This window comes from Gossypium raimondii, chromosome 10 (assembly GCF_025698545.1).
Source record: "Gossypium raimondii isolate GPD5lz chromosome 10, ASM2569854v1, whole genome shotgun sequence".
Taxonomy (NCBI): Eukaryota; Viridiplantae; Streptophyta; class Magnoliopsida; order Malvales; family Malvaceae; genus Gossypium; species Gossypium raimondii.
The window spans coordinates 60,676,348-60,820,526 of NC_068574.1; the positions used below are offsets into that span (position 1 = coordinate 60,676,348).

The 144,179-nt window shown below is 33.9% G+C and overlaps 6 protein-coding genes and 2 long non-coding RNA genes across 10 annotated transcripts; 7 read left to right on the forward strand and 1 right to left on the reverse strand.

The window, feature by feature from the left end:
- The first annotated feature begins 9,166 nt into the window (after window positions 1–9,166).
- On the forward strand, window positions 9,167–13,180 carry LOC105775195 (disease resistance-like protein DSC1). The gene is made up of 5 exons (XM_052622573.1): window positions 9,167–9,648; window positions 9,722–10,895; window positions 11,071–11,074; window positions 11,181–11,497; window positions 11,726–13,180. Exons 1-5 carry the CDS (start codon window positions 9,167–9,169, stop codon window positions 13,178–13,180), a joined length of 3,432 nt encoding a protein of 1,143 aa, XP_052478533.1.
- Window positions 13,181–38,699: 25,519 nt separating this feature from the next.
- Window positions 38,700–40,917, reverse strand: LOC105775200 (disease resistance protein RUN1). Its single transcript, XM_012597733.2, has 3 exons — window positions 40,278–40,917; window positions 39,450–39,916; window positions 38,700–39,359 (listed from the first exon to the last, which is right to left on the reverse strand). The coding sequence occupies exons 1-3, from the start codon at window positions 40,754–40,756 to the stop codon at window positions 38,794–38,796; spliced, it is 1,512 nt and encodes a 503-aa protein (XP_012453187.1). The 5' UTR covers window positions 40,757–40,917; the 3' UTR covers window positions 38,700–38,793.
- A 7,649-nt stretch (window positions 40,918–48,566) lies between these two features.
- On the forward strand, window positions 48,567–86,247 carry LOC105775196 (disease resistance protein RPV1). Of its 3 annotated transcripts, XM_052621614.1 has the most exons (8): window positions 48,567–49,317; window positions 63,022–64,105; window positions 64,439–64,756; window positions 79,161–79,269; window positions 79,457–79,608; window positions 80,394–80,503; window positions 80,735–80,804; window positions 85,593–86,247. In XM_052621614.1, exons 1-4 carry the CDS (start codon window positions 48,689–48,691, stop codon window positions 79,179–79,181), a joined length of 2,052 nt encoding a protein of 683 aa, XP_052477574.1. In that variant the 5' UTR covers window positions 48,567–48,688; the 3' UTR covers window positions 79,182–79,269; window positions 79,457–79,608; window positions 80,394–80,503; window positions 80,735–80,804; window positions 85,593–86,247. The 3 variants fall into 3 exon arrangements, with proteins under 3 accessions (XP_052477574.1, XP_052477573.1, XP_052477575.1); XM_052621613.1 differs by lacking the exon at window positions 85,593–86,247 and having other exon boundaries at window positions 80,735–81,058; XM_052621615.1 differs by lacking the exons at window positions 48,567–49,317; window positions 85,593–86,247 and adding an exon at window positions 62,260–62,947 and having other exon boundaries at window positions 80,735–81,058.
- Window positions 59,343–60,075, forward strand: LOC105775214 (uncharacterized). The gene is made up of 3 exons (XR_008189671.1): window positions 59,343–59,543; window positions 59,808–59,877; window positions 59,968–60,075. It is a non-coding gene; the product is annotated as an uncharacterized LOC105775214 (long non-coding RNA).
- Window positions 86,248–86,537: 290 nt separating the features above from the next.
- On the forward strand, window positions 86,538–87,935 carry LOC128034038 (uncharacterized). The gene is made up of 3 exons (XM_052622574.1): window positions 86,538–86,963; window positions 86,994–87,444; window positions 87,664–87,935. The coding sequence occupies exons 1-3, from the start codon at window positions 86,538–86,540 to the stop codon at window positions 87,933–87,935; spliced, it is 1,149 nt and encodes a 382-aa protein (XP_052478534.1).
- A 7,432-nt stretch (window positions 87,936–95,367) lies between these two features.
- Window positions 95,368–99,463, forward strand: LOC105775219 (uncharacterized). The gene is made up of 5 exons (XR_001127683.2): window positions 95,368–96,103; window positions 96,999–97,701; window positions 97,791–98,448; window positions 98,543–98,991; window positions 99,082–99,463. It is a non-coding gene; the product is annotated as an uncharacterized LOC105775219 (long non-coding RNA).
- Window positions 99,464–125,655: 26,192 nt separating this feature from the next.
- Window positions 125,656–127,360, forward strand: LOC105777238 (uncharacterized acetyltransferase At3g50280-like). Its single transcript, XM_012600381.2, has one exon. The coding sequence runs from the start codon at window positions 125,727–125,729 to the stop codon at window positions 127,167–127,169; it is 1,443 nt and encodes a 480-aa protein (XP_012455835.1). The 5' UTR covers window positions 125,656–125,726; the 3' UTR covers window positions 127,170–127,360.
- An 8,491-nt stretch (window positions 127,361–135,851) lies between these two features.
- On the forward strand, window positions 135,852–137,463 carry LOC105777237 (uncharacterized acetyltransferase At3g50280). Its single transcript, XM_012600380.2, has one exon. The coding sequence runs from the start codon at window positions 135,918–135,920 to the stop codon at window positions 137,316–137,318; it is 1,401 nt and encodes a 466-aa protein (XP_012455834.1). The 5' UTR covers window positions 135,852–135,917; the 3' UTR covers window positions 137,319–137,463.
- The last annotated feature ends 6,716 nt before the right edge of the window (window positions 137,464–144,179 follow it).

Consider the following 144,179-nt stretch of genomic DNA (forward strand, 5'->3'; position numbering starts at 1 on the left):
GTCCAAGCCTTTGATGCCAAAGCTTGGAATCATCAACAGAGGCTGTGTATGCTGAGTTTGAGTCATTTGCCAGTGAACCTCAAAGCATTTATCGGTCATTGTGGTATCATATAAAGGTTGATCCACTTGGATCGATAATGTGGCATTGTTTGTCCTTGAACACAATGAATAACCTTTCTCGGCGGTTGAGCTACTGTTGAGAAGGTTTCATCAATCTCTGCACCAACAAAGACATTTGGAATGATCTTGTTGCCTGTGGGAGTACATACCAGCACTTCTCCTCTTCCTTCAGTCCTTATAAACTGACCATTTCCAACCTTGACCTTGATTTTATAACTTCTGTCCAAGGTTTTAAACAAGGAGGCATCTGGTGACATGTGGTTAGTGCAACCACTGTCCAACAACCAGCCTTTTGAGCATTTCTTCTCAACAGCTAAGCAGGAAACAGCAAAGACCTGTTCTTCTTGGTCACTATTGTCCTCAGCTACTCGAGCTTCAACCTTTGACTGCTGAAATTGATTCTGCCTTGGCTTACTCCTGTTTTTACAGACCCTTTCAACATGGCCCTTCTTCTTGCAGTGTTGGCATACTGCATCTGGCCTAAACCAGCATCTGTCTTCTGGATGACCTGGCTTCTTGCAATGTCTGCAGGGCTGGTCTTTACTCCTTGCAGTATTAGTCTTAGGCCTATTTTTCCAAGGCCTTTTGCCTCTTGGAGCATTGAAGCTCGAGGCTTCTCTGGCCTTGGCATTGAATGCACCTTCCTGGTGATCTTCAGCTCTGCTAGCTCTCCTTTGTTCCTGAGCATAGAAAGTGTTGATTAGCTCAGTCAAAGAGATAGTAGCAAGGTCTCTTGAGTCCTCTAAGGAGGATATCTTGGCCTCATATCTCTCAGGCAAAGTGGAGAGGACCTTTTCCACAATTCTTGCCTCATCAAAGTGCTCACCAAGGAGCCTTATCTCGTTAACCATTGCTATGATTACATGCATCTTGCTTCTTGTTTCTTCTTCCTTCATCTTGATTCTCAAATCCTTCTCAAATTTAATAGTCTGCTGTTGCCTTGTTCTTTCAAAGCCTTGAAACTCCTCTTTAAGCTTATCCCAGCTGTTTTGGAGTCTCACAGCCATAATTCGTGAAGATGACATCGATACACGATTCTGGATGCGAGACATGGCTTTATGCCTTTTGGTCCTCTCATCAAGATCTCGCTTTATCGAGCTCTTGTGGGATTAGCCCTCGGTGGTCTTGGCTCAAGATCTGTGTTAACAACTTCCCACGATCAAAGGCTGCAGGTAAGTCTTCATCTTGACCACCATATGTGGAAGCCATCTCCATTGAAGACCTGTGGGGCTGGTGAAAAACTTGAGGAAGACATTCACTTTCTTAGTTTAATACAACAGGTCCACTAAGAATGAAGCTCTAGATACCAATTGTTGGAACAAAGAGACAATAACAGGCTGTTTTGTATCTTGCTTGAATAGCAAGCCTCGAGCCTTGGTGAAGAAACAAACTCAGAAGCAAAAACAGAAAAATGAAACTAGCTAGTGAATAACAGAAAAGAGAGAAGAAGATTGAATGAAAAATGAACTGATATTTTTCATTAACACACAACAAGGCATTAAGCCATTACATATTTTGGTCAACAAGTAAAACAAACAAGTAATCACCTAATCAACTACCTAACTCCACTAATTTGCATTGAAACTTACAAGATTAGCTTGTACAACTTGCATTGCTGACTTTTCAGTCAATCAATATCAAAACATTTACCTACTTAGTTCAACATGAACTAGATTACAAAACAATCGAAATGGAACTAAAAAGCAAGTGGATTGGCGACTTCAAACTTGATTCTTTGCACACCATGGCACCACCGCTTCGCTATTTTTTCGAGCATGACCACCTTTGCATGTCGTGCATGGCCACCTTTGCATGGGAACTAAACTTAACATTCTGTTTAATGACAAGATGGTTAAAAAAGACAAAGATTACGAGGAGGCATCGTTCGAGTTCTACATAAAAGGTTACAACAGTTGGGTTGAAGATCGGTTTGATGATATAAAAGTGAAGAAATGCGGTGTTCACGAATTTTATGTGGATGAAGATCAGATTGATGAGACGAGCAGTGAGGCATCCGATGAAGATCAGATTGATGAGACGAGCAGTGATGCATCGGATGAAGATCAAGAAATGTGCAACATTGAAGAGATGAGCAAGGATGTATCTTATGTGGAAGAAGATATTCCTGACCCCATCGCACTACGTAAAAGGCGTAAGCCCACTTAAACAAAAAAAAACCTAAGACCTCCGGTTGCATAGGTAAGTGGGTTTCATTTAATTTTCCATATTACATTCTTTTTTCTGCCATTGTCAGTACAGATATTAAGATTATACTTCATTATTTTTGACAGTCGGTTGACTAGTTATTGGCTGGTTTATTGATTCATAGGATCATTGGTGGACTTCATCGTTTAGTGTCTAGCATTGGTGCTCATGGCATAGGCAGTAAGTAAAAATTTAATCATCTTAACACTCAGCTGAATTTTCCTTCAACGATTCCGTTGATTTATATTTCATGTTTCCTGTAAAAGTTGGTGAATACGTAATTAGAAGGATTGGTTGTGTGTGAGATTGGTTTTTCTTATAACCTATATATGCTTTTATGTTGATGTAGGAATTTGTGCTTTATATTTTTGATAAGTTATAAAAGTAACATATTTTAATCTCATTCTTAATGCGTTTTTAGATGATTAATTATGCAAATTAGTGAATTTGATGCTCTTCATCCTTTAAATTCATGTTTTTATACTTAGGAGAGCATTTGAGAGTGAAAGGAGTGAAAAACGAGCCAGAATCAGACAAATAGAACTGTTTTCAGGATCCACACGGTCTGGGCATTTTCACACGGGCTGGCCTCACGCCCATGTGCTAGCCCATGTCGATATTGCACATTGCTTTCCAAATACGCGAAAAAACCTAATTTTTAGGCTTTCTGAGCATTCTAAATTCTATAAATACCAATTAGAAGAATACATAAAGGGGAAATCAAAGAAGATCGAAGAAAACACTCGAAGAACACTATTGGAATCAACTCAAAAGCGGATCTCCCTTAAGATCGAAAATCTCCATTTCATTTCTTTCGAAATTTTATTGAGTTTCTTTATGTCTTATGGTTATCCTAACTTTGAGATGTTTCTATTCAAGATTATGAACTAAATTCCCTAGATACCTAGGGAGGATGAAACCTATGATGAATCTTATTATTTAATTTCTATTTTTACGCGATAAATACTTGATTCTTGTTCTCAATTATATATGTTTATTTCGTGTTTTTAATATTTTTGGGATATTAATTCATGTTTAATGTGCTTATTCTAGTGGAGCAAAAGTCTCTGTTTAAGAGTAAATCTAGCATAATTGAGTGGAATTGCATGCAATCCTAGAAATAGGACAACATAAATCTACTGGATTAAAGTAAAGTCTAATAGGGGAATCCATAGATCAAGTTAACGTGACGATAGGGGTTTTAATTAGAAAGAGATTTCAATTAATCAACCTACAGTCTGTTGTTCTTACTCTTGAAAGAGATATTAATATAATTTAGGGATTTTTACGGATCAAGACACAAGTGAATAACTCGTTTAATTCAGATTCATAATAATAAGTGAAGTCTAGGTGAATTCTTTCCTGGGTATTGTCTGTCTCATTGATTATCTTTGATTATTTTCCTATTTCATTCTCTGTTACATTATTAGATAAATTAGATTAGTAAATTTAGACTAAAAAAATCACTCCAATTTGTCTGTTAAATAATAGAAAAACGGTAATTACTAGTACTTTTAGTCCTCGTGGATACGATATTCCCTACTCACCACAGCTATACTATTATTCGATAGGTGCTCTTGCCTTAGTCATATTTATAGTTAGTTTAGTGCCCATCAATTTTACAATTATATAACTATGATCTGTAGATTTAGTAAAACTTGCATGAAAGTTCAGTTGTTGGCATATTTGATACTCTACTGGATTTGCAGGTTAGGGTTTGTCTTTGATATCTTCTTTCTCACCAACAAAACATGTTCTCAAGGAATTTCTGGTTTTGTAGATATGCCTTTTTGTCTCACCTTTCTTAATGCAATGCAACATAAGTGATAAGCTATAAAATTAACATATTTTAATCCCATTCTTAACGCGTTTTTGGATGATTAATTATGTAAATTAGTGAATTTGATGCTTCTAATCCTTTAAATTCATGTTTCTATACTTAAGAGAGCCTTTGGGAGTGAAAGGAGTGAAAAACGAGCCAAAATCGGATAAATAGAGTTGTTTCCAAGATCCACACGGCTTGGGCATTCCCACACGGCTAGCCACACGCCTGTGTGAACCACACGGGCTGGCCACACGCCCATGTGCCAGTCCGTGTCGATAATGCACCCTGCTTCCCAAATACGCGAAAAAACTCAATTTTAGGCTTTCTGAGCATTCTAAAGTCTATAAATAACAATTAGAAGAATACTTAAGGGGGCATTCAGGGAAGATTGAAGAAAAGACTCGAAGAACGCCATCGGAATTAACTCAAAAACGGATATCCTTCAAGATTGAAGATCTCCATTTAATTTTCTTTGAAGTTTTATTGAGTTTCTTTATGTCTTGTTGTTATCCTAACTTTGAGATGTTTCTATTTAAGATTATGAACTAAATTCCCTAGATACCTAAGGAAGATGAAACCTATGATGAATCTTATTATTTGATTTCTGATTTTCATTATAAATACTTGATTCTTGTTTTCAATTATGCATACTTATTTCGTGTTTTAATATTTTCAGGATATTAATTCATGTTTAATGTGCTTATTTCAATGGAGCAAAAATTCCTGTTTAAGAGTAGATCTTAAATAATTGAGTGGTGTTGCATGTAATCCTAGAAATAAGACGACATAAATCTACCGGATTAAAGTCAAATCTAATAGGAGAATCCATAGATCGAGTTAATGCGACAATAGGGGTTGTAATTAGAAAGAAATTTTAATTAATCAACATAGAGTCAGTTGTTCTTACTCTCGAAAGAGATATTAGCATAATTTAGGGATTTCTACGGATCAAGACACAAGTGAATAAATCGTTTAATTCAGATTCATAATAATAAGTGATATCTAGGTGAATTCTTTCCTGGGTATTGTCTTTCTCATTAGTATCTTCGATAATTTTCCTATTTTATTCTCTGCTGCTTTCTTAGTTAAATTAGTTTAGTAAATTTAGATTAAAAACAATCACTCCAAATTGTCAGCTAAATAAAAGAAAAACGGTAATTACTTGTACTTTTAGTTCTCGTGGATACGATATTCCCTACTCACCATAGCTATACTATTGTTCAATAAGTGCGCTTGCCTTAGTCGTATTTATAGTTAGTTTAGTGACCACCAATAAGTTAGCTAAAATCTAGAGATTAAGCTTTGACTTCCTAAATTTGCTACTATGATGGGAATGAAGATGGCTGTGATTGGTGTAAGAAAAGTAGATGACAAACCAAAATCACGAGGGAATAGCAGATCTTAGGAAAGTACTTTGAGCTTTAGCTTTAAAAAAAATTAGGAACAGGTAATCATTACTTTGCCTTGCATCTTCGATTAACTTTGACTCATTGTGATTTTTAGCTTCCTCATGCCATTCTTTTCCTCAGGTTTATCAAAGGATTAAAAATCAAGAATTTCCCCAAGTTGTTCTTTGGTCAGAACCTGTGGAATGTACATGAACCAGAAAAAATTGTTGTACCAATCCAAATGATATCATGGTAGAGCCAATGTACTTGAGACAAAGGGTGCACTTGATTTTATGATGCATGTACTTTATTCAAGGCAAGTTTTGATAGGATATGTTTGAAAATTTAACCAAAAAGTCATTTTAATTAATTTTGTATAAACTACTTGTACTTTGTAGTCCAAGTATTGGTTTTCTCTCACTCAAGTTGTCAAAAGAAAATTTATTAACTTGGGAGGTTAAAATTGAAAAAAGGAACATAGTTTCGTCAAATTATAGCTTTGGTTTGTCTATTATATTCAAATTTGAGATTTAATATTTTTACTTTGATTTAGCATTATCTTTATATTTTTATAATTTCATTAGTTGATCCAAATAGGTAGCACTATTAATTATTTTGATTAAAACTTTGATGTGGAACTTTCTTTTTGTTTATATTAATTTAAAACTTCTCCCAATTAATCATGCTGACAATTTTATGATGAAAGCGAAGTTAAAAAAATATTCACATTAGTATTTTAATTGAATGATATTTAATAGTGTTATTTACTTCTATTGACACTATAATAATAAATGATCAAATTATAGGGATCAAATTCTAAATCTGATCATAGTAGATGGACCAAGACAAGAATTTGACCCTTCACCATCAAAAGTACTTGTCTCTTTTGTCGGTAAAAGAGAGAAAGAGTAATATTTTGAAAAATACGTACAAGTGCTGCCTGATACAGTGGCGACAATAAAAAATTATTTCTTTTAAAAAGATAATGATTGGCTGAAGATAGTGTTGACCAACCGGCAACACCGAGCTACATCGTTCAAAACAGGTCATTTTATTAAATATTTTTTGGTCCAAATCATTTTGTTAATTAATTAACTTTTTAGGTTATTTTAGTAAAAAAAGCCAAATTAAGCTGTAAAATATAAAAAGCATTTAGACAAAATTGTTGAAATAGAATAAGTAATAAACCATCATTGTGTTGTAATTAACATTATCATCTTGTGTTGTTCATTGTGGTGAAAATTAACATCAAAAAACATTGAAATCTCAAAATAAAGACCTTCAAGATGTGTCGCAACTGCTATCTGAATACTTAATACGAAAGCAAAAGTTATCTTTATGGGCTGATTTGTATTAATTCAGCTTAGTGTGATGATAGACTTTAGAGATACAATAAAAATAAAAGATAGAAATAAGTAATCCTATTTTTCACTTCAAATGTATCAAAACATGATCATTCAAATTAATATTTAAAAGGAATTAAATATTTTAATTTAAATATATTAATAAGATTTGTTTAATAAAATAATTAAAATTTAATTTCAACGTTCTCTTTGGAGGAGTTCAATAATTATAATAATAAAATTTAATTTAGGAATTGATTCATAGATGATGTAACAAATTTGTATGAAGATAAGGCCAATTGATTCATTGTATAGAAAGAAAGTAAATTTAGCTTTGTTGAATTATTTTAGTTGTTACGAAAAGAACAAAAAATCCATCCTATATTACGATGAAAAGAAGCAAGAAAAAACACAACATAGAGAGCATCCAAGCCTTCAGATTGGGATCCCACTAAACAAAACAAAAATATAAATTGTTGAAAACAACGAAGATGGAACAATGAAGAAGATAACGAGCTCAGCATCTCTTCTCAGTTGATGAGCATTTTAAACGTATCTTCAAATAAAGTTAATGTATAAATTAACGTTATTTATTAGGTTATAGACCTCAAATTACATATAAATAACTTTTTAACATCTTATCTTTAGAAAAAAGAAAGTCATCTACCCTAAAATATTAATGCGTAAATTTAGAAGATCAAAACCACAATATTTAAAGATTTCAACATATCAATATATTCAAGTACGCTTCTACATTTAGTTTTTAATGATCCAAAATGATAGGTCATAATTTATTAAATTTTGTATTAAAATTTTACAATTTTAACAAATAACATTCAATTTTGTTAGTGTAAGTAATGACCCATGTCCCCATCCATCCATTTTTTATTACACAAATTTGATCTACTTATTATTATCAAACCAATTGCTTTGTCAATTGTCACTTAAAATAATTTACTTGATTAGAGATTATTGAATGAAACGGTATTTGTTTGGGTATACAAATAGCCACTTAATTATGAGAATTTTTCTTTTGGTCATTCAATTATAAAATATTTAACTTAATCACAAACATTTTTTTTATATTTTTTTTCATTCTATTGTTAAAATCGATTCATTTGGATACATAAATAGTCACCCAATTAAGACAGTTTTTTTTTTTTTAAGTTTTGGTAATCCAATTAAGACACCGAATTTTGGGTTGACTTGGTCTCTAATTTGGATGGTTTTGTAATCCAACAAAGCTATCAGACCTGTCCAGAATAAATCAACAAGTTAGAGGACCAAAGAATTAAATTTATCCAATTTTAATTAATTAATTAAAACCCAAATTATAAATAAAACATTTTAAAATGAATTATTAAATATAATTTTATATTTTATTATTTAATTTAATCATGAACCCACTTTATGTCTTAAAAATATAATATATTTAAATTAATATAAAATAAGCTATTTATTGCATGAAAACTATATAATAAAGCATAAAATCACATTTTAATAACTTTTATGTCCTAATTTCATATTTTCACATATTTCATTAGTTTATTAAACAATTACTTAGTTTTAACAATGGATTTATATAAAATGTGATAAATTATATAGAAAAAATCCTATATATTTTTCCGTTTACAGAGGGTGAAGTTGGAAAATGGTTATGAAATTGGATAATTATGTTTGCTTCTCTCTCACTCCTCTCTGAACTTAATTTCTTCTTCTTCTTCTTCACCTACTCTTCTGCTTAGGTTCATAACATTACAAATTTTGAACCTAAACCTTAATAGTTTTTTAACTATGGATATTCTTGGCATGACGCAAAGTTGTGTCTTGAGCGGTTTTGGAATACTATTCGGGATCTTTGCTATCTTGATTTTTGAATGTTGCAAGGGCGTGAGTTTCAAGAATGAAGTTGGTGTCTTTACGGTTTAGTGTTTCCAATCTCTTGTGTTGTGTATGTATTTTAAGGTGAATGTTGAGCTGTTTTGTTTTTAGTTTTTCTAACCATTTGGTTTGTTTTGACCATTACTTCTCTTTAATAAATTTTTTTATTTTGGCGGAGAAAAAAAAGTTTAACAGTTTTTAACATTTGCACTATTTTAATAAAATCTAATTAATTTTTTTATAAATATATTTATTATATAATTTTTTTTTCACACGTATCCATTTAATAAAAGGTTCCTCGATGATGGATCCATATTTTAAACTTTTCTTTTTCAATAGGCAAACCAAAGCTCCCTTGCTATAATTTTCTCCCTTTGCCTCAATCACATTATCCATAATCTTTCATGGCGTCTTCTTCACCTTCTTCTCGTCAAACGAAGCACCAAGTTTTCTTGAGCTTCAGAGGTGAAGACACGCGCCTTAACTTCACCAGTCATCTACTCAAAGCTTTGAAAGACACGGGACTGAATGTCTTCTTCGATGAAGAAACATTGGAAAGAGGGGAGCAAATATCACCAGCACTTTCAAATGCAATTATGGCCTCAAATCTCTCGATCATCATTTTATCTAAAGACTATGCTTCTTCGAAATCATGCTTGGCTGAAATTTCTTGCATCATGTACTGCAAGCACACTCGACGACAAATTGTTCTTCCCATCTTTTACCATGTTGATCCTTTTGATGTGCGGAACCTTGGTGGCAGTTTCAAAACATCCTTTAGTGACCATGAATCAAAAAGTCTAGATCAAGTACGACGATGGAAAAAAGCCTTTGCTGACGTCGGTAAATTAAAAGGGTGGCATATTGAAGGTGGCAAGTTCGACAGGTAACTCTCTTTCTCTAATCTTCTTATATTTGACGTATTTTAGTTTTAACTTTCATTTTGTCTTATTTTCTAGACCTGAAACCAAGTACATCAAGGATATCGTTGAATATGTTACAAAAAAGCTGATGAATAACAAATCCAGTACTGCTTTTGAAGAATTGGTTGGAATAGATTATCAGAAAAAGACAATCTTGAAGCTAATTAATCAAAAAGATTGCCGCGTAATAGGGCTTTGGGGAATGGCTGGTATAGGCAAAACTACTCTTGCTAATGTTGTATATCATGAAATCTGTTCAAAGTTTAAAAGTTGTTGGTTTCTTCAAAATGTTAGAGAGAAAATACGCCAACAAGGGATGGAGTCTTTACGAAATAACTTTGTTTCTAAAATATTAAACCAGCAAATTGATATACTTACCCCCTCGATAGGGTCCGCTTTTATCCGAGAGAGGCTCAACAATAAAAAAGTAATTGTTGTTGTTGATGATGTTGATGACCCAGACCTAATAGATTACTTGGGTGTTAAACATTTTGGTGATGGAAGTAAAATCATTCTAATATCTAGAGATAGACAAGTTCTCAAGAATGGAGGAGCTGACAAAATACACAAGGTAAATAGGTTAAATGAGAAAAGCTCTCTTCAACTTTTTTCTACATTTGCATTTAAGCAGTTGAATCCTACTGCTAATTTTCGAGATCTATCGAACCAATTTGTAAGATATGCCCAAGGCAATCCACTTGCTCTTAAGGTTTTGGGTTGTAAACTATATACGAAATCTAGAAAAGAGTGGGAGAGCGAGGTGGATAGACTAAAGGAATATGGCCAACCAAAAATATCACAAATTTTAAAGAGTAGCTTTGATGAGCTAGGTGAACTAGAGAAGAATTTATTTCTTGACATAGCATGTTTCTTCAAAGGGAAATATAAGGAAGAAGTAGAAGATATTCTATGTTCCTTGTATAATGGTGCAGTGTGTGGAATAAGCAATTTGGTGGATAAATGCCTACTTGACATCATCCATTTTCAAGATATGCTTGAGGAAGATCTCAGACTGTTTCGCCCAACATTTGCAGCAGAACGTGTAGTCGATTTTTCCACAGCATGTGCAGCAGGACCTCTAATAATTTCTATGCATGATATTCTTGAAGAGATGGGCAAGGATATTATTCGCCAAGAAGCTATAGGCATTGGAAATTGCAGTAGACTATGGAGTCCCAATAATGTGCATCAAATGCTGAGATACAATAAAGTAAGTTTAATGGTATATTTATAAATCTATACACGAACAATATGTCAAATATTAACTCTTTTAATTATTATTTCAAAATGAAGATATCAATATTGATTATTAGATATCTAATAATACGTTGCTTTTAAAAAACACAATTAAACACTTTTAATATATGTCAAAATTTTTGTAATAGAAAGGTATGGTAAACTTGTCTAAGCCTTTCCTAATCTATTTACTTCTATTTAATGGAATTCCTATGTATTTCTTTATGCTGATATTTGATAATTTTTTTTTGGTTATCAGGAAATGAAGCAATTAAAGGAATAAAGTTAGACATGTCTCAAATTGATAATTTAAAGTTATCTCCTACTGTTTTTGAGAATATGCTAAATCTTAGATTTATCCACTTTTATTTTCCTCGAAAATTTGGGGAATGTTGGAATAACAAGCTACTTGCAGACCAAGTTGATATTGTATCTCTTCCTGATGAGCTAAGGTATCTTTGTTGGGAGTGTTACCCGTTCAAATCTTTATCCTCAAGTTTTAATCCAAAAAATCTTGTTGTATTGAAATTACCACATGGTGATATGGAACAACTTTGGAATGGAGATAATCATCAGGTATATTCTTTCATACTTTCTTTATCCAAGAATTTATTTTAAAAAAAAAGGATTTATAGTTGGTGTATTAGATAACCATATAATGATATCTTCTTTTTTATTATTATTATTATTTATAGTTTTTATTTTCAGTGTAATAATTATTTTTTTTCTTTTAAATTTCAATATGCCCAAAGCATGTAGACGATGGTTAGAAGTAACATAGCTGCTTTATACTTTCTTTGCCAGGATCTTGTTAGTTTAAAGGAAATTGACCTTTTTGATTGCAAGAATTTAAGAAAGATTCCTAGTCTACTCGGGGCAATCAACCTTAAAAGCCTTTGCTGTAGGGGGTGCGAAAGTTTGGTTGAACTTCCTTGCCTAACCCATTTGGCTTCTCTTAAAAGTTTTGATCTTCATGGATGTCATAACCTCAAGAAGATTCCTGAGATCCCAAGTCATTTTCATTACTTGGATTTAGAAGGAACGGGAATAGAGGAAGTGCCTGATTCAATTGAACATCTCATCTGGCTTAGACAATTACGGTTGAGTAACTCAAGGGTTAAAAATGTGTCCAACAATATTTTGAAGTTGGAATCCCTTAATGATTTGGATCTTAGTCATTGCCCAATCTCCAAATTTCCAGAAATCCCCAAAAGCTTACGTAGATTGAACTTATCAAAGACTCAAATTGAACAAGTGTCCTTGTCTTTCGACTACATAGGTATTCTTGCAGACTTAGATATGAGCGGCTCAGGTATTCAAAAGCTACAGTGCTATATTTCCCTCTCTGGTTCAAGAAAGATTCCAACCATTGATGTGCCCTCATCAATCTTATCGTTTAAAAGCCTTCGAAATTTGAGGATGAACCATTGCAAGAGCCTTAAATTACTCTTAGATCTTCCACCATATTTATGGCGCTTGGATGCACATGACTGCCCATCATTAGAAAAAGTGTCGTTCATACAACAACACGGTTTTCTTGGTGGGGCTTATGAGTTAAGCATGATGTTCTCCAATTGCTCTAATTTGAATCAAGACTCAATTGATAGCATTGAGGCAAATGCCATGTTCAAAATTGGATCTATAGCAGAGAAATGGAGAGGGCAAAATATTTTTTTTCCAAGAGCATCGGTTTGTTGTTTCCCGGGAACCGAAATTTCAGCAAATAAGTTCGAGTCCCAGAACGTGTATTCTTCCTTAACATTGAAGATAGCTCCAAATGTGTGTGGTAAGAGAAGATTCTTGGCTTTTGCTATCTGCCTTGTGGCCGATCTCACCCACTGTAGTGGCTTCAAAGAACTTGAACTTACCTGTGAATACCAACTGACAGTCTCTAGTTGTAGTGATGGTGGTGGTGGTTATGAAAAGTTCAAAAGTGTGTTATATGACGGTGGGAGTTTAAAGTCAGAGTGGAACTGCATGGGTGATCACGTATTGATTCTATTTCAAAAGGATATGATTAAAGAAGACAAGAATTATGAAGAGGCAACATTTGAATTCTACATCAGAAGTTATAGCTACAATGAAGAGGGTGAAAAAATATGTCTCCATGATTTCAAGGTGAAGAAATGCGGCGTTCATGTATTTTACGTGGATGCAAAGAGTGACGCAGATGCTACTGAAAAGAGAGTTGCTGGAAACAAAAGAAGCTTTAGCCATGATGGTGAAGAAGGGGATGGAGGACTTAAAAGATTGAACTAGTTTGTATTTCTTTCCATCTTTGGCTCTGCTTTTGAGGAGTTTCAACTTCTCAATTTTGTCATCGAAATGCATAGGTAGGGGTTTCATTTTCATCTCTTTTGTCATATTACCATATATTTTTCAGTTTTTTCATTTCATTTTTCATATTGCCATACTTTTGTTTCCCACAATTGTTAATAGTGAATTTTCAACTTATAAATTAATGACAAAAAATGAAGTGCTTTAATTAATTAAAACCAACCAGGATGAATCTAACTTGCTCTGCTTGAAAAATTACTTGATGCATTTTCTTTGGATAATATCTTGATTCATTAGAAAGATCGGTTATTTGTGAGATTGGTTTTTCTTATATCCTTTGCTTTTGTGTTGATGTAAGACTAGGGAATGATAGATCTTTGAGAATGCCATTGCTGAATTGGAGCTTTAGCCATACAAGGAGGAAAGCCTGAGCTGTAAGACCTTCAGTTTGTTTTACTGAATGTTTGCTTTATACAAGTTTTTGAACTGATAGTTGGTGACAATGCAAGTTGTCAACAGATTTGTCAACACAAATTCGAAGTAATCTTTCGAGGCCCTTTCTGGGTTCTGGCCATTCAGTCTTGGTAGAGAAGTAAGTTACCTTTTGACTTTGACTTATTATTATGATTTTAGGTTCATATAATGATTTTCAGCACCCTCACCTTTTTTCCCATATTTATCAATGGGATTATATAAATCCAGAATTTTCAAAAGATCTCAAAACTTGTGGGATGAACACATGGAGCTGGAGGCAAACTTTGACAGTTCTCATTCTCAAGCTAGATTGGGTTAGTTTCATGGTAGAGCCATTGGAGTTGATATTTTTTTATCTTGGATTTTTTGAAGTTAGTTTCCATGCAACAAGTTGAACTACAAAGGTGGCCATGCAGGAGAAGGAACTATAAGCAGTCGAGGCTGGCTGTGCAGTAACTGAAGCTTAAAGTTGTTGTTTTGTTTGTTACATTTAGTTACTTTTTAATCCTTTTGTAACCTAGTCTATTTTGAACTTAGTAGGTAAATTTTTGATGTAATTTTGATGTTGATTGACTGAAAGATCAGCAAAGCAACATGAACAAGTTAATCTAGCAAGTTTCAAGGCAAATTAGTGGTGTTAGGTAGTTGATTAGGTGATAGCTTGTTTATTTTCTTAAGGTAACTGATATATATAATGGCTTGATGCCTTATCTTGTTGTTAATGAAAAAATCAGTTTGTTTTTCATCAAAACTTTCTTCCATTTTCCTTTGCTTTTATTCTGTTTTCCATTTGCAAAGCATTTGCTACTTTTGTTTCTTCAGCACGCCACGAGGCTTGTTGCTTAAGCAAGCTTAAACAAGCTTGTTTTGCACCAACAATTGGTATCTAGATCCTTTGTCTTAGAGGACCTGTTGCATCAAAGCCAAAACTCGAATGGCTTCTTCAGGATTTTCTCTAGCAGCTCTACCAGTTTTTAATGGGGAAAGTTTTAACATTTGGGTGGTAATTAAAATGAGGACTTACTTCTAGGCCTTTGATCAGTGGGAAGTTGTTTACACCGATACTAAGCCAGCACCACTGAGGGCCAATCCCATAGTGGCTCAGATCAGACAACATGCTGATGAGAGGACCAAGAGGCACAAAGCCATGTCCTGCATTCAGAATAGTGTCTTAAATGTCATTTTCACCAGAATTATGGCTTGTGAAACACCAAAGCAAGCCTGGGACAAGCTCAATGAGGAGTTTCAAGGCACAGAAAAGACAAGGCAGTAGTAGTTTTTGAATTTGAGAAGAGACTTTAAAAACTTAAAGATGAGAGAAGAAGAAACTGTGAAGCAGTATGCAGATAGGATCATGGTAGTGGTTAACAGCATAAGGCTCCTTGCTGAGTAGTTTGATGAAGCAAGTATAGTGGAGAAAGTCCTCTCTACCTTACCTGAAAGGTATGAGGCAAAGATATCCTCTTTAGAGGATTTAATAGACCTAGCTAGCATCTCTTTGACTGAGGTAATTAACACCTTTTATGCTCAGGAGCAAAGAAGAGCTAGCAGAGTTGAAGACCATCAAGAAGGTGCTTTTTAAGCCAAAGCCAGAGAGGCCTCGAACACTAATGCTATCAAAGGCAAAAAGTTCTGGAAAAATAGGTCTAAGCCTGATAATGCAAGGAGTGACCAACCATGCAGGCACTGCAAGAGGCCTGATCATCTAGAAGAAAGATGTTGGTTTGGACCAGATGTTCTATGCCAACACTACAAGAAGAGAGGGCATGTTGAAAGGGTCTGCAAAAACAAAGGCAGGCCTAAGTAGGTTCACTCACAAAAGAAAAATGAAGAGGTTCGAGTGGCTAAATACAATAGTGACCATGAATAGTAGGTCTTTACTGTGTCTTGCTTATCAGATAATAAAAGGTGCTCAAAAGGTTGGCTATTAGACAGTGGTTGTACTAATCACATGTCACTAGATGCATCCATCTTTAAAACTCTGGACAGGAACTGCAAAACCAAAGTAAAGGTTGGCAATGGTCAGTTCATAATGGCTGAAGGAAAGGGGGATGTGTTGATATGCACTTTAACAGGTGCCAAAGTCATCTCGAATGTGCTATTGGTGCCTGAGATTGACAGGAACCTTCTCAGCATTGCTCAACTGCTAGAGAAAGGTTATTCAGTGGTGTTCAAGGGCAATCAGTGCCAGATTTCCGATCCAAGTGGATCAAGCCTCATGACAGTCACTATGACTGACAAATGCTTTGAAGTCTATTAGCCAAGTGACTCAAAGTCAGCTTACATAGCCTCTACTGATGATTCCAAGCTCTAACATCAAAGGCTTGGACATGCCAACTTCAGATCAATGGCTTAGATGGCCAGTGAAGGTTTAACTGAAAATTTCACCAACTCAGTGGAGAATGATGAAGTTTGTGAGGTATGCCAGCTAAGAAAACAAGCAAGACTGCCATTTCCTGCAAATAGAGCATGGAGAGCCTCAGAAAGGTTGTAGCTGGTGCACACTGATGTTTGTGGCCCAATGAAAATTGATTCACTCAATGGAAACAGGTACTTCATTCTTTTCATTGATGATTGTACAAGATATTGCTGGATTTTCTTCTTGAAACACAAGTCTGAGGTAGCTCAAGTGTTTATGAAGTTCAAAGTTGCAGTTGAAACTGAAACTGGATGCAAATTAAAGTCTGTAAGATCAGACAATGGAACTGAGTACACCTCAGCTAAATTTCAAGCCATTTGCAATGATGCTAGTATCAAACACCAGTTAACCAATGTCTATACTCTTCAGCAAAATGGAGTCAGTGAAAGAAAAAACAGAAGTTTGATGGATATGGCTAGATGTCTGTTGTTCGAGAAGAAATTGCTAAAAACCATATAGGCTGAGGTAGTAAACACTGCTGTCTACCTTCAGAATAGACTTCCAACCAAGGCACTTGCTCACAAGACACTTTTTGAGGCCTATTTTGGATTCAAGCCTTCATTGGCTCACTTAAAAGTCTTTGGCTACCTATGCTATATACGAATACTAGCTGAGAAGAGAGATAAACTGTCAAAAAGGGCCCAACCAGGTATCTTAATAGGCTATAGTTCAGTTAAGAAAGGCTACAGAATTTTGAATCCTTCAACAAATAAAATTTAGGTGAGCAGAGATGTGGTCTTTGATGAAAAGGGGTGCTGGAATTGGGAGAAAAATGAACCAGAAACAACTTCTGAAGAGCTAATAGTTGATTAGATTGAACCCAACCAGTTTGGTCCTCAAATGGACATTGATGATGTGCCTATCAGAGGCACAGATTCAATACTCTACTAGAATTGAAGTTGCAGATTATGGGTGGTTTGGATATCGTCTTTCTCACCAACAAATGAAGTTCCCACAAAATTACTGGTGTTAAGGTGAAGGTTGCGAATCAATGCAAAATCCATTTTATCTCACTCACATTTATAGAGGTGCCCTTTTAGCCAGAGATTAAGCTTTTACTTTTTGAATTTGGTAATTTAAAGGGAATAAAGATGGCAATGATTGATGTTAGGAGAGCATAAGGAATAAATGACAGATGTTTGAAACAAGTAAGCTTTTAAGATGTTCAATTTCTTGTACTGAATGATTTCTTTATATTGTGGTTGAATTGAGATATTGAAGCGGTACTACAACTTGTCAACAGAGTTTATCCAATACAGCTTTGCTTTCTGGATTTTTGTTAGAACAATGTGGCAGCAACCAAGAGCAAACATAAACAGCAAGCAAAAACAGAAGAAAAACAATGAGCAAAAAAATTATAACCAAAAGAAGAAGTCATTGATTTCGTTCTCCATTTGAAAATATATTGAGGTTACAAAAATAACTTGGACAGTTACCTAAACTTGTAACTGCTCCCACTAATATGGCAAGTTGCAAACTAAAGTAATTCAAAAGAAAAGCTGAACAAATCAGCTATTACATCCATCAGTTTCAAATCCAATAAAAATACTAACTTTGGATACCAAGTTACATACCAACTTGATCACATTACAAAAGAACAAAATTAAACAAACCAAAAAATTTATTCTAGTTCAATCTTCATGCTGCTGATATGTAGGCAGTGCTGCTGCTTTTTGTTGCATTGTAGGCCAATGCTCAACACTCCTCCTTAGACTGTAGGCAACAAACACCAATTAAGTTCCTCAAATTTATGAACCTTGTTGTGCTAAAAGGCTTTGTTAAAATGTCAGCTAATTGAACTTGTGAGCTGCAGTGAACCAAACTAATTTCATTGGATTGCTCTGCCTCTCGAACAAAATGGAATTTGATTTTAAAGTGTTTGGTTTTGCCATGAAAAACTGGATTCTTGGCTATAGCAACTGCTGACTGATTGTCAACAAAATTCTCAGTAGGTCCATGTTGCTCTTGATTTAAATCACATAGCACCTTTCTAAGCCAAATAGCTTGACTGCTGCTACTGCTATGTATTCAGCTTCAGCTATTGACTGAGCTACTGTCTACTGCTTCTTTGAGCTCTAGCAAAAAACTCTCAAGTCAAGTGTAAAGAAATAGCCCGAGGTGCTTCTCATGTCCTCAACTGACCCAGCCCAATCACTATCTGAGTAACCAATCAGCTTTAGCTCTCCTTCTTTCTTAAATTCAACCCCAAACTTCAAAGTTCCTTTGATATACCTGAGTATCCTTTTAGCTGCCTTGAAATGAGTTATATTGCAACAATGCATGAATCTTGACAATAGACTAACTGCATGCATGAGGTCAGGTCTGGCTACTGTCAAGTAGAGTAAGCAACCAATTAAGCTTTTGTACTCCCTTTCATCAACTCTTTCTTGACCTCCAAAGCTGGTCAGTTTCTCTCCTTGAGCCAATTGTGTGCTCACTGATTTACAGCTTGACATATGAAACTTGTTGAGAATTTTCAAGGCAAAGGCATGCTAGCTGATAAAAATGCCTTGATCAGACTGGTTTACTTCCATACAAGGAAGTATGTCATGACTCCTAAGTCAGTCATGTCAAACACTTCTTTGCATTCTTGCATTCCTCCATAGTAAAACTTGTATGAAAGTTAAGCTGTTGACATATTTGATACTCTACAGGATTTGCAGGTTAGGGTTGTCTTTGATATCTTCTTTCTCACCAACAAAACATGTTCTCAAGAAATTTCTGGATTTGTAGATATGCCTTTTTGTCTCACCTTTCTTAATGCAATATAGTATAAGTTAGCCAAAATCTAGAGATTAAGCTTTAACCTCCTAAATTTGCTACTATGATGGGAATGAAGATGGTCGTGAGTGGTGTAGGAAACGTAGATGACAAACCAAAATCACGAGGGAATAGCAGATCTTAGGAAAGTACTTTGAGCTTTAGCTTTAAAAAAAAATGAGGAACAGGTAATCATTACTTTGCCTTGCATCTTCAATTAACTTTGACTCATTGTGATTTTTAGCTTCCTCATGCCATTCTTTTCCTCAGATTTATCAAAGGATTAAAAATCAAGAATTTCCCCAAGTTGTTCTTTGGTCAGAACCTCTGGAATGTACATGAACCAGAAAAAAATGTTGTATACCAGTCCAAATGATATCATGGTAGAGCCAATGTACTTAAAACAAAGGGTGCACTTGATTTTATGATGCATGTACTTTATTCAAGGCAAGTTTTGATAGGATATGTTTGAAAATTTAACCAAAAAATCATTTTAATTAATTTTGTATAAACTACTTGTACTTTGTAGTCCAAGTATTTGTTTTCTCTCACTCAAGTTGTCAAGAGAAAAATTATTAACTTGGGAGGTTAAAATTGGAAAAAGGAACATAGTTTCATCAAATTATAGCTTTGGTTTGTCTATTATATTCAAATTTGAGATTTAATATTTGTACTTTGATTTAGCATTATCTTTATATTTTATAATTTCATCAGTTGATCCAAATAGGTACTACTATTAATTATTTTGATTAAAACTTTGTTGTGGATCTTTCTTTTTGTTTATATTTTAAAACTTCTCCCAATTAATCATGCTGACATTTTTATGATAAAGCGTACATTAGTATTTTAATTAAATGATATTTAATAGTGTTATTTACTTCTATTAACACTATAATAATAAATGATCAAATTATAAGGATCAAATTCTAAATCTGATCATGGTAGATGGACCAAGACAAGAATTTGACCCTTTGCCATTAAAAGCACTTGTCTCTTTTGTCGGTAAAAGAGAGAAAGAGTAATATTTTGAAAAACATGTACAAAGTGTTGCCTGATACAGTGGCGACAATAAAAAAATTATTTCTTTTAAAAAGATAATGATTGGCTGATGATAGTGTTGAAAAAGTGGGTGGTATTGCTTGACCAACCGGCAACACCGAGCTACATCGTTCAAAACAGGTCATTTTATTAAATAATTTTTTGTCCAAATCATTTTGTTAATTAATTAATTTTTTAGGTTATTTTACTAAAAAAGCCAAATTAAGCTGTAAAATATAAAAAGCATTTAGACAAAATTGTTGAAATAGAATAAGTAATAAACCATCATTGTGTTGTAATTAACATTATCATCTTGTGTTGTTCATTGTGGTGAAAAATAACATCAAAAAACATTGAAATCTCAAAAAAGACCTTCAAGATGTGTCGCAACTGCTATCTGAATACTTAATACGAAAGCAAACGTTATCTTTATGGGCTGATTTGTATTAATTCAGCTTAGTGTGATGATAGACTTTAGAGATACAATAAAATAAAAGATAGAATTAAGTAATCCTATTTTTCACTTCAAATGTATCAAAACATGATCATTCAAATTAATATTTAAAAGGAATTAAATATTTTAATTTAAATATATCAATAAGATTTGTTTAATAAAATAATTAAAATTTAATTTGAACGTTTTCTTTGGAGGAGTTCCATAATTATAATGAAAATTGAAATCTATTTTAACAAAATAACAGAAAATATTTTGGTGGATCACTTTTATTAATTTAGGAATTGATTCTTAGATATGAATTGTATAGAAAGAAAGTAAATTTAGCTTTGTTGAATTATTTTAGTTGTTACGAAAAGAACAAAAAATCCATCCTATATTTCGATGAAAAGAAGCAAGAAAAAACACAACATAGAAAGCATCCAAGCCTTCAGATTGGGAAAATCCGACTAAACAAACATTTCTTCCCAGTTTAACCAAAACAAAAATATAAATTGTTGAAAACAACGAAGATGGAACAATGAAGAAGATACCTCAAATTAATCGTATAGAAGATAACGAGCTCATCATCTCTTCCCAGTTGATGAACATTTTAAACGTATCTTCTTGACTGATATAAGAATAAACGAAGCCAAGCAAAGTGAACCTAATCAAACCAAAGTTCTCCTGCTATATTTGTCTCTCGTCTATCACACAATATCACTACTTTCATACGTGGTTTTTCTTTAGTCCCAAGGTTTTTCTAATGAAGCATCAAGTTTTCTTGAGCTTCAGCAGTAAAGACATGTGGCATAACTTCACTAATCATCATCTCAAAGCTATGAAAGATATGGAAAGAATGGCCCTTCCCATAGGAGCTGCACTAGAATTAGGGGAGCGATTGTCACCAGTACTCTCGAGAAGTTGCACCCTCAAATGTCTCAATCATTATTTTGTTTGTCAACTATGCTTCCTCAAAATCATGCTTAGCTGAACTGTCTGACATCATGAGGCGCAAGGCCATTCAAGGACATTTCGTTCTTCCCATTTTCTTTATCATGTTGATTGACATATAGAGTTACAGACTAATTGGTGGGTATTGCCATGTTCTTTGAGGGATTTCAAAATACCCATTTTATAACCATAAATCAAGAAAGCTAGATCAAGTACAACAAATGGAAATCTGCCTTTGCTGAAGATGGTAAATTAAAGGGGTGGCAGATAAAAAGCGGCAAATTCAATAGGTAACCATATATTTTTTTATCTTCTCATATTCGACTTATCTTTGTTTTAGATTTTATATATAATCATATTTGTATTTTGGTTATTTGCTATTGAGGTTATCGTTGAATATGTTATAAAAACTGATTGTTGTCATTGATGATGTTAATGACCCAGATTATATGAGTGTTAAATATTTTAGTGATGGAAGTAGAATCATTGTAACATCTCAAAATAAAGATGGGTTAACAAGGTAAAGGACTTTCTTAGGTCTTTTGTTGTCATTGATGATGTTAATGACCCATATTTGATAGATTGTATGGGTGTTAAATATTTTAGTGATGGAAGTAGAATCATTGTAACATCTCGAGATAGACAAAGATGGGTTAATAAGGAAAAGGACTTTCTTCAGGTTTGTTGTCCTTGATGATATTAATGACCCAGATTAGATAGATTGTATGGGTGTTAAATATTTTAGTGATGATGAAAGTAGAATCATTGTAACATCCCAAAATAGATAAAGATGGGTTAATAGGGTAAAGGACTTTCTTCAGGTCTTTTGTTTTCATTGATGATGATAATGACCTAGATTAGTAGATTGTATAGGTGTTAAATATTTTGGTGATGAAAGTAGAATCATTGTAACATCTCAATATAGATAATGATGGGTTAACAGGGTAGAGGTCTTTGCTTAATCTTCTTAATTATTATGGATTCGACTGTAGCAGTATGTCTGGTGCTTCTTAGGTTCAATGCTAGTAATATCGTAATCCTACTCTGATCATTCATTTTGTTGTGGGGTATTTGAAATACAAACTCTAGAACTATGGTGTAATTAGAGATATAATCATATTGTATATCAATAGTCACTTCATTTCCTTCAATGATATACAAATCCATTGATTTATGGTTTAGTACATTTCCCTAATCAATTCATGATTACAAGATTTCTGTTTTTTTTTTTCTTGTTAGCTGATATAAACCTTCTAAGTATTCCGTATGTGTCAGATTGTTTTTTCTTATAGGTTGCAGCCTATGCTTTTATATTGATCAAAGTGTTTGGTATTTACTTGCAGATCCTTGGAGAGTTTAATGAAACATAGTATATGTTAACCAAAACAAAGAGTCAAGTAGGAATTAATAGCAGATCCTTGGAGAGCCCATTATGCTTGGACCTTTACCAATACAAAAGAAAAGGGGGAACAAGTAAGCTTTTAAGAGCTTCTATTTCATCACCAAAGTAATCATTCCAAAGCCTCCAGATCTTCCAGTCTCATCATCATTATTTATCTCAGATTCCACCATTTCACCATAAGTACTCAAGCCTTCTTCGAGGACCCGGTCATCAACGGTCAATTGGAGCCAACGAAAATCATATCTGGTTCGTAATCCGGAGAAATAATAAGTACTGGAGTCTAGGAGTTAAATTGCTCGGGTTCGTAACTCACGGGTTTTGACGAGGCAAATTCTGACCTAAAGCTGAAAATGGGTTTTCAATGGGAAAGACTATCATATCTGGCCAGCAAGGATGAAGGCTCATTTGGAGGCACAAGAACAGAGAAGACTTTTGAGGTCTGAAAGGACTTTTGAGGGTGCATTGCCTGCAAGGGTTCAGTCAAATCAGGCAGACAAAGGAAAAAAGAAAAAGAAGGAAATATCAAGTTTTGATTCTTCTAAAATCAATAGGGAAACAAAATCTATTTTTCCTCCTTGCAAGCATTGTGGAAAGAAAGGTCATCCACCATTCAAATGCTGGAAAAGGCCAGACCAGCAGTGTGAGAAATGTCAGAAGATGGGGCATCATCAAAAGATATGCAAAAGAAACTTCAAACAAAAAAGAAGTTGCACAGATAGTCGATCAAGAAGAGGAGCAACTCTTTGTAGTAACTTGTTTTGCAACTAGCAGTAGTAGTGACAAGTGACTTATTGATTTTAGTTGCACAAATCATATGACATTTGATCGTGATCTCTTTAGGGAGCTAGATACTTCGATAATTTTCAAAGTATAAATTGGTAATAGAGACTATATTGTTGTTAAAGGAAAAGGCACTATGTCAATTAGATGCCCTTCATGGACAAAGCTAATCAATGATGTGTTATTTGTACCTAATATAAATTAAAATTTGTTAAGTGTTGGCTAGTTTCTTGAGAAAGGCTTCAAAATTGTATTTAAAATCGATCATTGACAAATCAAGGAAGCAGAAGGCAAAGATGTATTCCAAGCAATGATGAAGGGAAAGAGCTTTGCTCTAGATTCGTTAGAGGAGCAAAAAGTTTATGCTATAACTAAGATCAATGCAGAAGTGTAGCACAAAAAGGCTTGGACATTTCAATCATGTTGCTGTAATAAACCTGCGAAAGAAGGATCTAGTTTAGGGGCTAGCTCACCTTGAAGCTGATATATCATACTACAAAAATTTGTCAATTTGGTAAGCTAGCAAGGCTTCCTTTCAAAAAAGCAACCTGAAGAGCTACTGAAAAACTAAAATTAATTCACACAAACCAAGCTAGACCTCAAAAAACTTCGTCACTTAAAAGGGAGTATGTAACATGCCAAAACCCGGCCTAAAAGTTTAGACCAAATCTCGGAGGTTACATTGACCACCAAATGTGGCGGAAACAAAAACTTTAATTCAAACCAAGAAAAGCTTTTTGTTCATTATGTTTGAAACAATATTTAACCGACGTCAAACATTTGGAAATAAAATCTACAGTTTCTAAATTTCAATCGACCAAATAACACCTTACGAAAGTCCACCATAAAAACTTGTACCATAGTTTATATAATCATTTTACAAACCGACTTAAAAATTAACCATATAAACTTATGAGATTTGACTTAAACCGAATCAAACTTCTGAGACCTCCGGTATGCCGAGTCTAGCTCCAAAACACGAAACGTACCTGAAAGGAAAAACACTATAGAGATCGATGGGTGTCAAGTCCACCAATATAAATCTACGCCTAATTTGCAATAAGCAGTATAGGGAGTAGGGTCGATCCCTCAGAGACTGGGTTTACTGCAAATTGTTGCTCTCTTGACCAGATTTATGTCGAGGCAGTTATCGTGCCCAAGATATTAGGGGGAGGATAAAATCGAAAACCTAGAACCTGAAATAAATAAATAAAATGCGTAAAAAGTAAAAGTTGAAAATGAAATAATAAAAAAGCAGTTAAATAAATTTGAAGAAAAATTAATTAGAATAAGCTCAACTTTAGGCACGGATTTTTCCTCATCTTTGAACCGATCGTCGAAATTAGATTACCTCCTCTTTTCCAATAAGCTAGTTATAGCTACCAAGGACGCCTCGAACACCAACTCTTCCTTCTGTAAATTAGTTATGGAACGTCCAATAACTAACCCTTACCGATCGAACAACCAACGAAACGTTCGTGATTTAGAACTTCGGCAGCTTTGCGTTCTAGAAGAGCCTAGCTCGAACCAATGCCCTCAACCGCGTAGGACATTTAAATCTGGTTACTACTTCCCTTGACGGAACCAAACAGCAATCTCTACTTGGCACGCCAATGCGTTCACAGAAAACCGATTAGAATCGATCCTTTCGGAATTTCAACTGTACGTCTAACCACACTAAATCAAACGACGTCTTTTTTGACTTAGTGTTGATCTGACTTTGTGATTTGACAAAATCATACTCTTAATCTGGAGAAATAACAAGTACTGGAGTCTAGGAGTTAAATTGCTCGGGTTCGTAACTCACGGGTTTTGACGAGGCAAATTTAAATGCATGAGTTTTAAAAGTTGAAAGATAAACTTAATTTTGAAGATTAACAATGTTGCGCCCTAACTCACTGGCTGTGACATTTTATTTCTTTGAAATAAGAGTGTCTTATTATTTAATTCAATTTATTCAACTTAAAAGGATCATGTTGTAAAATCTTTTCAAATTTTTGACATTAAGACGTCAAACAATCAATTCGGTACCAATTTTGGGCGTTACGAGGGTGCTAACCCTTCCTCTGCGTAACCGACTCCCGAACCTATTTTCTCAAAATTCGTAGATCTAAAATCATTTTCAAGGTGATCCGATCACACCTCAATAAAAGATCGGTGGCGACTCCCATTTTTATTTTCAAAATCGATTCTCATTTTTCAAATAAATAAAAATGGTTTCGACAGATTGTTTTCCAACTTACATAATACGATTTCTTTTCTAAAACTGAGACAATAAAAAATTTCTAAGTAAATAAAATTGTTTGGTGCTTATTCTCGTTTCAGGATTTAAGATTATATCCTAACTCACGGGGTATAATTCTTTTTTTCGATTGACGTGAAATGCGCCCTTTTTAAATTCTTTTAGGTAATTTTAACAAAAGGATCGTATTTTAAAATCTTTTTAGAATTTCAACTTTCGACATTAAAACATTAAGTAATCAACTAGGTACCAATTTTGGGCGTATCGAGGGTGCTAATCCTACCTCATGCATAACCAACTCCCGAACCCGTTTTCTGGATTTTGTAGATAAAAAATTATCGTTTTAGTAATTTTAAATATTTATTAAAATGATTAAATTATTAGGTGATCTGATCACACCTAAATAAAAAGGATTGGTGGCAATTCCATTTTTGTTTTTAAATAAAAAGTCGACGCTTCTTTTTGTCAAAAAAGTGGTTTCGACAACTTCTATTAACACTATAATAATAAATGATCAAATTATAAGGATTAAATACTAAATCTGATCATATTAGATGGACCAAGACAAGAATTTGACCCTTCGCCATCAAAAGCACTTGTCTCTTTTGGCAGTAAAAGAGAGAAAGATTAATATTTTGAAATATATATATAAGTGTTGCATGACACAGTGGCGACACCAAAAAAATTATTTCTTTTAAAAAGATAATGATTGGCTGATGATGGTGTTGAAAAAGTGGGTGGTATTGCTTGACCAACTGGCAACACCAAGTTACATTGTTCAAACTAGGTCATTTTATTAAATAATTTTTTGTCCAAATAATTTTTGTTAATTAATTAATTTTTTAGGCTATTTTACTAAAAAAGCCAAATTAAGCTGTAAAATATAAAAAGCATTTAGACAAAATTGTTGAAATAGAATAAGTAATAAACCATCATTGTGTTTTAATTAACATTATCATCTTGTGTTGTTCATTGTGGTGAAAATTAACATCAAAAACATTGAAATCTCAAAATAAAGACCTTAAATATGTGTCGCAACTGCTATCTAAATACTTAACTCTTTATGGGCTGATTTGTATTACTTCAGCTTAGTGTGATGATAGACTTTAGAGATACAATAAAAATAAAAGATAGAATTAAGTAATCTTATTTTTCACTTCAAATTATCAAAACATGATCGTTCAAATTAATATTTAAAAGGAATTAAATATTTTAATTTAAATATATTAATAAGATTTGTTTAATAAAATAATTAAAATTTAATTTCAACGTTTTCTTTGGAGGAGTTCAATAATTATAATGAAAATTGAAATCTATTTTAACAAAATAACAGAAAATATTTTGGTGGATCACTTTTATTAATTTAGGAATTGATTCTTAGATATGAATTGTATAGAAAGAAAGTAAATTTAGCTTTGTTGAATTATTTTAGTTGTTACGAAAAGAACAAAAAATCCATCCTATATTTCGATGAAAAGAAGCAAGAAAAAACACAACATAGAAAGCATCCAAGCCTTCAGATTGGGAAAATCCGACTAAACAAACATTTCTTCCCAGTTTAACCAAAACAAAAATATAAATTGTTGAAAACAAGGAAGATGGAACAATGAAGAAGATACCTCAAATTAATCGTATAGAAGATAACGAGCTCAGCATCTTCTCCCAGTTGATGAACATTTTAAACTTATCTTCTTGACTGCTATAAGAATAAACGAAGGCAAGCAAGGTGAACCTAATCAAACTAAAAGTTCTCCTGCTATATTTGTCTCTCGTCTATCACACAATCACTACTTTCATACGTGGTTTTTCTTTAGTCCCAAGGTTTTTCTAATGAAGCATCAAGTTTTCTTGAGCTTCAGCAGTAAAGACATGTGGCATAACGTCACTAATCATCATCTCAAAGCTATGAAAGATATGGAAAGAATGGCCCTTCCCATAGGAGCTGCACTAGAATTAGGGGAGCGATTGTCACCAGTACTCTCGAGAAATTGCACCCTCAAATGTCTCAATCATTATTTTGTTTGTCAACTATGCTTCCTCAAAATCATGCTTAGCTGAACTGTCTGACATCATGAGGCGTCATGAGGCGCAAGGCCATTCAAGGGCATTTCGTTCTTCCCATTTTGGTGATGAAAGTAGAATCATTGTAACATCTCAATATAGATAATGATGGGTTAACAGGGTAAAGGTCTTTGCTTAATCTTCTTATTATGGATTCGACTGTAGCAGTATGTCTGGTGCTTCTTAGGATCAATGCGAGTAATATCGTAATCCTACTCTGATCATTCATTTTGTTGTGGGGTATTTGAAATACAAACTCTAGAACTATGGTGTAATTAGAGATATAATCATATTGTATATCAATAGTCACTGCATTTTCCTTCAATGATATATAAATCCATTGATTTATGGTTTACATTTCCTTAATCAATTCATGATTACAAGATTTCTGATTTTTTTTTCTTGTTAGCTGATATAAACCTTCCAAGTATTCCGTATGTGTCAGATTGTTTTTTCTTATAGGTTGCAGCCTATGCTTTTATATTGATCAAAGTGTTTGGTATTTACTTGCAGATCCTTGGAGAGTTTAATGAAACATAATATATGTTAACCAAAACAAAGAGTCAAAGTAGGAATTAATAGCAGATCCTTGGAGAGCCCATTATGCTTGGACCTTTACCAATACAAAAGAAAAGGAGGAACAAGTAAGCTTTTAAGAGCTTCTATTTCATCACCAAAGTAATCATACCAAAGCCTCAAGATCTTCCAGTCTCATCATCATTATTTATCTCAGATTCCACCATTTCACCATAAGTACTCAAGCCTTCTTCGAGGACCCGGTCATCAATGGTCAATTGGAGCCAACGAAAATCAAGGGGAAAAGAAGTCGGAAATTTGCCAAAGAGTTAAATAACAACCCTTTAGCAATTTTCACTCTTATTTATTTATTTATTTATTTAAGGGAAGCAGTATCTACGCATCAACTAACTGACGAAAGGGGGTGAACCAGATATTCGATCTTGCACCCACGGTACAGTAAACACCAACCCAATATCGACGAGGAAAAGATAACAAATAGCAATTACATCCAAAAATAGCTGTAAGAAATATAAGGAACGCGAACTCTTCTAATAATTTTGATTTGTTTAATTATTCTGTTTTACGAAAAGAACAAAAATCCGTTGTAAGAAACAATGAAAAAAAATTCATCTCTTCGAAGAAAACAAAAAAACATTCTAAACAAAAAAACAAGTAAGAGGAATCAAAGAAAGCAACCAACCCTTAACTAGTTGAGTGGAAGATAACGAGCTGAACATCTCTTCCCAGTTGATGGAGATTTAAAACGTATATGCTTCAGAGGTATAAGAATAGGCAAAGGAAACCAAAGTGAAACAAAGCAAACCAAAGCTCCCTTGGTTTATTTTTCTCTCTTTTGCTTCAATCAAACAATCAATACTCTTTCATGGCTTCTTCTTCTCCTCCTCCTCCTCCTCCTCAAACTGACACATGCCTTAACTTCATCACTCATCTACTCAAAGCTGTGAAAGAGGCAACGATGAAGGTCTTCTTCTTCTTATTCTTCACATGCTTTAACTTCATCACTCATCTACTCAAAGCTTTGAAAGAGGTAATGATGAATGTCTTCTCCCATGATGAAAAACCAGAAAATTTGGAGCAACTCTCACAAGCATTGTCTCAAGCAATTGCTTCTTCTTCCTCTTCTCGTCGACTGAAGCCTCAAGTTTTCTTGAGCTTCAGAGGTGAAGACACACGCCTTAACTTCACCGCTCATCTACTCAAAGCTTTGAAAGACAAGGGACTGAATGTTTACTTCGATGAAGAAGCACTAGAAAAGGGGGAGCAACTCTCGCAAGCACTTTCTCGGGCAATTTCAGCCTCTATTCTCTCACTAATTATTTTATCAGTAGACTATGCTTCTTCAAAACCATGTTTGGCTGAACTCGCTGATATCATGCATTGTAAGGACACTCAAGGACATATTGTTCTTCCCATATTTTACCATGTCGATCCTTCTGATGTGCGGAATCTCGGTGGTAGTTTCAAAACATCCTTTGATGAGCATGAATCAAATAGGCTACATCAAGTACAACAATGGAAAGCTGCCTTCGCTAAAGTCGGAATATTAAAAGGATGGCATATAGAAGGGGGCAAATTCGATAGGTAACTATATTTTCCTCTTCTTATATTCAAACTTATCTTTGGTTTAGATTTGGTATATACTTACATATTTTTTCATTATTTTCTAGACCTGAAACTGAGTACATCAAGGATATTGTTGAATATGTTACAAAGAAGTTGATGAGTACCCAATTTAGAAGTGCTTCTGAAGAATTGATTGAAATAAATGATAAGAAAAAAACAATTTTGAGCCTGATTGAGGAGGAAGACAATCATCTAATAGGCCTATGGGGATGGGGTGGTATATGCAAAACTATCCTCTCTAATGCTATATGTTGTTCAAGATTTGCCTCGACTATTGCAGTTAAAATAATTTGGCTATTTTTAGTTATTTTCAATTTGTTGCTTATTTTTAATCGTTTTTGAGCTTTTTAATCATTCATTGTTGCCTATTTTCAATGGGAAAGACTATCATATCTGGCCAGCAAGGATGAAGGCTCATTTGGAGGCACAAGAACAGAGAAGACTTTTGAGGTCTGAAAGGACTTTTGAGGGTGCATTGCCTGCAAGAGTTCAGTCAAATCAGGCAGACAAAGGAAAAAAGAAAAAGAAGGAAATATCAAGTTTTGATTCTTCTAAAATCAATAGGGAAACAAAATCTATTTTTCCTCCTTGCAAGCATTGTGGAAAGAAAGGTCATCCACCATTCAAATGCTGGAAAAGGCCAGACCAGCAGTGTGAGAAATGTCTAAAGATGGGGCATCATCAAAAGATATGCAAAAGCAACTTCAAACAAAAAAGAAGTTGCACAGATAATCGATCAAGAAGAGGAGCAACTTTTTGTAGTAACTTGTTTTGCAACTAGCAGTTGTAGTGACAAGTGACTTATTGATTTTGGTTGCACAAATCATATGACTTTTGATCGTGATCTCTTTAGGGAGCTAGATACTTCGATAATTTTCAAAGTATAAATTGGTAATAGAGACTATATTGTTGTTAAAGGAAAAGGCACTATGTCAATTAGATGCCCTTCATGGACAAAGCTAATCAATGATGTGTTATTTGTACCTAATATAAATTAAAATTTGTTAAGTGTTGGCTAGTTTCTTGAGAAAGGCTTCAAAATTGTATTTAAAATTGATCATTGTCAAATCAAGGAAGCAGAAGGCGAAGATGTATTCTAAGCAATGATGAAGGGAAAGAGCTTTGCTCTAGATTCTTTAGAGGAGCAAAAAGTTTATGCTACAACTAAGATCAATGCAGAAGTGTAGCACAAAAAGGTTTGGACATTTCAATCATGTTGCTGTAATAAATCTGCGAAAGAAGGATCTAGTTTAAGGGCTAGTTTACCTTGAAGCTTATATATCATACTACAAAAACTTGTCAATTTGGTAAGCTAGCAAGGATTCCTTTCAAAAAAGCAATCTGAAGAGCTACTGAAAAACTAAAATTAATTCACACAAACCTAGCTAGACCTCAAAAAACTCCATCACTTAAAAGGAGTATGTAACACCCCAAAACCTAGCGTAGAAGTTTAGACCAAATCTCGGAGGTTACATTGGCCACCAAATGTGGCGGAAACAAAAACTTTAATTCAAACCAAGAAAAGCTTTTTGTTCATTATGTTTGAAACAATATTTAACCGACGTCAAACATTCAAAAATAAAATCTACAGTTTCTAAAGTTCAATCGACCAAATAAAACCTTACGAAAGTCCACCATAAAAACTTGTACCACAGTTTATATAATCGTTTTACAAACTGACTTAAAAATTAACCATATAAACTTATGAGATTTTACTTAAACCGAAATCAAACTTCTGAGACCTTCGGTATGCCGAGTCTAGCTCCAAAACACGAAACGTACCTGAAAGGAAAAACAATATAGAGATGAGCTACGCGAGCTCAGTGTGAGTCTAAAATATGAACAGATGGGAAAAGACAGAGCGACACAATAAATACTTCAAACAAGCATATGTATAAAATATCACTTATGAAAATCTCAATCGGTATGTCAAATACAATATCAAACCACATAAATGATGTTCCAGTCATACGCAATAATCAGAACATATTACATGACATTAACTATATTGTCAATAACCAAAAGTTCACACAAACAGACAAAATGTTCTGACAAAAAGACGTATATTCAGATGTGAACGGATGCACAAGTCAAAATCTCACCCCACCAACCAAACACCACTTCATCCCTCCAGCACACCACATAAGGGCTATGGTAGGTCTGTCCACCATGCACGCCACATGGAACCATAATAGGTTCATCTACCCTACACACCTCAACATGGGACCTTGCCACTTGAGTAATTGTATACAGTTGAGCTGATATACGTAAAGGATAGTGCAGTAAACCGATATACAAAAGTATTGCAGTTAAAATTGCTAAGTCTGTTTCCTTCTCTTCATAGCCAGATCCCAAAATTTTCGTGATATTCAACAATGCACACACAATGCAGACAACATAAAGAAACGGACATCAACATTTCCAGTTGAACAGATTCAAATTTGATACCACTTGTATTCTAATATTCAGTTAGGACAACAATAATAAACTCATACTTATTCATCACATAAGCGAGCAATAAAATTAAAGCCCATAAACGCACATATATACATGAACCAAACTAAATTGATTTTCAAACACACTTACCGAGGCTTGAACGAGGGTCGAATTACACAGAAACATAAAATAGACATTTTATGACTCAAAACAAAAATTCTGCAAAATAGGGCCACATGGCCATGTACCTCGATCGTATGGAAGTGTCTAAGCCGTGTAGAGGCCTACATGCCTATGTGGAGGAGACACATGCCCGTGTAACCAAGTTATACTGCTGTGTGAGTAGCCCGTGTAACTCACTGTCTAAAAGTGCCAAAAATAAATAGCAAAAGAGACACAACCGTGTGGAGATCTCACACGCCCGTGTGGGGACACATGCCCTTGTTGCCAGGCCGTGTGGTACCAAAAATCATCGAAAACCCTAAATTCCCATTTGCACATGGCTGTGTGGACCGCCTGTGGGTGGTACACGCCCGTATGGTCATGAAACCACACCGAAATAACCTAAAAATCATGCTTCTGATGTTGAAATAATCCCCAACCCATGGTAACCCTGAATTATGCCAAAACATATAGCATTCCATGAAATTTGGTAACAATATGATACTTCAAATAACCAATTTCAGAAACACACAAGACATTATCGAATTCCACCGTAATTCAATACAGAAGTTAAACCATTTTAGACCACACACCTTAGAACGTGATATCAAGCACCAAGGATCAATCGATTCGCCCTCTCCAACTGTTCAGAAACCTCGATTTCACATATAAACTTAAACTATAAGAACTTCAATTAACAAATAATAGAAACAGAAGTAATTCTATCATAAACCCTCATGAATAAAACCTACCCGTTTCACCTCTAATAAAATGAAACACACGAGGACAATCAGTCTTGACAAACAACATGTAACGTGAGTGTAAAACGGAAGAAACAAGAAATCAAAATAACTAAAATTTAGGGAAAAATGAAAAAAATAACAGAGGGAACAAAAAAATAGAAAAAAGGAAAAGAATGTGAAACTAAAAAAAACTCCTCTTTCAAATTTTAAAAGTAAATCTTTAAAAATTAAAAAGCAAAACCAAAATGAATTAGTTCCTCAAAACACACATGAGGACTTGAACCCGAAATCCAAAGGTAAACTAACACACTCACCACCACCGAACCAGTAGGCTCATTCTAACATTAAAATGTGAAAACCCACTCAATTGCTCAACCTATTCAATGACCCTAACCACAACCTCAAAACTTCTAACCCTAAATTTTAGGGTATCACAGAGTAAGTATAACATAGTTTTCATTGATGATTATATTAGGATATGCTAGATTTATTTCCTTATATTTAACTTAGAGGTTGTTGGCATGTTTTGGAAATTCAAACAATAGGTTGAAACTCAAAGTGATTGTAAGATTCAAGCTTTAAAGTCTAATAATGGCAAGGAATACACATATAATCAATCCAATTTGTTTTGTGAAGAAGCTATAATTGAACACCAACTCACTGCTCCATATACTTCACAACAAAATGGAGCTAGAGAGAAGAAGAATCTTGCCATAAAAGGAAAAGAATGCACAAAAGTGTTTGTAGATAATCAAACAGCTATTGCTATCTCAAATAATTCTATTTTTTATAGGAAAACCAAGCATTTCAATATCAAAATATTCTTTCTTAAATATGTGCAAAAGGAATGTTCAGTTGAATTAAAGTAATACAAAACTGATCTTCAATTAGAAAATATATTTACCAAAGCTTTGCCCAAGAGAAAATTTGAATCTCTTTCAGAAAAATTATTGGTGTGAAATGGGTGTTCAGGACCAAGCATAATGCAAATCGGTCACTAAACAAGCACAAAGTAAGGCTATTTGTAAAAGGATATAACCAACAATATGGTACTGATTTTTTAGAAACCTTTGCAGTAGTTGCAAGGTTAGATACCATAAGGATATTTTTTGCCTTAGCAGCTCAAAAGTTGTGGAAAGTGCACTAGCTAGATGTTAAATCTGCCTTCTTGAATAGTTTTCTCCAAGAAGAAGTCTTTGTTGAGCAGCTAGATGGTTTCAAAGTTCTTGGTGAAGAACACAAGTTCTACAAGCTTAAGAAGGCTTTGTATGGCCTAAAACAGGCTCCAATTGCCTACTATGATAGGATTGATGCTTATTTATCAAAGTTGGGATTTGAAAAGAGCGTTAGTGAGCTTACACTCTATGTGAAGAAATTTGATAAAAAAATGTTATTGATTGTATCATTGTATGTGGATGACTTGCTGGTTACTGGTTGTAGGAATGAACTGATTGGAGAGTTTAAGAAACTGGTTGTAGGAATGAAAGTGAATCAGATTGAACATGACATCTTCATAAGCCAACAAGTTTTTGCACTGACGATCTTAAGCAAGTTTTGCATGACAAACTGCAAACATGCTAACACTCCTCTAGCACAAGATGAAAAGCATTCCAGCAAAAGTGACCATGACAGAGTGGATGAGAAGGGCTACAGAAGCCTTGTAGGTTGTCTACTCTATTTGACAGCAACAATGCCAGACTCATGTATGCAATTAGCCTTTTATCAAGGTTCATGCATTGCTGCAATGTTGCTCATCTCAAGGCTGCTAAAAGAGTCTTGAGAGATGTCAAAGGGACCTTAAACTATATAGGGTGAAGTTTTTGAAGACTAAAGAGCTGAAACTGATTGGCTATTCAGATAGTGACTGGGCAAGCTCAGCTAATGATATGAAGAGCACATTGGGGTACTTTTTCACTCTATGTTCAGGGGTCTTTTGTTGTATAAGAAACAACAAACAGTAGCTCAATCCACTACAGAAGTAGAGTACATTGCAACTGCCACTGTTGTTAATTAAACCATTTGGCTTAGTAAACTTTTAAGTAACTTGAATGTTGATCAAGAAGAAGAAATGGAGATCAAGGTGGACAACTAGTCAGCTGTTGCTATTGCCAAAAGTCTTGTCTTTCATGGCAAGACCAAGCATTTTAAGATCAAGTACCATTTTTTTAGAGAAGCTGAGTGATGATGTGATTCACTTAACTAACTAAAATCATGACAAAGGAAACGCACCTGTCGAATGGTAGTATAGCTATGGTGAGTCGGGAATATCGTATCCACGAGGACTAAAAGTACTAGTAATTACTATCTTTTTTATTATCTAGCCTATAAATTGAAGGGTTGTTTTTATTCTAAAATTAAACTAATTACTAAAGACTCGACAGAGAATGAATTGGGAAAATATTCGAAGAAAACCAATGATAAAGACAATACCTAAGAAAGAATCGACCTATACTTCACTTATTATTCTAAATCTGAGTTAAATGATTTATTCACTTGCCTTGATCCGTAGAAATCCCTAAATTATATTAATATCTCTTTTGAGAGTAAAAATAGCTTACTCTAGGTTGATTAATTGAAATCTCTTTCTAATTAAAACACCTATTGTCACATTAACTCGATTTATGGATTCCCCTATTAGATTTGACTTTAATCCGGTAGATTTATATCGTCCTATTGCTAGGATTGCATGCAACTCCACTCAATTATGCCAGATTTACTTTTAAACAGAGACTTTTGCTCCACTGAATAAGCACATCAATCATGAATTAATATCCTGAAAATATTAAAACATGAAATAAGAACACAAAATTGAGATCAAGAACAAATATTTATCATGTAATTCAGAAAAATCAAATAATAAGATCCGTCTTAGTTTTCATCCTCCCTAGATATCTAAGAAGTTTAGTTCATACTTTGAAAGGAAAACATCTCAAAATTAGGAAAACAACAAAACATAAAGAAACTCAACTTCAAGAGAAATTGAATGGAGATCTTCAGTCTTGAAGGAGATCCTGCTTCTGAATTGAATCTATTGGCGTTCTTCGAGTCTTTTCTGCGTGCTACTCTGCGTGCTCCCTTTAGATCTTCTTCTAGGGTGTATTTATAAACTTTAGAATGCTCAAAATCCCTAAAAATTTGCTTCTTCCGCATGTTTGGGAAATAGGGGCGATATCAACACGGACTGCCACATGGGCGTGTGGGAATGGTCTTGGCTGTGTGGATCCTTAAATCAGTTCGTTTTGTCCGTTTTTGGCCCGTTTTTTGCTCCTTTTGTTCCCCTATGCTCACCTAAGTATAGAAACATGAAATTAAAGGATTAGGAGCATTAAATTCACTAAATTATATAATAAATCATCCAAAAACATGCTAAGCATGGGATTAAAATGTGTTACTTTTATGGTTTATCACTAAGTTATCAAGAGAAGTTAATTTGAGTCATTGTAGTTCAGAGATTCAGCTTGTAGACATCTTAACAAAGGCATTAGCTAATACAAGGTTTGAGTATTTGAAGAGAAACATTGGTGTCTGCAGCTGCTGCATAATAGCCAAGGAGGAGTGTTGAAATTTGGCAACAAGGCAGCAGTAAGGAAATGTTCAATGTCTAATTTGGATGTTTGATTTTTTTTGTAATATGTAAACTAAGTTTTGTGTGATTGTAATTTTGTTTTTGCTTAGGTTAGTCAGCTTCTTAGCTAATTTCGTAGCTTTTTAGGTTGTTATTAAGCTGATTTTATAGCTTGGATACTAGCACAAGTTATGTTTTTTTTCTTCCAATGTAATGAAGCTATTTATGCAAATTGTATTGCTATTAATTATAGTAATTAGAGTTGTCAATTTTTTCTCTCAACCGATTTGTTTTTTTCTTCTGTTTTTCATCTTTCAAACACAAATTTTCTTTGTTTTGATCTTTGGATGCTGATATAACTCCACAAACTGTCATGCTCTAGTCCGAAGCTTCAAGCACAGTATGATAGCTTGAATCACAACCACGTTTTACGACTGCTACAAGTCCGGCACCCCCTTAATATCATTCTCCGGAAATAGTGACTGTAAATTCACAAAGAAGAAGTACCGTATGCAGCAAACTGTTATGGAAAATTGCAACGTTCGTCTCAAAACACAAACACCACACTGCAACCGCATATCATGTTCAGCTAAAATAAACACCTTCAAATTTGTGTAAATACTGCAATATAAAATAATCACAGTAGGATGATTTGTGTTTTTTTCTTAATAGTAGATCATAGTTTAGGATTAGAGAAAGTGATTGTATACTAAAGTTCGAATCTTAAACTTGTTGGATATCATCTGATAAAAACGAATGTATGAACTAAATGGATTAAATACAAAATTATAAGGTGATAGAATAGTTATTTCTTAGTGAATAGGTCACTGATTACTAATTCCAATATTGCATCCTTTTAATCCAAAAACAGAGTAAAACTCTGGAATTTTAATTACAAAAATCCAAGTTCTGATAATCTTGGAAAACACAAATTTGATTCAAGTTTCAGCCCAAACTGATAAAATAATGAAGACCATCAATTCAATACCAGAACCAGCAATGTTAGATAAAGCAAGACTATCCTCGTTTTCTGTATACTCAGTCCGCAACTCAGAAGGGCTTGCAATATCTCGTTTATAGCCCAGCGGCAACAAGCGATTCCCATGAGCCCTAAAGGCGTCATCAATCAGTTGCTCCTTAAGAGAAAATCTATGGCTTCAACGATTACTATATCCCTGCCTAATAGATTGGAATTAGCGTCATCCCGCTCTATTGAAAATCCCCCGCCTACATCATCATTATTACCATTACTGACAGCATCTAAGTCTAATATTGCACTATCCTCACAAGCCAACCACTATTAGCATGTGAGCCGACAATAAACAGGTTCTCATGCAATTGTCCGTCAACTCTATCATTTGTCTCAACAGGCTCTTTCAAGCCTGACCGCTCAACTTCCTTACCCATCTTGCAATCTCCAACAGAATACCTCGGTTGAGAGGACGAATCAAAATCAATTTTCGGTTATGAGTTAAGTTTTTGGCCTTCATGTGGGGCATTTTTCGAAAGGGCAGAGGGTTCCACTTCGATGATACGAACTTCATTAGTAGAACCACCACACTTTAGCCTTATTATCTCATCAATTCTAGAGGACTGATCTGTGATATTTTGAATATTAGCCCTAACAAATGATCGAAGTTTTTGAGTATCGGATGGTAATTGATGCATCTCTTTCCTTTTCTTTACGATACTCATCCTTAACAGTGTGAAACTTGAATGGGATTAGACAAGGTGATATCTGCTCCAACAAGTCTCAGCTTAGAATTCATATTATCTATATTTTGAACAATGTTCCAGCAAAAACCAGATTCTATCAAAACGAAAAATTCAAAAGATCTAAAAGGAAAAGTTCAAAAGAAGAACAAGGTGTTCTAAATGATTATCCAAAATGTTTTCAAGTCCATATATATTCACACATAATAAGTTGACTAAGACTACAAAACATACTAGTAAGGAACTATGCTTAAGAAGCCTGGTGAATGCATATATGCCATTGACCATTAATCCTCTCGAACACATTTATTACAAACTGCGAACCCCAATTGCTACCTTTTGTTGTCTTGACAAATTCCATGCACGTAACATACCCAAAATCTCCTCTAACATGAACTCGAACATTTTTCAGCTTTATCTCTAGTGGAAATTCGAAGTTCATCCACACAATTTTCCAGCTTTTCATTATGGAATCATAACCAGATATCCCATTTCCCCCTGGGTGTACACAACAAACATCATCTCCTTTCACCCAAAGGTTTTGCATCATGGCTAGATCCCCTCTCCTAAAAGCATCATAAAACGCGAAATTTGCTATCAGTACCAAAGCCTTACTATCCTCATGTAGGACTCGAAGATCATCCTTGATTTTTGCTGCTTCAGCATAGTTTTCTTCCTCGATGGTAATCTGCAGGTCCCTTCGTAAGGTTTGTTCATCCAACATGATGCTTTCAGCATTTCGGTTACCCTCGATGTCATCACCTTTGGCTTGAAAAGGCATCAACAATAGCATATGTGGATTTTGTTTGATGGGTACTGCACTAAATTAATCAGCAATTAGATAAGCTGGATTTTGCAAATATGATGAATCTATATTAAGATAAGTTGCAAAGACAAGAAACTTACAAGAGGTATTCCATTTCCCAACTTGTAGTGTCACTAACCCAGTAAAAACTCGGTCTTGTTTCCTCTTGAAGCCTTCCTTCTTGTTTAGTTTCTCTTGGATAAAACTAGGTCCAATCAAAAGGGTGTCTATGCATATTTCTTCATTTAATAGTTTGGAAAAAAGGTCATTTCTTAAAGTTCTCATCTCTTGCTTTTCTATATTCTCACTAACATTTTGATGAAAATCATTACAATCTCCGGACTTCGGAGAGACTTCCTTATGTACATCACCAACAAGGGGAGTTTTGGTTATACCACCTATTCCCCAAAGTCCAATTGCACGATAGTCTTTTCGCTCAATCAGCCTCAAAATCGTGTTTTTCTGATAGTCCAATCCAACCAGTTCCTCAGAAGCACTTTTAGATTTGCTATTTGTCAACTTTTCTGTAACATATTCAATAATATCCTTGATATATTCCGCTTCGGGTCTAGCAGATAATAAAGAAAGAAAATGGTAAGATGACAGCTTGTAAGTTTGAAAGGTACTTACAGACAAGGTTTTTTTTCCTGTTATAAAGTTTGTTTGTTTGTTTTAATTTAAGATAAATATAATTTTAGAGTTTAGAATTTGAAGGTCTATGATTTAAGGGGTCAAGGTATAGGGTTTTAGTATCTAGGAGTTAAGTTTTAGAAATTTATAAAAAATATTAAATGAATTTTACTAAATTTTTCTTAAATCTTAAAAAGAAATTAAAAGAAAAAGCTCAAGAAGAAAAATATGGATGGTGTAGATTTCATGAAATCTAATACAAAGATAAATATAAGAAGAGAAAAAATATAGTTACCTACCTATCAAGTTTCCCACCATCTATATGCCAACCTTTTAATTTACCAACTTCAGCAAAAGCAGCTTTCCATCGCTTCACTTCATCAACTAACCTCTTTGATTCATGCTCTTCAAAGGATACCTGAAAGCTCCCACCAATATTTCGCACATGGGAAGGATCAACATGGTAAAAGATGGGAAGAACAATATGCCCTTGAGTGTTCTTGCGGTCTATGATGTCAGAAACTTCAGCCAGGCATGATTTTGAAGAAGCATAGTTTACGGATAAAACGATAATTGAGAGATTTGAGGCTGCAATAGCTTGAGAAAGTGCTTTTGAAAGTTGCTCTCCTTTTTCCAGTTTTTCTTCATCGAAGAAGACATTCACTCCCATGTCTTTCAAAGCTTTGAGTAGATGACTGGTGAAGTTAAGGCGCGTGTCTTCACCTCTGAAGCTCAAGAAAACTTGATGCTTGATTTGACGAGAAGAAGAAGAAGCCATAAAGAAAGAGTATTCAAACAAACTAACCTAAGGATATTTTGTGAAGAGAAAAATAAAAAGAGCAAAACATACTAAGGAAGATTTTCTTGGCTTGATTTCTTTAAGTATTCTGCAAAAGAAAAGTTGAACATACTAAGGAAGATTTTCTTAGCCTGATTTTCTTTAAGATTTTCTTGGCCTGATTTTCTTTAAGCCAAAGATTTATGTTTCTTAATGTCCTTTAAAACATTAATTTATTTGGTAAATGGTAACTGCTGTGTAGTCCAGAGTCAAGGTCTTCTAGTGGGACAAAATTGTGAACCAATTTAGTGGATTTTAAAAAAAGAAACTGCGGATTAAGTTTTAACTCAGCTGGCGTTAGAATTGTTATCAATGCAAGAAGACATAGATTCGAGTGCGCTGAAGCACATTATCCTTTTATTTAAGGGTTGGGGAGAAGTCATAAGTAGTTCTAGATATTAATGTATCAAAAAACAACACTACAGCAAAATAGGTTTTTAGAGGCGTTTTTTGGCCCTATAGCCCTCTAAAATAATTCGCGGCCTTTTGAGAAGTGCCACAAAAAACCCCGTTAAAGAACATGATCTTTAGCAACGCTTTCCCACAAACGCCGCTACAAAACATGATCTTTAGCTGCGTTTTTAGTGAAAGAGTCGGTAAAGATCATTGTGGGAAAACACCACTAACTTTAACAAATTTTACCAAACCATTTTAGTTTATATAGAACCCGAATTTTTAACATAATTTCCTATAACATCAAATCTAACCAAAAACTTCAAATCTAAATGATACCATCACGAAAGAAATATGTATATGATCTAAATTAATAAATGAAATAACAAAATATATTATATTCAAAAGTTATATTGTTAATATATTCTCACAATAAGAAAACAAAAGTCTAAGATGGCAGGTTCTGCAACTGCTGAAACATTTTCATCATATTCTGAAGTTGTACTTGGAGTTCGTTATATTTTCTTGTTGCCTTTGCTTCCCTCGCCACTGCCTCCGCTTTAAGTTGTAGCTAGAGTTCATCATATTTTCTTTGAGTCTCTATTTCTGGGTTGTTGTTTATTCAGAACAAATGTTTTTTACGTTGTTGTAGGTTAGAATTTGAAACATGAGAATAAATTAACAAAAAACTAGACCCAAAACAGAAAAACTTACATGGCGATGCAGTAGAGGAGTGTCGACAGCAATGCGCAAAGGAGTGTCGACGGCGATGCAGCAGACGGTCGAGGAAAATCTAAGGGATTGGGGATTTTGATTTGGGGAAAAAATTAAGGGATTTGGGGAAATTTTTTAAGAGAAAAAAATAAGGGATTTCGAGGAAATGATTTGAGGATAAAACTAAGCAGAGCAAAACGGCATAGTATCGATTAAAATAAAATCATACTTTACGGCGTTTTTCTCATAAACGTCGCTATTGCTTACCTTTGGCGACTTTTTTCCATTAGTGCCACTAATGTATAATATTTGCAACGTTTTCAGTCCAAACGCCACTAAAAACGCTGCTAAAACCTTAATTTCTTATAGTGCAACTTATCATTTAATAGAGAATACTTCAACTCTTTTATTTTATTTCTTTTAAGATATATTATCCTTTATCAATTTTTATTTTATTTTTTCTTTTAAGATTATGTTACACTTTATCAAATAATATAATTATATTCATTATTTAATTTTAACTAATACACCAAACAAATTTTATAAATCAAATTTAATACTTAATATTTTAATTTTTAATTTTTAACATTTAATTTTTAACTTATCATACAGAACCTAAAAATTTAAAATAAAATTTATCATGATCCGTTTCTTTACCCATTTTTATTATATAAACTAGTTGTACTTATTAAGGTAAACTATAAAAATAGCCACTTTTGTTTGTCTCAATTTACATTTTAGTCATTTACTTTTGAAATGTTACGTTTTAGTCACTTATGTTATCGTTTTGTTACGAAGTGGTCACTCTACCGTTAAATTCTGTTACCTCCCTAACGACAATCCTACGTGGTAGTCCAAATTAAATTTATTTAACTAAAAACCTATTTTCATCCCATCAATCGGACATCTAAGTTGGTATTTAAAACCCATTTAGACTGCTACATAAGACCACCATTAGGAGGTAATAGAGCTTACCAGTAGAGTGACCACTTCGTAACAAAACGATAATATAAGTGACTAAAACGTAACATTTCAAACATAAGTGACTAAAATGTAATCTGAGGCAAACAAAAGCAACTATTTTTATAATTTACCCTATTTATTATTTATTAAACCATTTGCTTCCTCAATTAGTCTATTCAATTAAATTGTACTTGGTGGATCACAGATTGATACTATTAGATGGCAGCTTATCCAAATATTAAAAATAAATTTGTATTAAAGAAAACCTAATGAGAAGACAAAATTACGCTTTGTCTTTATTGACTTATTTTTAGTCTAAAAAAATTTGAAGAAACAAAGAAAGGCAGCCAAGCTTTTAGAATTGCGAATAAAAAAATCGATGGATAATTATATGAAACATTGGTCTTTTATAAGATTAAAAAAAGCAATTAATCTTAGAGTAAACATTGCTTACTTTTACTGAAAGGTTCACATATCCATACCATTAAATGCCAAATAAAATAGATTTTTATTAAAAACACACGAAAGAAATTAAATGCAAAACTCTTCAAGAAATACATCGGTAAATTCACTAACAACTGGTAACTTATTTAACTTCGACTCTAAATCTCTGGTATCAAGGATGTATGCTAGAAACGCTTCACTACCTTTACGTACCAATCTCTGTGCGGAGATAGCTGAAATGATTCTAACAACACTATTCGACCTGTCAGATTCAACTGAAACCATTTCTACTGTCTGGCATTTCAAATCAATTCATTTCTGTCTACGATTTACCACAACATCATGTAATGATGATAGTCAATTCATACCCAGAAAAACATCAAATTCCTGAAAGGGTAGTAACATCAAATCAGCAAGGAGCAACCTCTAATTTTCCATGGACATTTACGATAAACTAACTATTACACTCTAACCTAGTGGATTAGTAACTTGAATATCATATTCAGTTGATTCAACAGGTAGTTTTTTTTTTGTTACTAATGCAGTGCAAATATAAGAATAAGTTGACCTAGGGTCAATCAGTGCATACACAGTAACATCAAAGAAATAGAATGTACCAACAATCACATCAGGTGCAGTAGCTTCCTCTCTGGCTCGGATGACATATGTTCGAGTAGGTGCTCTAGTCTCTGATCGTACACCTATATCTTTTGCTCCCATACTAGGAGTCCCAGTAGTGTTGTTCTGGTCCGAACGTCTACCTTTCTGAGATGTAGACATTTGCTTTTCATTACGTTAAGTTTAAAGTTTTAATATGTTAAATTTAATAAAGGTAATGATAAGTTTAATTCTTGATATACTTAATAAGCTTTTATAAGCTTAACATGTTTTGTTTTTCAATGCCTATGATAAAGGAAGAGATGGATGAATGCAAAAGCGGATTGTAAAGTTTTTCAAAGTCGCGGATTTGGCTTAGGGCTCTAGACGTTAGGAAAGAAATTTGGATTTTGACACAACCTAAAACGAAATTGAATCCAAGTTAGATAAAAAAATTAAAATAAATAACTAAAATAAAATAATAAATCAAAGATTAAGGAAGCGAATAAATAAGATAAATGGAAAGATAGAACGTAGCATGTAGAAGTCCTAAGAAGCCTTGGAAACACGAAGAATCCACAAGCCCCTTTAAGCGGCTCTAATTTCCCCTCCAAGATAGAAACCTTGGCAAGAAAAAGTTTGAAGATGATCCCCACAATCTAAAAAGATTGTTAAAACTCTTTTAAAAGAAACTACAGAGAATTTCTTAAAAAGAAACCCAGAGAGAATTTATTAACTCAAATGAGAAATAGAATAATAATGAAATATTGAATGCATTGTGTATAATGCAAAGACCTATATATGGGCTAGTTAAATAAATCTAAATAAAACTCTTAAGTATACTAGAAATCTAATTTAATCTAAACAAGAAGTGGTTTTAAACTAAATTTTCTTGTTAAAATAAAACTCATAAATAACTTGAAATACTTAATAATCATCAAAATTCGAATAAACAATAAAATCTGACAAATATAATATTGGGCTCATATATAATAAAAATTAAGTCTAAAATAAGAACCCAACATGACTTAAACTCGAATTAAAAGCCCAAAATTCGTAATTCCATCATAATCCCATTCAGAAATTATGCTCGTGCAGTCTTCACTAAAATAGTCATAACTTGAATTCCCGAACTCAAAATTGAGTGATTCAAAATACGTTTCGAAGCTAAGAGATAGATCTTCAAATGCCATGAGATATCTCAACCCAAAAATGTCAGGATCCTATTCAAAAAGTCATCGCAAGTCTGCTGATTTTCTAAGCCTGAAAATTGGTAGTCTTGATTATTGGAATCTAATGAATTTCACCTCATTCGTGTATTTATCAACGTAGGTGGTAGAGGCTTGAATTGAAACTTTAGAGTGAAGACATCTCATCACATCACATCTTAAAGTTTGGAAGAAGATATGGTTTTGATCTTTTGGTAATAGATTATGGCATGTATTTAGGTTTAATCAAAGCATGTGTGTAAGATTTCTAGTGGAAATATTTAATGAATAATGATTGAGTTGTATGTACAAAACAAGGGGATGGAGACTTGGGGAAACTTCTCGAGACTACACTATCCATGGAGTCGAAACCAAAGTTGAAAAGAGATGCCAAATGATTGAGGCAAGGAAGTTCAACCAAACTTTCACACTTGGAGTGTCAAACGAGTTTAAAGTTGATTGCTCCTGAAAGATTAGGTATCTTCCTTAAATTCTTGCAATTTGAAATGTCAGTTTCCCTTAAATTAATAAGGTCCTATGCAAAAGAAAAATATATAAAAATAATTATATCACTTTTAAGCTTATGCATCTTCTCAAAAGCAGCAGCACATCTAACTTTTAATTATGCTACGGTCTTTGCTCCACCTAACACCTTTTAATTTCTAATCAATTTTTATTTGCGCATGATGTATATGATGATGAAGATTATGATGATGGTGATGATGTATATGAAGTTGACGATGATGAAGAGCTTGAGGAGGAGGATTGGGATGGAGAAGATGATGTGGATATCTTTGAAGATGGTATTGTTGCTGGAGATGATGATTACATAGAAGAATCAAATCACAAATCAGGTAGTGTTGGGTTAGGTATTGGGTTAGGTATTGAGTTGGGGCTTCAGCAGTGGAGCAAGGTGGCTCGATTATAGTTTGGCAATGGTGATGGTGAACAAGGACGGTTCTGGGAAAAGAAGAAACCATTAATGAGAAATTAAAAGAAAAGAAAGAAATTTTAAAAAAGTGAATTAATTAATTAATTAGAAGTTTTGTTTTTAATATTTAAAAATTAAAATTAAAATAAATATTTTTAATACACGTGGCCTAATATTATTGTTTCATAAATAGACATGGTGCAATATGATTAGATAAGATAAAAAAATTGAACGATAGTCAATTAGGTACCAAGGTGGCTTATAATTTTCAAATGTAAGTATTAGTTAAGTCTAAAAATAAGTTTAGGTACCTCTGTATATATTAAGTTTTTAAAAGAATATATATTTTAATTTAATATAAAAAATAAAAATTAAATATTTTCTTATATATTAAACAATAAAACTGAGTATTTAGACAAGTCAAGCATGGGTTTGGAATAGTTTTTAAGATAGGGCTGCAGCTCCACCCATGGGAATCTCAACGTGACAAAACTTTATTATTTTAAAAGCAAATAAGAGTATATAATAGTATATTATCATTCACATCGCTTGAAGTTCGTTTGGATGATACATATGCATATTCAACAAACAGTACATGTTTCTAGCAAGTGTTGAATTGCATTCTAACTTTTGAGTAGTACTGAAGATTACATAGAGAGTCTAAAGATAAAGGACACTTCTTTAATTTGAGTCATAGATGAATTTTAAGCTTTCAGGGATTTTTAAGAATTCAATAATTGGGAAATGAGTTAGGTCTAGATTATTAAAAGATTCCATCTTGAACCATACATTTTTACCCTTGAGTCACTCATAACTAAAGCCTAAAGATCACTTGGAGGATCGAGAGACAGACACACCTCTTCAATTTGAGTTCCAAATAAGTTTAATCTTTTTAAACTTTGTTGGGGTTTTGACAGCGGCAAAGGAAGAAAACAGAGAACACAGAACAATGAAGCAAGATGCAAGAAATATTTTCACTTGCTCAAAAATGTGCAGCAAGGCAGTTTATGGCTGATAGCTCATTTTTCTCATTCATTCAACTAGAAAAACAATACATTTATAGTAAAATACATCACCAAATATTCAACTAACCCCACTTATCAGCATTGGGACCAATAAAATATTGCTTGTACACATGGTTAAGCTGATTTATCAACATCAATATCAAAGTTCATTTTCAACCAAATTAAATTACATTGCAACTAAAATAGAAAATATGTTGCTGCAACATGTACAATTGCTACAGCATGCATACAAGCTGTATGCACTCAACATAATCATCATAGTAGGATGCACTTTAACAAAAACATAACAGCAGCATGGTTGACCATTTTCAACAAACTTTCTAGGATTTTTGGAAACTTGACTATTGGGCAAGCACTTAGATTCAGATCACAAAGGGAATATTTTTTTTATCCTTGAGCCACTCATATCTAAAGTCTGAAGATTACTTGGAGAGTCAAGAGATAGGCACACCTCTTCAATTTGAGTTCTTGGGATTTCTGGAAATTTGACCATTGGACAATGAATAAAGTTCAGATTACGAAAATATTACAACTTTGAAATATTTCTCGATACGTTATTTTTACCCTTGAGTTTCTCAAGCTCAACATTTTAAGTCCAATGGGATACTCAATTGATTCACTTAATTCTAAAATAGGAAAGTAATTTTGAGATTACGACATCCGGTAAGTCCAAGCCTTTTAAGTGATGTTGAATGATTGAGGGAAAGAAGTAACCGAACTTTCACACCAGCTAAACAGAAGAACTTCAAGGTTGATGGCTTCTAATAAACTAGGAATCTTCCTTAAATTCTTGCAATAACTAATGTAAATTTCCCTTAAAATTATTTTGGGCTGTATAAAAATGAAATTCAAAATAATTATAAATCAAATAATGTTGCTATTAAATAACCTATACTACCACATGAAAGAAAATTATCAATTTATTAAATAATGACCCTTAAATATTGGATAGATTTATATTTTAAAAATCATATTAACAAATAGATGCTCTTTGTCCTATTGGAAGACATTGACTTCGAGGTTACAAACCCATCGGAGCAAAATAATAATAATAATAATAAACTCCATCCACCCCCTTTCTTTACCCATTTTATGACAATTTTATTGTACTTATTATTTACTAAACCATTTGCTTCCTCAATTAATCTATTTAATTGGATATTATTTTACAAGACATTAATATTTTCTTATAAGATTAATCATAAAAGTAAGTAATTAATCTTAAACTAAATAGCAATTTAGTATTGCAAAATTGTAGTTGGTGGTTCACAGATTGGTACTACTAAATGACAGCTCACCCAAATATTGAAAATTAAATTTGTATTAGAAAACCAATTAGAAGACAAAATTACGCTTTGGCTTTATTGACTTTTTTTATATTGAAAAAAAATTATTAAAAAAAAAAGGAGTAAGCAATTAGTGTTGGAGTGAACAGCTGACTTTTACTGAAAGGTTCACATATCCATACCACTAAATGCCAAATATTATTATAAAAACACAGAAGAAATGAAATGCAAAATATTATGAATGTCTGCTTCAAAGGTTCACAAATCTATTTTGCTCTCTCTTGCTTCAATCACACAATCAATACTCTTTCATGGCTGCTGCTTCTTCTTCTTCCTCTTCCTCTTCTCCTCAAACAGACACATGCCTGAACTTCATCACTCATCTGCTTAAAGCTCTGAAAGACTCGATGGTGAATGTCTTCTTTCATGATGAAAAACCGGAGCAACTTTCACAACCACTTTCTCCAGAAATTGCCTCTTCTAGTCGATTGAAGCATCAGGTTTTCTTGAGCTTCAGCGGTGAAGACACACGCCTTAATTTCACCGCTCATCTACTCAAAGCTTTAAAAGACAAAGGAATGAATGTTTTCTTCGATGAAGAAACACTAGAAAAAGGGGAGCAACTTTCACAAGCACTTTCTCTAGCAATTGCAGCCTCAAATCTCTCAATAATTGTGTTGTCAGTAGACTATGCTTCTTCAAAATCATGCCTGGCTGAACTCTCCGACATCATGCGCCGCAAGGACACTCAAGGACATATTGTTCTTCCCATATTTTACCATGTTGATCCTTCCGATGTGCGGAATCATGGTGGTAGTTTCAAAACATCCTTCAATCACCATGAATCAAATAGGCTACCTCAAGTACAACGATGGAAAACTGCCTTTGCTGAAGTCGGTAAATTAAAAGGATGGCATATAGAAGGAGGCAAATTCGACAGGTAACTATATTTTTCCCATCATCTTATATTAATAATCATTGTTTTGTTTTAGATTTCGTATATAATTATATTTTTTTATTATTTGGTAGACCTGAAACTGAGTACATCAAGGATATTGTTGAATATCTTATAAAGAAGTTGATGAGTGGCAAGTTAAAAAATGCTTCTGCAGAGTTAGTTGGAATAGATGATCAGAAACAGACGATTTTGACGCTAATTGAGCAGGAAGACAGTCGTCTAATAGGACTCTGGGGAAAGGTGGTATAGGCAAAACTACCCTCTCTATGTTATATACAATGAAATCTCTTATAAGTATGAAGATAGTTGCTTTCTTCTAAATGTTAGAGAGAAGTTAAAAAAACAGGGGATGGAATCTTTACGAAATGAACTTCTTCCCAAACTCTTAAACCAAGCAATTCATGTAGACACCCCCTCAATTGGGTCAACTTTAATCCAAGAGAGGCTAAGCAATAAAAGAGTACTTGTTGTCCTTAACGATGTTAATGACTCAGACCAAATAGATTGTTTTGGTGTTAAACATTTTGGTGATGGAAGTAAAATCATTGTAACATCTAGAGATAGACAAGTACTTAAGAATGGAGGTGTTGACAAAATACATAAGGTAAAGAAGTTAAAAGACAATGACTCTCTTCAACTTTTTTCTACATTTGCATTTAAACAATTGAATCCCGCTGTTGAGTTTCAAGATCTATCGAAAAAGTTTGTAGAGTATGCCCAAGGAAGTCTAGAAAAGAGTGGGAAAGTGAGGTGGATAAACTAAAAGAATATGAGCGACCAAAAATTTCACAGATTTTGAGGAGTAGCTTTGATGACTTGGATGAACTAGAGAAGAATATATTCCTTGATATTGCAATCTTCTTTAAAGGAACACTCAGAAAAGATGTAGAAAAAATTCTAAGTTGTTGTTATAAGGGTGTTGTGAGTGGAATAAGCAACTTGATCGACAAGTGCCTACTTGATAGCACACCTTATATTGAATGGATATTTATGCATGATATGCTTGAAGAGATGGGCAAGGACATTGTTCGCAAAGAATCTATAGACCCTGAAAAACGTAGTAGGTTATGGGGTGCTAAAGACGTGTTTCAAGTGCTCAGATATAACAAAGTAAGCCCTAGTTATATTTATATTCTTTTAATTTTTTATATCTTTGTGTGATTTTTATTAGAAAGTATAAAAATTCAATTAATTATGTGTTGTCAAATGTTAACAAGTTTTATTATTTGAAATTATTTTGAGTTTAAGTTTATTGCCAAATCACCGGGAATGACCAATGTATTAAGATATATGTCATGGGATTTTCGCAATGGTTTATAGACTTAGTATCTAATGCATTGCTTTAGAAAAAGAGTAAACTACAAAAATAGTCACTTTTGTTTGCCTCAAATTATATTTTAGTCACTTATATTTGAAATGTTACGTTTTAGTCACTTATGTTATCGTTTTGTTATGAAGTGGTAACGTTACCATTAAACTCTGTTACCTCTTTAACGACAGTCCTACGTGGCAGTCCAAATAGATTTTAAATGTCAACTTGAATACCCAGTTGCTAGGAAGAAGATAGGTTTTTAAGTAAATAAATTTAATTTGGACTGCGACGTAGGACATCTAAGTTGGCATTTAAAACCCATTTGGATTGCATGTAGGATCACTGTTAGGGAGGTAACGGAGCTTAACGGTAAAGTGACCACTTCGTAACAAAATAATAACGTAAGTGACTACAACGTAACAATTCAAACATAAATGACTAATATGTAATCTGATGCAAACAAAAGTGACTATTTTTGTAGTTTACCCTTAGAAAAACAAAAAAATTAAACATTTTCTAATATAATTACTTTCTTTTCGTGATATAATTGTTTAATGGAATGGCCATAAATTTCTTTGTCTTGGTTTTTGTTCTTAGGGAATTAATCGAATTGAAGGAATGAAGTTAGACATATCTCAAATTGATAACCTACGGTTACATCGTTCTGCTTTTGAGGGAATGATTAATCTTAAAGTTATCTTCTTCTACACTGATGGTTTTTTTTTGGGATAAGTGTTCGGCAGAGAAGTTTCTTGCAGACCAAGTTGATAGTGTATCTCTTCCTGAAGAGCTAAGGTATCTTCGTTGGGACTATTATCCCTTCAAATCTCTATCTGGTTTTAATCCAAAGAATCTTGTTGTGCTGAAATTAATACGTGGCGATATAGAATATCTTTGGAATGATGATGATCATCAGGTATATTCTTTCATACTTTCTTCATTCAAGATAGTTTCGAAATTCAAAAATAGTTTATAATTGATATGTTAATGAATAAAAGTATAGATTCTATTAATAGTTATAATGTATCATTTTTTATACGGCCGAAAGTAATATAACTATTTATACTTTCTTTGCACAGGGTCTAGTTAATTTAAAAGAAATTAACGTTGCTGATTGCAAGAATTTAAGGAAGATTCCTAGTCTATTAGGAGCAATCAACCTTGAAATCCTTGAGTGTAGCGGGTGTGAAAGTTTGGTTGAACTTCCTTGGCTCAATCATTTGACATCACTTAATAAACTAGGACTTACAGGATGTTGTAATCTCAAGACGTTTCCCGTGGTCCCAAAACACTTCCCGTGGTCCCAAAACACTTTCCTATTATAGAATTAAGTGATTCAAAAATAGAAGAAGTGCCTGATTCAATTGAGCATCTCGTCAGACTTATAAAGTTGTGCTTGAAAAACTCCAAGGTCAATACAGTATCAAGCAATATTTCAAAGTTGGAATCACTTCATGATATGGATCTTAGTCATTGCCCAATAGCCGAATTCCCAATAATCCCAAGAAGCTTGACAGAATTTAACTTATCTGAAACTCAAATTGAAGATGTGTGCTTGTCTCTCGACACTCCAAGTAATCTTCAGACGTTAGATATGAGTGGCTCAAGGGTAAAAAAATGTATCCATCAAGATGGAATCCCTTCGTGACCTGAATCTTAGTCATTGCCCAATAGTCAAATTTCCCGAAATCCCAAGAACTTTAATAAAATTAAACTTATCTGGAACTCAAATTGAAGAGGTGTCCTTGTCTCTCGACTCTCTAGGTAATCTTCAAACATTAGATATGAGTGGCTCAAGGGTAAAAACTGTATCGATCAAGATGGAAATCGCCCTTCGTGATCTGAATCTTAGTCATTGCCCAATGACAGAATTCCCAGAAATCCCAAGAAGCTTAAGAAAATTGAATTTATTTAGGACTCAAATTAAGGAAGTGACTTTGTCTTTAGACTCTCTAAATAATCTTCAGATGTTAAAGATGAGCTGCTCAAGTATTCAAAAGCTACAATGTAGTATCATCCCGTTCGGTTTAAGAGAGATTCCAACAGTTGATGTGTCCTCACCAATCTTGATGTCTAAAAGCATTTATAGGTTGCAAATGGATCATTGCGAGAGTCTTATTGTTGGATCTGTAACTGAAATAACAGACTCGGCAAGTGTCTTGTGCAACAAGCCTCGATGCTTGCTGAGGAATCAAATGAATTCGAGCAAAAGAAAGAAGAAAAAGCTAAGGAAAATGGAGAGGAAAATTGATGAACAAACTGATTTCATTCATTGAGTAAACAATAGCATAATGCCAATACATAAACCAAGCACTAAGCTTGTCAAAATAGTAAACAATCACCTAATAGTTACCTAACACTACTAAACATTGAAACTTGAAGTAATTAACTTGTGCATACAAGCAAAGCTGAATTAATAGCTCATATGGCTGCAAATTACATCAATCATATACCTAACATAGTTCTAAATGAACTAAATTACATTTCATTAACTAGAAGTTACAAAATGAACAAGAACTAGATCATTTGAGCTTGAGAAGCAGCTTCTGCCTTGGTCGATCTTCATGATCTGCATGTTGGCTGGTGTTGCAGCATGCTGGCCAACTTCATCACTCCTCTTTGGGTAGCATGCTGCAAACTCCTAACATCTTCCTTAAATATTCGAACTTAGTTGCATTAAGACCCTTGGTCAAAATATCAGCAATTTGATCATCTGTCTTGCAATGAATTAGCTTGACTTCTAATGCTTCCTCCATTTCTCGTACAACATGGAGTTTGATGCTGAAATGCTTTGTTCTCCCATGGAACACTAGATTTTTGGCAATGGCAACAGTAGATTGATTGTCACAAAAGATCTCTGTTGCTCCTTTTGACTCACATTCAAATCATTCATGATTTTTCTTAGCCAATTGGCTTGGTTGACAGCACTTGCTGCTGCAACATATTCTGCTTCAGTAGTTGATTGAGCCACCAAGGTTTGCTTCTTCGAGCTCCAACAGAACATGGCTGAACCAAGACTGAAAGCATACTCTGAGGTGCTTTTCATGTCATCCAATGAGCCAGCCCAATCACTGTCAGTATAAACAGCTTTAGGCTTTCTTCTTTCCTATACATCAAGCCATAGCTCAATGTACCTTTGATATACCTGAGCACTCTCTTTGCTGCTCGAAAATGCTTCTCATTGCAACAATGCAAGAACCTTGAGAGCAAACCTACAGCATACATTATGTCTGGTCTCGTTGCAGTTAAATACAACAAGCAACCAACTAGACTTCTATAGGTTGTTTCACAAACCTTCTCAAAATCACCTTGGCTCGATAGTTTTTCTCCAACAGCAACAGGAGTCTTTGTTGCTCTACTGTTTTCCATAGAGAACTTGGTTAAAATCTTCGAGGAGAAGCTCTTCTGGCTTAGAAATATCCTATTCTGCATTTGTGACACCTCCATGCCAAGAAAATAGGACATCTTCCCCAAAATCAGACATTTCAAACATCTCATGCATCTTGGTCTTGAAATCAGCCAGCATTGCTTGGTCTCCTCCTGTCACCAACAGATCATCAACATACAGAGACACAATAAGCTGTGTTTGTGTCCCTTCCTTCTTAACATAGAGTGTTGGCTCACTCTTGCTCCTGTCGAATCCCAAATCAACAAGGTAACCATCGATTCTACTGTACCAGGCTCTAGGAGCCTGTTTCAAGCCATACAAGGCTTTCTTCAACTTATATACCATCTGCACCTTCCCAGCTATTTCAAACCCCTGAGGTTGTTCAACATAGATGTCTTCCTCAAGAAATCCATTTAGAAAGGCTGACTTCACATCAAGCTGGTGAATTTTCCACTGCATTTGCTGCAGCTAAGGCAATCAATAGCCTTATGGTGTCAAGCCTGGCCACTGGTGCAAAGGTCTCCAAGTAGTCCAGGCCATATTTCTGACTGAACCCTTTGACAACCAGCCTTGCTTTCAGTTTGTTCAAGGTTCCATCAGTATTTTGCTTGGCTTTGTACACCCATTTCACCCCAATTACCTTCCTTTTGACTGGCCTTTCAACCAATTCCCAGGTTTGGTTCTTCTCAATCATGCTGATCTCCTCAGCCATTGCCTGCCTCCACCCTTGCTGTGCTTCTGCCTCTTCAAAGTTGCTTGGTTCAACTATGGCTACATGAGCCCTTTCATAAATCTCAGTCAATGGTCTTGTTCCCCTGATTGGTTCATCATCAATGTCTATTTCAGGACCATTTTGGTCTGGCTCAGCTTGATTTGCTGCAAGTTCTTCTGAGACTTCCTCAGCTTCATGTCTTTCCTAGTTCCAACATGATCTCTCATTGAATACCACATCCCTGCTGACTAACACTTTGTTTGTTGAAGGATCAAGATCCTATAGCACTTCTTGACAGTGCTGTAGCCCACCAGAACACCAGGTCGAGCCCTTTCAGACAACTTGTCCCTTTTAACAGTAGGTACATGTGCATAATAGATGCACCCAAAGACTTTCAGATGAGCCAGTGATGGCTTGAATCCAAACCAGGCCTCGAATGGAATCTTCTGGTCTAAAGCCATGGTTGGAAGCCTATTTTGAATGTAGGTTGCAGTGTTAACTACTTCTGCCCATAGAGCTTTAGGCAGATTCTTCTAAATCATCAGGCACCTAGCCATATCCATCAAACTCATATTCTTCCTTTCACTTACACCATTTTGCTGAGGTGTATAAGTGTTGGTAAGTTGATGTTTGATGTCTGCCTTATCACAAAAGGCTTGGAACTGAGCTGAGGTGTACTCAGTCCCATTATCAGACCTTATGGTCTTGACATGTAGCTTTGTTTAGCCTCGGCAGAGTCTTGAACTTCCAAAACACTGAGGCCACCTCTGATTTTTGTTTCAAGAAGTAAAGCCAACAATATCTCGAGAAATCATCAATGAACAGTATGAAATACCTGTTTCCTCTTAATGACTCAGTCTTCATGGGGCCACACACATCAGTGTGTACTAGTTAGAGCTTTTTAGAGGCTCTCCAGGCTTGATTCAAGGGAAATGGGAGTCTAGCTTGCTTTCCTAGCTGACATACTTCACATACATCATCATGCTCCACTGAGTTGGTGAAGTTTTCAGCCAAGCCCTCTCTGACCATTCGAGCCATCGATCTGAAGTTGGCATGTCCAAGCCTTTGATGCCAAAGCTTGGATTCATCTGATGTAGCTGTGTAGGTAATGTCTGACTCCTTTGTCCAGTTAACCACAAAGCTCTTATCAGCCATAGGGACTGCCATTAGCTTGGATCCACTTGGATCACTGATTTGGCATTGATTGTCTTTGAACACCACAGAATAACCTTTCTCAAGTAATTGAGCTATGCTGAGCAGGTTTCTGTCAATTTCAGGCACTAGAAGCACATTTGAAATCACTTTGGCACATGTGGAAGTACATATCAGCACATCATCCTTGCCTTCAGCTTGGATATGGTGACCATTACCTATCTTGACTTTAGTTTTGCAGCTTCTGTCTAAGGACTTGAAGATAGCAGCATCAGGTGTCATGTGGTTGGTGCATCCACTGTCTAGGAGCCAACCAGATGAGAGTCTTTCCTGTGAAGCTGAACATGACACAGCAAATACCTGTTCCTCTTGGTCACTGTCCTCTTTAGCTACTCGAGCCTCAGCTTTCATCTGTTGAAACTGATTCTGCCTTGATTTGGCCTTTCTCTTACAGACTCTCTCAACATGACCCTTCTTCTTACAATGCTGACATACAGCATCTGGATTGAACCAGCATTTTTCTTCTGGATGACCAACTCTTCTGCAGTGCTTGCAAGTCTGACTCTCTTTTCTTGCAGCATCAGACCTTGGCTTGTCTCTCAAGCCTTCTTGCATTTGTAGGCAATATTTGTTCTTGCTTGAAAGACACCTTCTTGATGCTCCTCCAGTATGCTTGCTCTCCTCTGCTCTTGAGCATATAGAGCATTGATCAACTCTGTTAGGGAGATGGTGGCCAGGTCTCTTGAGTCCTCGAGAGATGAGATTTTTGCCTCATATCTCTCAGGCAGAGTTGCAATAACCTTCTCCACTATCCTAGCTTCATTGAACTGCTCTCCAAGGAGCCTAATTCTGTTAACCACAGCCATAATCCTGTCAGAGTACTGCTTGACAGTTTCTTCTTCCTTCATCTTCAAATTCTCGAATTCTCTCCTCAAGTTCAACAACTGTTGCTACCTTTTCCTCTCTGTCCCTTGAAACTCCTCTTGCAACTTGTCCCAGGCTTGTTTTGGTGTTTCACAGGCCATAATCCTTGTGAAAATCACATCTGACACTGAGTTCTGGATGCAAGACATGGCCTTGTGCCTCTTGGTCCTCTCATCAGCATGCTGCCTGATTTGAGCCACTGTTGGATTGGCTTTAAATGGCTCTGGTTCAACATCTGAGTTGACTACCTCCCACAGATCGAAAGCCTGCAGGTAGGTTTTCATTTTGACCACCCATATGTGGTAGCCTTCTCCATTGAAGACTTCAGGTGCAGCTGGTGAAAAGCTTGATGAAGCCATAGATTTGTATAACAGATCCCTTAAGAAATAGGCTCTAGATACCAATTGTTGGAGCTGTAACTGAAATAACAGACTCGGCAAGTGTCTGTGCAACAAGCCTCAATGCTTGCTGAGGAATCAAATGAATTCGAGCAAAAGAAAGAAGAAAAAGCTAAGGAAAATAGAGAGGAACATTGATGAACAAACTGATTTCATTCATTGAGTAAAAAATAGCATAATGTCAATACATAAACCAAGCACTAAGCTTGTCAAAAATAGTAAACAATCACCTAATAGTTACCTAACACCACTAAACATTGAAACTTGAAGTAATTAACTTGTGCATACAAGCAAAGCTGAATTAACAGCTCATATAGCTCCAAATTACATCAATCATATACCTAACATAGTTCTAAATGAACTAAATTACATTTCATTAACTAGAAGTTACAAAATGAACAAGAACTAGATCATTTGAGCTTGAGAAGCAGCTTCTGCCTTAGTCGATCTTCATGATCTGCATGTTGGCTGGTGTTGCAGCATGCTGGCCAACTTCATCACTTACATTACTCTCAGAGCTTTCACCATATATTCCGTACTTGGATGCACATGGCTGTACATCATTAGAAAAAGTATCATTTACAAATCTTGATCCTTTAGATGATGATGTTGTCGATTGGTTTTACCTGTTATTCTGTAATTGCTTCATCTTGAATCAAGATTCAATTGATAACATTGAGGCAAATGCCATGCTCAAAATTAGATACCTGGCAGAGAAACAGAGATTGACATAGGAGTATCATTATCTTCTATATAGATTATTTTACTGTTTCACAGGAAACAAAATTTTAACAAATATGTTCGAGCATCAGAGCACGAGTTCTTCGTTAGTTTTGAAGATAGCCCCAAATGGGCCCAGTGGGAGTAGATTCTAGGCCTTTTCCATCAGCTTTGTGGCTGATCTCACGCGCTGCCACCACCATGAATATCTTAAATTTATCTATGAATACCAATTGACAACCGCCAGTGGTGGTGATTATGAAAAGTTCACAAGTCAGTAGAGTTCCTGTACAGACCTTGAGACGGAGAGGAAGTATATAAGTGATCATGTGCTGATTCTGTTTAGTGAGCATATGGTTAAAAAAAAGAGGATTATCAGGGGGCTTCATTTGAATTCTACATTGAAAATCCCAATTACAATGTAGAAGGAGAAGAAATTGAAGTCGAATATATAAAGGTGGAGAAATATGGTGTACATGTATCTTATATAGATGAAGAACCCAGCACCACCCCCACAACATAAAAGTCCTAGGCACACTTAAGCACTAAACTTAATTCTTGATGAAGTTGGCCAACATGCTGCAACACCAGCCAACATGCAGATCATGAAGATCAACCAAGGCAGAAGCTGCTTCTCAAGCTCAAATGATCTAGTTCTTGTTCATTTAGTAACTTCTAGTTAATGAAATGTAATTTAGTTCATTTAGTACTATGTTAGGTATATGATTGATGTAATTTACTGACCATATGAGTGCATTAATTCACTTTGTTTGTATGCACAAGTTAATTACTTCAAGTTTCAATGTTTAGTGGTGTTAGGTAACTATTAGGTGATTGTTTGACAAGCTTAGTGCTTGGTTTTTGACAAGCTTAGTGCTTGGTTTATGTATTGGCATTATGCTATTGTTTACTCAATGAATGAAATCAAGCTTTGTTCATCAATTTTCCTCCATTGAGAAGAAAATTTGGCAGAACAAACTGATTTGAAGCAGGGTGAAAGAAAAAAATCAGGATGAGAGTCTGATTTGAAGCAGGCTGAGTCAGACAGTGAATAGAAGGCTGCATTGGAAGACAAGAAGGAAAAGGTTGTGATCTGGTAAAGCAGGTCAGCACTTGGCTGGAAAAGAAAAATTGGCTGAGAATAACCATGTGAAGCATGAATCGGCGAGGCTGGCAAGTGTGAGGCAGAAAGCGGCTGCAAAGCAAAGCAGGAAAAAGCTGATGTGAAAGATGAACTGAAAGAGTGATTGATGGGGAAAAAAGGCTGAAAAAAAAAGCAATTCTAGAGCTGGGATGTTGACAAGAAAAAAAAAGGAGTTTGACATCGATCAAAAAAATGGATGATTTGAAACATCGCTTGATCAAAAAAAAAAAAAAAACGAGAACAATTCTTGATAACATAAGTGAGCTTTATTTCACCTGTAGTTTTTCTAGTATAAGTTAGCCATAACCTAGAGATTAAGGTTTGACAATCTAAATTTGATTCTATGAAGGGAATGAGGATGACAGAACAGAGACAATAGGGAATGGCAAATCTTCGGAGGTTTGATGATGCCACTGCTTAATTGGAGTTTTTGCCATACAAGGAGGAACAACTAAGCTGTAAGAACTTGTTTTACTGAATTCTTGCTTTATACAAGTGTTTGAACTGAGATTTTGAGACAACGCAAGTTGTTAACAGATTTGCCTTCTTCATTCTATTCAACATGGTGCAACTTAATATTTTCTTTTCTTTGATTTTGATTATCATATCAATTTGGGCTTAAATTTCTTTGTATGCAGCCGCCTTTCAAGTTGTTTGAGCATTGTAGTGAGGAGATATTTAAGATTCATACTGACTAGTTGCGGATTGGTTTTAATTCATAGGGAATTAATGGTACATCTTTGGAAAGACCATTATAGTTGGAGCTTTAACTACACAAAAGAGGAGGAACAAGTAAGCTTTTAATTTCTTTTTCTGAATGCTCGTTTCATACTTTGTGCTTGAACTGAGATTTTCAGGCCATTATTTATTTGGGATTTGCAGAGATAGTGCTGTTGAATATTGCAGTGAAAATTTCAATCATGGAGTTTTGAGATTTCAATGCATTAGCAGAAAAGCTTGAGGGGTTTCAAGTTAAGATTTCATAAAAAAGCTTTTACGTTGGGGTGTATACACATTGGTCATTTGGTGTTTAATGCTACCTTCTTCACGATGAGCTTGGGCGAGATGAAGTGTACTCAATTCCATTATCGACCTCGATGCTCTAAGTTTACCTGGACTCGATTTCAGCGATAGTTTTATACTTCAAGAACACAGATGCAACCGATTTACGCTAGAAAATAAATCGGTATCTTGTAAAGTCATCAATAAAGAGATAAAGTACACCTTCCTTTGAGAGACTCTTCATTGGTCCACACATCGGTGTGCTGGTGCAGACTTCTCTAATGCTCTCATCTTTGTGCTTGTAGGAAATGGCAATCTTGCCAATTTCCTTGTTGACATATTTCTAAAGCTCATCATTCTTTCTTGAATCGATGAAGTTTCAGCAAGCCCTTCATTGGCCATCAGAGCTATGGACTTGTAGTTTGCATGTCAAAGCCTCGGTGCGAGTCTAGAGTCATCGATGGAGGCTATGCAAGTGAATGAGTCATTTGGCAGTCTAGTTAAAAATATTTATCGGTCATGGTGGTATTATGAGTTTGATCCACTTGGATCAAAAATTTGGCATTCTTTCTCCTTGAACACAAGCCAGGTAACCTTTCTCAAGTAGTTGAGTTATCTTGAAGGTTCCTATCAATTTCAGGTACCAAAAGTATATTTGAAATGATTTTGGCCTGTTGGGTATAGATCGGCACATCTCCTCTTCCTTGACATCAATAAGCGACCATTTCAATTTCACCTTGGTTTTTGGATTCGTCCAAGGTCTTGAATATAGTTGCATCTGGTGACATGTGGTTTGTGCAACCCGATAAAGCCGATCCTTTGACCCCTTCTTTTGGTTTCTTTTGTGACCTGACAAAACATTCTTCTTGATCACTTTTTGACCACTCGACTTACGCCTTTTGATCTTGGCGGTTACATCTTGGTTTGCTACATTTGCGCAAACCTTCTCAATATAAGCCCTTTTCTTGCGATGTTGGCATCGCATCGGTCTATGAATGGTAACAAGAAGTTTTTAAAGTTATTTAAGAAATGAATTTTTCTTATAATAAACCGTCAAAAACAATCGAGCATAAGATAGTATTGTTGCTCTGTTTTTCAACCAAGCGAAGGATTATTCATGAAAGGAGTCTTCAAATAGTTACTGTAGACAACACAAATTGATTATTTCATACATAAATAATAAAACATCATATCTTACTTATATGAAAGAATTGTGGGCAGTGTAATGACAGGAGAGATTTGACTAAAAGATGTTAATCAATTTTAATTTGAGTCCTTAAGCTTTCAGGGATTTTTGAGAATTCAATCACTGGGAAATGACGGAGGTCTAGATTATTAAAAGATTCCATCTTGAACCATACATTTTTACCCTTGAGCCACTCATAACTAAAGTCTAAAGATCACTTGGAGGGTCCAGAGACAGACACACCTCTTCAATTTGAGTTCCGGATAAGTTCAATATTATTAAGCTTCTTGGGATTTCTGGAAATTTGACCATTGGGTAATCACTAGAGTTCAGATTACGAAAAGATTACAACTTTGAAATATTTCTTGATACGTTTTTTTACCTTTGAGTTTCTCAAGCTCAACATTTTAAGTCCGATGGGATACTCAATTGAATTAGCCACTTCATCTATTTTTGATTCACTTAATTCTAAAATAGGAAAGTAATTTGAGATCTCAAAAGCCTTCTTGAGAATATGAGATCCGGTAAGTCTAAGCCTTTTAAGTGATGTTAAATGATTGAGGCAAGAAAGTTCAACCAAACTTTCACACCACCTACACAGAAGAACTTCAAGGTTGATGGCTTCCTTAAAATAATAAAAATAAATCGAATAATGTTGCTATTAAATAACCTATGCTACCACATGAACAAAAAAACTATTTTATCAATTTATTAAATAATAACCCTTAAATAAATGGATAGATTTATATTTTAAAAATTATATTAGCAAATGGATGCTCTTTGTCTTATTGGAAGACATTGATTTCGAGATTACAAACCCATCTGAGCAAAATAATAATAATAAACTCCATCCACCCCCCTTTTCTTTACCCATTTTTATTATATAAACTAGTAAACAATTTTTACTCAAAAGGTTCACATGTCGATACCACCAAATGGCAAATATTATTATAAAATAGATTTTTCAAAATACAATGAATGTGTTCTTCAAAGGTTCACAAATCTATTTTGCTCTCTCCTGCTTCAATCACACAATCAATACTCTTTCATGGCTGCTTCCTCTTCATCTTCTCCTCAAACAGACACATGCCTTAACTTCATCACTCATCTGCTCAAAGCTTTGAAAGACGCGATGACGAATGCCTTCTTTCATGATGAAAAACCGGAGCAACCTTCACAAGCACTTCCTCAAGCAATTGCCTCTTCGTCCTCTTCTACTCGATTGAAGCATCAGGTTTTCTTGAGCTTCAGAGGTGAAGACACACGCCTTAATTTCACCGCTCATCTACTCAAAGCTTTAAAAGACAATGGAATGAATGTTTTCTTCGATGAAGAAACACTAGAAAAAGGGGAGCAACTTTCGCAAGCACTTACTCGAGCAATTGCAGCCTCAAATCTCTCAATAGTTGTGTTGTCGGTAGACTATGCTTCTTCAAAATCATGCCTGGCTGATCTCTCTGACATCATGCACCGCAAGGACACTCAAGGACATATTGTTCTTCCCATATTTTACCATGTTGATCCTTCTCATGTGCGGAATCTTGGTGGTAGTTTCAAAACATCCTTCATTCACCATGAATCAAATAGGCTACATCGAGTACAACGATGGAAAACTGCCTTCGCTGAAGTCGGTAAATTAAAAGGATGGCATATAGAAGGAGGCAAATTCGACAGGTAACTATACTTTTCTCATCATCTTATGTTAATAATCATTGTTTTAGATTTATATTTTTTTTATTATTTGCTAGACCTGAAACTGAGTACATCAAGGATATCGTTGAATATGTTATAAAGAAGTTGATGAGTAGCAAGTTTAGAAGTGCTTCTGCAGAGTTAATCGGAATAGATTATCAGAAAAAGACGATTTTGAGGCTAATTGAGAAGGAAGATAGTCGTCTAATAGGACTCTGGGGACAAGGTGGTATAGGCAAAACTACCCTCTCTGATGTTATATACAATGAAATCTCTTGTAAGTTTGAAGATAGTTGCTTTCTTCTAAATGTTAGAGAGAAGTTAAAAAAACAGGGGATGGAATCTTTACGAAATGAACTTCTTTCCAAACTCTTAAAACAAGCAATTCATGTAGACACCCCCTCAATTGGGTCAACTTTAATCCAAGAGAGGCTAAGCAATAAAAGAGTACTTGTTGTCCTTGACGATGTTAATGACTCGGACCAAATAGATTGTTTTGGTGTTAAACATTTTGGTGATGGAAGTAAAATTATTGTAACATCTAGAGATAGACAAGTACTTAAGAATGGAGGTGTTGACAAAATACATGAGGTAAAGATGTTAAATAAAGATGACTCTCTTCAACTTTTTTCTACATTTGCATTTAAACTATTGAATCCCGCTGCTGATTTTCGAGATCTATCGATCAAGTTTGTAGAGTATGCCCGAGGAAGTCCGCTTGCTCTTAGAGTTTTGGGTTCTAAACTATATAAAAAGTCTAGAAAAGAGTGGGAAAGTGAGGTGGATAAACTAAAAGAATATGACCAACCAAAAATTTCACAGATTCTGAGAAGTAGTTTTGATGATTTGGATGAAGTAGAGAAGAATATATTCCTTGATATTGCAATCTTCTTTAAAGGAACATTCAAAAAAGATGTAGAAGAAATTCTAAGTTGTTATTATAAGGGTGCTGTGTGTGGAATAAGCAACTTGATCGACAAGTGCCTACTTGGTAGCACATCTTATGATGGACGGATTGTTATGCATGATATGCTTCAAGAGATGGGCAAAAACATTGTTCGCAAAGAATCTATAGACCCTGGAAAGCGTAGTAGGTTATGGAGTGCTAAAGACGTGTATCAAGTGCTCAGTTATAATAAAGTAAGCTTTAGTTGTATTTATATTCTTTTTTATTTTTCATATCTTTCTGTGCTTCTAATTAGGAAGTCAATTAATTATGTGTTGTCAAATGTTAACAAGTTTTATTATTTGAATTTACTGCACATATCACTGTGAATGAGCATTATCTTAGGATATATAACACGAGATTTTCACAATGATTTATTGAGTTAGTATCTAATGCATTGCTTTAAGAAAACAAAATAAAATTAGACCTTTTCTAATATAATTACTTTTTTTCCTGATATAATTGTTTAATGGAATGCCCATTAATTTCTTTGTGTTGATACTTTACTTATTGGATTTTGTTCTTAGGGGATTAATCTAATTCAAGGAATAAAGTTAGACATGTCTCAAATTGACAACTTACGGTTAGATCGTTCTATTTTTGAGGGAATGATTAATCTTAGAGTTATCTTTTTCTACACTCCTGGGATGTTTCCGGGTAAGCGTTGGGCAGAAAAACTTCTTGAAGACCAAGTTGATGGCGTATCTCTTCCTGATGAGATAAGGTATCTTTGTTGGGATAACTGTCCTTTCAAATCTCTATCAGGCTTTAATCCAAAGAATCTTGTTGTGCTGAAATTAGTAAATGGCCATATAGAACATCTTTGGGATGATGATGATCATCAGGTATATTCTTTCATACTCTTTTCATCCAAGATACTTTCGAAATTTAAAAATAGTTTATAATATGATGGATTCAAAAATAGTTTATAATTTATACTCCATAATACATTAAATATAAAATTAATATTATTTATCATTTTTTATACGGTCGAAAGTAATTATACGATGTTTAGAAGTAATATAACTATTTATATTTTCTTTGCACAGAATCTTGTTAATTTAAGGGAAATTGAGGTTGGTGGTTGCAAGAAATTAAGGAGGATTCCTAGTCTAGTAGGAGCAATCAACCTTGAAATCCTTCACTGTAGGTGGTGTGAAAGTTTGGTTGAACTTCCTTGCCTCAGTCATTTAGCATCACTTAAGAAACTTGGACTTACAGGATGTGATAATCTCAAGACGTTTCCCGAGATCCCAAAACACTTTCCTATTTTAGAATTAGATAGAACTAAATTAGAAGAAGTGCCTGCTTCAATTGAGCATCTGGTCGGACTCAGAAAGTTGTGCTTGAAAAACTCAAACGTCAATATTGTATCAAGAAATATTTCAAAGTTGGAATCACTTTGTGATATGGATCTTAGTCATTGTCCAATGGTCGAATTCCCAGAAATTCCAAGAAGCTTGATAAATTTAAACTTATCTAAAACTCAAATTGAAGAGGTGTCCTTGTCTCTCGACTCTCGACTCTCTAGGTAATCTTCAAACATTAGATATGAGTGGCTCAAGGGTAAAAAATGTATCGATCAAGATGGAAGCCGCCCTTCGTGATCTGAATCTTAGTCATTGCCCAATGACAGAATTCCCAGAAATCCCAAGATGCTTAAGAAAATTGAATTTATCTAGGACTCAAATTAAGGAAGTGACATTGTCTTTAGACTCTCTAAATAATCTTCAGATGTTAAAGATGAGCTGCTCAAGTATTCAAAAGCTACAATGCAGTATCATCCTATTCGGTTTAAGAGAGATTCCAACAGTTGATGTGTCCTCACCAATCTTGATGTCTAAAATCATTTATAGGTTGCAAATGGATCATTGCGAGAGTCTTACATTACTCTCAGAGCTTCCACCATATATTCTGTACTTGGATGCACATGGTTGTACATCATTAGAAAAAGTATCATTTACAAATCTCGATGCTTTAGATGATGATGTTGCCGATTGGTTTTACATGTTATTCTGTAATTGCTTCAGCTTGAGTCAAGATTCAATTGATAACATTGAGGCAAATGCCATGCTCAAAATTGGATACCTGGCAGAGAAACAGAGATTGACATGGGAGTATCCTTATCTTTATAGATTATTTTGCTGTTTCACTGGAAACAAAATTTCAACAAATATGTTCGAGCATCAGAGCACGAGTTCTTCGTTAGTTTTGAAGATAGCCCCAAATGGGTCCAGTGGGAGCAGATTCTTGGTCTTTTCCATCTGCCTTGTGGCTGATCTCACGCGCTGCCACCACCATGAATATCTTAAATTTACCTGTGAATACCAATTGACAACCACCAGTGGTGGTGATTATGAAAAGTTCACAAGTCAGTGGAGTTCCTGTACAGACCTTGAGACGGAGAGGAAGTATATGGGTGATCATGTGCTGATTCTGTTTAGTGAGGAGCAATCAACCTTGAAATCCTTCACTGTATGTGGTGTGAAAGTTTGGTTGAACTTACTTACCTCAGCCATTTAGCATCACTTAAGAAACTTGGACTTACAGGATGTGATAATCTTAAGACGTTTCCCGAGATCCCAAAACACTTTCCTATTTTAGAATTAGATAGAACTAAATTAGAAGAAGTGCCTGCTTCAATTGAGCATCTGGTCGGACTCAGAAAGTTGTGCTTGAAAAACTCAAATGTCAATATTGTATCAAGAAATGTTTCAAAGTTGGAATCACTTTGTGATATGGATCTTAGTCATTGTCCAATGGTCGAATTCCCAGAAATTCCAAGAAGCTTGATAAATTTAAACTTATCTAAAACTCAAATTGAAGAGGTGTCCTTGTCTCTCGACTCTCGACTCTCTAGGTAATCTTCAAACATTAGATATGAGTGGCTCAAGGGTAAAAAATGTATCGATCAAGATGGAAGCCGCCCTTCGTGATCTGAATCTTAGTCATTGCCCAATGACAGAATTCCCAGAAATCCCAAGATGCTTAAGAAAATTGAATTTATCTAGGACTCAAATTAAGGAAGTGACATTGTCTTTAGACTCTCTAAATAATCTTGAGATGTTAAAGATGAGCTGCTCAAGTATTCAAAAGCTACAATGCAAGATCATCCTATTCGGTTTAAGAGATTCCAACGAGTTGATGTGTCCTCACCAATCTTGATGTCTAAAATCATTTATAGGTTGCAAATGGATCATTGAGAGTCTTACATTACTCTCGAGCTTCCACCATATATTACGTACTTGGATGCACATGGTTGTACATCATTAGAAAAGTATCATTTACAAATCTCGATGCTTTAGATGATGATGTTGCCGATTGGTTTTACATGTTATTCTGTAATTGCTTCAGCTTGAGTCAAGATTCAATTGATAACATTGAGGCAAATGCCATGCTCAAAATTGGATACCTGGCAGAGAAACAGAGATTGACATGGGAGTATCCTTATCTTTATAGATTATTTTGCTGTTTCACTGGAAACAAAATTTCAACAAATATGTTCGAGCATCAGAGCACGAGTTCTTCGTTAGTTTTGAAGATAGCCCCAAATGGGTCCAGTGGGAGCAGATTCTTGGTCTTTTCCATCTGCCTTGTGGCTGATCTCACGCGCTGCCACCACCATGAATATCTTAAATTTACCTGTGAATACCAATTGACAACCACCAGTGGTGGTGATTATGAAAAGTTCACAAGTCGTGGAGTTCTGTCATGGACCTTGAGGCGGAGAGGAAGTATATGGGTGATCATGTGTGATTACATTTAGTGAGGAGCAATCAACCTTGAAATCCTTCAACGTATGTGGTGTGAAAGTTTGGTTGAACTTACTTACCTCACCATTTAGCATCACTTAAGAAACTTGGACTTACAGGATGTGATAATCTTAAGACGTTTCCCGAGATCCCAAAACACTTTCCTATTTTAGAATTAGATAGAACTAAATTAGAAGAAGTGCCTGCTTCAATTGAGCATCTGGTCGGACTCAGAAAGTTGTGCTTGAAAAACTCAAATGTCAATATTGTATCAAGAAATGTTTCAAAGTTGGAATCACTTTGTGATATGGATCTTAGTCATTGTCCAATGGTCGAATTCCCAGAAATTCCAAGAAGCTTGATAAATTTAAACTTATCTAAAACTCAAATTGAAGAGGTGTGCTTGTCTCTTGACACTCCAAGTAATCTTCAGAGCTTAAATATGAGTGGCTCAAAGGTCAAAATTGTATCGATCAAGATGAATCCCTTCGTGATCTGAATCTTAGTCATTGCCCAATGACAGAATTCCCAAAAATCCCAAGAAGCTTAAGAGAATTAGATTTATCTGGGACTCAAATTAAGGAAGCGACATTGTCTTTAGACTCTCTAAACAATCTTCAGACGTTAACGATGAGCTTCTTGTTGAAACAATGGTCAGCATGCAGCAATCATGTTTTTTTTATTTTTTATTATTATTTAAAGTTGATGTAATGTAACTTAGTTGTATTCCAACTAAGTTTGTTAGTGGTAGTAGGTTGTGATTTATTTAAAGTTGATGTAATGTCACTTAGTTGTATTCCAACTAAGTTTGTTAGTGGTAGTAGGTTGTGATTAGGTTAACCTACTATTTAGTCAAGTTGTAAGCTTGTTTATATATTGGCTTTATGTCATTTTCAAATAATGAATGAATTCAATCAAGATTTCATCCATATGCTCTCTATTTTAGCTTTGCTTAAAATTTGTTTCATTTTGCTGCTTTGTTTCTGCCGCAAGTCTCGATTCTTGCTCAGCAAGCTTTCTGTTGAACATTGCTGTTTGTTGCACTTAGCTCTAACAATTGGTATTTAGAGCCTATTTCTTAAGGGATCTGTTATACAAATCCATGGCTTCATCAAGTTTTTCACCAGCTGTACCTCAAGTCTTCAATGGAGAAGGCTATCACATATGGGTTGTCAAAATGAAGACCTACCTGCAGGCTTTTGATCTGTGGGAGGTGGTCAACTCTGATGTTGAACCAAAGCCACTTAGAGCCAATCCAATAGTGGCTCAGATCAGTCAGCATGCTGATGAGAGGACCAAGAGGCACAAAGCCATGTCTTGCATCCAGAACTCAGTGTCAGATGTGATTTTCACAAGGATTATGGCCTGTGAATCACCAAAACAGGCCTGGGACAAGTTGAAAGAGGAATTTCAGGGGACTGAAAGAACAAGGCAACAACAGCTACTCAACTTGAGAAGGGATTTTAAAAATCTCAAAATGAAAGAGGAAGAAACAGTCAAGCAGTATTCAAATCGAATCATGGCTGTTGTAAACAACATAAGGCTTCTTGGAGAGAAATTCAGTAAAGCTAGAATAGTAGAGAAAGTCATGTCCACTTTACCAGAGAGGTATGAAGCAAAGATTTCATCCTTCGAAGATTCAAGGGACTTGACAACTATCTCCTTAACTGAGCTAATCAATGTCTTGTATGCACAAGAGCAAAGAAGAGCTAACAGACAAGAGGAGCACCAGGAAGGGGCTTTTCAAGCCAAAACAAAAGAAGCCTCGAGCTTCAATGCTCATAAAGGCAAAAAGATCTGGAAAAATAGGCCTAAGCCTGATGCTGCTAAAAGCAGTTATCAACCCTGCAGACATTGCAAAATGGTTGGTCATCCAGAAGATAGATGCTGGTTTAAACCAGATGCAGTATGCCAACACTGCAAGAAAAGGGCCATGTTGAGAAGGTTTGCAAGAACAGAAGCAAACCAAGACAGAACCAGTTTCAGCATCAAAAGGCAGAAGCTCAAGTGGCTAAAGAAAGCAGTGATCAAGAAGAACAAGTTTTTGCTGTGTCATGTGCAGCAAACCAAAAGAAAGGGTCAAAGGGCTGGCTTCTAGACAGTGGTTGCACAAACCACATGTCACCAGATGCAACTATCTTCAAGACCTTGGACAGAACCTGCAAAACCAAGGTGAAAATTGGAAATGGCCAGTTTATTGATGCTGAAGGAAGAGGAGATGTGCTGATCTATACTCCAACATGGGCCAAAATCATTTCAAATTACCTGAAATTGATAGGAACCTTCTCAGTATAACTCAACTACTTGAGAAAGGTTACTCAGTTGTGTTCAATGAGAAAGAATGCCTAATTTTTGATCCAAGTGGATCAAACCTCATAACAGTCACCATGACTGATAAATGTTTTGAAGTAGACTGGCCAAATGACTTGCATTCAGCCTGCATAGCCTCCACTGATGACTCTAGACTCTGGCACCAGAGGCTTGGACATGCAAACTACAAGTCCATAGCTCGTATGGCCAATGAAGGGCTTGCTGAAAAATTTATCGATTCAGTAAAGAATGATGAGCTTTGTGAAATATGTCAATAAGGAAAATTGGCAAGATTGCCATTTCCTACAAGCACAGCATGGAGAGCATCAGAGAAGCTGCAGCTTGTGCACACTGATGTGTGTGGACCAATGAAGACCGAGTCTCTCAAAGGAAGTAGGTACTTTATTCTCTTTATTGATGACTTTACAAGATACTGCTGGATTTATTTTCTAAAGCAGAAATTAGAAGTTGCATCTGTGTTCTTGAAGTATAAAGCTACTGTTGAAACTGAGTCTGGTTGCAAACTTAGAGCACTGAGGTCAGATAATGGAACTGAGTACACCTCAGCTCAGTTCCAAGCCTACTGTGAAGAAGCAAGCATTAAACACCAACTGACCAATGTGTATACACCCCAACAGAATGGGGTCAGTGAAAGGAAAAACAGAAGCTTGATGAACATGGCAAGATGTCTTCTGTTTGAGAAGAATTTGCCCAAAACTTTGTGGGCTGAAGCTGTTAACACAGCAGTTTACCTCCAAAACAGGCTCCCAACCAAGGCTCTGGCTGAAAGACTCCATTTAAAGCCTGGTTTGGGTTTAAGCCATCACTGGCTCATCTCAAAACTTTTGGTTGTCTGTGCTACACACAAGTACCAGCTGCAAAGAGAAGTAAGCTAGATAAAAGGGCTCAATCAGGGATCCCAATTAGCTATAGCATGGTTAAAAAAGGCTATAGAATTCTAGAACCTGGTACAAACAAGATCCTAGTGAGCAGGGATGTTGTGTTCAATGAAAAAGGATGCTGCAATTGGGAGAAGGCTAAACCAGAGGCAGTGGCTGAAGACCTGGCATTGGATCAAGCTGAAAATGATCAAAACACATCTGAAATAGATGTAGATGATGTTCCAATCAGAGGCACTCGATCATTGACTGATGTCTATGAAAGAGCACAAGTGGCCATTACTGAACCAACCTGTTTTGAATAGGCAGAAAGCCAGGAGGGCTGGAAGCAGGCAATGATTGAAGAAATCAAGATGATTGAAAAGAATCAGACCTGGAGTCTGGTTGAAAAACAATCAAACAGGAAGATTATTGGTGTAAAATGGGTTTATCGAGTCAAAAACAATGCTAATGGTAGCCTAACAAGTTAAAAGCTAGATTGGTTGTGAAAGGCTTCAGTCAGAGGTATGGAACAGACTACCTGGAGACCTTTGCACCAGTGGCCAGGCTCGATACCATCAGACTGCTAGTTGCCTTAGCAGCACAAAGGCAATGGTTGATACATCAACTTGATGTAAAATCAACATTTCTAAATGGATACCTTGAAAAGGAAATTTATGTGGAGCAACCTCAAGGTTTCAAGGTGTCTGACAAGGAAGAAATGGTGTACAAGCTCAACAAAGCTTTGTATGGCTTGAAACAGGCCCCAAGGGCCTGGTATAGCAGAATAGATGGCTATCTGACCAGTCAAGGATTTGAAAGGAGTCTCAGCGAGCCAACTCTGTATGTTAAATCGACTAGTACTGAAACTCAGCTCATTGTCTCAATATATGTCGATGACCTACTGGTGACAGGAGGAGATCGAGAGATGCTAAGTTGCTTTAAAGCCAAAATGCAACAGCACTTTGAAATGTCAGACTTGGGATTGATGTCTTACTTCTTAGGCATGGAAGTAACTCAAGCTGAGAATGGAATTTGGCTAAGTCAAAAGACCTTTGCTATGAAGGTTCTCAACAAATTCTCAATGGAGAATTACAAAGTAACCAGTACACCAGTTGCTATTGGAGAAAAGCTCTCGAGCCAAGATAAGTATGAAAAGGTTTGTGAAACAACCTATCGAAGTCTAGTTGGATGCTTGTTGTATTTGACTGCTACTAGACCTGACATAATGTATGCTGTGAGTCTACTCTCAAGGTTTATGCATTGTTCAAATGAAAGTCACTTTAGAGCTGCAAAAAGGGTTCTAAGATACATCAAAGGAACCTTGTCCTATGGAATGCAATTGACCAAGGCTGAGAACTTGAAGCTGGTTGGATATTGTGACAGTGATTGGGCTGGTTCTTTGGATGACATGAAGAGCACTACAGGTTATGCATTCAACCTAGGCTCTGCTATGATTTGCTGGAGCTCAAAAAAGCAGGGAGTAGTGGCTCAGTTGACTGCAGAAGCAGAATATGTGGCTGCTGCTGTAGCAGTCAATCAAGCCATATGACTTAGAAAAATTTTGAAAGATATCAACCATGAGCAAAAGGAAGCAACAGAAATAATGTGTGACAACCAATCTGCTGTAGCAATTGCAAAGAATCCTGTCTTTCATGGAAGGACCAAGCATTTCAACATCAAACTTCATGCAGTTCGAGAAATGGAGAAAGCTCATGTTATTCAACTGGTTCATTGCAGTTCTAAAGAGCAAATTGCTGACATTTTGACAAAGGCACTCAGTGTTTCCAAGTTTCAACACCTGAGAGCTAAGATGGGAGTTTGCAACATCTAACCAAGGAGGAGTGTTGAAACAATGGTCAGCATGCAGCAATCATGTTTTTTTTTTGTTTTATTTTTTATTTAAAGTTGATGTAATGTAGCTTAGTTGTATTCCAACTAAGTTTGTTAGTGGTAGTAGGTTGTGATTTATTTAAAGTTGATGTAATGTCACTTAGTTGTATTCCAACTAAGTTTGTTAGTGGTAGTAGGTTGTGATTTATTTAAAGTTGATGTAAAGTCACTTAGTTGTATTCCAACTAAGTTTGTTAGTGGTAGTAGGTTGTGATTAGGTTAACCTACTATTTTGTCAAGTTGTAACCTTGTTTATATATTGGCTTTATGCCATTTTCAGATAATGAATGAATTCAATCAAGATTTTATCCATATGCTCTCTATTTTAGCTTTGCTTAAAATTTGTTTCATTTTTCTACTTTGTTTCTGCCGCAAGTCTCGATTCTTGCTCGGCAAGCTTTCTGTTGAACCTTGCTGTTTGTTGCACTTAGCTCCAACACTTCTCAAGTATTCAAAAGCTACAGTACAATATCATCCAGTTCGGTTCAAGAGAGATTCCAACAGTTGATGTGTCCTCACCAATCTTGATATCTGAAACCATTGATTGGTTGGAAATGGATCATTGCGAGAGTCTTAAATTACTCTCAAAGCTTCCACCATATATGGAGGTTTTGGATGCACGTGGTTGTACATCATTAGAAAAAGTATCATTTACAGATAAAAATTCATTTCTCGATCCTTTATATGATGATGTTGTCGATGAGTGTGGCATGTTTTTAGTAATTGCATCAGCTTTGTTGGAGCTAAGTGCAACAAACAGCAAGGTTCAATAGAAAGCTTGCCGAGCAAGAATCGAGACTTGCGGCAGAAACAAAGCAGAAAAATGAAACAAATTTTAAGCAAAGCTAAAATAGAGAGCATATGGATGAAATCTTGATTGAATTCATTCATTATCTGAAAATGGCATAAAGCCAATATATAAACAAGCTTACAACTTGACAAAATAGTAGGTTAACCTAATCACAACCTACTACCACTAACAAACTTAGTTGGAATACAACTAAGTGACATTACATCAACTTTAAATAAATCACAACCTACTACCACTAGCAAACTTAGTTGGAATACAACTAAGTGACATTACATCAACTTTAAATAAATCACAACCTACTACCACTAACAAACTTAGTTGGAATACAACTAAGCTACATTACATCAACTTTAAATAAAAAATAAAACAAAAAAAAACATGATTGCTGCATGCTGACCATTGTTTCAACACTCCTCCTTGGTTAGATGTTGCAAACTCCCATCTTAGCTCTCAGGTGTTGAAACTTGGAAACACTGAGTGCCTTTGTCAAAATGTCAGCAATTTGCTCTTTAGAACTGCAATGAACCAGTTGAATAACATGAGCTTTCTCCATTTCTCGAACTGCATGAAGTTTGATGTTGAAATGCTTGGTCCTTCCATGAAAGACAGGATTCTTTGCAATTGCAACAGCAGATTGGTTGTCACACATTATTTCTGTTGCTTCCTTTTGCTCATGGTTGATATCTTTCAAAATTTTTCTAAGTCATATGGCTTGATTGATCTGCAACGAAGATTACATATTCTCGTCGCAATGATCGAGCCACTACTCCCCGCTTTTGAGCTCCAAAGAAATCATAGCGAGCCTAGGTTGAATGCATAACCTGTAGTGCTCTTCATGTCATCCAAAGAACCAGCCCAATCATCGTCACAATATCCAACCAGCTTCAAGTTCTCAGCCTTGGTAAATTGCATTCCATAGGACAAGGTTCCTTTGATGTATCTTAGAACCCTTTTTGCAGCTCTAAAGTGACTTTCATTTGAACAATGCATAAACCTTGAGAGTAGACTCACAGCATACATTATGTCAGGTCTAGTAGCAGTCAAATACAACAAGCATCCAACTAGACTTCGATAGGTTGTTTCACAAACCTTTTCATACTTATCTTGGCTCGAGAGCTTTTCTCCAATAGCAACCGGTGTACTGGTTGCTTTGTAATTCTCCATTGAGAATTTGTTGAGAACCTTCATAGCAAAGGTCTTTTGACTTAGCCAAATTCCATTCTCAGCTTGAGTTACTTCCATGCCTAAGAAGTAAGACATCAATCCCAAGTCTGACATTTCAAAGTGCTGTTGCATTTTGGCTTTAAAGCAACTTAGCATCTCTCGATCTCCTCCTGTCACCAGTAGGTCATCGACATATATTGAGACAATGAGCTGAGTTTCAGTACTAGTCGATTTAACATACAGAGTTGGCTCGCTGAGACTCCTTTCAAATCCTTGACTGGTCAGATAGCCATCTATTCTGCTATACCAGGCCCTTGGGGCCTGTTTCAAGCCATACAAGGCTTTGTTGAGCTTGTACACCATTTCTTACTTGTCAGACACCTTGAAACCTTGAGGTTGCTCCACATAAATTTCCTCTTCAAGGTATCTATTTAGAAATGTTGATTTTACATCAAGTTGATGTATCAACCATTGCCTTTGTGCTGCTAAGGCAACTAGCAGTCTGATGGTATCGAGCCTGGCCACTGGTGCAAAGGTCTCCAGGTAGTCTGTTCCATACCTCTGACTGAAGCCTTTCACAACCAATCTAGCTTTTAACTTGTTTAGGCTACCTTTAGCATTGTTTTTGACTCGATAAACCCATTTTACACCAATAATCTTCCTATTTGATGGTTTTTCAACCAGACTCCAGGTCTGATTCTTTTCAATCATCTTGATTTCTTCAATCATTGCCTGCTTCTAGCCCTCCTGGCTTTCTGCCTCTTCAAAACAGGTTGGTTCAGTAATGGCCACTTATGCTCTTTCATAGACATCAGTCAATGATCGAGTGCCTCTGATTGGAACATCATCTACATCCATTTTAGATGTGTTTTGATCATTTTCAGCTTGATCCAATGCCAGGTCTTCAGCCACTGCCTCTGGTTCAGCCTTCTCCCAATTTCAGCATCCTTTTTCATTGAACACAACATCCCTGCTCACTAGGATCTTGTTTGTACCAGGTTCTAGAATTCTATAACCTTTTTTAACCATGCTATAGCCAATTAGGATCCTTGATTGAGCCCTTTTATCTAGCTTACTTCTCTTTGCAGCTGGTACTTGTGTGTAGCACAGACAACCAAAAGTTCTGAGATGAGCCAGTGATGGCTTAAACCCAAACCAGGCTTCAAATGGAGTCTTCTCAGCCAGAGCCTTGGTTGGGAGCCTGTTTTAGAGGTAAACTGCTGTGTTAACAGCTTCAGCCCACAATGTTTTGGGCAAATTCTTCTCAAACAGAAGACATCTTGCCATGTTCATCAAGCGTCTGTTTTTCCTTTCACTGACCCCATTCTGTTAGGGTGTATACACATTGGTCAGCTGGTGTTTAATGCCTGCTTCTTCACAGTAGGCTTGGAACTGAGATGAAGTGTACTCAATTCCATTATCTGACCTCAGTGCTCTAAGTTTGCAACCAGACTCAGTTTCAACAGTAGTTTTATACTTCAAGAACACAGATGCAACTTCTGATTTCTGCTTTAGAAAATAAATCCAGCAGTATCTTGTAAAGTCATCAATAAAGAGAATAAAGTACCTGCTTCCTTTGAGAGACTCAGTCTTCATTGGTCCACACACATCAGTGTGCACAAGCTGCAGCTTCTCTAATGCTCTCCATGCTGTGCTTGTAGGAAATGGCAATCTTGCCAATTTTCCTTGTTGACATATTTCACAAAGCTCATCATTCTTTACTGAATCGATGAAGTTTTCAGCAAGCCCTTCATTGGCCATCCGAGCTATGGACTTGTAGTTTGCATGTCCAAGCCTCTGGTGCCAGAGTCTAGAGTCATCAGTGGAGGCTATGCAAGCTGAATGCAAGTCATTTGGCCAGTCTAGTTAAAAATATTTATCAGTCATGGTGACTGTTATGAGGTTTGATCCACTTGGATCAAAAATTTGGCATTCTTTCTCCTTGAACACAACTGAGTAACCTTTCTCAAGTAGTTGAGTTATACTGAGAAGGTTCCTATCAATTTCAGGTACCAAAAGTATATTTGAAATGATTTTGGCCCCTGTTGGAGTATAGATCAGCACATCTCCTCTTCCTTCAGCATCAATAAACTGACCATTTCCAATTTTCACCTTGGTTTTGCAGGTTCTGTCCAAGGTCTTGAATATAGTTGCATCTGGTGACATGTGGTTTGTGCAACCACTGTCTAGAAGCCAGTCCTTTGACCCCTTCTTTTGGTTTGCTGCACATGACACAGCAAAAACTTGTTCTTCTTGATCATTACTTTTTTCAGCCACTCGAGCTTCTGCCTTTTGATGCTGAAACTGGTTCTGTCTTGGTTTGCTTCTGTTCTTGCAAACCTTCTCAATATGGCCCTTTTTCTTGCAGTGTTGGCATACTGCATCTGGTCTAAACCAGCATCTATCTTCTGGATGACCAACCCTTTTGCAATGTCTGCAAGGTTGATCACTGCTTTTAGCAGCATCAGGCTTAGGCCTATTTTTCCAGATCTTTTTGCCTTTATGAGCATTGAAGCTCGAGGCTTCTTTTTTTTTTACTTGAAAAACCCCTTCCCGGTGCTCCTCTTGTCTACTGGCTCTTCTTTGCTCTTGTGCATACAAGGCATTGATTAGCTCAGTTAAGGAGATAGTTGTCAAGTCCCTTGAATCTTCGAGAGATGACACCTTTGCTTCATACCTCTCTGGTAAAGTGGACATGACTTTCTCTACTATTCTAGCTTCACTGAATTTCTCTCCAATAAGCCTTATGCTGTTTACAACAGCCATGAATCGATCTGAATACTGCTTGACTGTTTCTTCCTCTTTCATTTTGAGATTTTCAAAATCCCTTCTCAAGTTGAGCAGCTGTTGTTGCCTTGTTCTCTCAGTCCCTTGAAATTCCTCTTTCAACTTGTCCCAGGCCTATTTTGGTGATTCACAGGCCATAATCCTTGTGAAAATCACATCTGACACTGAGTTTTGGATGCAAGACATGGCTTTGTGCCTCTTGGTCCTCTCATCAGCATGCTGCCTGATTTGAGCCACTGTTGGATTGGTTCTAAGTGGCTCTGGTTCAACATCAGAGTTGACCACCTCCCACAGATCGAAAGCCTGCAGGTAGGTCTTCATTTTGACCACCCATATGTGATAGCCTTCTCCATTGAAGACTTCAGGTGTAGTTGGTGAAAAACTTGATGAAGCCGTGGATTTGTATAACAGATCCCTTAAGAAATAGGCTCTAGATACCAATTGTTGGAGCTAAGTCCAACAAACAGCAAGGTTCAATAGAAAGCTTGCCGAGCAAGAATCGAGACTTGCGGCAGAAACAAAGTAGAAAAATGAAACAAATTTTAAGCAAAGCTAAAATAGAGAGCATATGGATGAAATCTTGATTGAATTCATTCATTATCTGAAATGGCATAAAGCCAATATATAAACAAGCTTACAACTTGACAAAATAGTAGGTTAACCTAATCACAACCTACTACCACTAACAAACTTAGTTGGAATACAACTAAGTGACATTACATCAACTTTAAATAAATCACAACCTACTACCACTAACAAACTTAGTTAGAATACAACTAAGTGACATTACATCAACTTTAAATAAATCACAACCTACTACCACTAACAAACTTAGTTGAAATACAACTAAGTTATATTACATCAACTTTAAATAAAAAATAAAACAAAAAAAACATGATTGCTGCATGCTGACCATTGTTTCAACAAGCTTGAATCAAGATTCAATTGATAACATTGAGGCGAATGCCATGCTCAAAATTGGATACCTAGCAGAGAAAGTTAGATTGACATGGGAAGATGCTTGTAAACGAATCGAATTATTTTGTTGTTTCCCAGGAAGCAAAATTTTGGCAAATAAGTTTGAGTATCAGAGCATGAGTTCTTCATTAGTTTTGAAGATAGCCCCAAACGGGTCCAGTGGGAGTAGATTCTTGGCCTTTTCCATCTGCATTGTGGCGGATTTCACCCGCTGCTACCGCCATGAATCTCTTAGATTTATCTGCAAATACCAATTGACAACCGCAGTGTTGGTGTTAATGAGAAGTTCATAAGTGACTGGTGTTCCTTTATAGAGGATTAGACGGAGCGGTGTACAGGTGATCATGTGCTGATTCTGTTTAAAGAGGATATGGTTATAAAAGACGAGGATTATGAGGAGGCTTCATTTGAATTCAACATTCAAAATTCAGTTTACAATGAAGGAGAAAAAATTGAAGACGAATATATAAAGGTGGAGAAATGTGGTGTACATGTATCTTATATGGATGAAGAACCCAACATCACCCCCACAACATAAAAGTCCTAGGCACACTTAAGCACTAAACCTAATTCTTCAGTTGCATAAGTGAGCTTTATTTCATCTGTAGTTTTTGTAGTATAAGTTAGCCATAACCTAGAGATTAAGGTTTGACGTTCTAAATTTGATTCTATGAAGGGAATGAAGATGACAGAATAGAGACAATAGTGAGTGACAAATCTTTGGACCTTTAATGATGCCACTGGCTGATTGGAGTTTTAGCCATACAAGGAGGAACAATTAAGCTGTAAGAACTTTAACCTTGTTTACTGAATTCTTGCTTTATACAAGTGTTTAAACTGAGATTTTGAGACAACGCAAGTTGTCAACAGATTTGCCTTCTTCATTCTATTCATCATGGTGCAACTTAATATTTTATTTTCTTAGATTTTGATTATCAGATCAATTAACCAAGAGCCACAACATGAGCGCAGGCTATGGAAAGTGTGGGGAGCGTTGGGGAAGTCACCTTCGTTTCGAGTCTTCCAGATTCAACGAGTACCAGAAGGATCGATAATTTTGACTACGTGAAGCGTGCATTGAGCTTTAGGGTCGTCAGGGATGAGCATAGGCTGAGGAACTACAGGTCAGTCACTTTGGTCAATGAGATCTATAATGAAGGCAGAGCTCACACCATTCTATTCAGCTTTAGAAGTTGGGGCTTCTTTTTTACAATGATAATTAGACTACATATCAATTTAGGTTCAGTTATTAAAACCCCTGATTAGATTGGTGTTATCAGTCTATTGGGCATTAATTTAATTAAGAAAATTACTAAATATCCTTTCGTATTTAAAATAAATTAAATTATTCGATGTTATCATAGTTTTATATTTTAAAAAATAAAAAGCATGCATATGGTAGGATTTGAAACCATAACAATTGCATTAAAAATTCCTAAATTTATCACTCAAAGTTTTATTTTAATACTTTTTATAAATTTTAATTTTATTATACTTTAAATTTCATTTTACTCACAATTTAATTAAATTTATTTTCATTTTAACATCGTACATATCTCATATTTTACTAGTTTCTAATGTCATATTTTAGTTTCATATTTTATGTATTTAATTTGGAATTAGTTTTTAAATAATATACAAATTTAAAACTATATTAATTTTAAAAAATAAAAAAATTAGCTAAATACAAAAATATTTACATTAAATAAATAAACACATTTAATAATAGTGATTAAAAAATAATTATTGAACCATTCAAAAAATATTAATTATTGAAATTTAACTTTTATTTTCAAAACAAACCCAGAGAACATTTCACACCTGCATGGTAGACCCGTTGGACATAGAGGCCATGGTGCATGTGATTTTATAGATTAAGCTTTGACATTCTAAATTTGATTCTATGAAGGGAATGAAGATAACAAAAGATAGAGACAATAGGGAATGAAGATCTTTAGACCTTGAATAATGCCACTGCTGAATTGGAGTTTTAGCCATACAAGGAGGAAGAAGCAAGCTGTAAGAGCTTCAATTTGTTTTACTTAATGCTTGCTTTATACCTGTGTTCGAACTGATTTGCCTTCTTCCTTCTATTCAACCTGCTGCAACTTAATATTTTCTTTTCTTATCAATTTGGGCTCAAATTTCTTTGTATGTAACTGCTCTCAAGTTGTTTGAGCATTGTAGTGAGGAGATATTAAGATATTTAAGGTTCATACTGACTAGCTGTGGATTGGTTTTAATTCATAGGGAATTAATAGCACATCCTTGGAAAGGCCATTATAGTTGGAGCTTTAACTACACAAAAGATGAGGAACAAGTAAGCTTTTAATTTCTTCTACTGAATGCTTGCTTTATACTTTGTGCTTGAACTTGTTGTGAGATGGTGTTGGAGCTAAATGCAACAAACAGCAAGGTTCAACAGAAAGCTTACCGAGAAAGAATCGAGACTTGCGACAGAAATAAAGCAGAAAAATGAAACAAATTTTAAACAAAGCTAAAATAGAGAGCATATGGATGAAATCTTGCTTGAATTCATTTTAAAAAACTGAAAATGGCATAAAGCCAATAAATAAAGAAGCTTACAACTTGACAAAATAGTAGGTTAACCTAATCACAACCTACTACCACTAACAAACTTAGTTGGAATACAACTAAGTTACATTACATCAACTTAAAATACAAAATAAAATAAAAACATGTGATTGCTGCATGCTGACCATTGCTTCAACACTCCTCCTTGGTTTGCATGGAGCAAACACCTAGCTTCCTTCTTAGACATTCGAACCTTGCGACATTAAGGGCTTTAGTCAAAATGTCTGCAAGTTGATCCTCAGAATTACAGTGGATCAGCTTCACTTCCTGAGCTTGCTCCATTTCTCGAACAACATGTAACTTGATGTTGAAATGCTTTGTTCCTCCATGGAACACTAGATTTTTAGCAATTGCAACTGCAGATTGGTTGTCACAGAAGATCTCAGTAGCTTCCTTTTGATGCACATTCAAATCAGCCAAGATTTTCCTTAGCCAAATGGCTTGGTTGACAGCACTTGCAGCTGCCACATATTACCTTGACGATGGATTGAAACCACCAGACTTTGCTTCTTCAAGCTCCAGCAAAACATGGCTGAACCAAGGTTGAAACCATACCCTGAGGTGATTTTCATGTCATTTATCGAGCCAGCCCAGTCACTATCAGTGTAGCCAACCAGCTTCAGATTTCCTTCCTTGCTGTACCTTAAACCATAGCTCAAAGTGCCTTTGACATATCTAAGCACTCTCTTACAGCTTGTAAATGCTTCTCATTGCAACAATGCAAGAACCTTGAGAGCAATCCTACAGCATACATTATGTCTGGTCTAGTGACAGTTAAATATAATAGACAACCAATTAGACTTTTGTAGGTTGTTTCATAAACCTTCTCAAAATCACCTTGGCTCGATAGTTTTTCTCCAACAGCAACAGGTATTTTAGTTGCTTTGCTATTTTGCATGAAGAACTTGGTCAGAATCTTTGTGGCAAAGCTTCTCTGACTTAGAAATATCCCATTCTGTGCTCGAGTCACCTCCATTCCAAGGAAATAAGACATTTCCTCTAGATCAGACATTTCAAATACTTCATGCATCTTGGTCTTGAAATCGACCAGCACTGCTCGATCTCCTCCTGTCACCAGCAGGTCATCAACATACAGGGACACAATGAGCTGTGTTTGTGTCCATTACTTCTTGACATACAGTGTTGGCTCACTCTTGCTTTGATCGAATCCCAAATTAGTCAAGTAGCCATCGATTCTACTGTACCAAGCCCTTGGAGCCTGTTTTAAACCATATAGGGCCTTCTTCAGTTTGTAGACCATATGCTCTATGCCAGCTATCTCAAACCCTTGTGGTTGTTCAACATAGATGTCTTCATCTAAGAAACCATTCAGAAAGGCTGATTTCACATCGAGTTGATGGATCTTCCACTCGAGCTGTTCTGCTAAGGCAATCAGTAATATGATGGTGTCTAGCCTAGCCACTGGTGCAAAGGTCTCCAGGTAGTCCAGGCCATACCTCTGACTGAACCCCTTGACAACTAGCCTTGCTTTCAGTTTGTTCAAGGTACCATCAGCATTCTGCTTGGCTTTGTACACCCATTTCACCCCAATTATCTTCCTTTTGACTGGCCTTTCAACCAATTCCTAGGTTTGGTTCCTCTCAATCATGCTAATCTCCTCAGCCATTGCTTGCTTCCACCCTTGTTGAGCTTCAGCCTCTTCAAAATTGCTTGGTTCAGCTATGGCTACATGAGCTCTTTCATAAATCTTAGCCAATGGTCTTGTTCCTCTAACTGGTTCATCATCAATGTCCATTTCAGGAACATTTTGATCTGGCTCAGTTTGATCCGCTGCAAGTCCTTCTGAAATTTCCTCAGGTTCATGTTTTTCCCAGTTCCAACATGACTTTTCATCAAATACCACATCCCTACTGACTGACACTTTCTTTGTTGAAGGATCCAAGATCCTATAGCCCTTCTTAACAGTGCTGTAGCCCACCAAAACACCAGGTCGAGCCCTTTCAGACAATTTGTCCCTTTTGACAGCAGGTACATGTGCATAACAGATGCATCCAAAGACCTTCAGATGAGCCAGTGATGGCTTGAATCCAAACCAGGCTTCGAATGGAGTCTTCTGATCTAAGGCCTTGGTTGGAAGCCTATTTTGAATTTAGTTTGCAGTGTTAACTGCCTCTGCCCATAGTGCTTTAGGCAGATTCTTCTGAATCATCAAGCACCTGGCCATATCCATCAAACTCCTATTCTTCCTTTCACTTACACCATTTTGCTGAGGTGTATATGTGTTGGTAAGTTGATGTTTGATGCCTGCCTTATCACAGAAGGCTTGGGCGGTAGAGGTGTACTCGGTCCCATTATCGAGACCTTATGGTCTTGACTTGCAACTTTGTTTGATCTCGGCGGTCTTGAACTTCCAAAACTCTTGAGGCCACCTCGATTTACATTTTAAGAAGTAAAGCCAGCAATATCTTGAAAAATCATCAATGAGCGATTATGAAGTACTGTTTCCACTTAATATTTCGATCCTCATAGGGCCACACACATCAGTGTCCACTAGTTGGAGTTTTTCAGAGGCTCTCCAGGCTTGATTCGAGGGAAATGGGAGTATAGCCTGCTTTCCTAGCTGACACACTTCACACACATCATCATGGTCCACTGAGTTGATGAAGTTTTCAGCCAAGTCCTCTCTGACCATTCGAGCCATCGATCTGAAGTTGGGATGTCCCAGCCTTTGATGCCAAAGCTTGGATTCATCTAATATGACTGTGTAGGCAATGTCTGACTCCCTGGTCCATTCAACTACAAAGCTCTTATCAGCCATAGGAACTACCATCAGATTGGATCCACTTGGATCACTGATTTGGCATTAGTTGTCTTTGAACACAACAGAATAACCTTTCTCCAGCAACTGAGCTATGCTGAGTAGGTTTCTGTCAATTTCAGGCACCAAAAGCACATTTGAAATCACTTTGGCACCTGTGGGGGTGCATATCAGCACATCACCCTTGCCTTCAGCTTGAATAAAATGTCAATTTCCTATCTTGACTTTAGTTACTGCGACTTCGTCTAAAGACTTGAAGATTGCGACATCGGTGTCATGTGGTTGGTGCATCCTTGTCAAGAGCCAACAGGATGAGAACCTTTCTGGCGGTGAGCTTGACACAGCAAAGACTTGCTCATCTTCGTCACTGTCCTCCTTAGCTACTCGAGCCTCAGCTTTCATCTATTGAAACTAACTCTACCTTGATTTGGCCTTGCTCTTGTAGACTCTCTCAACATGACCCTTCTTTTTACAATGCTGACATAAAGCTTCTGGATTGAACCAGTATTTTTCTTCTGGATGACCAGCCCTTCAGCAGTGCTTGCAAGTCTGATCCTCTTTTCTTGCAGCATCAGTCTTTGGCTTGTCTCTCCAGGCCTTCTTGCCTTTGTAGGCAGTGTTTGTTCTTGCCTGAAAGGCACCTTCTTGATGCTCCTCCAGTCTACTTGCTCTTCTTTGCTCTTGAGCATATAGAGCATTGATCAACTCTGTCAGGGAGATGGTAGACAGGTTCCTTGAGTCCTCGAGAGATGAGATTTTTGCCTCATACCTCTCGGGTAGAGTTCCAATAACCTTCTCCACTATCCTAGCTTCCTTGAACTGCTCTCCAAGGAGCCTAATGCTGTTAACCACAGCCATAATCCTGTTAGAGTACTGCTTGACAGTTTCTTCTTCCTTCATCTTCAAATTCTCGAAATCTCTCCTCAAGTTAAATAGCTGTTCTTTGCCTTGTCCTCTCATCCTTGAAACTCCTCTTTCAACTTGTCCCAGGCCTGTTTTGGTGATTCACATGCCATAATCCTTGTGAAAATCACATCTGACACTGAGTTCTTGATGCAAGACATGGCTTTGTGCCTCTTGGTCCTCTCATCAGCATGCTACCTGATCTGAGCCACTGTTGGATTGGATCTAAGTGGCTCTGGTTCAACATCAGAGTTGACCACCTCCCACAGATCGAAAGCCTGCAGGTAGGTCTTCATTTTGACCACCCATATGTGATAGCCTTCTCCATTGAAGACTTGAGGTGCAGCTGGTGAAAAACTTGATGAAGCCATGGATTTGTATAACAGATCCCCTAAGAAATAGGCTCTAGATACCAATTATTGGAGCTAAGTGCAACAAACAGCAAGGTTCAAAAGAAAGCTTGCCGAGCAAGAATCGAGACTTGCGGCAGAAACAAAGTAGAAAAATGAAACAAATTTTAAGCAAAGCTAAAATAGAGAGCATATGGATGAAATCTTGCTTGAATTCATTTTAAAAAACTGAAAATGGCATAAAGTCAATAAATAAACAAGCTTACAACTTGACAAAATAGTAGGTTAACCTAATCACAACCTACTACCACTAGCAAACTTAGTTGGAATACAACTAAGTTACATTACATCAATTTAAAATACAAAACCTACTACCACTAACAAACTTAGTTGGAATACAACCAAGTTACATTACATCAACTTAAAATACAAAATAAAATAAAAACATGTGATTGCTGCATGCTGACCATTGCTTCAACAGATGGCCAACAATGCTATGGCTAGCACACATGGCAAATAGCGTAAATGGCGAACACACATGGGCAAACAGTCCAAATGGCGAACACACATGTCGGATAGTCCAAACATGAATCATTTGGCGCACAGTCAAAATATGAGAAGGATGGTGAACTGTCATGCGAGTGATCAATTGATAATTGACTTCTCCTTGAAAAAATGTTTAGATGCTAGTTTTGTCATGTTAATCTTTGCGTACAAATTATGTTTTCTCAGTTGTTTAGGAGATTAGACGTTTTTAGTAGAGTACAAAGAAAGGAATCTTATTATAAATAATAATGTTTAGACGTTTTTAGTAGAGTACAAAGAAAGGAATCTTATTATAAATAATAATGTTTTTCTTGTTGAAAAATTAATGAAAATATTAGCTGATCAATTTCATACTGCCATCATACTCATTTCTTCTCCGCATTTCTTTCTTAGTTCATATCTCCAACAGAACTGAGATTTTGAGGGCATTATCTGTTGAAGCAATGGTCAGCATGCAGCAATCACATGTTTTTTATTTTATTTTGTATTTTAAGTTGATGTAATGTAACTTAGTTGTATTCCAACTAAGTTTGTTAGTGGTAGTAGGTTTTGTATTTTAAGTTGATTAGTTGTATTCCAACTAAGTTTGTTAGTGGTAGTAGGTTGTGATTAGGTTAACCTACTATTTTGTCAAGTTGTAAGCTTGTTTATTTATTGGCTTTATGCCATTTTTAGTTTTTGTATGAATTCAAGCAAGATTTCATTCATATGCTCTCTATTTTAGCTTTGCTTAAAATTTGTTTCATTTTTCTACTTTGTTTCTGCCGCAAGTCTCGATTCTTGCTCGGCAAGTTTTCTGTTGAACCTTGCTGTTTGTTGCACTTAGCTCCAATAATTGGTATCTAGAGCCTATTTCTTAAGGGATCTGTTATACAAATCCATGGCTTCATCAAGTTTTTCACCAGCTGCACATCAAGTCTTCAATGGAGAAGGCTATCACATATGGGTGGTCAAAATGAAGACCTACCTGCAGGCTTTCGATCTGTGGGAGGTGGTCAACTCTGATGTTGAACCAGAGCCACTTAGAGCCAATCCAACAATGGCTCAGATCAGGCAGCATGCTGATGAGAGGACCAAGAGGCACAAAGCCATGTCTTGCATCCAGAACTCATTATCAGATGTGATTTTCACAAGGATTATGGCCTGTGAATCACCAAAACAGGCCTGGGACAAGTTGCAAGAGGAGTTTCAAGAGACAGAGAGGACAAGGCAGCAACAGTTGCTGAACCTGAGGAGAGATTTCGAGAATTTGAATATGAAGGAAGAAGAAACTGTCAAGCAGTACTCTGACAGGATTATGGCTGTGGTTAATAGCATTATGCTCCTTGGAGAGTAGTTCAAGGAAGCTAGGATAGTGGAGAAGGTTATTGTAACTCTGCCCGAGAGGTATGAGGCAAAAATCTCATCTCTCGAGGACTCAAGGGACCTGTCCACCATCTCCCTGACAGAGTTGATCAATGCTCTATATGCTCAAGAGCAAAGAAGAGCAAGCAGACTGGAGGAGCATCAAGAAGGTACCTTTCAGGCAAGAACAAACACTGCCTACAAAGGCAAGAAGGCCTGGAGAGACAAGCCAAGGACTGATGCTGCAAGAAAAGAGGGTCAGACTTGCAAGCACTGCAGAAGGGTTGGTCATCCAGAAGAAAAATATTGGTTCAATCCAGAAGCTGTATGTCAGCATTGTAAAAAGAAGGGTCATGTTGAGAGAGTCTGCAAGAGCAAGGCCAAATCAAGGCAGAGTCAGTTTCAACAGATGAAAGCTGATGCTCGAGTAGCTAAGGAGGACAGTGACGAATAGGAGCAAGTCTTTGCTGTGTCATGCTCAGCTGCTCAGGAAAGGTTCTCATTTGGTTGGCTCGTAGACAGTGGATGCACCAACCACATGACACCTGATGTTGCAATCTTCAAGTCTTTAGATAGAAGCTACAGAACTAAAGTCAAAATAGGAAATTGACATTTTATTCAAGCTGAAGGCAAGGGTGATGTGCTGATATGCACACCCACAGGTGCCAAAGTGATTTCAAATGTGCTTTTGGTGCCTGAAATTGACAGAAACCTGCTCAGCATAGCTCAGTTGCTGGAGAAATGTTATTCTATTGTGTTCAAAGACAACCAATGCCAAATCAGTGATCCAAGTGGATCCAAGCTTATGGTAGTTCCTATGGCTGATAAGAGCTTTGTAGTTGACTGGACCAGGGAGTCAGACATTGCCTACACAGTCACATCAGATGAATCCAAGCTTTGGCATCAAAGGCTGGGACATGCCAACTTCAGATAGGTGGCTCGAATGGTCAGAGAGGACTTGGCTGAAAACTTCATCAACTCAGTGGACCATGATGATGTGTGTGAAGTGTGTCAGCTAGGAAAGCAGGCCAGACTCCCATTTCTCTAATCAAGCCCGAGAGCCTCTGAAAACTCCAACTAGTGCACACCGATGTGTGTGGCCCTATGAGGATCGAAATATTAAGGAAACAGGTACTTCATACTGTTCATTGATGATTTTTTAAGATATTGTTGGCTTTACTTCTTAAAACAGAAATTAGAGGTGGCCTCAGTGTTTTAGAAGTTCATGACCGTCACGAGATCAAACAAAGTTGCAAGTCAAGACCATAAGGTCTGATAATGGGACTGAGTACACCTCAGCTTAGTTCCAAGCCTTCTGTGATAAGACAGGCATCAAACATCAACTTACCAACACATATACACCTCAGCAAAATGGTGTAAGTGAAAGGAAGAATAGGAGTTTGATGGATATGGCCAGGTGTTTGATGATTCAGAAGAATCTGCCTAAAGCACTATGGGCAGAGGCAATTAACACTGCAAACTACGTTTAAAATAGGCTTCCAACCAAGGCCTTGGATCAGAAGACTCCATTCGAAGCCTGGTCTGGATTCAAGCCATCACTGGCTCATCTGAAGGTCTTTGGATGCATCTGTTATGCACATGTACCTGCTGTCAAAAGGGACAAATTGTCTGAAAGGGCTCGACCTAGTGTTTTGGTGGGCTACAGCACTGTTAAGAAGGGCTATAGGATCTTGAATCCTTCAACAAAGAAAGTGTCAGTCAGAAAGGATGTGGTATTTGATGAAAAGTCATGTTGGAACTGGGAAAAACATGAACCTGAGGAAGTTTCAGAAGGACTTGCAGCAGATCAAGCTGAGCCAGATCAAAATGTTCCTGAAATGGACATTAATGATGAACCAGTTAGAGGAACAAGACCATTGACTGAGATTTATGAAAGAGCTCATGTAACCATAGCTGAACCAAGCAATTTTGGAGAGGCCGAAGCTCAGCAAGGGTGGAAGTAGGCAATGGCTGAGGAGATTAGCATGATTGAGAAGAACCAGACCTGGGAATTGGTTGAAAGGCCAGTCAAAAGGAAGATAATTGGGGTGAAATGGGTGTACAAAGCCAAGCAGAATGCTGATGGTACCTTGAACAAACTGAAAGCAAGGCTAGTTGTCAAAGGGTTCAATCAGAGGTATGGCTCGGACTACCGAGACCTTTGCACCAAGGGCAAAGCTAGACACCATCGACATCGATTACCTTAGAAGACAAATCGAGTGGATGATCCATCAACTCGATGTGAAATCAACCTTTCTAAATGGTTTCTTAGATGAAGACATCTATGTTGAACAACCACAAGGGTTTGAGATAGTCAAGAGAGCATATGGTCTATAAACCAAGAAGGCCCTATATGGCTTAAAACAAGCTCCAAGGGCCTGCATGCAGTAATCGATGGCTACTTGACTAATTTGGGATTCGATCAAGCAAGAGTGAGCCAACATCTGTATGTCAAGAAGCAAGGGACACAAACACAGCTCATTGTGTCCCTGTATGTTGATGACCTGCTGGTGATAGGAGGAGATCAAGCAGTACTGGTCGATTTCAAGACCAAGATGCAGGAAGTATTTGAAATGTCTGATCTAGCAGAAATGTCTTATTTCCTTGGAATGGAGGTGACTCAAGAACAGAATTGGATATTTCTAAGTCAGAGAAGCTTTGCCACAAAGATTCTGACCAAGTTCTCCATGCAAAATAGTAAAGCAACTAAAACACCTGTTGCTGTTGGAGAAAAACTATCGAGCCAAGGTGATTTTGAGAATGTTTGTGAAACAACCTACAGAAGTCTAGTTGGTTGTCTGTTATATTTAACTGTCACTAGACCAGACATAATGTATGCTGTAGGATTGCTCTCAAGGTTCTTGCATTGTTGCAATGAGAAGCATTTACAAGCTACTAAGAGAGTGCTTAGATATGTCAAAGGCACTTTGAGCTATGGTTTAAGGTACAGCAAGGAAGGAAATCTGAAGCTGGTTGGCTACACTGATAGTGACTGGGCTGGCTCGATAGATGACATGAAAAGCACCCCAGGGTATGCTTTCAACCTTGGTTCAGCCATGTTTTGCTGGAGCTCGAAGAAGCAAAGCCTGGTGGCTCAATCTCATCATTGAATCGTAATATGTGGCACCGCAAGTGTCACAACCATGCCATTTGGCTAAGGAAAATCTTGGTTGATTTGAATGTGCATCAAAAGGAAGCTACTGAGATCTTCTGTGACAACCAATCATAGCTTGCAATTGCTAAAAATCCAAAGGTTCCATGGAAGAACAAAGCATTTCAACATCAAGTTGCATGTTGTTCGAGAAATGGAGCAAGCTTAGGAAGTGAAGCTGATCCACTGTAATTCTGAGGATCAACTTGCAGACATTTTGACTAAAGCCCTTAATGTCACAAGGTTCAAATGTCTAAGAAGGAAGCTAGGTGTTTGCTCCATGCAAACCAAGGAGGAGTGTTGAAGCAATGGTCAGCATGCAGCAATCACATGTTTTTTATTTTATTTTGTATTTTAAGTTGATGTAATGTAACTTAGTTGTATTCCAACTAAGTTTGTTAGTGGTAGTAGGTTTTGTATTTTAAATTGATGTAATGTAACTTAGTTGTATTCCAACTAAGTTTGTTAGTGGTAGTAGGTTGTGATTAGGTTAACCTACTATTTTGTCAAGTTGTAAGCTTGTTTATTTATTGGCTTTATGCCATTTTCAGTTTTTGTATGAATTCAAGCAAGATTTCATCCATATGCTCTCTATTTTAGCTTTGCTTAAAATTTGTTTCATTTTTCTGCTTTGTTTCTGTCGCAAGTCTCGATTCTTGCTCGACAAGCTTTCTGTTGAACCTTGCTGTTTGTTGCACTTAGCTCCAATATTATCTATTGGGGATTTGCAGAGATAGTGCTGTTGAATATTGCAGTGAAAATTTCAATTATGGAATTAGGAGATTTCATTGCATTAGCAAAAAAAGTTGAGGGGTTTCAAGTTAAGAGTTCATAAAAAAAGCTTACAGATTTGGTGCTCAATTCATGTCATAGGCTTCAATTTTGAGCAATCAAAGGATAGTTGAGATTTAATTATATGGTATCTCTATACTCACTGAATTTTCCTTCAATGATTATTACATTTTTCCTTACAAAAACATATTCAGATTTTATGTTATTGATGGTTTAATTTGCTCTAATAAAAAATTGGATTGATTTCTATTTCAGAAAATATTAACAAATAGATTATTCTCTTCACAATATTTGTCCCATTGAAAGTCCTTTACTTTGAGATTAGAAGCAGATCTTTACAAATGTATTTTAATTATTATTATCAAACCATGTGTTTTGTCAATTAATCTAATGTATTTGATAAGGTTACTAAACTATTAGTAAATTCATGTTTTAATAATTTAATTTAAAAAGTAACAAAATAATCACATAACCATTTGAAAAAATTTCCTTTAAATAATTAAACTATCCGAAAGTTTATAATTAAGTCACAAATTGCCACCACTATGATAAACTTACATTTATCTACGAATACTAACTTAAAGCCGCCGGTGATAATGGTTATGAAAAGATCACAAGTGAATGATGTTACGGAATAGAATTTTAGACAAAAAAAGAAGTATATAGGTTATCTTGTTTTGATTCTGTCTAGTAAGAATATGGTTAACAAATACAAAGATTATAAGGAGGCTGCATTTAACTTATGCATTGCCTATGATAGAAAATGAAGCACCTCATACAAGTGTTTGAACTATTATTTTGAGAGAATGCAAGTTGTTAACAAGCTTGCCTTATTGGTTCTATTCATGATGGTTCAACACAAATTTGAATTAATTTTTTTGAAGCCCTTTCTGGGTTCTGGCAATTCAGTCTTGGTGAAGTGATTTAAAAGAAACAAATCCAAGATAAATTGGTGAGCTTATGTTGATCCCATAGAGAAACCCAATAAAAGACCAGAGAAGAAAAGGAAACAGCCATTAAAAAGCCTATGTTGAGCTTAAGAAAATTTGATGGTCCATTTGATGAGAAGAAGCAGCCATGAAAAAGGTAAGAGTGTTTAGACAAATGAAGTAATGGATTTAGTGATTGAGAGTAAAAAAGGAAGAAGCAAAAATACTAAGGAATCTTTGCTCGGTGACTACCGAAGAAAAGTTAAACATACTTGTAATGTTAGGTATGATGCTAAAGAATTTTTTTAGAAAATTGTTCTATAAAACATTACTTTAATTTCATTGAAAAATGGTGACTGCCATGGAAGTAGGGTCAAATTCTCAGGGACAATATTTGCACAACTTCTTGTTCCTCGAGATCTCGAGCACAGTCGTGTCCAAAAAAAAGCGGTGTACCTGGAAAAAAACAAAAAAAAAGAATTAAAAATATGGAGGGGTTGAAATTGTATAATTGAAATCGAAATTGTAAAGAGAAACAGAATTGAGAAAAGAGATTCTTTGATTAATAGATTCCAGCCTCTAGTTATCTTGATCTTTCTTGGGTTCAATCCTAGGCTTTTAGGTGATCATTCTAATGACAGAATAAGCCAGTTATAGTGGAAGAGGACGCCTACGACCACCAGCTCCACTCAGATTTTAGCCTTATGATTTAAAGGAACCTGACTCTGGCCAACCGTCACTTTTGTGGGACAATCTTACACTAGATCATCACTTCTCAATGGCAAATGCCATGCTATTTTGTCTCTTGGGCTCGACAACCACTGACACAGTAAGCTAACGAACCGACTATGTAACCTTCCCAAAACATACAAAGCGGTCGCCTTTGCACAAGATGAAAATATCACTTTCGGAAGGACATGGACGGAAGCGTTAGTCCTATAATGCGGAGAAACGATGAATACTCGTTGAGAAGGCTAAGTGCGGATTCTAAGCCTCATGAACCTTTTTTGGGAAATCTCAACAACTTTTGGCTAGATAAATTTAGTGGCTCATGCTTTTCGGAAAAAACAAATAAGTTTAATAAAATTGAATTTTATTGAAAATAAAAGGAACAAAAAGCTAAGAGCTTTAGGGAGAAGGAGTTTTTACAAAAAGATGAGTGTCAAATTTTGTCACTCCATCCCTATTTATAGTATATGGAAATTTAGTTTGTTCTTATTTAAGCTCTAAAGGATAAATGAAGATAAAAGCTGAAATTAAATCTAAATAATAATCCTAACAATAATCCTAGTAAAATTCAAATTTAAATAGATTCTTATATTTATAAATCTCTTATTTGAATTATTGCCCCAAGTCTTCCACACTTTGTATTTTTGGCATCACTGCTTTCCTATTTCGCATGCTGGCCTATTTTGTCTTCAAATTCACGCTTTTTGCCCCCAAATTTCCTTTTGCCTTCAGTTTAATCCTTACCAGATAAAAAACCATAAATAGCTCAAATTAGTAGGATTATACTCAAAATAAATATGTAATTAGTACATAAAAATATGTCATTTCAGACTATTGTCAATGGTCCATTTGATGAGAAGAAGCAGCCATGAAAAAGGTGTTTAGACAAATAAAGTAATGGGTTTAGTGATTGAGAGTACAAAAAGTAGGAAAAATACCAAGGAAGCTTTGCTTGGCTAGGTTTCTTTGAAGTCTCCTACCGAAGAAAAGTTAAACATACTTATAATGTTAGGTATCATGCTACAGAAATTTTTTAGAAAATTGTTCTAAAAAACATAACTTTAATTTCATTGGAAAATGGTGACTGCTATGTAAGTTTGAAGTATAAAATCAATCATTTACAATAGAAAAATGATATAAATATCAATGTTAGTTCAAAATTATACATTTTTAATGTTTTATTTTATTTCTTTTAATTTTTCGACTATAACAAGTACACATCTAAAAATAAAATTTATATTTTACATCTTTCTATTTTTTTTACCCCTTCAATTTTTCATCTTTCTAATTTTATTTCCACCCTTCTAAACAGAGCCTAAAAGCCGATCAAAGTAGCTCATGTCATGCATGCATGTGAAGCTATTTTTCCTCAACACATAAATTATAATTTACAATGCATTAAAATATAAATAATTTTTAAATGCAAAAAGTACTAAACAGTTCTTTAATATTATATTCTATTTAAGTAAATTGTTTTTGGTAAACTATATTGCAAGTCATTCAACAATGTTAAAGTTTCTTTTTAGTCTCTTAACTTTTAAACTTTCAAAATGGTCACCCAATTAATTAGGTTTATTTTATTTTTGGTCTATTCCGGTTAAATGTCTTTAAGTGTTTGAGCAAAGGGTGAGGTAGCAATTAAAAATTGGTATAATAATAAATTTAACCCTTAAATTTTACATGTTGCAGTTTAGTCATAATTAAAAAATTTAACCCATAACATTTACATATTATCTTAATTTGGTCCTAAATCTAAAATAGAAAAAATTAAAATTATAAAAAAAATTATTTCCTCATGCTTTTTGCTCATAATTTTCATCAATAATTTAATAGCAAAATTATCAAATAAGGAAAAAGACTTTAAATTGGGGACAAAAACTTTGGTTTTATACTCATTTAAACACAAGATACAATTAAAAATATATATTAAATTGCCTCAAAGTTATCTAATTTGTGTAATTATTTGTAATTTGTGATTCATACTAAATTGAATGTAATTGTAACACCCCAAATACATTTCTAATATTGAGTTAAAAAATACACTCTCCAATTCATATAAGGGATTGAAAATTGAAGGATTGCATAGGTAATTAGTCAATATAACTTTCACTTTTGAAAAAAATGAAATTATGTTTTTTTTCTTTTTAAGATTAATTGCTCTATGTGAGATAAATAAATCTTGAGAATTAGAATTTCTTATAATTATAAAGCAGTAATTACCTTTTCTTATAATTATTTTATGATTTCTAAACACATTTAACTCCCAATTCTAAAAGCTTGGCTTAGCTTGGCATGGCTAGATTTTTTTTCATTCTTGTATCTTTCAAGATAAAAATTAGTGAAGGTTTATTAAAAGGAATTTTAAAACAATAAAAATATGGGTGAATTACACAAATAATCATCCAGCTACTAGTGTGTTTCTACTTTGGTCACTCAAGTTTAAAAATTCTATTTTAGTCACTAACATCACCCAAATGTGATAATTTGATTACTCTTTCATTAAATCGAATGACAATAAAGTTAGTGCTTAAAATAGAATTATTTTTAAATTTGAGTGATCAAAACAAAATACATTAGTGATTACTTGTGAAGTTTAGCAATGGATCAAATTAGTTGGGATATTATAAGGATAATTGCATTGTCAAGTTTACTTGGTAAACTATGCATCACATATATTTTCTAAAAAAATTGAAAAAAATTCAAATGTTAGGTACACAATTCCTAATTATCAAAATTCAGCATTATAGTGTAATCATCAGTGTATTGAATACTTGATTCCAAGAAAAATTTAAAAATGAATTCAAAGGTTAGGTACACACAAAATTTCTTTGAGAAATGGTGATGGGTGTGAATATGAAAGTGAAGGTCTTCCAGCAAGACAAAATTGTGATGCAAATCATATACTTGTTAATGGTTTTTTCTATTGACCAGAAAGATATGAGTTGGGTTTGGTAATATAATAGATATTAAGCAGGAATAAAATATAAAGATGACGAAATTAGATGGGATTATTATAATATAAGAGATTTGTCAAGTCTACTTGGTAATCGAACGAGTTTGTAAAGTATGCCCAAGGAAGTCCGCTTGCTCTTATAGTTCTGGGTTCTAATTTATATCAAAAGTCTAGAGCAGAGTGGGAAAGTGAGGTGGATATATAAACTAAAGGAATAACCAAAAATTTCACGGATTTTGAGTAATAGTTTTGATGATTTGGATGAACTAGAGAAGAATATATTCCTTGATATTGCAATCTTGTTTGAAGGAACATCAGAAAAAGATGTAAAAAAATTTCTAAGTTGTTGTTACAAAGGTGTTGTGTGTGGAATAAGCAACTTGATCGACAAGTACCTACTTGTTAGATCATATTTTGGATTGATTGATATGCATGATATGCTTCAAGAGATGGGCAAAGACATTGTTCGCCAAGAATCTATGGACCCTGGAAGGCATAGTAGGCTATGGAAGGCTAAAGACGTGTATCAAGTGTTGAGATATAATAATGTAAGCTTTAATTGCATTTATATATAAATTCTTCATGTCTTTGTGTGATTTTAATTAGAAAGTGTAAAAATTCGATTAATTATGTGTGGTCAAATGTTAACAAACTTGGTCATTTGAAATTATTTTTAGTGTTTAAGTTTACTGCACAAATCACCGTGAATGTCCAATGTCTTAGGATATACAAGATGGGTTTTTCACGATGGTTTATTGAGTTAGTATCTAATGCATTGCTTTATAAAAACAAAATTAAATTAAATCGTTTTTAATATAATTACTTTTTCTGCTGATATAATCGTTTAACGGAATGTCCATAAATTTCTTTGCGTTGATACTTTACAAATTGGTTTTTGTTTATAGGGCAGTAATCTAATACAAGTGATAAAATTAAACATGTCTCAAATTGATAACCTACAGCTACATCATTCTATTTTAAGGGAATGATTAATCTTAGAGTTATCTTCTTCTACGATCCTAAGAGATTTTGAGTTAAGCATCCGACAGAGAAGCTTTTTGCTGACCAAGTTGATGGTATATATCTTCCGAATGAGCTAAGATATTTTTATTGGGATTATTATCCCTTTATATCAGGTTTTGAGCCAAGGAATCTTGTTGTGTTGGAATTATCACATGGTGATATGGAATATCTTTGGAATGACGTTGATCAACAGGGATATTTTTTCTTACTTTCTTCATCTAAGATACTTTTGAAAATAAAAATAGTTTATAATCTATATGTTAATGAATAATATGATTGGTTCTATTAATGGTGGGTGGATTTATACTTCGTAGTTCATTAAATATAGACTAAATAATATTATTTATCATTTTTTATACGACCGAAAGTAATTATATGATGTGTAAAAGTAACATAACTATTTGTATTTTCTTTGCACAGAGTCTTGTTAATTTAAGGGAAATTTACGTTGCTGATTGCAAGAAATTAAGGAAGGTTCCTAGTCTATTAGGAGCAATCAACCTTGAAATCCTTGACTGTAGGCGGTGTGAGTTTGGTTGAACTTCCTTGCCTCAATCATTTGGCATCACTTAAAGAACTCGAACTTAGCGGATGTCATAACCTCAAGACGTTTCCCGAGGTCCCAAAACACTTTCCTATTTTAGAATTAAGTGAAACAAAAATAAAAGAAGTGCCTGATTCAATTGAGCATCTCGTCGGACTTCAAAAATTATGCCTGAAAAACTCGAAGGTCAATATTCTATCAAGCAATATTTCAAAGTTGGAATCCCTTCGTCATCTGAATCTTAGTCATTGCCCAATGATCGAATTCCCAGAAATCCCAAGAAGCTTAAGAGAATTAGATTTATCTGGGACTCAAATTAAAGAAGCCACCTTGTCTATAGACTCTTTAAATAATCTTCAGAGGTTAAAGATGAGCTGCTCAAGTATTCAAAAGCTACAATGCAATATCATCCTGTTCGGTTCAAGAGAGATTTCAACAGTTGATGTGTCCTCACCAATCTTGATATCTGAAACCATTCATAGGTTGGAAATGGATCATTGCGAGAGTCTTAAAATACTCTCAGAGCTTCCACCATATATGCGGAACTTGGATGCACGTGGCTGTACATCATTAGAAAAGGTATCCTTTACAGATCAGATTTCATATCAACTCGATCCTAATGATGATGATGATGATTGGTTTTTAATGATATTCTGTAATTGCATCAGCTTGAATCAAGATTCAATTGAAAACATTGAGGCAAATGCCATGCTCAAATTTGGGTACCTAGCAGAGAAACAGAGAGTGATATGGGAGTATCCCTATTTTAGTTAAGGATTATTTTGCTGTTTCCCAGGAAACAAAATTTCAGCAAATAAGTTCGAGCATCAAAGCACGAGTTCTTCATTAGTTTTGAAGATAGCCCCAAAAGGGTCCAATGGGAGCAGATTCTTGGTCTTTTCCATCTGCCTTGTGGTCGATCTCACGCTCTGCTACTACCATGAATATCTTACATTTTACTGTGAATGCCAATTCAAAACCGGCAGTGGTGGTGATTATGAAACGTTCAGAAGTCAGTGGAAGTCCTTTCTAAACGAAGACTCGAATTGGAGGTATATGGGTGATCATGTGCTGATTCTGTTTAGTAAGAATATGGTTAAACAAGACAAGGATTATGAGGAGGCTTCATTTGAATTCTACATTCAAAATCTCCCTTCCTCAGAAGAAGAAGATGAAGAAGACGAAGAAGAAACTGAAGACGAAAATATAAAGGTGGAGAAATGTGGTGTACATGTATCCTATGTGGATGAAGAAACCAGCACCACCCCCACAACATGAAAGTCCTAGCCACACTTAAGCACTAAACCTAATTCTTCAGTTGCATAAGTAAGTGAGCTTTATTTCATCAGTAGTTTTTGTAGTATAAGTTAGCCATAATGTAGAGATTAAGTTTTGACATTCTAAATTTGATTCCATGAAGGGAATGAAGATGACAGAACAGAGACAATAGGGAATGACAAATCTTTGGAGCTTTAATGATGCCACTGCTTAATTGGAGTTTTAGCCATTCAAGGAGGAACAACTAAGCTGTAAGAAGTTTAACTTGTTTTACTGAATTCTTACTTTATACAAGTGTTTGAACTGAGATTTTGAGACAACGCAAGTTGTCAACAGATTTTCCTTCTTCATTCTATTCAACATGGTGCAACTTAATATTTTCTTTTCTTGGATTTTGACTATCATATCAATTTGGGCTTAAATTTCATTGTATGTAACTGCCTCTCAAGTTGTTTGAGCATTGTAGTGAGGAGATATGTAAGATTCATACCGACTAGTTGTGGATTGGTTTTAATTCATAGGGAATTAATGGTACATCTTTGGAAAGGCCATTATAGTTGGAGCTTTAACTATACGAAAGAGGAGTAACAAGTAAGCTTTTAATTTCTTCTTCTGAATGCTTGCTTTATACTTTGTGCTTGAACTAAGATTTTGAGACCATTATCTATTTGGGATTTGCAGAGATAGCGCTGTTGAATTGCAGTGAAATTTTCAATTATGGAGTTTGGAGATTTCAATGCATTACCACAAAACTTCTACTGCCATGGAATTCAATTTTAAGCAATCAAATGATAGTTGAGATTTTAGAATGAAGTTACTGATGGCATGATCAAAACTTCTACTGTTGGATTCATAAGTTTACAGCTGTTTGAAGAACCTCCATTATCAATACAGGGGATATTGCTGGCTGATCGCAATCATGCTTTTACATTGCTCTAGTTTCATGTTTTATATTGTAATCGCTTAATATTGTTCTTTTTTATCGAAAAAAGAATAGTTGAGATTTAATTATACAGTATCTCCATTAATTTTCCTTCAATGATTATTAATTTTTCCTTAAAAACACAGTATTTTATGTTAGTAATGGTTTAATTTTCTCTAATAAAAATTGGATTGGTTTCTATTTCAGAAAATATTAACAAATAGATTATTCTTCTCACCGTTTGTGTCCCATTAAAAGTCCTTTACTTTGAGATTACAAGTAGATCTTAACAAATTTATTTTAATTTTTATTATCAAACCTTGTATTTGGCAAGGTTACTTCAAAAGGTTTATGTTTTTGCCACCACTATGTTCAACTTACATTTATCTACAGATATCAATTTAAAGCAGCTGGTGATAATGATGTTAGAAGATACAATTTAAGACAGAACAAATATATATATATATATATATATATATAGGCGATATTCTTTTATCCTGTCTACTGAGAATTTGGTTAACAAAGACAAAAATCATGAGGAGGCTTCATTTATTTTCTACATAGAAATTTTCAATCCAGTAGTAGAAGAAACTCAAGAAACCAAATTCAATGAAGTCCATCATATAAAGGTGAAGAAATGTGGCGTTCACATAAAATGCCAAAGCACCATGCACTAAACCTAAGACCTCAGTCTTATGAATTACCTATGATAGAAAATGAAACACTTTATACTAGTGTTTGAACTAATATTTTGAGAGAACGGAATTTGTGAACAGGGTTGTCTTATTGATTCTATTCATCGTGGTTCAACACAAATTTGAAGTATTTTTTTAAAGGCGCCCTTGCTGGGTTCTGGCAATTCAGTGTTGGTGAAGTATTTTAAAAGGGATAAATCTTAGATAAATTGGTGAGCTTATGTTGATCCCATAGAGAAACCCAATAAAACTAGAGAAGAAAATAATAATAAATCCAAATGAATCATTTGGGATTAGTTTGAAGTGTAGAGTTGGTTTCATGGTAGACCCATTAGACTTAGAGATCATGGTGCATGTGATTCTATGATTCATGGACTTCGATCATGAAATCAATTTGGGCTGAAACTTTTGTTATTGCCACCCATGTTGTTTAAGCATTTAAAACTTGAATTAAATTTCTTTTCTACTTAGGTTAAAATATTTCATATTTTTTTGTATTTTTCACAAATTTAGAATTTAATCTTTATACTTTTCAGATTTTAAAATCTAGGTTCAATTGTTAATACAAATAATTTTTTTTGTCAAATTTATTGGTGTGACTTTTTAAATTTAAAAAGAACGATTCTATAATGAATCAAATTAACAAAATAAGTTTAACAGTGTTAATAGTTAGACTTGAATTCGAAATCTGAAAATTAGATTAAATTTTAAATTTATAAAAACATAAAGACCTATAGCAAATTTAAATTTTAAGATTATCATATTATTCATGTTTATTTTACTGTCTATATTCATAATTCAGTTGCTTCCATTAAATTCTTAATAAATAACACTTATGACATATTAGAGCCAAGTTGGTTCCATCCAAATGATGTATTTCTTGAACTCAACATTATATTTCAATAATTTATAAGGAATTCCCAATATCAAAAGGTGATTCATGAATGGTAACAAAAAGTTTTTAAAGTTAAATTAAGAAGTGAACTTTTCCTATAACAAGTTTTTCATATAATTAGTGGAAATTGTAATGGGCAACTTAAGTTACTAAGCAATAATTATTCTATCACTTTATATTTCCATATAATTTTGAGTTTAATCTACTTAGTTGATACATCACATTCAACAAATTAATTATAGCCACTTTCTCACTCTGGACCAGATCCACTTTAAACAAACACAGACAAAAAGTACATTATAATAGATAAAACAGGGTTTAAATGTGATTATTTTAGATTTTAATCATTATCATTATCCTTATCACATTCAAGATGATTAGACATGGCACAGTACAAGTTAAAATTCTTCGCAGACAAAATAGTGATAGAGATGACCTTTTGATGAAATCATCTGTAATTATGCATGCACCATTATCAAACATAAAGAAAAATGGTGCTCGGAAAATTGAGTGGAGCTAAGCTGTACAATATCAAATCTAAAATCTCAACCTTTATTTTATGCTCCACAACCTATATGTTGTTGTCCATTTGCATATTTCCCCCTAAAATAAAGGCATTGTCTTTTCCTATGATTGCAGCCATTGCTTTCCACTCCTTTGGAATTTTCCACCCATTCACCCCCTGCATTCCCTAGGGGTCTTATCTACTTTTTTTGAGATTTATCTTTTGATACGGAACAATTAAAGGATAATCATATGACAGATACTTAAATAAAGCCTTACAAAAGTTTAAATCCAAATAAGTTCTATGAATAAACAGCGTTTTATTACTAAACTAAACGCAAGTTTTTGCATAAAACACAAAGTCCCACGAACCCCATTTTGTATAATTGCAATATGGAGTTTGGGTTATCCATATATTTGGTAAATTAGAGTGGAATCAGAACCAATGAACAAACTAAAACCATACCTTTGTCTGGTGTTTTTCTTTTTTGATCACTAAACATGTCTAGCCACTTGTAATTTATTGCTCTAGAAACATTTAAACTATAAAAACTATACTTAATTCTTCATGTTTTGATATACGAGTTCAGGTCCTTTAGCATTATAATTTTTTTTTTTATTTGAGCTAGTTGGTTGTTGTTAGTGATAGTTGTTGCAAGCACGTCATTCAAATGGTTTTTAATGCAGAAATTCATGGTCTGATTCATGAATCTTGATGGGGTGTTTGGGTTAATGTTTACATACAAATTCAATTTGAATTTTTTAGTACAATATAAATAGAGGAAAATTATTTTATCGACTCTTCTTATCACATTATCTATGATTCTTTTCAATTATTTAATGATACTTCAATAAATTTTTTCATGTTATTGATACATATTTTTGATCATTTTTTTACCTTAAACCTCAAATCCCAAACTTAGAACTCGAATTCGAACCCGGAATCCCGAACCACAAATTCGGATTCGAGACTCAAGATTCATAGTTTATAGTTTTTAGTTCAGGATTTAACGTTCAAAATAAAAAAAATTTTATCAAAATTATATCAATAACATTAAAAATTTACTGAAATATTATTAAATAATTAGAAATGAACATATTAATTTTTCGTATTCACACATACGATGGAAACACACTTACATTACATACTCGTTTACTACGTTAAAAGAAAACTACCCAAATAAAAACTTCCAACTCACTCTGCAAACTTAGACCCAAAATATTTTACACTGGATATCAATTAAATTTCGTAAGCTTGGATATACAGAAAGATATTTCATGCCACCTGTAAAGAAAGTTCCAATATTCATCAATGATGAAGATGCATTCCTAGACACATAGCTTCATATTTTCTTTTTTCCTGAAATCTGGAATGGGATTTTCTTAGATTTAGAAGATTGAAATTTTGAATTTGTAAAGAAAATGTTTATGGAAAATATCAGCTTTTGCAGATGGGGTGATGCCAGCTGTTGTGCGGTGATTGATTGTATATATACATATCAGAGTGCATAAACTTTCTGTTTTTATTAAAAATAATAAATTAAACTAATAAATATATATATATATTTATATCCGACATTTAATCCCGATTTTAATTTATAGAAAAACAATAATGCAAATGGAGTTATGAGAAACCTAGTGCTTGGCCTAGAGTGTTCACTCCTAGCACATGTCATTAGTTCGAGTTATAGAGACTGTTTGTTTGTGTTGTATATGATAGTAATTTGTTTCTTAAAAGTGTGTGTCGACTAATTGAATTAATCGTTTTAATGGTTTGAATGATTTTTTGTATTATGAATTCGGTTTTGTTAATTATTTCAATCGATTAATTTTTAAATTGACATGACAGAAAAAGTCGACTTAATTTATTGTTTTTAATTATTTAGAATATATTTATTTAAAATACATCAAATAAATATATATTAATTCAAGTCCAATAATCCAACTAATAATTTAAAGTTGATTAATCGACTAAATGGACCTAGATAAAGTCAATTCGATTACGATGATTCTTGAACTTTAATTAATTAAGTTAATTTTTTTGTAAATTATAACTGATTAAATTGATTTAATAAAAAATTGAATCCTCATCTAATGAGTATATGGAAAAATGGAGCCATGAGAAGGGTGGCAAAAGTAGCGTAAAACAGTAGTTTACTGCAGCAAAGAGATGAGCACAAGGTTTTGTTTTGGTCTTAAGCTTGTAAAAGGAAACAAAAATGTATTAAACCAGACGGCAAAATCATGATGTTTTTCCTTCCATTAGTAGTTAAAATTCAATTACTACACGACTCAACAACCTTTGTGCTTCTCCCATTTGTGGGTGGAACCATGAATGTGTTCCTCTCTTAGTGGAAATAAAGTACTTATAAGAAAAATGTAACAGCTTGGTTTGGTCCTCAATATTGCCTTTATTAGTCTTGGTTGTAATTGATTCAGGGGAAGAAAGTGAAAATGTAGGCCTCCACTTCAGTTTTTCAATTTTAAAACGTTTTTCAGCATATGTGCTGAGTACCAAAAATTTAAATTATTTAAAGTTTGGATAATTATCCTTAGAAAGTTATTAATAAGTAGACTATAATAAAGGCAAATTTATTTCTCTTCACAAAGTTGAACTTGGGGGCGTACTTAGGGTGATGGCAAGGTCTTAATGGAAAAATTTTTATTTAGACCCTTCAAATTAGTAAAGGTAAATTTACACTTTGGCTCTCCCAAAAATGATAAAAAAAAATTGATTTAATTCTTTGAAAATTATAAAGATAGAGACTATTAAAATGGTGAAATTACATTTTTCCTATTATAAAAATTACAAGTTAATTTTGCCCCCTACGAAAATTTCCTGGCTTTGCCCCTGGGTTTACTTGTGCAAATCTAAAAGTTGGTTCGAAATTTAAGAGGATTTGGGTAAAAATATTAGGCATGAAAATGAGTTTGACAAAAAAAAATTAGGTTTGAAAATGAGCCTAGCTCAATCCATTTCTTAGGTTTGTAATTTATAACACAAGAAATAAATTTATAGTAATATGTAATACTATAATCTATACATATTAAAAATTTGTGTTGACTAAGTCTTAATTCGATTGGTATCGGTATTGTTGCCTATGTAGGAGGATGTGGGTTCGAGCGCATTGAAGCGCATTTATCCTCCTATTGAAGGATTAATGGGACTATGGGTAGTTCTAGGCAATTTGTGTGTGTATATGTATATAGATATATGAACTTTCAAATACTTTCACAATTGGGTTAGATCTTCAAAAAGAATTTGTTAAGTTTTATATTAAATTATGAAATTAAAATAATATAGATATTTTTAAAAATTAAAAATAATTTAAGCAGTCCTAAAATAGGTTTGGGTTAGTCATTTATAAATATGGGTGAGACTAGGTAAAATTTTAGGATATATTTGTTAGACCAAGCTTGAATAAGTATAAAATGTATTAATATCATATTTAAACTTGACCAAGTCCAACCAATTAACACGCCTCTAGTTGAACTTGAACCTACTATATATATATATATATATATATATGACAATTTTGACTTATACTAAAAAATCTGACTCAATTTATTCAACTTGAACTCAAATGAATCAAATCAAAAAAAAATATGCTTCATTCAAACTAAGCTGTTGTAAATACAACAAGAACATCATTCAAAGGAACAACTTACAAAATACCACAATGAAACATTTCCCTATAATTAAAAAACCAAATTCTCGACATCAAAGCTAAAACTCACTACCAAGCTTTAAACATGTCACCACGATTACTACCTGCTACCACCAAGGTTGAAGCCATTTCATTATCTTTCAGATCTGCCATCAAGAATACTACACTACCCACCTGTTCAATTTTCCTCTCAATATCTGAAAATGTTGAACCTAAAATGACTCATGCAAGTACTCGAATAATTGAAACTCGTAATAACCTAACTAAAAGAATCAACCCTCAAACTCAACTAACTCAAATCAAAACATGACCTAAACCGAAATATTCCAAAAAGATTTAAAACCCAATTTAACTCTATTCATATTCATACATCCCAAAACCAACCCTACCCACGAATCAATATATATTCTACCTTGTTAATTGCTTTTGAAGCTTTTGTGGAGCATTCTTGTAGATAACAATTATTTTTCTTAAGCACAGAGATTTTTTCTTTCTCTTTTTTACGGAAGAATTCGCCATGCCGACAACTTTATTTCAGAAAACTATATTCTACAAATCAATCCTTGACAACTTCAATGACTGGTCATCATCAATTCAGCTCAACATGCATTGCATGTAGCAAGCTACTTGTTATCTGTTTTTCTTTTCTTTCAATATATATTAAAAAATGTCAAAATAAACCACATGTTTATATTTAACATATACTCGCATGACATTTTATTTCGAATATATAACATAGGTTTAGACTTATATAGCATAGGTTTACGACTTTCATAAGCATTTGTGCCACACATAATTTGCACTAGCTAGAATAAATCAATTAAATTCATGGTAAATATTAGAAGGTAGCTAGCTATGACCCTAATAACTATAAAGATTTGAAAAAGATCTTCATATATTAATGAATCATGGGCATTATTTTATTTTATTTTTTTGGCTTTTGATCTTTGTCTGATCAGAAACAAGTTGAAACACACACATATTTATTATATTTTATATATATATATTCAAATTATTGTGCCAAATTCATGGAATTGTTTGCTGGGTTGCGTCTAGTTGTTGCACTGATCAAATTCTTCTTCATACCTACAAAGGAAAGAAGGTTGTAATGATTAGCCTAGTTTGTCCAGCATTTCAAAGGTTTCATGCATTTACTCGCCATTAGTATTACATCATTATTCTTTTTCTCTAGGGTTGGTAACCAAAAAAATTGGATTTTTCCATGAAGTTTTTCTTTAATTGCGTCAAATCTATGTATCAATTTGTGTTAATATAAACAAAATTTGCCTCATGGTGATTGGTATAAACATCATGTAAAATTCATTTTGTAACTGGACATTGCTCAACCAAACTTATATTTTGGAATATTTTATATAGAGTATCTTGATTAATTTCTTACAATGAGGATTTTAAGTAGCAATTAATTGGATTCTGATTGGTGTTAAATTTCGATTAAGCAAAGAAATTATTTGAAAATTTAGTATAATCTATTTATCTTATTTAAGGTGCTTTTTTTTATATAACGATGATTAAAACTAAAATTATTTTCTAAAAAGATGATCACTCGGCTAATAGATCATTATCTTGATGAGGGCTAGGGCAATACATGAAGAATGTTAATTTTCGGAAGATTACTAGTGGTATTGGCTTCGAAATGTAGCTCCTCAAGAAGCATGACAAACATGACAAAGTCCACATTAGACTTATGTTAGACAACTAACAGAAGAGTGACGAAAATATTTAATTTGAAAAAGTTGAGTGATTAAAACCAAAAAAAAAAAAGTATATGATCAAAAAAATGAATTAGATAGTTAAATGACTATTCTTGTAATTTACCCTTTATTTATTATGTTTTCTTCTTTTTAAACCATCTTCCACCACACCATTCCTCCATCACATATATAATTATTATAAATTCTTTTTCTCCTATCTCATTAAGCTAGTTAAATTAGGTTCTTCCCATATTTAATTTTTCTTTTAAAGCTTAAACCAAGATAGTGTTTAAGCAAATGGTGACAAGAAGGGACCACATTAAAGCCATGAAGATTGGGTTAAGTGAATCATCGAATGAGCCAACAAAGTGTGGGAAGGATTCTTGACTTATCTTCTTCATTGACAATTTTGCATGATTTCGCAATCAGAAGATATTGAGTCTTGCACTTGTCCTTTTGTCTGTTGGAGATGGACAAAGTTGGTTTCACTAGGGATAATATTAAATTTAGTCTTCAATATTTATATATTTTATCGTTTAATCTTTATTACTTTTTTATTTAAATTTTACCATTAACTAATTTTCAAAAGAGTAAAATTATTTTTTATCGGAAATGCTAACTAACACATTAAATTTTTAACGATGCTAACATGATAACTTGCGTAGTAATCCATATATACTTCGTCTTGACATGACATTATTTTGTCTTATATGTCCTCATTAGCCAATAATTTAGAAGTTCACAAAATTTTAAAAACTAGTGTTTTAGTTAGAATTTTCATTAAGAAAATAATAATTCTATTTTTTTGAAAAGTTAAGGGCTAAATTTAACTCTTTTTTAAAAAATAAGGGCCAAATTGATAAAAGATGTAAACATTGAAGGCTATAGTTAACATTATTTCATAGTTTTAGTCCTCTATTATTTTAAAATTTAAGATTTAATCATCTTAATTTGGCATAAATTGGTCTCTCTACTTTTATATTGTTATGTTTAATCATTAGTTTTCATTCAAAGTGGATTTTTTACTATCATTTTATTGCATAGGAAAGCCGTATTCAACCAATAATTTTTTTTAATGTCAAACTAAATACTTAAGGTTTAAATTTTGTTACATCATTTTAATGGAAGCAACTAAGATTATCGTCAATTTGGACCTATTAATAACATTATAAAAATGAAAATACTAAATTAATTTAAATTAAAGTAGACAGACTAAACTCGAAATTTTAATAAAATCATAGTCTTCAGTAGTTTCCAATTTTTTTTTCAAAATTAAATCTGAGGTTTTCCTTGTACAATATTGAAAGTGAGGGTGATAAGGTTTGAACCCCGTGTCAAACGAATATTTAGAAAAAGCTTTAACCATCGCTCTATACAAGTCAAGACAATCTAAATTTAAGTTTAAATAATGGGGATGAATCCAGTTACATTGGTGTAAAATTATTTTATTTTTATACGATTAATATTTTAACAATTCAACTGTTGAATTTATCAATATAATTATACTTGTCATGCATGTGAATTTTGAACCAATTAAATATCTCTGTTGATCAAATTAAAATAATGCATATATTAATGTTGATTGAATAGTTAAATTTTTTACATAAAAATAGGCGATGAAATATGACGTTGAATTGTTAAAATATTAATCATATAAAAATATACTGAAAAGATTACAAAATATAAGTCATACTCTCTTAAATATTTCTGTTATTTTAATTCATTTTAATTAATGACAATATCAAAGATAAAAATGGTCTAAATTTTGGAGCTAGCTAATGTTTTGGTTTAGATTGTTGAAAAATAAAAATAAAAAAGTATCTTTTTAGATGAATCAAAACATAAATTTCAATATAAATTTTTGAGACGAAATCATTGAATTCAAAATATAACCCAAAAGAAAAGAAAGAAACAATTTTTGTAAAAAATCCATAATTAGGCCTAAGAATTACATTTCATGTAATATATTTTGATAAATCTTATATAATTTTGAATTATGGCTGCTTAAAATTGTAAGTGATAATGATTCAATACCTTTCTGAAGTGAGAAGTGGTTTAATATTTTTTGCAACTGTTCGTCGACTGAGTTTTAATTTGATTGGCATAAGTATTGTTGCTAATGTAGGAAGACTTGAGTTCGAGCGCATTATGAGTTGGAGAAGGCCTATGGGTAATTCTAAACATTATGTCAAAAAAATAGCAGGAAAAAAAATTATTATTTTGTTTAAAAATATTAAATAAAACAAAAGAATTGGTATAGTTATAGTATATCTTCTCACTATTGTAAAAGAAAATTATGAAAATTTCTAGAACATTACATGGAATACAAAACAGTATTCTCCATTAAAGGAAAGCACAAAGAAAATTCTTTAGTCTAAAATCCATTCCTAAAAACAGTCAAAATGGTACATCAACTGTATATTTTCAAAGAGATGAATAGTATTAATAGACCAAGTACATAGTTTGATCGGAAATTTGGCATATAAAACATAGAAAACAGTTCAAACTTAAAATAAAATCAAAATGATAATGATTAGCATACAAGTTTTGGGTACATCTAGCTTTCTAGGATGCTATTTCCTCCATCAAAATTACATAAAAATTATATATAATTTATGAAATATTACAAAAGACTAGGGTTGATTAAGAGATCTTGTGGATATTTTGTCAAAAGATACTATGATAATTCCACAACAAAGATATAATATAGTATTAATGGCTGCTGAGACTTAAAGACTAAGACTTGAGAAATTTATTAATTAATTAGAGAAGATTACATTTAATTAATTATTTTTATGTAAAACGTTTTGGCTTGATAGTAAAGTTCGGAGTAAGATATCAAGTTTGAGTTATTTCATGTGTGAGTTTTCTTCCAAATTATGTTAAGTTAAAGTAGAGCAATTAAATCCCAAGTTTGAACATAGTAGAGGGATTAATTAGAACCATAATTAAATTTGAACTTACTAAGTCTTTTAGTTTTTGAAAAGGCACAGTTTAGTTTTTCGGTTAACTCAATGGCGGAGTTAGGGGGCTGGCAAGGGCCCCGATCCCCCCCTAAAATAAAAAAATTTTCATTTAGGCCTTTTATAAATTATAAAATTTTAAATTAGTGATGGTAAAATTACACTTGTCCCCCAAAAATGATTAAAAAATTAATTTAATACTCTAAAAATTAAAAAGATGTAGACTATTAAAATGGTAAAATTACATTATTTACTATTATAAAAATATACAATTTAATTCCAATCCCCCTAAAAAAATTTCTAGCTCTATTATTATATTAACTAAAGAGAAGCTAAAAGGATGTCGTATGTGATTTTTTTTATAAATTATGCTAAATTAAAATAGAATGATTAAATCTCGGACTGTTAGCATAACAAAGAGGCTAGAACCGTAATAAGAGTATGAAATTATTAAGTCCTTTACTTCTAGCCTTTATGTTAAACAAAGAGAGCTAAGAGGATGTCGTCTATAAGGGTGACTGGACCCCGTTTTGTAAAAATAATTTAAACTCTTTTGAGTTTTTAAAATTTTTATTTTGATCTTAAATTAATGTCTAGAAAATGATAAATTTGTGTTTGGCCTCCAAAAATATTTTCAAAGCTTTTATCTTTAATTTGATTTTTAAGATTTATATATTTTTATGATAAATTTAGTAACATTTTAATTTAATTTGATAAATTAATGCAAAATAATATCTAATTATTATTTTGATAAAAAATAAAGTTAAATAATTACATTAGATAACGGAAATAAATTTAATAGTTACGAACTCTCATGTTTAGCTTGAATATTGAAGGTTGTTCAGTCATAAAATTTATCCGAGTTTGAGCTGCTACAAGAGTAAGTGTAGATTTTTAATTGGATAACTCCCTTTAAACAGATAAAGTGTGTACGCGTATAACGTGAGGTACGTGTGAGCACTAACCCTCAAAATTATAAAATACCAAAAATAAAATTATCATTTTCACTGATTTTATATTAGAGTATTTAATTCGTGTAATGGCATCATGTCATATATTATGATAAACATATGTATAGTGACTGGAACGGACCATATTCAGGCCATCAAAACCTTCAGTCCTTCGTAAAAAGAATGTGACCCCTTATCTCCTGATTTATCCATGGAATTTCATATTGAAAAGTTCCAACTTTTTAATTAAAAAATATTTATTTTTTTGGTCTGTTGGGGGTGAACAAAAGCCATCCATGCACATATCATTTTTCAATATCTTAAATTGGGAAAAAAGACAAAAATAATATCACATCATCCAAAATGCTTTTCTTTTTCTTGCCCCAAATTATATATACAATACTTTCTAGCGGCCAAATAAAGTAAAAGAGTACGTTGAACAAACAATTAAATTAAAAAAGTACATGTCTTTGTTCATTTTATCATATGTAGGTGGGGAAGTCAACAATTATTCAATGGTCAATGCATATAATTAGGCCAAAATTAAATTTGGCATTTTCTTGCACCAAAATAAATTTTGTCCAACTATAGTTTGAATTTGAAATCGAAATCCAAAATTGAGCATGTTTTTAACGTTGGCAGGATTGACATGACAGGGGAATGTAAGTTTAAGTGTGTTAAAGTGTATTATCTTCCTATTTATGAGTTAGGAAAATACAAGCATAATACAAACATAGGAAAGTACAAAAAATTATTTTTCGTAAGTCATTTTTCTTAAAACAAATGCACCATTAATAGACATCCATGGGCTAAACCTTAGACGGTCCCGGATATGATCTTAAACTTGAGATCAATCTGAATTCAAATTAAATAAAAAAAATATAGGTTTAATAGTAAAAAAAAATATACCCTTTGTGAAAAATCAAAAAGTCAATTAAGCTCTCAATAAAAAAAAACCCTTTGTTAGAGATGAAAACTAATCATTAATGTTGACCAAGTTTAATCATTAATTTTTGTTGGCGTGGTTGACTGACCAAACGAACAATGACATGTGGTGGCCACATATACATCATATTAACATGGTAAAATGTCACATCAGTGAATATTATAAAAATTAAATAATTGTAAAAATAAATATTTTTTAAAAAATCTAGGAAGAACTTGGACAAAAGGTTGTGAGATTCTAATGAACCTAGACAGCCATTTGTCTAGATTCATCTTAGATGTGATTTTTAAATAATTATTTAAAATATATAAAATTATAAATTATTTAAAATTTGTTAAGAATTATACGAGATTATAAAATTTATTAAAACTATTAAAAAGATTAAAAGCACACTTAGAATGAGCCTGGACAAATTGTTGTCAAAGTTCATATGCTTCTAGACAACAATTCATTCAAAGCATAGTTTTAATAGTTTTTAAACATATTTATTAATTTTAATGTTTTTAATATTTGTTATAACCTCTTATAATTATTAATAATTTTCCATAATTTTTTATATTTTATTGTAAATTTCTAGTAATTATCTAAAGAACCAAATCAAATTGGACAAGTGATTGTTTAGTTGTCCAAGTTCATCCTAGATGTGATTTTTTTTAAAGGTATTTTTATTTTTAAAATATTTTTCGACATGTAAAACACTAGCATGATGTACATGTGGCTACAACATGTCATCAATATGCTTCAGATTGGCAATAATGTCTATTTCAATTGAGTTAAGACTCAATTGGGAGGTTTTTTTTTTACTAATAAGCCAAAATATATTTTATTTTCTCACATAATATTATTTATCTTTATGAAAATTTTACATAGGTTTATTCTCTTACTTAAAATTTTACATAAAATTTTAAAATTTATCCAATTATTTCAAATTTTACTTAAAATTTTAATTTTATTTTTAAATTATTAAAATAATAATGCACATATGACGTGGGATTTGAAAATTTTATTTACCATATTCAATGTTTTGGAATAAGATAATGTTAATTTAATAATATATAAATGTCAAATTATAATATGATAGCATTGGAAAAGGAATACGTCCACGTATCTCCAATGAATGCCATTACAGCCACTGAGTCATTGTATTTGATATGTATATTCCACAATCATCTTATGAAACTGCTTTCATAATCAAATGGGAATCAATGCAAAGTTTATATTCCTATCTTTTATTTGTATTTCATGTTATATTTATTTTTGATTAATTTCATTATAGATTTTGATTATATCTATTTTTCTTGATAATATCTAAAATTATCCTATAAATAGGAGGATAATACGTTTCAGCGCACTAAAATCCACGTCTTCCTATGTTGACAACAAAATTCACGTCAATTGAGCTAAAATTTAACCGGTTGCATTATATATATTAATTTATATACCATTAATAAATTTGATAATGTTATCTTATTGAAAACAAAAAAAAAATGTATTTTTAAAATTTTTATTAAATTATTATCAATTAATTTATTATCGATATATAAATTTATACACTAAAATTCATAAAATATTGTTTTGGGTACATGAATGCTAATTATTACCTTATTATTATAGACTCTTCTTTTCTTTCTTTTTTTTTTTGCTTTTACGACTTTCAGACCCATTGGATTTAAGCAAAGAAACTAAGCTATCAATCAACATCATATATACATATTAAGCAGTAGGTACCATGAATTTTGTCTCATAAAAAGGTTCATTACCTCTTATCTCTCGTCATCGATATGATGACTTGGTGTGCATTTGCTTACATTAAAGAAGGATTAATAATAATTAGATTTTTTAAAATTAGAAAATAGTTTTTTTTTTTTAACTTTGTTCATTTATAGTTGGAGTATAATTATGTTTAAGTTAGGGATGGTATTTAAATAAACTCCTCCTAGTTATATTGATTTCAAGATTTGAATTTGGTTCGAGTTTTTGGGGAAGAACTCCATTTCTACTTCTTTGAATTATTTATTGGTTAAATGATTTTTTTATAACCATAGGTGTCCTCATTCGTTTTATGATTTGAGCCTAATTTTGTCCAAGTCGGTGGTAATATCTAGGTAAAATCCTCGTAAAAATGTTGACTCTAATATTTGAAATTGGTCCAAATAAATCACTCAAGTATGTTAAATGCTTGAAGGCTTAGGTCAAGATTTGGCCTTTGAACTTATATTATTCCTGTCTATTTGGTATTTAAATTTATTTTTATCTTATTTTGGTATCTAAATCTTTCTTTCGTTATAGATTTTAGTCCACAAGTTAAGAATGTTAAAAAAAAAACAGGTAACATACTCAACCAATAAGAACATATCGCATGTCTACCTAATACAAGCATGAGGTAAAACATGTTAAAACCATGCATATCTCCACCATCCTAATTAGGTTACCAAGTTAATATTAACTTCTAATTGTTGCCATTACATCTAGCCAACAACTCTATAACCTTCATAAAGTATGCAATATGCTACTCGGCTCTAGAGCTCGTTAGAAATAGACCTTGCTACAATCGCCTAACATGTAACAACCCTAGCCCAACCCAACATGTTCGCCGGATTCCGGTTCAAAGCGTTAGAAATGTACCAGGCTAATTTAAATTTAATTTTTATCTACTTAACTGTTTTAAAATAGATTAAAGTAAAACTAATAATAAATCTTACAACAAAGATCTTAAGCTTAACTGAATAATTTTAGTCCCTTAAGGTTTCTGTCTCTAATCGGACTATTCGGTTACAACAAAGCCCAAACTATAGGGGCATTAACAGGTTACAACTATTTGACTCCAAAGCGAAGTCGCTTATTAGTGAGTTCAAATTAACTTAGTAAGTTCTTTCGTTGCACCATAATTAAACCCCATCGTATGAGGGTAACAACTATAAAATGACTAATCATAAAATTTACTCCCTACTTGCTCAAGAGGAGTGTTATCTATCAGGGTGGCGGACTCCACTCGATCCTCCGAGCTACTTGGTTCGCTTTAAGACCTTCATCTGGTCAGACTCAACCATATCTCAAATTCTTCGCCCTATCAGTGAAACCTATCCTTACTTCTTGCCATTTCTTCCTTTCATTCACACTGCAAACAGGGTGTCCGTTAAACTCTAGCTTACTTGGTTGTACACCTGTTTACAATCATATACATCAATGGTAATTCTCTCGTGTTTCCGCCTAAAGGTTATTATGGCTTACCTATTTTGGCGGACTCCCTCTATCCATACCTTAGTCCCACAGGATTCGTTGACATTTCCATATTATGCTGACTTTACAGCAGACCTTGCCACTCAGGTGAACCCATACTAATACCACCCTACTGGGCTATCATTTTAGTGGTGTGCCTGCATTAGACTTCCCTCAAGAAGGAATAGTCTTGACAGGCATTATGTCATTTGGACAGAATATTTATCTTAGGAGTGGAGTTTTCATCCCTACCACGAGATTTGCTACTCGTATACAACTTTTTTGACCTCTCTCTAAGGGCTCTTCATGACAGATCCTTACACGTCGTCATTGAATAATTTCCCTTCTTACCTTTTCATAATTTGGCCAGCTCTCGCATGGCCTATCTTCCTCTAATTCTTGTTGGGTCTTCACCCATCTGCCTTATCGGCTTTCACGGCTATCCTTCGACAGGTCTTTCATTTTCTCATTTCGCTTGCTCTTACTCACATCTCTCATTAAACTTTTCTCCCATATACGTGGTTTCTTATAATTGTCACACTGGCAGTATACCCCTCACTTGAGATCCCTGCGGACTTTCCACATTTGTTTACTGGAAAAATCAATAGGTTGTCGTAGCCAAGCTAGGGTTTTACACCCTTCTTACCTCGTTCTCTTATCTTGGCATACTTACTTTGTGTTTACTGTCCCGACAAGCTCTATCTGTGTTTATTGTCGCGATGGACTCTATCTGTATTTATTGTCGCGATGGACTATCTATTCTGTGTTTATTGTCCCAATGAACTATATTTGTTCTGTGTTTATTGTCTCAGCGGACTATCTCTGTGGATGCCATGAATTATTTCATCCATGGTCTTACATTGATCTGTCATCCTAGCGTACTATCATATGATGCCACGGAGTCTTTCATCCATGGTCTTACTCATTATACCTAGTTGCCATAGCATCTATCATCTATAGTCTTATGCTATATACCTTATACCTTGTACCATACCGCCATGGTGTCTTTCATCCATGGTCTTAGGCTATGTACCACATACTAGACTACCATAGCATCTTTCACGGTATCACCCTAAAGGACTAGTCGATACCATAGTCGTAATAAATACCTTTCCACGATTCTCATTTCCTTAATCCTCCTCTCATTACCTCTTTTACACCACCTAACATAGATGCTCAAACACTGTAGTTATCCTTTCGTAAGGCCCGAAGCTTCAGTTCATTCCCTATTTCCCTTCCTAACTTCATCTATCCCAAAGAGGTTTCTCCCATAATCATGCAAAGCGTACACATATCATCATGTTTCATGGTTATGCGATGTACACTATAATATGATCGTTTTATGCTTACTGACATGCATCTATAAATATTCATGTTATGCAAACATGGCATACTCAGATAGCATAGATCATTTCAATAGGTTTGGAGTTTAGAGCTCACCTGAAACTTTATCGTTTCCACAGCTTAACTTTCTCGAACACTAGAGCTTTCATTCCCCTAGCAGCTAAGCATTACAACAAAAAATATACTATTTAAACTTGTATTTCATCTTAAAAACTTAAAATTTAGTAAGCATGCAGAACCTATAAAATGGTTCTGAAGTCCTTAACTTTATCCCCTTAACTTTTATGTACATAGAAGGGCTAAAATCTTACCAGCTTTCTGGTTTCTCTACTCATCCATCTCTATCCTCATGAAGTCTGTTCCATACAGAACCTTCCATGGCTATTCCTTCTTTAAGCTATCGAAGAAGGTGAAGAAGAGAAAATAAAACAAAGTCGAAAAGAAAATCAACCTTAAGAAGTCATTTCCTAGTTATTTATAGCCCTTCATGTGCTATTACTATGTCTCCCACTAAAGAACCGGTAGGTTGCATTCTAATCGAACCAGAATTGGTTCTCAACCATGTCCAATTTGGTTTCTAACTTTCCCATTCCTTCCAATAGAAGCCACTAACCTGCAATCTCTTTCATTTAGTCCTTCACTTATTTTTAATTTTTGAGTTATTAGAAATTCGGGTGTTACATAACAAATGATGCATCAAGTCTGATCTGCCACAATTCATTGTGACAAATTAAGCTCTTTTCAACACTTAATGAGCTTGTAATCAAGGAATTTGTTATCTTTTTATTTAGTTTATGAACTTATTTAGTTTTACATTTGAATTCAAAAAATAAGCTTTTTAGTGTGTTTTATGACCTATTAGCCAATCTAGGCCTAAGGAAGGACTAATGTGTTGGTTGAGTGTATAGGACGACATTTTAGGTCAATTAATCAGTGGGCTACCCCGGATGCCACAACATTCAGAGAGGATGTCGCGACAACAAACTTCAAACCTCAAAGGGAGCATTAGCACTTCGATTTTGTGACAACCAACTTTGAAGCAAGATGTGTTACATTCAAAGTCCAATGTCGCAACACTAGCTATAAGATGTTGTGACACCAGTTCGACGAGGCTCAATTATCAACTAAGGGTGTTTTTGATTTGCACAACCTTCATTAACACATTTAGCCTTTATTTGACCTAATTTGGTCATCTAACAACACTACTATAAATACTGGTGCTCAGGACTTTATTAGGGGGCTTTTGGGGATTAGTAAATTTTTTTATTCTTATATTTAAGGTTTTATTTGTAGTTTCATTGTTCAAAAAATTTTCTACTTCAATTCAAGTTTAGTTTTCAATTCTTTTTGTAATTCTACTATTTTACTTTCGTTTCTACTTATCGAGTCGCACTCAACATCTTTTCCAAGGGTTTTATGAATTAATCGTCAACAATCATTTACGGATCTTCAACTAATATTAATAAGTTTTGAAACATATACTCACCCTATCTTTAATCACCTTTTCCACAAGCATCACCACTATACAACCTTAGCCTTAACCTTGCTATTCCATACACCTAATGGTCACTCAAGTCAAGATTGAGATCTTTAAACTAATAACGTTCTAATATTAGATGACACACTTTGAACCAACTTAAATTCATGATGCTATAAAATTAGGGGAGTGGAGAAATCCAATACATAATAAGCTTGTCTCTTTGACCAAAACTAGCAAATGAATTTGTACCCTTACCCCAGATTGCACTCTTGTTTGATGCAAATGGATTTTTAGGCTCAAAAAAATTTTTGACTGTTCGATAGCAAGACATAAGGCCTTTTCTTTATTGCAAAAAGTTATTCACAACATCCTAGTTTTGATTACCAAGAAATACGTAGCCTTAATGTCAAACTAGTGATAGTATGAACATTTTCCACCCTAGCACTATTACACAATTACATTCTCTAGAAAATTGACATTAATGACGCATTATTAAATGGTAACCTGGTTGAGGAGGTATACATAAACCGGTCTCTAAGGATTAAGTAGATGGAAGTTAATGGATGACCACTATTGTGTCACCTCTACAAATCTTTATATGGCCTAAACTAGGCCTCAAAGCTTGGTTCAAAAATTTGAATAACTATCGTTTGAAAACACTTGACTTCACTAAATCATGTTTTGATCCCTCATTTTCATCAAACATGTTAATAACATTAAGATCTTTCTAATGGTTTACATTGATGACATCGTGATAATTAATGCTAACATTGAGGAGATTAACTTAGTTATTTTTGCCATCAATTAGAAATTGTCCTTAAGAGACCTAGGACATCTCAATTATTTCCTAGGCATAGACATTTAGCCTACCCAAGGAGGATTAATTCTTAGCAAAAAAAAAAAAAAGCATATACTTGACTTACTTCAAGATAAACATGTTTGATGCAACTTATACTTCAACACCCATGATCATAGCCGCACTCCTATTAGCTACAAATGGTGTTCTACATCCTAATGCCAAATATACACAACTCAACTAAACATCGATTACAATATCAATAGAGTCAGCTAATTTTTGTAGGAGCCACTAGATAAGCTTTTTGGAAATATGTAAAATACACCCTTTTCTTACTTCAAAAAACATTACACCATGCATTAATCTCCATTTTGACTACTGAACCAAATCTCATAGTTTATTCTAATTCAAATTAGAGAAGTATTATAAATGACCGCAGGATTACTATTGGTCATTGCCTCTCTTTTTTAGGTAACCCAATTGCTTGAAGCTTCAAGTAATGGGGAGTTTCTTGATTATCAGTTGAAGTTAAGTACAAAAGCTTGCAAATGCCATGTATCAATCTCTCTTTTGTGCTTCTGATTTGGTGTAATAACACTAGTGCAGTACCTCAATCAGCCAACCCTATTCAGCGTTCCAGATTAAAGTATCTTGAACTTGACCTTTGGTTTTGTCTGTAAAAAAATGATAGAAGGGTTGGTTCAAGTCAACTATGGCTCAGTTGTGGACCAAGTTGTAGATGCATTTATCACAGGCCAGGACTTTAGCCTAACACACCACGTGGCCTTAGGGAGTGAATTTGCTTTAAATTTGCCTAAGTCACAGCTTGAATCTCAAAATTTGAGAATCTCAAAGAGAATTTTCTAAGGCACTAATATTAGAAAGTAACTAAGCAAAGTAAGCAAGATGATCAGAAAGAAAGCAAAGCTTGAGTAAATGCTCTCAAGTTGATTACTAAGTAAAGAACAATTACAAGATTAAGTGATTACAAATGAGGTGGGGAAGTCTTCTATTTTTGTTGAGTTCCCCTACATCCAACAGTATAAATCAAATTACATCAATGATTGAGATTCAAATCTATCTACAAGATAAAGTCCTAAGGAATTTAAACTCTCAATAGTTTTATCCTTAGGATTACAAAATTACCTTGGTAACTAGAATTTGTTAGAGTGTTTTACTAGGCCACTAGGCTTCAAGTAGATGAATTTTCCACAATGTTCTAAGAATTGAGCCAATACTAATGGGTTGAGTAACCTCAATTTACTCAAACGATCACCTCGACTTGTTTTGTGCCCTTTGGTAACAGTTATATACGCAAGCCATGATACGTTCACGAAGCCTTTGTCAACAAATTTCTATCAACTTTCAACCAAGGGCAAAGCCAAAAAATTACCTTTGAGGGGCCAGAGATGAAACATTAACTTTTAGAGTGGCAAATTGTATCTTTAGCATTATACTAATTTGTTCCTTTCATAAATTTCAAAAGGACGGACTAAAAAACATATTTACCATTTTGAGAATAGACAACTTGAGAGCCAAAACCACTGCATGCCCGTTGTCTATTCCATTGCTTTCAAAATGAATTTAATATTCAAATCTCACTTTTCATAACTATTTCTTCTATCCCCAAATTAGACCTGTTGAATGTATTATAAAAAGAAAATGTATAAACATAGTTTTTAAATCAAATTACATTGAAGTTAGTTAAAAGGTCGACATCCTCACTCATTTCTTAAAGTTCCTCAAAAAGCTGGTACCCTGAACCAACACAAGGAGTAGGGCCGACCAGTACTCCCTAGTTCAAAGAACGTAAAAAGGGAATCCATGCAAAAAAGATAAAATAAAAATTATATGTTAGGTACATGAACGAAAGCTTACACTGTAAACCCAATAATTATTGTGAACTAACATGAAAAGAAGTTGATACTTTGACTTCTGTTAGTAGTCGTGATTACAAATTTAATTAATTAATTAATTAAGCTATCAACATCAAAGCATAGGTACCATGAACAATGGGGGCTTATTTGTTTTTGTTTTCATTGTGAAAGGGTTCACTGTCTCTCTTGCTTGTCATCTTCTCGTGGGGGCAAACTCATTTCTCATTAATTTAATTTGGCCCATCACTGTTTTCTTCAATTTAAATACACATGTGTTGAGCTATTCATTCTAAATATTTTAAAAACCATTTTATTTACATTTTAATTGGATGAGTCAAATTGGGTCGGACCGAGTTGAGTCAGGTCAAATGGATCACTTAACCCATGGACGGGGTGAAGCCAGAACAAGTTTTTAGGGTGGGTCGAATGAAATTTTAATTTTTTATAGTCTATATCTTTATAATTTTTAAAGGATTAAATTAAATTTTTATAATTTTAAGAGGGCCAAAGTACAATTTTTACCTTTACTAATTTAAAATTTTAAAAAAAAATTAAGAGCCTAAATAGTAATTTTCCATTTTAAGGGGGTCGGGGCCCCTGCCAGCCCCCCTAGATTCGTCTCTACCCATGGATAGCTCTAATCAAGATCAAGCTTCATAGACATGCATATTTGCGACACGTAGAGCTCGTTTGATCTACCTTACTAAGGATAAGTGTAAACCGTCCTCTACATGGCTCACACGTGGAATCTTATCTAACTTATTTCAATCTCATTATTGCCCATCTAGAACACTATTGTGCTACCTAAATGGCGAACCATAATGGGACCTATGTCAAACACGTGTCAAGATCCAAGGCTGAGAAGGGGCTTATATATGCTTCTCTTACTACCTTTGTTCTTCATTGAACCCCACCATCCTAAAGCTTCTTATTCTTCCTCCCACAGCTCTAAATCGCCATTTCCTCCTCCTACGTCCTTTGTCCCTCAACATTGCCCTTTGACCAGAGCAACTTGATATTTCTTTTAAGTACTTGATCAAATATTAAATAAAAATAAAAGTGGGTCTTATACCAATATGTTGGAAGGAGCTCAACACATTCCAAAAATTTGAATGTTAGCTAAATTTAATGCACTTAGAAACATGTTTGAAATATGTATATGGCTGTTATTGAACTGTCATCTGCTGGTAATTTTGATGATGCCAAGGTTCACTGCTCAACTCTCTCACTCCATTAATAATCCCCCACCCTCTAGAACATAGTGATATAAAATATTTTAATATGACAGAAGCAGTGAATCAAAGCAAGTGAAAATCCTTCATGGGTTGGTCTTGAACTGTCACACATGTGGCATATATCAAAATGTCCTTCCAATTTTTAATAACTAATTAATTAGCTAATGAGTAAATTACCTTTAAAAGCACTTAATAATAAACTATAAATGAAATCCCACACGCGAGAAATAAAAAAGGGATTAAATGGACCGACCTTTTTTATAAAATAGTGGACTAAATTGAATAATAAATTAAATGATTAGAGAAAAAGACACTAGTAATATAAATATTAAGGGTACTATAAAACAATAGATAATAAATAATTAAGGACCAAACTAAATCTGATGAGACAGTTCAAGATTAGCTAAAACAGTTGAGATTCTTAGCCGACTTTGCTTGGTATTAGGGGATGACAGCCAATCCTATTTTTTCAACTTTTAATTAGTGGGATTCTTAAATTTTTTTCTTTATTTTTTTTTACTGTTTTGCATGAAAAGAAATTGATTTGCCGTGGAATATGGAATCTATCTGAAATTTGTGGATATATTGATTGCAGAATATTTTTAAAAAATTAAGTTTGTAGAGATAGGAATCGTTTTTAACTCGAGTCGATTGAGTTTTAATTCGATTGATATGAGTATTATTGTCGATTCAGTAGGATGTGGGTTCGAGTGCGTTGAAACGTATTATCCTCCTATTTATGGGTTGGGGAAGGGTTACGGGTAGTTCTAGTTATTGTGTTAAAGAAAACAGATATGATCAGAACCTATAATAAAATTATTAAAAAATTTATTTTTTAACTTAAATAATTGTTTTTTTTTACTATAAATTTACCTAATTTGGTTATCATATTTTACCAAAAACATTGGTGAAAAACACATGAATTTCAAGTGCTACATTTTACTAATTTGTTGTGTATAATTTATTAAACTGTTGACTTTTGTTAATTTCTTATGTATATATTTATTTCCTAAGTCAATAATTTAAGAGTAGGATTTAATAGTATTACTTTAGTGTATTAATTTTCAAATTTCATAAAGTTTAAGGACCGAATCCCTATAAATTAAAAGGACTAATTGCTGAGGTTTTATAAAGTAAAGGGAAAAATTAATGTATAAATACTCGTGTTCGAAATTCATCATGTGTAATTATACGTGTAGGTTTCAAAGTCTCCCTATGTGTGGATTGTTATTTGATTTAGCTGGTTTTGTCTAAATTTTTCCAATTCTTAATCTATTTGTGCTGTAATAATTTGATTTTACTTGTCCGGACATCTTTATGCATGGTTGTGTTGAAATAGTTTAACTCTACTGTTTCGGGATTTATATTTATATTTTTACTTTAATTGTACCATTACTATAAACTTTAAAAAAAGACTCTCTCTTAAAAGATATATACATAAATGTCGATTGAGTTTTAGCTCGACTGGCATGGACATTGTTACCAATGCAGGAGCACATAGGATTGAATACATGAAGCATATTATTCTCTTATTTATGAGTTGGGGAGGGATTATGGGTAATTTTAAGTATTATGAGCCATATATATTCGAACCTATAATAAAATTATTTAAAATATATATTTATTTATGTGTTTTCCTAAATATATATTGTAATATGACTATTTTAAAAATAAATTCTATATTTTTTATATTGGGAAATGGCGTCTTGCTATATATGTTTTCTTCTTAATTTCAAATATTGGCACAATTCATAATTCAATCTAACTTATGCAAATGAAATCTTAGTATGATTAAGGTTTTGACAACAAAAATAATTAATATAATCTTATTAAACTATTATTAAATTTACGTTTTGGTTATTAAACTTTAAAAATTATAAAATAGTTATTAAACTATTCGAAAGTTTTTATTTATGTCATTAGGTTGTTAAAATTGTTGATATATAGTCTTTTTTGTTCAACCACCTATACCAATCGAAAACTCTCATTCTCTTTCTCTTCTACTAATCAATTTTTTTTTCATGAAACAATTTTGAATATTACAAATCTATAAACCAAAATCTAAACAATTTTTATCTCCAATTACTGACACTAACCATCAAATTAACTTGGATCTAAGATATGTTCTTCTACTTGGCAATAGGTAAGGGTGAGCAAAACTCGATTCGACTCAAAAAATTCGGAAAAAAATTCGAATTTCGGGTTAAACGAATCGAGTTATTCGAATCAACTCAAATTTTTTTTTCGAATTTCGAGTTCGAATCGAGTTGAGTTTTCGAATTCGAATAACTCGAATAATTCGAATAATTCGAATATTAAACTATAATATTTTACATTTTTACCCCAAACTCCCAAACATTTTTACTTTTCCCTCAAATTTTTTACTCCTTCCCACTTTCCCCCCAAAACTTTTACCCCCTCCCAACCCCCTAATCTACCCAAAATCCATTTCCCACCAAAATTTGACTCTCCCATTTATTTTTTCTCAAAATTTTACTCCCAAAAACCCTCAAAACCTTTTATTTTCCCCCAAAATTTTTACTTCCTCCCACTTTTCCCCTAAAACTTTTATTCCCTTCCCATCCCACCTCCCATCTATCCCAAATCCTCCCCCCTCCAATTTTTTTTTTAATATTTTCCCTCCAAAATTTTACTCCCCCTATTTACTTTCCCTCAAACTTTTATTCCCCAAAACTTTTATTTTTCCCTAAACTTTTACTTCTCACCCTTTACTCTCAAATAAAAATCAAAATTATCCAAAAATCACTAAACATAAATAGTAATAATTTTATTTATATCTACTATTTATATTATTAAATTAAATTTCACATTTTATATTATTTATATTATTGAATTGTTTAGTCATATTGAATATTTATATTAAAATTGAATTATTAATTATGCCATAAAAGATTCGTGTTAAAATTTTATATTGGTATCAATTTCACATTTTATTTTAAAATAACTTTTATTAAGAAATCATATTTTTACATTTAATATATTTTTAATTCTAAAATACATAGTGACAAGAATCAAAATAACTGAAACAACTAAGCAAGCAAATAAGCTAAACAATATATAAAAAATTAATAAATAAATTATGAAGTGATGAAAGTTAATAAAAAATTTGATTAAGGTGGACAAATTTTATTACGATGGGTGACAATGGTTACAAGGACCCAAAATTATTTTTTAAAATTTAACTCGAACAAATATATTCGATTCGATTCGATTCAAATTCCATCTCACTCGACTCGATTCGAGAAAAACTTTAAATAAAGTTAGGATGATAAATGATATTCGAAAACTCGATTAACTCGAAAATTTTAGATTTGATTCGATCGAATGCTCACCCCTAGCAATACGTACTAATCCATTGTACCGATTGTCAAATAGTTGCTTAAAGCTCGCTAGCGCCAGATTTAAAAAAAAAAACACTTAACAACCTAAAAATAAAAAGCTTCAAATAATTCAATGATCATTTTATAATTTTTTGAAGTTGAGTGACTAAAACGTAAACATACTGATAATATTAAAACATTAGGTGTAGATTACCTTAAATATAATGAGTGAATATTTTTCCAAATTTATTATTAAGTTTAAGTCTTACTATATTAAATTCTATCAAAATTTATTCTAATCTAAATTCAAATATATTTAGGATTGTACTATACTAATTGATTAAATTTTTTGGATTTGCATCTACATCTAAAACTTAGTTTTAAAAAGAAAAGAAATCTCATATAACCAAAATCCCATATTCACAAAATCACAAGTGATTTGAAATTATTGCAATTATTTGAGATAAAATCTTTTGATTAAAAGGAAAAATATTTCCAAAAAGAAAAGTTGGAGACAAGAGAATTGACTTACCTCAACTCACTTGCCAACTCACTATACAAAAAAATATCCATTCTTTTTCCCCTGTCAAATTATAGAATAAAATAATCCATCTGATTTTTCAATCAATCAATTAAAAAAAAAAAAACAAACCCAAATCTACCATATTCATGCACCCAAATCTCTATAAATAGTTGCCCTCCATTCACAATCTTCAAATCCATAACCAGTGAACTCAGTGAACTGAAAAAAGAAAACCCGGAATTTTAAAGACAAAAAAATGCCTTCTTCTCCGTTGATTCTTCTCTCAAAAACCATGATTTTCCCAGACCAAAAATCAAACCTTGAAGACCTCAAGCTTTCAGTTTCCGATCTTCCTATGCTATCTTGCCATTACATTCAAAAAGGTTGCCTCTTTACTCGCCCTTCAATCCCCATTAATTCACTGATTTCCCTTCTCAAACAATCCTTGTCCAAGACGCTGTCGTTTTTCCCTCCTCTCGCCGGCCGTTTTTACACAGACCCAAATGGTTACATTTACATTACTTGTAACGACGCCGGCGTTGAATTCCACCATGCCAAATGTGACACCAAGTTCATCCGTGACGTCATCGGTCCGGTTCATGTACCGGAGTTGGTTAAAGAGTTTTTCACCTTTGATAAAACGGTGAGTTATCGAGGACATTATAAACCGATCATGGCGGTCCAGTTCACTGAGTTAGCTGATGGGGTTTTTATTGGGTGCTCAGTTAACCATGCGGTGACTGACGGTACGTCGTTTTGGAACTTTTTCAATACTTTTGCTGAAATTTGCCGGAAAGTTAGTAATAACAATAATCAGAGCGTTGAAAAAATTTCCCGGCGGCCGGATTTTTCACGGGAATCGGTTTTGATTTCGTCTGCGGTTTTGCGAGTACCGGAAGGAGGACCCAAGGTTACTTTTAACGAAAACGAGCCATTACGTGAGAGAATTTTCAGTTTTAGCAGAGAAGCTATAATGGAACTTAAAGCTAAAGTTAACAACAAAAACGATGCGTTTCAACTCACCGCCGGCGATTTCAACTTCAACGCCGTTGAAATTATGGGGAAACAAAGTAACGACAAGTATTTACCGGGAATTTTCGAAAATTTTTTCAAATGCGCCGCCGTTTCAACAACGCCGGAGATTTCATCGTTTCAATCACTCTCAGCTCTTCTATGGCGAGCAGTCACACGAGCAAGGAAACTTCCGGCTAGCAAAACGACGACGTTTAGAATGGCGGTGAATTGCCGTCACAGGTTGAACCCAAAAATGGATCCTTTATATTTCGGAAACGCAATTCAAAGCATTCCGACTTACGCATCGGCCGGTGACGTCACGTCACGTGACATACGGTGGTGCGCCGAGCAATTGAACGAAAGCGTGAAAGCTCATGACGACGAGACAGTTCGTCGTTTTATTTGTAATTGGGAAAAGGATCCACGGTGTTTTCCGTTGGGAAATTTCGATGGTGCTTCGATGACGATGGGGAGTTCACCGAGGTTTCCGATGTACGACAATGATTTTGGATGGGGTCGGCCGTTGGCAGTTAGGAGTGGCGGAGCTAATAAATTTGATGGGAAGATCTCCGCCTTTCCAGGGCGGGAAGGGAACGGTAGCGTTGATTTAGAGGTGGTTTTGGCGCCAGAAACGATGGCCGGGATCGAGTCGGATCGCGAGTTCATGCAATATGTAACCGTTTAAAATCGAACGGTGTAGATGTATTTTTATGTTATTACGTGTTATGTTTTAGACCGTTGGATAGGTTTGGTTTTAAGTAAAGATGGGTCCAGGATTATGGGATTGGTGGTTTTCATAACGGTCTTGATGTTTGTGATCTAAGATATGTAACACAGTAATTATAGGTTAAATAAATAATAATTTTGGAATTAAAATTTCATATAATCATAATTATAAGTTATAATTAATCAAATGTGTCTACGGTAAATAAGGTTTTGGGAGCCGGATTAATGGTTAAATCGATTAGATGTACTAGTTTTCAACCTAATCAATTTGGTTCAGTTGGTTCGACTGCTGGTTCAACCGGTTCGTAAGTCAATCGATTCAACTCCTTATTTTAGATTGGTATTTTGATCAGTCCGATTTTGAAAACAATGACGAAAATTAAATCTATTCATGAGTTAGATTATCTGTTTAAATCCAAAATTGAATTTAGTATTTGGAAAAGGTAGGAAAAAGTACTAAGGGTCTGTTTGATTGCCAGTAAAATGTTTTCCGTAAAATGATTTCTGGAAAATGTTTTACTTTTCTGTAAAATGATTTACTGGAAAATATTTTCTGGTGTTTGATTGAATCTGTGTAAAATATTTTCTGAAAATATTTTTCGAAAAAGTTGTTTTTACATATTAATATATATTAATAATTTTTATATTTTAAATTATTTTACATATATTGTAATGATTTATTTATAATAATACTCAATTATTAAGCTACAATATTAATCGTTATAAATTGAAAAAACTAATATCAAATAAATTATTTGTACTTGTGTTAAAAAACAAGTATTGAATAATTAAAAAACAAGTTCTTGAAAAATCGATAAATGTAAGCGATTTTCTACGGAAATGAAGGAAGGAATGAAGGAGGCGATAGAGAGAGAGCACGGAAAATGTCTTACGGAAATTGAAAGGGTAAGACATTTTCCCTAAAATGTAACCCATTTTTCCTTGTTTTGGAGTTCATTTTCCAAATGGAAAATGTTTTCCGCCAATCAAACGCTGAAAAAGTTGGAAATGATTTTCCGGAAAATCAATTCCGTCAATCAAACAGACCCTAAGTTCAAAAAATAAGTTCAGCAAGAAAACTTAGGCCTGTTTGAAATATTACTCGGGCTTAGACTCCATCATTCAATGCTCAACTTTGACCTTGATTCGGTTTTCTAATTATGCATTTATATATATATAATGTAATTTATATAAAATAAAAAGTAGGTCTATAATATTATATAACACTATAAGATAAATTTGATTACACTTGAGTGAAAAAACTTACATAAATATATATATATATATATATTTATAAGGAGTTTATATTTAGAAAACGTGAGCTTAATTAAGATGGTTAAATTTTGGAAATTAATGTCTTAGGTTCGAACTCATCATAATAATTTTTCTTTTTGAAAGTGTGATAACTTACAGATATGTGTATGAATAATCACAAGTATCAAAAATTACAAAAAGATTATCTGAGTAATCACAAAATAGAAACAAAAACACCTTCAGATTAATATTGGTCACTTTGTAACGTGAGGGTCTTTTAATCATTTTCCTATTGGATTAGCATCCAATTCACTCCGAACATTAACTCAATAAATACCTTCAATAATAGTTTAAATATTAAAAATAATAAGCATTTATGTTAAAAATTTTAATACCCAACAAAATAATTTATTAAATATTAAATTTAAATACCACCTCAGGTGCAGTGGCAAATCACATAAATCTCATGAAAATAACACATGTTTAAAATTTAGAGACGAAACTGTTGGAATGGACAGCTACAAACTCCGAACATAAACAATAAAACGAATATGAAAAGATAAACTAAAATTAATCATCTGTAAATACAAACGAACTTAAACAACTATAAAATGTGTTAATGTTATACCTAAAATTTTGGTTTTTCTTTCTCTTTGGGTGTAAATTAATTGGTGGGTCGAGTGTTGGACAAAAGTTGGCATGCATTGTTAGAATATTCTTCTGAAAAAGGTGACTTGGTTCATTGATCATTTATACGTACGTAGTATATAGTTCAAAAATATAGGTTTAATAAGTTGAATTAAGGGACTAGTTTGGTGAACAAACATATATAATTACAACAACCCTTAATTATTGGTCAAAAATAAATCACTACTTAATAAAATTTACGTGTGACATATGTTAAATAAAAGAAATTCAGAAAACATATATAATGAGGAAAATTTTTATTTTGTTTGGTAAAATTCCACTTTCAATATAATCAAATAGAGTCTGTATTAAATTTTGGAAAAAATAATAGTTGATTCGAGTTTAATCTAGTTTTATTTTTAGAATTCGAGTTTAATTTCGTACGATTTACTCGATTATACTCCATCAGACTCTTTAATTATTATCGATTGAGCTTTAGCTTGATTGACATTATTATTGTTATCAGTGCAAGCGAATGGATTCGATCATAGGCGAATCCAGGGAGGTTGACAGGGGCCCGGCCCCCCCTAAAATGGAAATTTGTTGTCTTGGCCATTTAGAAAATTTTAAATTAGTTAAGGTGAAATTGTACTTTGTCCCCCCTAAAATTATGAAAATTTAATTTAATCCTTTAAAAATTATAAAGATATAGATATTAAAGATTAAAATTTTATTTCAGCCCCCCCCCCAAAAAAAAGAATTTCTAGCTTCGCCCCTAGATTTGATTGCGCTAAAGTGCATTATTTGGGATGAGTGTTCGATTGAATCGAGTGAAAAAATTTTGAGTTAATCGAGTTCACAAGTCCTGTTTTATCATCCTAACTCAATTTGAATTTTTTTCAAATCGAGTCGAATCGAGTGAAATTAAAAAATAAACATATCAAATAAAAATATTGTTATAATATAACTAATTCCATAAATTTATGTCAGAGCACATAAATTTGAAACCAAATATATTTGAAATTTTTTCAAAGCAAAATAGTAATAAAAATACTTGAGTTGATGAATTTGAATCATTAATTAGGTCCCAAAATTATTATTTTAGAAATTTTTAAAATTTTAACATCTTTTATATATTTTTATAATTTTTGAAAAATATAAATTTTGAAATTTTATAAATATTTTGAATTTTTGAAAATTATTTTGATTATTTTGTAATTTTTGTTTGAGAGAAACCAATTTGCTTGTTTTCAAAGTTAACAGGGACCAAAGTGGTATTTACACCAATCTATTATTCGAATTGTGAAATTCAACTCGACTCGAACTCGAAACTCGAATCAAGTTATTCGAGTTGACTTGAATAATTTAATAACTCGAGTAATTTTATTCGATTAGCTCAAAATTCAAAAATCTTTTTATTTTTTCGAATTGAATCGAGTTTTACTCACCCTTATGCATTATCATCCTATTTAAGGGTTGGGAAGGGGTTATGAATAGCTCTAGGCATTTGTATAAAAAAAGAGCAAATATGATAAAAACTTATAATGAGATAATATTCAAAAAAAAAAAGTAATCTAGTGAAAAAAATCTCAACCAACATATACTTGACTTTCAACTTGATCACTTACGTTAGTGCTCGACTTGATTGAGACTTTTCAATATTAATTAAAGCGGAAGAAAAACATAATGATAAATCTAATCCTCAACATTAACAAGTTTCTTTTAGTTAAATTTGACTATTAATATTTTAAATCGAAATGTTGTTTAGAAATTTTAATTTTTTAACAATGTTGACGTAATAACTCGTATGATTGTTTACGTGTACTAAATATTGATATGATACCATTTATTTTATATGTCACATTAATAAATATTCAAATTATTTGAATTAAGTATTAAGATACTAAACTTTATTACAATCAAATTAAATTAAATTTAAAAAAAAATCGAATGCATCATTAGAAAATTAAATGGTGATGGAAAAGAAAAGATTAAAATTTCATTGGATGAACCTTTACATTAAAATTCCAGCAGATACCTGAATGTACCCAAAATTACATGTTCACCGACTAAATAGTTGTTCTTGAACTGTCTAGCCAAGGTTCAGTGCAACAACACTCACTTAAATGTACTAATTAAACTATATATTAAAATAAACACCAATAATTAAATCATAAAATTCTTTATGGTCGTCGGTATATATTGAACTGTCATACACGTGGCAATTTGTCAAGGCCTTTTTATTTATGATTAAAATCACCCCTCCTCTCTTTTGGCATTCCATACCAATCTTTAATTTTTTATTTCTTTAAGTCAAACAATTAAGTAAGCTACAAACATACAATTGGACTTGAATCACATGGTTTTATTATGCCCTTTGGTATTTCTACCTTTTGGGTTTTCTAAATTTAGTCCCTTTGTTTTTAATTCCATAAGTTTGCATTCACGGGGCAGGCCAGCTGCTCGATATTTTGGAGGGTTTGGACAAAAATATTAGATTTAGATCTAACTTGATTTCTAACATTCAAGGTGCCAGATCTGGCCTCAAGCCTGGACTTAGGGGTTGTTTGAGAGTGCATTCGTCCAAGACCTAAGGCTGAAAGAGCCCAAAAATTATTAAATGCCTACAACTTTCAATTTTTCACCTTAAAGGCTTCATCCCCTAAGGCCCCAAAAACTTTTCAGCTTTTATTGTATTGCATTTTATATATATATTTTAAAAGGGCTTAATTTATTGTTTCACCTACGGCCTCAAAAATGTCAAGAACGAGCCTACCTAGCCTTGCCCCTTTTTTAATTATATTGTTTTGATATATTATATAATTTATACCACATAAAATATACAATAATGTTATAAAAATTTATAAAAAAATATTAAATTAAAAATAGCCTTTTATGTAAAAAATTAAAAAATAATATGAGCTGGCATAAAATTAATTTGGGTTAGTCATTTATAAATATAGGCAGGCTTGGACAAAATTTTTCAGTTCATATTTCGGGTTAGACTAGATTTGGGCAAGCTAAAAAAATAAATAAATGTTGCTAATACATACTCTACTCGTCTGATTTAAAAATTAAAGTCCAATTAATAATACTGCTAATGGAATTTAGTTAAATTTTAACATTAGGCATTCTGATATTCAAAGGTCTGATTTAAAGATCAATCTCCAATTGCTAACACATATTCAAATTTAATAGAAATCAATTAACAGTGTTATGAAATGTAGGGGACTAAATTGCAAAGGTCCAAAAATCACAAGGAGAGGTGAAAAATTAGACCTAAAAAATAAAATAATAATGTCAGACGCCGACAAATCAGAAATGGCTGGATTTAAAGATTCTTCTTAACTTAATTAACCGACTTTTAACTGTAGATCAAACAATAATGTGCTAATAATTAAGAGTATATAAGATATTGTAATTATCAGCATCATATTTTAAGAAAAATTGGATTAAAATCATTAGAGACAGTTCAAGATTAGCTAAAAACAACTGAGATTCTTTCTAATGTCTTGGGATTTGAAAAGAGTGACAACCAACATAGATAATTATGTTATTAAGACACAAGTGGGTGAGGGTGGATTCTTAGTATTTTGTATGAAAATATTTTGATTTTTGTTTTTATGGAATCTTTGAGAATGTTATGGAGATTTGGATTGTGCTTATTTTAAACCAAATTATTGTGTGTGTGTGTGTTTTTTTTTAATTTACAAAATAGAATGATTCAAATCAATGCTTTACAAATAATATATATTCACTTGTGTTATTTAATCAAATATTAATGAGCTAATTTAATTGGTAAGAAGGGTTGTCAAGGTTTGAATTTCGATTTCTGTGCCAACATATTAAAGTGTGTGCCATTTTAGTCGAGTTAGTTTTAGATTCAGGTTTTTATTATTTGAGTTCTGATTGTTTTAGATTCAAATTATTCGAGTTCAACTTATTTCTAGCTCGGGTCATTTCTAATATGATGAAATCAGGTTGGGTCGAATTCGAAATTGACTTTTTGTTAGTTATTTTGAGTTCAACGTTTACATCTTTTTTCAATTTGGTCATTATTCTTTCTTTTTAAGCTAAATTTGACCGTTAACTTTTTGAAAAGAGTTGAATTGTTATTTTTTAACGGAAATACTCGCTAAAACATTAAATTTTTAAACATGATAGCTCAAATGGCAATCACATTTACTTCATGCTTTTTGTATTTATGAATTTTTATAACTTTTAAATTATTTGTTAGTGTGACATATAAGGCAAATAATATCATGTCACTATAAAAGTGCAATTGAATTGCCATGTGGATTGTTACACCAATATGTTAAAAATAATATTTTAATCAACATTTTGTTTAAAGAAGTGATATAACTTTTTAAAGGTTAATAGCCAAATTTAAAAAAAAAATACAACTTGTAAACATTGAGGGCTAAATTTGACATTATACATATATCAAATACATAAGTCCAATATGAGAAAGTATGTACCCTTAAAATCGTCCCAAAAAAAAACAAGATTTAATTGTACAAGAAACTAGGCGAGTCGAGTTGGTTTTATTCAATTTTGGGTTTTTTTTCTATGACTTTTGGGTTTTTGTCATTTTGGGTTTTGATTGTTTCGAGTTCAAGTGATTCAAGTTTACCAATTGAATCTTTCGAGTGAGATTATCTCAAATTTAAGTCATTTTAAGTTCAAATCATTTCTAATTCAAATCATCTCTAATATGACCAAATCAAGTTGGGTCGAATTCAAATTTAAATTAATAAAATTGAATTCTCGAATTGAATCAAAATTGACCGGTCTAATTATATTATAAGAACAAATATATATATATATATATATATATATATATATATATATATATATATATAATGGGGATACCCTAGCTATTACCGACCAAATCAGTTTACAATCTATATAAGATGCAATCTAAAACATATATATGAGTCAAACCTTGGAGCAAAATGGCAAATTAGAAGAGATTTGGTATATGGATTTGGATGGATGCATATCTCGCATATGTGGGCTTTCTTTATGTATAAATCCAAGATTTATATAGTCTTTGATAGATTCCTCAAATATGAAGTAAAAATCTCCTCCCCATTACTATATCTATTTTTCTTTTTCTAGTCAATCTAGAAGAAAGGGTTTAAAATATTCAAGATTCCAACTTCAATGTCATTTTAGAAAATGATATCATCATAAATTAAATTTTATTCCCAACTTTGAAATTTAATACTCCCTTCATCTCGTTAAAGTTGACACATTTTAATCTTGAGTGGTCAAAATTTTCTATCTTCGACTTCAATTATTTCTAATATTTTAAATTTTTTTTCAAATTTTATTTTTAATAAAATTTAAAATATAAGAGGCCAAAGTTAAAAAATATTAGTCAAAATATGACCAATTTAGTTTAATAGAAAGATTTATCAAATAGCAAGAGCTTCCTTCAATTTTGAGAATTCTTTTCATTACCCACTAGCTACTCCCACTTGTTGAATAAGAAGCAAACTTGTGAAATCATAAGCTTAAATTAAAAACAACTTGAACTTCAACATTGAAAAAAATATAGGGTAATGATCCTTTTGCCCTAATTTAAAAAATAATGAAACCTTGTGTATTGGGCCTGATGGTCAGGATGTTCATTGTCCTAGGTATGGCCTAGGTTTGAGTCGTGTTATTGTTAGTGCTCTACCCTCTTTTTATAATTCACCAAAAAGAAAGGAACTCGACTAATATTATTATAGGTTCTTAATCATATCTGCTTTTTTTGATACAATGTCTAGAACTACCTATAACCCCTCCTCAACCCTTAACGCTCTCCTGCACTAATAATAATGTCGATATCAAAACAACTTAACTTTTTTAATTATTTCAGATTAATTAATGATAATTTGGAAATGGTTTGGACAAATATTATCTCTAAACTTAGCTTAAAGTGCATTTAATTACTCTTGATAAAATCATCATTACTTTACAAATAGTGGGGATGAACCCTTCCATTATAGGCAAGCCAATACTACTTTAAGTTTCAAATTCATCAACCATATTAACATTTGATAAAAAAAACAACATATTGATTTTAATTTTCTTAATTAATAGAAAAAAATAATTGATGAAGGATAGGCTAATGAGCGTTCCATCCAGCTAGGCCGGCCTAGTTGGCATGTACTGGTCGAGATCGAGTTTAGTATCTATTATTTCAACTATAATTTTAATTATAGTGTAAATAGATTCTTCCCTATAATTTTATTATGATTTTTTAAAAAAAAAAACAGAGAAAAGGGTTATTTGGGCGAGCTAAATTAGCTAAACCCGAGTTTTAGGTTTGATTTTTTTTAAAATCAAGCTTAAGCCCAACTCGATTTATAAACACCTTTAAATATTAACTACAACCTTGAGCACAAATGTGATATTAATAACTAGAGTCAACCAATTTTTACAAATATCTCAACTTGAGAATCTCTTTTTAAAAGATCAATAAACAAATATTTTAATAAGATATTAAATAAAAAAATAAAAAGATCTGATTGAATTATTGTGATTAACATTATTTTATGAATGTTATTATGAAAAACAGATAAGAAAATATTTAGCCACATGAGACAAAGAAGAACATCTAAAAGAAATATAAAAAAGCCAAACACCCATTTAACACACAATTTAATAAAGGAAATCAAAAAAACAAAACAACATAAGGCTTATATGTAAAAATGTATAAATGCATGCACCCTCTTCACAATTCCCTATAAATAACCTTTCCATTCACTTCCATTTTCCCTCACTTTCTATCCTTCCCAATCAAAAAAGAGTCAAATTTTCCCTTAAAACAAACATGCCTTCATCTTCTTCAACTTTCCCTGTTACTTTAGTTTCAAAAACCATGATTTTCCCAGACCAAAAATCAAATCTTGGCGAACTTAAGCTTTCAGTTTCGGATCTACCTATGTTGTCTTGTCATTATATTCAGAAAGGTTGTCTTTTTACTCGTCCTTCAATCCCTATTAACTCACTCATTTCGGTTCTGAAACAAGCCCTTTCTAAAACGCTGTCGTTTTTCTCACCTCTCGCCGGTCGTCTTTATACTGATCGGAATGGGTATATTTATATTACATGCAACGACGCCGGCGTTGAGTTTCACCATGCAAAAGGTACCACTTTGTTCATCAGAGACGTCATTAGTCCACTTGATGTTCCATGGTTTGTGAAAGGCTTCTTTTGTTATGATAAAACAGTGAGTTATCAAGGACATTATATGCCGATCATGGCGGTCCAACTCACTGAGTTGGCTGATGGGGTTTTCATCGGATGTTCGGTTAATCATGCAGTGACTGACGGTACGTCGTTTTGGAATTTCTTCAACAGTTTCGCTGAAATTTGTAAAAGAATTAGTGATAATTGTTGTAATCAGAGTATTGAAAAGATTACACGGCGACCGGATTTTACAAGGGAAACGGTGTTGAATTCGCCAGCGGTTTTACGATTACCGGAGGGAGGACCCAAAGTTACTTTCAACGAAAACGAACCGTTACGTGAAAGAATTTTCAGTTTCAGTAAAGAAGCAATAATGGAACTTAAAGCTAAAGCTAACAACTTTCAACTCAACGCCGGCGATTTCAACTCCGCCGGTGAAATTATGGGGAAACAAAGTAACGACAAATATAAACCCATACCGGAGATTTCATCTTTTCAGTCACTTTCCGCTCTACTCTGGCGAGCCGTCACGCGTGGGAGGAAGTTACCGGCTTCCAAAACGACGACGTTTCGCATGGCGGTGAATTGTCGTCACCGATTAAGCCCAAAGCTTAATACATTATACTTTGGTAACGCTATTCAAAGCATCCCAACATACGCGTCAGCAGGTGACGTCACGTCACGTGATCTACGCTGGTGTGCGCAGCGATTGAATGAGAACGTGAAGGCCCATGACGACGAAACGGTGCGTCGTTTTATTAAAGAATGGGAAAAGGATCCACGGTGTTTCCCGTTAGGGAATTTCGACGGAGCGTCGATGACGATGGGGAGTTCACCGAGGTTTCCGATGTATGACAATGATTTTGGGTGGGGACGGCCGTTGGCGGTTAGGAGTGGCGGAGCTAATAAATTTGATGGGAAGATCTCCGCCTTTCCGGGGCGGGAAGGGAACGGTAGCGTTGATTTAGAGGTTGTTTTGGCGCCGGAAACTATGGCAGCTATTGAATTGGACGGTGAATTTATGCGATATGTGTCGAATTAAGTTTGGGTTTTTGGGTTTGTGTGTGTGGGTTTGTAATTTTGTAATATTTTTCAGTTTCTGTTTTGTTGGAAATAGCTTTGTGCTTTGAAGTTTGTACCTTTTAATCAGTAAATTTAATCTTTTATATGTTTTTTTAGTAAATAAATTATTATCATTTATTATTATTATTATTAGGTAAATTAAGTAGAAGGTATCTAACTATGAAAAATTACAAAATGGTCATTCAACTACTTAATTTTATTATTTTTTATCATTTTTATCACCAATTGATTAACATAAAATAAAACATCCAAAATTCAATATAATTCGATGACAAAAAAGATAAAATTGAATAGTTGAGTAACTAAAAAAGAAAATTACTAATAATTGAATGATAATTTTTGTAACTTTTCATAATTGAGTGATCAAAATGGAAAAAAAATCATAGTTGAGTGTCATCTACTGTAGTTTACCCAACATTAACCCCAATCATTACATAGGAAGATAATGCACTTTAACGTACTTAAATTCACGTCCTCTTACATCGACAACAATGTCGATTCCAGTCGAGCCAAAATTCAATCAGTGTTAATTTAATCTTTCTTAAATATAATTAATTTATATCACTATGCTCATTTTATTATTACAATAGACACCATAAAAGTTAGCACAAAACATAATTTTAAAGTATGTTTGGACAAATAGGCCGAAAAGTGTTTCTCATGCAATAGAAGCAAGAGGCAAGCATATACACATGTATTTCTCTCCCCCACCTAGTAATAATTTATGTGTCATCATGTACAGACATATACGTTTGTCCCAATCAAATTAATCAATACAGTGTGGTGCTTGAGGTATAATTTAATCACTGTTGGATCGTTGGTACGTTTTTTGACGCAATGAAAAATTATTTCGTCATGGATTCTTGCATGAGAATCAAAAAATCAATCTGATTTTTTTTCGCATCCCTCGCTCGATAAGAAAATGGGTCAAATTCTATAAGATTAAACCTATGGGACTTAGGGAATGATGGGAGGGAATAAGATAAAATAAAAACAAAAAAGGGGGGAAATAATAAAAATAGTAAATAAGTAAATAAAAATGAAGGAGAAGAACCCAGATCCAAATGAACAAATTCAAACTTGAAAAAGATCTTTCTAATTCTCGAAGAATGAGGAGCAAAGGGATTGATCGAGAAAGATCTCTTGTTTTTATTATAAGATTGTGTGATTAGATTCGCAGATGTTTGGTGAAAATAATCTTCTCTTTTGAGAATAATAAAAAATGCAAAAGTGTTCAATTGGAACATGAAAACATGATTGAATTTGTCCTAGTTACACTTCAAGGTAGAGTGAAAGAAAGGAGGAGATTCTCGAATGTGGAAAAGGGCCCAATGACTTTGAAATATTTGAATGAGGAGCCATATGAGGTGAAAATCTCATGCACAGTTCTGGAGAGTGGCAGTAAGGATGACTTATCTATTAATTTTTTGCTATCACCCTAAAAAACTAAACTCTGCCTTACATAAAGTTGATAGAGTACGACTAACCTCTAGGCTTAAAATCACTACTTATGTACTTGGTATTGGTCATAATTCACAAGAACATTATGTAGTCTTAGTAAGAGGGGGAAGAGTTAAGGATTTAATCGGTGTGAGATATCACATTGTTCAAGGAACCCTAGATGTTGTCAGAGTAAAAGGTCAACAAGGGAGTTCTAGTGCATTGTAGATTCTTATCCAAGACTTGTATCATTCGATGATGCCATGTGAACCACTAGAAACATGTGAAGTGTATGGCTAACCCAATAACAAAAGTTTCGTAAGGGGATTGGAGCAGGCTACCATGAGACAAAAGATATTCTTTCTAAGAGATTCGATTCTGAACTATTATGTGTCCAAGGTCCAATATTAAAATAATTTTAGAAGTTTTCCTTGACTTTGTCCGTGGCAACAAACAATTTGAAATGCCTCAACTCTTTTAGAACAAGTCTGGTTCAAATAGAAATGATTTGAAGCACTTTTTTTACACTATTTCGGAAACCAAATGACTTAATCATATGGATATGTAAAACACATGATTTCCAATCCTAGCAAGAAAGAGAGGGAAATGGATACTCAATTTAAAGTGAGAAAATAGAATTCCATACTCGACTTCATAGATACATATATATGGAATTAATTGGAAAACTGTATTTGATGAAAGGCGTATGTACGACTTAGAGAGAGATCTTTCATGTCTTTCGAGATCCACCTTACAATATGGGGTCAAAAAGCCAAAATAAATTATCTTAGTCACGAACCAGGGTTGAGAAAAGGTAAAAAATATACCTTATGCAATTTGAAAACAACACAACAACGAGGTTGATTCCATTACAAGTGTCACAAGCCTCAACCGCAGCGAAAAAGTCTTGACCTGTATGTGATCCACTTGGAAGAGAATGATCAGAAAAACTTTAAAAAAATTTAAGAGAGAAACGAACTTTGCTACTAGTCAAAGTTTTTATTCAGGTAACCTTATTTGGATTAGTCCTTCCTTTTATTCAAAACCATTTTGAATAGTCATTAACCACTGAGAGGAAAAAATAGGGTATATATTAAAATGAGATTTCCTCCTTTACTTAAGGAGATATCGATTAAATTTAAATCCTATCATCTTTTCCTTTTCTTTTCTTAACCAAAATTTTATTAAATACAATATTTAATAAATTTGAAAAGCTAGATTTATAAATTAAAATATGTGAAACATATTTTCACATTATTTTAATTTAGTCCTTTATATGTATGCGCATCAAGTATGTACATATATTATGATTAATTTTAACATTGTAAAATTAAATTAATTATTTGAATATTTCTATAATTAATTTGTTTTTTATGACATGTTAAACATAATCCCAACTTTCATTACATTCTGGTCGTCCCAACCAAATGGTGTGACTTTATAGGATTCTGTAACGTTGGCAATAACATTAAACTAAAATATTGATGCATCTTTGAATTGCACAACTAGCAATGCTGAAGTTGGCGTCGTTGCGCATGATCATTGAGGTTGTTGGATTTGGGGATTCACCAAGTTTATTGGTTCATGTCCTATTCTGGAAGCTAAGTTGTGGGGGACTGTTGAAGGCTTGATGCTAGCTTAGGAGAAAGGCACTAGGCGCATCATCTTGGAAATGGATTGTTTAGAGGCAGTTGAGCTGATGACTAGCCAATATGATGAAAGATAGTTGATTACCAAAACAATTAAAGCTCTCATGCCATACCCTTGGGAAGTTAGGATTACATATGTGGCAACAAGCATAAACCAACTAGTCGATGGAATGGTTAGGCTAGCGATGAAACTCGGACCTGACCGACATGTCTTCGATGTTCCACCTTGTTCTATCTGCAACATTTTGTTTGTTGAGTTTATTGATCCTTTATATTCCATATTTTAATGCTTGTATTGAGTTACTTGAATACCATTCTTAGTTCGAACAAGACTAGTCTCAGACCATAAAATAGACGATGACACATGTGGTTATAAAAATATATATTTTGATTTGAAAAATTGCAAAATTACACTCCCCATAAGATGATACATAAATACATAAATTGCAGGACAATGGTGAGGATGTTGGAAAAATTGTAATTTTTGGAAACTTTTAAGGCATATTCTTGATTGATGAAGGTGGAGAGTTGAATCATAAAATTAGAATTTTATCGTATGCAGAAAATTGTTGAGTGATGAATGAGAAATTGATTCTCAAAGCAAGCTATTTGTGAATATTTGTTGAGAATAAAAAAAATTAGATCTCATATTGGTTAAATACCAAGTATGAGATATGTAGATATATGAAAACCCACTTAAGAATTATTGAATGACTAAATTTGAAATTTTGCCTCACGCGTAAGGGGTGCAAATCCGAACCCATCGAGATTGGGTGACCAGGCATGACACATAATCGATGACATGACAATTATAAAAAAATCAAGAAATTATTAAAATATTAAATCTAAAAAACTATATAAACTATTTAAAAATTTTCAAAAATATTTCTTAATGCTCAGAAAAACTTATGTTGTATTTCTTTTTTTTTTAATTAATTAATGTTCTTTTCACAATTACCATTTTCTTTTTCTTCTATTATTCTCTTCAAGCATTCATTTCTTTTTCTTTTTCTATTATCAAACCCTAGTGCCGCCACCTTCTCCACCGGTGCCGGTTACTTTTTTCGGTGTCAAGTGACACCATGGCTAACCTCTTTCACTTTATTAGTCCAGATTAGCCAGAAACGGCTAGAAATACCTGAAAATAAAGCTCACTTTCGAACTCTTCTTTCGCTAGATCTCTGCCACCGGCGGTTAGATCGCCTTGGTTTTCCGGTATGTGATTCTCCTTGTTAGTGGCTGCCTTTCGACCGTTCAGATCTCCAAACAGAGACCCTAAACCCCAAGTCAGTCGGTGCTTGAACCTGGTAATCTACCCAGCGACGCTTGATTGGGAGACGAGAATGTCAAAAGCCACGAGCTCGTGGCAGGTGGGGTTGCTAAAGCTGAAAGAAGAGCGGAGCTTTAGTCGGCACCCGTGGTTGGCGTATGAGATGAGGAAGAGGATTAGAAGAGCTAAAGTAACGGGTACAAGGCTGTAACTTTGCCCATATCTGGAAAGTACCCAAAATTGCCATGTCATTGGTTATGTGTTATGCCATGTCATCCATATCAGCAACTAAGGTGGCATGCCATGTGACCCAAAAATGTTGACCTTATTTGAATTTTTTTGCAACATTGTGGGTGAGATTGCAAAAAAAAAAAAAAGAAACTTTAAGGGCTGAAATGAAAAAGCCCCAAAATATTGAGGGTGGGTTTTGTAATTCTGCCAAATATTTGTAGTGCCTCAATAAAGCCCCTCCCTAACTCATGAATAGGAAGATAATGCGCTTCAGCGCACTTAAACCCACGCACTTACATTGATAATAATATCTATGCCAATCGAATTAAGACTCAACCGACTGGTCCAAACTCATTTTTAAAATTTAAAATTTTGTTGAATTCCTCTTAAATGAGATTTCTTTGTTCCAGATTCAATTATGAAACAACTCTTACTTTTGTATTTATTTAAAAAAATTTATATACTTCTGTGTTATCACTGAATCTCAAATCCCAAATTAAGTTTGTTGTTCAGTCCCTAATTCCCAAAAGGAGGGAAAAAGAAATTGGGTGAGCAGAGAGAGCATTTTGGAAAAGAGCAGTCACATGGTTGATGATTCAATCAACAACAACAGAAATTGTTGCTTCTACAATGGGACTGACTCAATGGCACATGAATATAATTTAAAGCTTTTGGCCCACTCTTGCAATGCCATTTCACCACTATTTCAATTACCAATAACTTCCAAATATTGTTGGAAAAGGTTTATTAGTTTCATGTCACAACTAAAGATCATTATAGCTTTCATTGTGTCAGATGTATGACGTAATAAAAAATCTGATATCTTTTAAATAAAATGTAAGTTCAAATAGCACAAAATCGGTATCGAACTTGATTTAATGAGAACCTTTGTAGCTATGGAATATTAACACATTTGATATTTGTTCAAGCCTAACCTGACTCGATAACCGGTTTAAAAGTTTGTTTAATTTCTTTCTAGATGATTAATTTAAAACTATTTTGGGTTCAATCATATTATTTTTCAAAAATATTTATATAATTTTTAATTTAACATTTAATAATTTTATATACAAACAATTTAATATTTTTGTGTGTTATAATTTATATAATAAATAAATATAGGGAGGAATCCACTTACATCGGTGTAAAATTAATGATGCTTTACACCCTTTCCTATATTTTTATACGACTAATATTTTAATGATTTAACCTCCGAGTTTATCGATATAATTGTACTTGTTCGCATGTTGGTCAGATGTCTTTATCATATTGGTCTAAAATTTTATATATAAAATAAACAGTTAAAATTTTCAATTTACATCAAATTTAACATACATGCTCTATATTAAAATATTAATCATACAAAAATATACGAAAATATGTAAAACAATATTAATTTTACACTGGTGTAGGTGGATTCCTCCTCGTAAGTATAATATAATATGATACAAATTAAAAAAAAGAGTTAAATCGGGTCAAATTCGAGCGTTGAAAGCTAAACTCTAGACTCAACCATATTTTAAACATGTTGATCTCATTTTTCCAACCTAATATTTTCATCAAAATTTCAAACAAACCTTTAAAATTAGACGAAAAGTCGGAGTTTGGGATAATTCTAACTCCCACAACACAAAACTACATCTGATGCAGAGCAAATGACAACAGAATTAAAGATAATGGACATTTATTCCCAAATTGGTTCTTTTGTGATGAGCCTAAAATGGAATTGGACCCCAACCTCCTTCGGGCTGCATTGGTATTTATAACAATGTTGCCTACAATAAACTTTTTTGTGGTGGACATAAATGTATCATTAAAAAATTGGACCGACCAAGTTTTTACATTTGAAAAGCAAATTATTAAAAGATTGATTATAATGCTAACATGTCAGCATGGGTATTTTTAAACCTTTCGGTGAGCTATTAATCTTTACTTTAAAAAATTATTTTTGAAAAATATTGCAGGAAGTAAGGGTAAAGTCAGAAAATATTTTTAGGGGTCGAAATTAAATTGTAATTTTTACGATAGTAAAGATGTAATTACACCATTTTAATAGTTTACATCTTTATAATTTTTAAAGGATTAAATGGAATTTTTATTATTTTTAGGGGAGGCCAAAGTGTAATTTTTTCTTAACTAATTTAAAATTTTAAAAATTTTAAAAGGTCTCAATAAAAATTTTTCCTTTTCAGAAGGGTTGAGACCCTGCCAGCCATCCTAACTACGCCCC

Bases quoted from the DNA above. Each gene is read 5' to 3' on its own strand.
- LOC105775195 (XM_052622573.1), top strand. From the start codon at position 9,167: ATGGCGTCTTCTTCACCTTCTTCTCGTCAAACGAAGCACCAAGTTTTC. The intron at 9,649-9,721 runs GTAACTCTCTTT...CTTATTTTCTAG, and splicing joins GAAGGTGGCAAGTTCGACAG to ACCTGAAACCAAGTACATCA. The intron at 11,498-11,725 runs GTATATTCTTTC...TTTCTTTGCCAG, and splicing joins GGAATGGAGATAATCATCAG to GATCTTGTTAGTTTAAAGGA.
- LOC105775200 (XM_012597733.2), bottom strand. From the start codon at position 40,756: ATGGCTTCTTCTTCTTCTCGTCAAATCAAGCATCAAGTTTTCTTGAGC. The intron at 39,917-40,277 runs GTAGGTAACTAT...ATTATCTGCTAG, and splicing joins GATGGTGGGAAACTTGATAG to ACCCGAAGCGGAATATATCA. The intron at 39,360-39,449 runs GTAAGTTTCTTG...AATTTAGTGCAG, and splicing joins TGGGAAATGGAATACCTCTT to TACCCATCAAACAAAATCCA.
- LOC105775196 (XM_052621614.1), top strand. From the start codon at position 48,689: ATGGCTGCTGCTTCTTCTTCTTCCTCTTCCTCTTCTCCTCAAACAGAC. The intron at 49,318-63,021 runs GTAACTATATTT...ATTATTTGCTAG, and splicing joins GAAGGAGGCAAATTCGACAG to ACCTGAAACTGAGTACATCA. The intron at 64,106-64,438 runs GTAAGCTTTAGT...TTTTGTTCTTAG, and splicing joins AAGTGCTCAGTTATAATAAA to GGGATTAATCTAATTCAAGG.
- LOC128034038 (XM_052622574.1), top strand. From the start codon at position 86,538: ATGGCTTCATCAAGTTTTTCACCAGCTGCACATCAAGTCTTCAATGGA. The intron at 86,964-86,993 runs GTTAATAGCATT...CTTGGAGAGTAG, and splicing joins CTGACAGGATTATGGCTGTG to TTCAAGGAAGCTAGGATAGT. The intron at 87,445-87,663 runs GTGACGAATAGG...GCACACCCACAG, and splicing joins TCGAGTAGCTAAGGAGGACA to GTGCCAAAGTGATTTCAAAT.
- LOC105777238 (XM_012600381.2), top strand. From the start codon at position 125,727: ATGCCTTCTTCTCCGTTGATTCTTCTCTCAAAAACCATGATTTTCCCA.
- LOC105777237 (XM_012600380.2), top strand. From the start codon at position 135,918: ATGCCTTCATCTTCTTCAACTTTCCCTGTTACTTTAGTTTCAAAAACC.